We start from the raw sequence: 144,179 nt of genomic DNA, 5'->3' as shown, positions 1-144,179 counted from the left end.
GCACATTCTTTGAGAATTATCAACTCTGCGGCTGGAAATAAAAGCAATTATTTTGTAGAAGGAGAAAAAAAATATTGGAGCACTCCAGTCTAATGAAAAAGCAAGAAAGGGGCTGGGGATGTGGCTCAAGCGGTAGTGCGCTCGCCTGACATGCGTGCGGCCCGGGGTTCGATCCTCAGCACCACATACAGACAAAGATGTTATGCCTGCCGAAAAACTAAAGAATAAATATTAAAAAATTCTCTCTCTCTCTCTCTCTCTCTCTCTCTCTCTCTCTCTCTCCACTCTCTCTTAAAAAAAAAAAAAAGAAAAGAAAAGAAAAAGCAAGAAAGTAAGGAATGAGGTTTACAAAAGCAAGTGGGGATCTTTGGAATTCTCATTTAAAAAAAAAAGTATTTAGAAAAAGCTCAGTGATTTTAAGGCCTTGTCAAACTACTGTTGGCATGAGGAAGCATCTAATACACAAAATAAGCAGAAACAGCCCACTGAGTCTGCAGTTATGCAATCAGTTGGTCGGGTGTCCTGACAAGTTCACAACCTGGGCCACTGGCTCCTCTTCCTTAGTATCGCCATGGATTCCACCCAAGAGCCAAACAAAACAAACAGAAGAGGGGAAATGTCAGGGAGCTTTGAAAATGTATCCTTTTTGGCACTTAGATTATTAATAGTCTGCCTTTTTTCTTTTTCTTTAAGAAAACCGTTTAGCAATTTCTAAAGAATGAAATACAAAGAATAAAAAGACAAACTGAAAAAAAAATGTAATCAGTCATTATTACTAGAATGTAGGACAGACAAAAATCTCCCATCCAAGAGTAGCCCTAATGCTTTTTGGCTCAAGAAAATGGCAACAGAGACTACCAACTGGCTTCCAGGGGAGGCCAGGAGAGGAAGCAAATGGGATGCTTCCTCTCAGGCCCACCCTGAGAAGAACCCAAGGCCCACCCTGAGAAGAACCCATGAAGATGGGGAGATGGGTCAGCCCAGAGGACTATGGCTCAGCCTCAGGCCAAGATTCTGGTCCATTCATTCAGCAATCATTTCCCATGAGAATTAAAGCTACTGCACACATGAATACACTTCTTGGGGGGGGCGGGGGACGGTTAGAGTAGTCTCTAATTTAGACTTTATTTCCCTGAGAAATGATAGAGCACTTAAGTGCTTTTCTCACAAGAATTGGTGGTTCAACGCTGAACTACAAGTTTTCTCAGTCTTCAAGTAAGAAGTAACCCACACCAGATGTTACCTAGCATTGAAGTAAATGTAAACACATTACTTTGTCAATTTTCACAGTTATTGCCAATGATGACAGTCAATAGGAAAAATCTGCTTGTGGGATCTGGAAGACCAGATTCCTTCTAGCATAAGTGCATCTGTCAATCAGATACTGCTGGGTTGTTGTATATATTCTTGATGAGCTCAAAAGAAGAAGAGGGTGTTCAATTAGCTGTCCTTGTCAACGCTTGGTACTTATCATGAAACAAACTTAGTTGTTTTGACAGTTTTTTCACTCCTGGATGGAGGAATGGCGGATAGATCTGTGGTAATCCTCTGGACTGCTAATGTGTTCTGGTAAATCATAGCCCCTTAGGAAATGTCCGCTGTTTTGTTGAGCAAAATAATATAGTTGTCTGGCTAGCAGAGGTTCCACCTAATAAGATATTTAAAAAGATATTACTGAGATATTCTTTTTAACATCATGCAATTGGCTTATCATGAAATAACACTCAAATCCTAATGGTTAAATTCTAAATAAGTCTAAAGTTATATGCTATAACACATCAAAGCATTTCATATTTGGAGCTATCTGAATTTTTCTTAGTTCTTATATAGAGCAACATGTAAACCGAATCTACATAGTTCTGGGTTTCAATTGAGACTAAAGTTAAAGATGATACTTTCGAATCAACTACACTTGCAATTTACAGATTTACATTTAGGAATGTACATTATCTGACAAAATAATCAAATTAATAAGTCAGGTAAATTTCAGGATAATGTAAGCTAGTGAATTTGTTTTTCCACCATTGCTCTTTGACAGGGTGAAGGGATTATTCTGAATGACTTAAGATTTCATTTTGAATAATTCTAAACCAAAGGTAAAGGAAAACAACAACAACAACAAAAAAAAACAACAGCCGCAGACTGCCTTTATGGGAAAAGAGAGGCTAATTTGCCCCAGATTGACATAGTTTAGTTATTAGTGTGAATCATATTCACCAGAACCAAAGTCAATAGTCAGCTTTTCCTGACTTTATAGAATTTAAGACAAGATGAAAGCTCTCATCAATTTTGCTATTTTCTATTAAGTTGAACCATTTTGATATTTGCTATACAGTCACTTGCATAACTCCTTTGTAAGTAACTGAAATGAATTAAGTCCATAATCAAAAAGTAGATTCATGTATATCTTCCCTTTATGGGTCAGACAGTACCATTTTGAGGGGTGTCTTGCCTGGGCAACCACCTACTCTAGGCCATTCCCTTCATACATCCTGCAAATCAGATCCATGTAGTATTTTAACCTCTACTCTTTAAATGTTGCTTATCAAGACCAGGTTTACTTATTTATTTATTAACACTCTCTATTGAAAACAAGAGATATTAGTGACTCTATCATTAGCATATCAATCACTGGAGATAATTCATGAGAAAATTCTAAAGTCTATGGGCTTATATTTTGGTTAGTTGGTTGGGTTTTACAATAAAGAAGGGAGATTCATATGTTCAGGATTAGAGGTGTTTTACTTCAATTTCTTTTTCAGTACTGAGGATCAAACCCAATGCCTTGTACATGCTAGGCAAGCTCTCTACCAGTGAGCTACACCCAGAGCCCTCAATTTTCAATTCAAAATATCATCTCAGAGCTAAAAATTTCATCTGAATTGGTATTGTGGAATGTAACATTCTTCCTGGTAATATCTGGGTGTGTAGTAATGTAACTTTTCATATTCAAGCATCTTAGTATTCAAGATGATTTTCTATGATGAATGAATGTTAAATGCTATCTATATAAACCTGTGTTCTTTTTTTATGAAACAATGTTTACTTGCCACAGTGACACTCCTCTTGCTGTGATCCCATAAAGAGGGATCAATCTACTTGGACTTCTTGAAAGATATACCCTCTTTCAAATAGCACATATTCATAATCAAATAATTCCCCCCAAATCTAGAAGTAAAGGGGCTTGGGCAACATTTGGAGGGGACCTACAAAATACACAAATGAAGCCCGTCATGGTGGCCCACACCTGTAATCCCAGTAGCTTGTAAGGCTGAGGCAGGATTGTGAGTTCAAAGCCAGCCTCAGTAACTTAATGAAGCCCTAAACAACTTATAGTGAGACCTATCTCAAAATAAAACATATTTTTAAAAAAAGGGCTGGGCATGTGTCTCAGTGGTTAAGTGCCCCTGGGTTCAATCTCTGGGACCTAAATAAGTAAAATTTAAAAGATACACAGATGAAAGAAAGCTTCCTAAATGGAGAAAAATTTCTCTCTCTAGGGAAGATCCACTAACCTGGCAGTATTTTTAAAGTCCTATTAGGCATGGAGAATTTTGAAGGGCAACTTTGAGTATCAATACTTAAAAATCCCTATAAAATGAGAGTATGACAATTTGAAAAAGAAAAAAAAAAAAGATGGGACAAGTAGAGCCCTTGGTCTGAGCTTTGTGCCCTGGTTCTGTGATGAGTGGGTCTCAAGGGTGGAAACAGCACGTGGTTCCTTGGGCTTTGCTATGCACTGGACCATGCTTCCTCCTCTATTTTAAGGGTTCCACTTATTTTCCCAGGTGGTTTGACATTTACTTTTCAGATTTCTCTAAGTAGCACTTTGCCCTCAAGAACGGGAAAACTCATTAAATGATGATGTAACTGCAGACTCACGTGAGCCGTGATGAGCTTCCTTTGCCTCTGAGGGTCTGGAAACTCCTCCCCGAAGCACAGGGTCACTTGGAATCTTGGCAGGGGACGGCCATGGTGCGCGAATGCTTGCAGCTCTGAGAAACCCACAAAAGCAAACCAGGTTAAACAGGAAGTAAGGGCTTTCTGTGATTCTTCACTATGAGAAGAACAGTCACTCTTCATTTCCCTAAATAGGGTTCCTTATCATGCAGACTCCAGAAACAAAATCGCATGTACAAGTTCACATATGTGTGTGTTTCGTCATTTTTTCTCCATTCTTTCAGGGGATTATGGCCTAAGCTGAAGAGCATCGCTGTGCAGCACCAAACCCATCAGGATGCAAGTGGTTGAAGAGAGGAGAGAAGGAGGGTGAAGAAGAAAATGAAATGTCATGAAAATGAAATGTCATGTTGAAGCAAAAGAATAATGTCTTATACAAAGAAGACAGTTTCATTTTTTTAAGAAAATCAGAATGTTTCAACATCCCAGAATTATTTTAAAAACTCATGCCTTGACTATGAAAGAGACATTAATCCAGTGTCTGTGCTACTGGTGACATCTCCGTGGCTCAGACACTTGCTAACAGCAGCTTGTCCCACTTGGCACTAGGTGTGAACCCCAAACTGTGGAACTCTGAGCAGACATGGTGATGTTCCACTGGCCGCCCCTTTTGTGGATATACATATTCTGAAGCCACTGCTCCTATCTGAACAATATAAAACAGATAGGAACACTGTTGGAAAGACATGTGTCCAGGGTTGGGGTGTGGCTCAGTGGTAGAGCACTTGCCTAGCATGTACAAGGGCCTGAAGTTTGATCCCCAACTCAGCCAAAAAAAAAAAAAAAAAAATTAAATGAAGAATTTTTAACAAAGAAAAGAAAGACATGCGTCAAATCATCCAGTCCCTGGCATTAACTCTTTTCCCCTTACCCAGACTCAAAGAAAAACTCTAGAGTTTAATGTCATGTTTGGAAAAAAAAAAAAAAAAAAGTGAATTTACACAGGAGCTGTTAAGGCTGCTGCAGAGCAGCAAAGCAATGCATCCTTATCAGATACACACCCTTAGGCCATGCCTTTCGGGACTGTCCCTAAGCAGGGTACAAATCCTGAATGGGTAGATATCAAAGATTTCCACTGCTCTCTGCAACTAAGGTTTCTAGCTAACTCACACAACTATTTTAACTTCCTGCTCTGTTTTTTCCCCCTTTCTTCTTCCAGAATTCTAATCAAACTCAACTGACTTAGTCAGAACGTGTAAAACACATTCACACTGTTGTGGCCTGGGAGCACACCTACACAAGTTAATCAGAGTGGCAAATTGGCACAATTCTCTGAAAAAGTCATGCCTCAAATGATTACTAATACAAGAATGTTCAGTGGGAATCCTTAATTATGCAGAAGCTGGTCTGCACAGCTGCAGTTTTAAAGTTCACAGCATCCTTCCTGAACTTCAATGAACCTCAGAGGCTGCAGTGGACAAAAAGCACAGGCTTCTGTTACAAAGGAAGACAAAAAAATTTTTTTAAAAAGGACGATTCTTGCTCACAGATAAATATGAAATATGAAATTCTAGGCAAGAAAATTCACATCCTCAGGACACCTACTCTACTCTTGCTCCAGCTTCTTATCTGTGGCCACCTCTCACCTGTCAGCTCTGACTCAAAGTGTACCTTACAGCTCACAGTGAAGACATTCCACCTCCCTAAAACAGGCATGGCAAGAGGAACTGAGAGAAGCAAGTGCCATTTTTTTCCAGGATGCCTTAATTAGAAAGCCCTCACCCTGGGGTAGCCTCTGAATCTAAAGATGCCAAGATCTGCCATCTCTTAGGAAAACCCAACCTAGGGAGCGCCAGCCTTCCAGGATACATGACCCTTCAGACTACAAGATGGACATAAGAGATATAGACAGGTGCCTGTCAGAGGCTCATTGTATTTCCCCTGCCCGTCACCATGAATACCATGCCAGACCCAAGACAGTGAGGATGGTCCGGCCTGGAGACATTTCTGCTCTTAGATCAAGGGGTATCTCAACCTCATGTGTCTTCTTCATCATCCCACAGCTACCTCAGACAAACAGAGATGGTGCTTCCTCTTCCTTGTGTCCCACCTCTGTGGGAAGGGTGATTACCTAGGGATATATTTGTTTTGGGCATCAAAAAAGAATTTGGATGGGTTTATACAAATTTGGGCCTCTTTAATGGAAAGGTCATGTAAATGGCACATAGGTGAGATAGATATATATATATATATATATATATATATATATGCATATATGTACATATACACATGTGTGAATTTTAATATATTTATATTTTAATATATTTATGTGTCTTTACATATATATTTTAATATAAATTACATATACATTATTTATATATATTTATATTTTTTTTTCAAGAGGCAGGTTCAGCATTTGGCAATCCACTACTTCTGAATACATATCCAAAGGAATGAAATCAGTATGTTGAAGAGACATCTATGCTCCTATATTCACTGCAGATTATTCATAATAGTCAAGATAAGGAATGACCTGTCCAACAGCAGATGGATAGAGAAAATGTGGCATACTTATACAAAAGAATACCGTTCAAGCATAAAAAAAGAATAAAATCCTGTCATTTGTGACAACATGGATATGCCTGGAGGATATATTAAGTGAAATAAGCCGGGAACAGATAAGACCAAGAACCACATGGCCTCGCATATATGTAGAACCCCAAATAGCTGAACTTACAGGAATAAAGAGTATAATTGTGGCTAAGAAGCTGAAGGAGGGGAGGGAGATGGAGGTAAAAGGACACAAAATTTCAGTTAGGAGCCCTAAATTCAAGAGGTTCATCGTATAGCACCGTGACAATAGTTAATTATGGTAGCTGAACTGTACTCTTTCCTGAATTCAACTATTTCAAGTATACAATGTACTTGAAGTTTTAAGTAGAGTTTGCACCACCAAAAAAATGACAGGTATGTGAGGTACTATCTATGTTAACTGTCTCAATTTAGCCATTTTATAATGCGAACAAATTTCAAAACAGTGGGCCAGGCAGGGGAATATGCTTGGTGAAAAGGAAGAGGCACTTTAAAAAACAAAGACAGGAGGTATTTTGAAAGGGGGGCCTAGTGGAAGAATAAGTTTAAGATAAGGTAAGAGAAGAACAGCAAGGAGTTGGCAAGCAGAGCAGCCCTCCTGTCCCCAAAGCATCCTCCATCTAGACAACAAATAGAACACTGTATGAGGCCCCCACAACGACATGTTCAATGATTTCCCAAAAATCCACCCAGGGCTATTTTAACTGACATGAAATCAAAACTAGGAAAAGAAAACACACTGGTTCTGGAAAATATGATTAGAAACACTCATGGGACAGAGAAAATACAAAACCTTCCCATTATTTCCCCCTTGACCAATCAATTCAGTACACTCCTATCCTTGGTCCCACCTGCAGGGCGGCATGTGCTTAAGGATGACACATCTCATAACCAAGAACAGTAGGCTTCTAACCTTCACAGTTTTTTCTAAGAACCCGGAAACATCACCAATTAAGCTTATTAAGATCACCCAGCCCAAAAAACGGAACCTTGTTAAGAGGTGACTACTGTTGAAAACCAAAACCCTGAGATATCAGCCTGAGCCACTGTCCACCTGGGCCTTCTCATCCAGACGTTCTTTGACAATGAGGGGAACAGATGATAGAGGCAGAGATGACCTGTGAACCAGTCAAGTAACCTATTCTGGAACAAAGCCCACTGGGCTCTGGGGCTAACAGGAAGAAGAACTCTGCTTGGGGTAGGAGGCACCTGTCATTTCTGACTCCTGCGGTCACATGCCACCACTACCTCCATTCTAGAAGACATAAAGTGCATTACCTGACAGAAACTGCTGCGTGTCAAAGAGCTTGCAGGTCTGATCTCTCTCCAGTTTGTTGGGCCGGTCGCTGCACAGTGCCAGGGGCCCGTCCCAGTAGATCCTGCTCTGGCATAGTCTTTTGGCATAAAGTCCATCTGGAGCCATCCAGAGGACCACACCCCTCTCCAGGTGGCTCAGCAGCTTCTCAATGTTCTTCCTCTGCCCATTGTCCTCTGGGTAGGGGAATAGGACCTGGTCCAGGTTGCTGGCATCGTAGGTGTGTCCATGGGAGATTCTGCAGCCTTCAGGGCTAGATGTGGTCAGCTCCTTTACCAGGATTTCCCGGTAGTACAGGCAGATATGCAGTCGACAGTCTGCAAATACAGAGCTCAGGAGTCAGTGCTATCAGACCCACCAATCAACTTGCCCCAAACAAAGCATATTGGGTAGAATATGAATGTCCCAAGATGTACCACGAACAAGTATATTTCAGGGTCAAGAATATCTAGGAAATGCTGCGTGTCTTTCTCTCATTGCTGAAGATTCCCAGTGAGCATGTTTTACTTAGAGAAGCCCTCAGAAAGACACCTACTTAATTTGTCTAACCCAGAAGCTTCCAAATATATGTGGCCATGGATTCTTTTTTATTTCAAGAGCTGGAGGAGCATATCCTTCATTAATTTTCTGCAAAATATGTTTAAGTGATAGCTGAAAGCCTCTCTGTTATGAAGTTACAAATTCTAGGCTGGTGATGCAGCTCAGGTTGCTTAGCATTTGAGAGAGACCCTAGGGTCAATTACCAGAACCACAAAAATTAAAATATCTTAAAAGAAAGACTTACAAAGTCATGTTTTTTAGATGAAGTTGATTATGATACTGATGACCATGTTTACATCTAAAATACTGAGTCATGTGTCACTGAAAGAGAATTCATCTTTAAGTAAATCAATTTTGACTTTGGAGGAGTTGAACAATATGTTTAATTTCTACTAGCAAAAAACAAACAAATGTTTGTTTGTGAGTGTGTGTGTGTGTGTGTGTGTGTGTGAATTTTTAAAAAAAAGCAATTACGTCCAACATCTGAAACTTCCTAAATTATTAATATGACATTTTTTTAGGTAAATATATATACATAGACACTTTGAAGCATCAGCAGGAAGGCCCTAAGTGTAGTGATTCCTAAGTGATAGAACGTGCTTTTCACTTTCTTTTTTTGTTTTTCTAATCTTGAAATTAGTTTTCTACAGTGGGTATGTACTTCTTTTATCATAAAATTAATTCTTGTGGCAAAAAAAAGAATCTAGGCTGGGGAGGTAGCTCAGTGGTACAGCACTTGCCCAAAATACACAAGGCCCTGGATTCAATCCCCTGCACAGCAATTTTTTTAAAAAAGGAATCAACGAAAAAAAATTCTCTAAGAGCCAATAGTTAATGTAAAATCTGCTTAAATTCCTTTAAGCTTTGCATTTTTTTAAAAAGAACTCTAAATCTGTGCTTTTTGAAACTAAAAATTATTTCACTTACAAAAGTTTTACTGCTTTCAGAACCCTCTTTAGAACACCACCCAAAAGGTTAAAGGACCCAGTTAGTTTTGCAAAGGGTTCCTTAAATAAAATATAAGAGGGCAACGCAGGCAGGAGACAGCTACCCAGAGGTGACTGCCTGGGATTTAACAATGACTGGGAATTATAGTTCTCTGATAAATGTATTCAAGGTTGATAATTAATCTGTATTACGCATACCAAGAAAAAAAAAAGGAACCCACAAAACCCTCTTATTCCTCAAAGGTAGAGTTTGATTCTTAACCCACGTCACTGTCTCCTCAATTTCTGCCACTGTCAACAGACTGAGTAAGGTGGTGCACGGATGAGAGTGGGTGTTGGCCATTGCAGGTGACTGGCAGGGCAGGTTTCATTTCATTTAATGTCATCAAAAATCACAAGGTTGCAGAGATATAAATAGCTGTTTATTTCCTACTCCTCAGGCACCCACACAAGTCTGAGGTGCTCAGAAAAAAATCTGAAAGACTCTAAAAACAAATACAACTCTTGCTGCTTAGAACTGGCTCCTCCTAAAGGGGATCCTCAGTTATTCATGAGCATCTCAGAAGAAAGGCACACACCTCCCTGAGAACTTCAGAACTGCCAGGAACTAGGCAGTAACACTGCAGCTTTTCTGTGAACAAGGAAAGCGCCTCAACTCTGGTCTCCTGAATCTTTAGAAGTTAGTTTGTATTTTCTGTCACTGACTTTTAAAGATATCAGAGGACAAGGTGAGAACTCTGAAGCTTAAGCTATTTATTTTTAATGTAAGTACAAATTCCATTTAAAAACAATTAAAATATTATCTAAAGAATAAATGAACATAGACAAAGAGTCATGAAGCATCTTCCTTAAATAGCTACACTCTCTGTGTGTAGGAATTCTTTAGAAATGCAAGTTTACAAATCAGATTGAATCCGTATTTGTTTGGAAGTCCTATCAAAGTTCAGAGGAAGACCAAAATGTGCATTCCTTCTGGACATACGAAACATCATGAGACCAGGGGCTAGAACCAATGTCCCCAGGAAGCAAGTCAGGGACAACAAGTTTGCAGCTAAACATAAAAGAAATTAACAGCTTTTTGAAATGAGAAGCTTTTATATTTCCTAAGAAAATGTTCTACATTGTGAGAATGTCAGCTGATAGGGGACTCTCAGTAACGAAAAACAAGTATTTGCATATTCCTGGAAATTTGGAGAGGTGCCGTCGGAGAAATTAAAATGCTTCCATTCAACCTGTGTTTGGATCTGTATCAGAATGACAAGCTAGCTGGCTTTCTAATAATGTACCTTATTCACTTCAGAGTCCTCAATGTCTGGTGATAACATGTGTCCACACCTACTCCTGACTCAAGAGGGCCCAAACAGATGTCTAAATCCCCACCAAATCTACCCAAAGGTGAGTGGAGCCAGCAGCAGAGACTGGCCTCCTGCAGGTGCCTCCAAAACCCAACATTGCACTCACCTGAGAGCGCCAAGGCTTCAGCAGACCTTATGCTTGGCTCTATGGGGATTCCAGGAGCCTGGGACTCAGGTGGGGCACAAGCATAAAAGGTTCCTGTCACCTGGCAACCTGCATTTACAAATAAAAATCAGATGTCTAAACACAGAGTCCAATAATTAGGAGGCCACCTGAGTGTGCAATGGAGTATGGAGTGGAGTCACCTTCTAACCCAAATCCAATAGGTTCAAAGCAAGCACCCTCTGATGCAGGGCACATACTCATGAGGCAAAGACAAGCCAAAGTCCAATAGAAAAAAAGCAAGTCAAAGGAGGTATGAGCCATTGTACAGCCTGAGAAGAAAACTCAGACCTCTCTCTCTTATTCATAAATAGGGAAAGTGAGGCTCAGAAGGAGATTAAAGGATTTGACCCTGTTCACAAAGCAAGTTCATGGCTGACTGAGAGATTAGGTCTGCCTAAGTTTTGATTACCAAAGACCCAACTAGAAACTAGCAAATGTTTAGTTCATATTTATTTTACTAGCTACTTCTGGGTTCAGGAGAAAACTGAACCCATCTCCTGCCAGCCCAGTAGCGATGTGTCACATTAAAAACATAGAGAGAAAGAATATGCTGGGATGGGGATGTTGCTCATTAGTACAGTGCTCTGTCACTGAGTAGATCCCAACACCACAGATACAAAGGAAAAAAAGAGAGAGAGAGAAAGAGAAAGAGTATGTCACAGAACCTAATTATGCTAGCAGTTCAATTATTGTTACCCATGCTTAGAAATATGTCTAGACATTCCATTTTTTTTTCCCAGTTCAAAACATTGCCTCGTGTTGCCATGCTTATTAGTTCAACAGAGTCTGATGCATTGGATACAAGTCTGAATTTCAGAAACCAGTTTAATGTTAGCCGATTCTTCACCTACAGTTTGAAAAATCAACCTTTGCTGAATATCACTCTTAAAAAGCCAATATAATTGAATCCCAAGTTTTTCTTTAAAGAACATGCTACTCAACAGACTTTATTCAGTACCAAAAGCCAAGAATGACTTGAACATGCCTGGAAAATCAGGGAGGGAAAGACCAAATTGTAAAAGAGTAAATATTCCCAGAAAACACAAAAGGATTGGTGTGTGGACCCATCTCATGACTTCTACTTAAATAACTAACTCAAAATTCCTAAAAGCTAGCATTTTGCTGCATTGAACGTACTTTGTGAAATTTTCTCTGCACATAGCTAATGAGTGCTTCTGCTGAAAGATTTCACTTTTGATGCCCAAGGAACCCCTGTAGTCACAGGAACACATCTAATCCAAATTACACAAGTCTTTTGGGACCCAATACTAGGCAGACTCCTGTAAAGACACTTTAGGGTTTTGTTTGTTTGTTTGTGGTGTTTATCCATTCTCTTCTTTTATCATCTTTAAAACCAAGAACAGCTCCAACGAACATAATTACTCTTCAAGGGACATAGAGTAATCTCCCAGTGTCCCTGCAGAGGAGAGGATCTGGGCATGACTGTAGTATGCCCATTTTACAGATGGGTAAACAGAAACAGACTAGTGAGATTATGTGACCTCAGTCAGCTAAGAGAAAATTCAGGAGGTGAGATGGCCAGAATCTATCCCCCGCCCCCCCCCCTTTTTTTTTTTGCCTAAGTTTACAAATAAAACTTAAGGTTACTCAGGATGAAAAAAAATGTTAACCCATTAACCAGATAATTTAAAAATATATAGATGACCATTTTGATATATGACCTCCCCTGTCTTATATACAAGGTTGGATTTGGGCTTAGGATATCTGACATTGAACACCAGCCCTTTACTCTTACTGAGTGACTTGGGCACATTATTTATATTCTATGAGTTTCCATGATCTTCTCTGTTAAAAAAGTGGGGGGCAGTTTTTGCTACCTGGAATAATCTCTGGGGTATTTAAGGCCCCACATAGGGTTATGCCACGTGGGTCCTGAAAAATCTGGTTCTGAGGAGCTTAGCATCCTATAGGACAGAGAAACCGCCCCCCGCCCCTCCTATCTGATACACGTGAAATCTTTCTAGCAATCTCTGAGAAGGGGAAAGCCCTATGGTGTTGCTCAGGACAACCACCCGGAATTCCCCACGGACACATGTCTAGGTCTGCTCTTCTGTCAAATGCCCTGGCACATGCCTTACCATTTTCACAAGCTGGGCCTTGCCAGTGATGGCTACGGGGACCAAACGTCATTGGACACTGATACGGGATTTCTGGGTGAGGCTGATCGGGGACATAATCCCTCCAGCTTCGATCATGGGGTGGCATCATGTAGTTATGAACCTGCTAAAGGAACACAAGAGGGGTTGAGATGAAAAACATTGGCATGGGAAAAGGGGGTGCTTTTATATCCTCCCAAACTCTCAGGGAACCCCTTCTTCGGCCAGCAGCCAAATCATTTTATCATTCGAAAAGACTGGAGTGAGCTGTTCATTACACTAGGTGGAAAACAGTCACAGAAGTTCAAAAAGCACAATGAAGACAGTGTTGTAAAGCGATGATTTATCTAAGGCTTCATCATATGGTTAAGACTGGCACCAAAAATACTGCAAGGAAATTTGCCTTCTTTTACCCACTAAAGTGAAGAAAACAGAGCTGTAATTCAAATCAGGAAAGCCTACAGAGATCAGCTGCCCTGTGGTTTCACATGATAAAGCACAACTTCCAAAATCTTCAACTACTACAAAAGGTCTGGTTCCCAGAAGATTTGAGAATCAATAGAAGAAGCCTATTCTAACAGACAAGACACACCCAAGCTCTCCTATTTAAACTAACTGGTAATCTAGGCTGTGTGGTGAGACATTCACTTAGCCACCAAGAAAATTTGTTTAGCTGTTGGACTTGTCAAGGAAAACATGAAGTCCTGCTGTTTTGTGTTTCTTCCCCTCTGTGTGGGGCCAACACACAGACCCAGGCTGGACTTCCAGAGGCTTAGTGCCCTCCCCTGTACCTGGGCCTGGAGTGGAGTATAAGATGCCGGCATGGGGTAGGGGTGGCTCATGGTCATCTGTGGGTCCTCCAGGGTGAGCTGCTTTGCTCCTGTGTGTTTGAGGAAAAGAGAAATGGTACAGAGTGAAAAAAGGAACTGATTCAACTAAACGTCAAATCTTGGAAAAATACCTGAGGCTTTAGTTCTTAGAATGCATAGCACACAGTGTTGACAAATAAGGCATTTTTAGCAATTCCCTTGGGCAGTTCATATTATTTGAACAGATGTCAACAAGATCTGACATATGTATGACAGGTAGAGAAATAAATGAGATCCATGTGCTAACGTGCCTTGGGACCAGCTAAGGGGCTCTTCTGGTGAGATATATCCCAGGTGGGGTCATGATTTGTATAAACTGCAGATTTCTGGGCTCTGCTCTGGACATACTGGTCAGAATCTTGGAAAGAATTGTCCAGGAATCTGACTCAGTAAGTACCCCAGCTGACTATATTATCCTCTAAAAGTGGACCTTTTTATTACTGTAAGCAGTAACAATTTAAGGATGTTCCATATGCTTTCCTTTCTGGAAAATGCCACTTACCAAAGTCTATTAGATAAGTAAAGTTTTAATGGGTCTTCAAGTTTGGAAATTTGGTTCATACTATAATTGAATGGACTAATTGGTAAACACACAGTTGAAGTGTGTGCACACACATTATGTTACAGGGTTAGAGCCTGAGAAATTATCCCTTAGTAACATCACAAGGTTTTCAACTTATAACCCAGAGAACTTGGGGAAGGAGCCTGCTGGGCTTGACCATGGGACAGGAGGCAGCAGGCTATATAAAAGCAAAAATAGAAAGTGACCTTCAGAATGAAATTAAGGCATTATAAGTATCAGGCTGCCTCTATTCTGTGACCCAAATTCAGGAAAGCCCCTACCTTTTTTGGCTCCCTCAGGAACAATCCTGTACACTTTGTATGGGTCAGAGATATCCAGCTGGCTCCTCTCAACCAATTCCTCAAAGTCATTGCTCTTGTTCAAAGCGCATCGCAAACGTGTCTTCCAGGTAGGAGGGTCTGGTTTATCAATGCCTTCTCGGAACTTTCCTTTAAACAGAGCCCAAGCCTGGTGGGAAAGAACGAAGAGAATGAAAAGTCAATTTCTTTCTTTTTTTTAAAAAAAGAATCTTTCTAAAAGAAAAAAAAATGTTGCTTAGTGCTTCAGATTTATACTGTTGCTCAAAATGTGAACGGTAATGACACCAGGTGTCCTCCAGGTAAAATATTCTCACCTAGAACCCTACCATTGTCAAATTGAAGGTGAGTGGTTTCAACATTTCTGGGTGTTTATAAAAGGTGGGATGAGGCTTGGAGGCCCCTGAAGTAAGTGTGGCTGAGATTAGGGACAGAGCTGTGGAGGATTAAGTCCCCACAGGGTACATCTGGACAGTCACAAGGTCTGAAGTACTCTGTGAACAAATTCCCAGAGGAAGTCCCCTTCCCCTCCCTGCCCACAGGTGGGGGCTGGGTCTCACAGTTCACCGAGTAAAGTGCTCTAGGGGAAAGCAGTCATGAACAGGGGCACTCACACAGAAAGAAGGAGAGAGAGAGAGAGAGAGAGAGAGAGAGAGAGAGAGAGAGAGAGAAATTTCCAGAGCCAGACAGAGATACCCTGAGACAGAAAGTGAGAAACAGAGATGGATGCATCCAAAGACAGCTAGAACCAGAGAGCAGAGACCAAAGGGGTGGGGGAGTGGGAACCAGAGAAACTCAGAGAGAAAAAAGTGAAACAGACAGAAAAACAGGGAGACAGATAAGAGCACCCACAGATGCACAGAGTCAGAGGCTTACACTGACCAAAGGAGACAGGGATTTGGAGATAGGGCCTGAGATTTGGATGAAAACAGAGAAAGGCACAGAGAAGCAACCCAGAGCCCTCTAAAGGCTGCCTCCTTCAAAGATATCCCTACTCTGGAGCCCTCTGACTGACTCCCTGGGAATTGCTCATGCCACTTGCTCAGGATTGGGGCCAAGTTCCCCATTTAAGCAATCACCTGAGAACTTCAAAGCTCCAGCCACTGATCCCGCAGGGCTCATCCCATTCTGTCACCCCTGCCAGTCCCTTTCTTTGAAAACCGCTGCACTGGGGCCACTGACTGGACTCTCCATGGAGTCTGGGTCAAAGACTAACTGGCCTCTTTGCCACCCTCCCCAAGCCTGCCCACAAGATTCCCGCGTTCAGGTGACCTTGAAGAGGGCGGCGTCCTCCTCGCGGTTATAGTCCTGCTTGCCCGCGTGCTTCCACGGGATACGGAAGATGCTCTTCTCTTCGTTCTCCCACACAAGCCCCGGGTACTTGCCGCTGTCGATTTGGTCAATCAGCCACTGGCGGAGTTTCCCGTTGCCGCAGCTCACCGCACTCATGCCGAACTCTCCACCTCGGCCGCCGCCCTCTAGGTTCATACCCAGTTTGCCGACCACCGCCCTGGAGCTCACCCAGAATTCGCCTCCCGTACTGGCTCCACGCTGCAGGGGAGAAGAAAGCTGCCCTTCAGCCACCGCCGCACAGCGCTCGGACACCCAGTCCTGAACTCTTGGCAGTGACCACGCTGTGAAGCGCGTGCGTGCAATGTCAGTGTCACCCAAGTCCCCTAAGGTACCTTTGCGACAGGCCCCGGAGCATCCCCTTGGCGCGCACAGTTCTGCGGCTTCCTGAGCGCGCGCTCCGTGAAGCCCGTCTGCTCACCCCACCTTCCAGCACTCTATTAATTTAACTCATTTCACATCCCCAAGGCTCCCCACGTACACAACTTTTCGCACGCTCCTAAATCCAGTTGCCACCAGTCTTGACAATGCGTTTGCCCGCTCACCTGTCGTTTCCGCTGCTCTCTGCTCGCTCCCAAGCCATTTCCACCTCATTTTCCCCTTTACTATTAGTTTCCACTCTTTTTTCACTCCATTCACACCCCCCTTGGTGGTTCCCATGCGCGGAGGACCTCGCACGTGGCTGTCCCCTGTTCGGGGTTTCCAGGTGCATAGCACCTGCTTCTCCCGCCGCTCCACACCCCCACCCCGTTTTCTTCTCCCGCAACCTTTAACTCTGTCCTTCAAATAACCCTAGCTCTCTACAGTCAACCAGGATTAAGTGGGCCCCCTGAGCAACAAGTGGAGAAGAGTGTGTACTATTGGAGGAGCGCAGCCCAGCAGCTGGAGATTCCCGCGCGTTGACAGTCAGAATGATACCCAAACCAGTAAGGGAGAGTTGGGACAAGAAGGGTCCCAGGGAAGGCGAGGCCAGCTCCTGTGCCTGGGAAGCGAAGGAGTGCACTGAGCAGGGGTTGAGGCGGTAACGCTCAGGCCTCCCAGCTGCCCAAATTTGGAGCTCCTCCTTCCTCATCAGCCCGGTAGTTACACGCTGACTGTAGTTGAGTTTGGGACCCTTAAGAATGAGATTCAGGGGAAGGAGCCAATAGGGTCAGGGGTTGTCCTCCCGCGGAGGAGCCTGCTGCTCCGTGTGGTTTCCTTTGACCGCTCGGCCTCAGCCATTCCTGGATCCCGGACAGTCCCGTTAGCTCATCTGGTACCGCGCGTGGCACCTCCAGGGCGCAGGTCGGGCTGACCAGCTAAGTGGCAGTGGGGTCCAGGATCTGAGAGAGCCCGCAGCAAGACAGGCAGTACAAACTCCCTGGGTCCGGTGCAGATGGGGTGGGAATCTGAGCTCCCTAACTTGGCCCCGCTCCCTTCCCCCTCCAAAGCTGGGATCCCCTGCGTAGCCTTGAGATGGAACCCGGGACTTCTAGTTTGTGCTCCCTGCCCTCTCAAGCCAGCCTCACACTTCTCTTGACCCACTCCAGTCCTTACCTCTCCCGGTACTAGGAGCTGAGGGCAGCGGTGTGTCCCAAGTTCAAGTGGTGAAACTAAGAGAGTGAGGTGAGAAAGAGGAACTTTATAGAGCTTGAAAGCCGCGCTGGGGGCGGGGCGGAGGCGGGACGGGGGAGGCTCCGCCTGCGGCGCGGAGGGGGGCGCCTGGCTAACGGGGACCGAGCCCGGGAGGACGAGCCCCGGCTTCTGGATGGAGGCGAGGGGCAGCTGGTGACCCGGTTGGGGACTCTGGTGGCTCTCCGCGACCCTCTGCTCATCTAGTCGGAGAGCGCACTTGGAGCCTGGAGCGTCCGATCTCTGGGACAGTCACTGCGGACCGTTTCCCGCGAAGGGCGAGGCGCGAAATGGGGATCTCACCTCCCCGACAGGATCTGCCCCGAGTCCCGTCAATAACTAGTGACAACCAAACGGCAGCAATGTGGCTTGGGAGGGAAGTGGGGGGAGTGTAGTAGTAGGAATTTGGTGAAAAGAGAACTTTTGTTTTCAGAGCACGTAAAGGGGTTGTCCACTTACTGAAGACTGGGGTGAGGGGTGGAGGAGCATCTTTGTCCAGAGAGAACCCTGCCTCTCCGCGGTGTTGAGAGAACATCGCACTCTTTTAAAAGAAAATAGGAAATGGCCAGGATCCTTGGAGCCATAAACATACTGTGTACATCTTTGAAATGCCTGCATACTTATTCGTCTATTAAACTGGTGGAATTGAGGTGATTCAGACCATGCAGGACCCGCAAAGTTTCAATTACTGTAAGATGAAAGAGATGGCAGCATGCGGGCGGGGGGCGGGGATCCCGAAGTATACAAGTACCCACATAAAAATGATAAAGTTTAAACCTCAGTCTGGTGGAAAGCAGTTTAATAGTCGGGTATAAATACCCCAAATGAGAATAATATTTAAGTGGATCTAGGCTTTTACTTGATTTTCCAAGCTGTCTTTGGTTTCCAAAACTCACTCCCTGAGCTTTCACCCACTGAACTTTCACCAGATTGTCTTGGATTCGCTGAGCATGTTTATTTACTTAGCATTTTCAGGTAAACTGTCAGATCACCACTTTCTATATGATTTTAGATCACCACCACTCCAGGTCAGCTTGCAACTTTTGAAAAGCTTTTGATTTCACTTATTTCTCAGTTTTTCTTTTAATCTTATATATTGGGTCAGTGTCTCCTAACTGAAGCAAAAACTAAGTTTAGGCCAGAGCAAGACTGGGAGGGAGGTACAGATAGATATGCTTTTTTCTAAAACCAAAAGACTTTCTCAGAAATTTACAGGATGGCATGTTTTTATTTCACTCAAGTAAGTTTTCCATTATCAGAATCTAGGTAATAAACAACAGGGTTTCATTCAAAGAAAAAATTCTGGTCATAACCTGTTTTGCTTCCTTTCTTCTTTCAGAATTATTCACCCACCAAATATTTTTTTGAGTCCCTACTATTTGTTAGGAATAATTATTAGGCACTTGGAACACCTCTGTGAACAAAGCAAAGATTGCTGCCTTCAGGTTGCATTACATTTTCATCAGTGAATTACCTTTTTCCAAAATATGCACAGACATACCAGACAGAAGGAGATCACTAAGGACAAAAATGGCAAAGTAGAGCTTTTTGCACTTTCCCACACGTGTGCTGTGCATTGGGCTTAGTCAGTTTCAATATTTTCCTTACTTATCCACATCCTCTGTTTTTAGAAGTTCAAAACAGTCATTTGATGAAACTTTCTGAGACTCTACACAGCCACCTTCTTTAAAATGTGATTGCTAACCTTCAACGCCATCTTCTGGTTTACTTGTTTATCATATCGATCCCCTAGACTGGATTTTTTTTTTTTTTTTTTGATAATGATGAGGAGGAGGTGAATACAAAGTGTTAGCTATTTGAATCACTAAAACTCTTGATGTCCTCCTTATCCCTGGAGGAGAGGATTGAATGACCAGGTAGGTACTGCTAATTGCTCACCAAGGACTTACATATCCTAGTCATAGTTGAAACAAAAATATGACAGTTTTTTTTTTTTTTTTAGTTAGAGCTTCCTCTTACACTAACCTCCAAACTGAGACTTGAGAAAATCAACATGTTCCATAGTAAAAGACTAGACCTTTGTCTTCAAATGCAACAACTTGCTGAAAAATGAAAACAAATGGGAAAATCAGTTAATTAAATGTCTACCCCCAAACAAAGGCTGATTCTTATATTCCATAAGAAAGTTATTTCATTGAGTTATCCAGATGAAGTTCTGTTGAAAATAGAGCCTGATCAGAAAGGAATATTTCAATTTTCAATTCACAAATATCTTAGACTGTAAGAGAAACTGAATGTACCCAAATTCAACATTTAAAAAAATCAACCTTTAAAACTATACTCTCATGTGCAAAAAGAATGCTTTAGAAAATAACACATTAGACACATAAAAAAATAAATGATTGGGCTGATGGTGTGGCTCAGTGGTAGAGCACTTGTCTGGCATGTGCAAGACCCTGAGGTTCCATCCCCAGCACACACACACACACACAGACACACACACACACACACAATTGGAACCTTGTTTGGATAATATTATTTTCTCATTAATTTATTCTTTAAAAGGGAAGGGAATTAATAGTTAAAAACAATGCAACTCTATTATTAAAAGAAATTTAAAGGACATTTTGATTTATTGTAAAAAATCATGAAAATACTAAAAATGTTCTGCTGTTTTAATAAATTCATACAGGGTAGTGTCTCCTCTAATGCTCTTTGGTTATCTGTGTATGCAATGCTAATTATTACCATTGACCATGACATCATGGATGGCAGGAAGGTAGTACTACTACTGGTGATTAAATGTTAGAGCTTGAGTGTCATCAAGAGCTGGTTCAGACCAGTGAGGCCTTGGATGGATTACTTGTTCAGTGAGGGGGATATTGTTCCTGCTTCCAGAGCAGTTATATGGTATTAAAGTAATGCTTGCATAGTGCCTTATAAGTGTTCAACAAATCGGGACTTATCACTTACATCATACTTCACTTGGGGAAGTGTCACAGAATTTATCTAATTTGATTCCCCCAATGATATCTGCTTTGTGGGCAGGATGGCCAGAATTCAGCCCCGTTGAACAGATAAGGAAAGAGATCCTGAGAGCAATGAGGTCCAAGAGACTTGCTCAATAACACAGCCCTGAGGAACTGTTCTTTCTGGGAGTACACAGCCATTTGGCTGCCCCTGGAGTTAATATTTCTCAACCAGCCTCTGAGTGCATGGGAAGTGGTATGTTTGTCCAGGCCTGGCACTCAGTGGTTCAGTTAGCATGGATAAGATTCCCTGTCTGTGAAGCAGAGGTTGCCAGGAGGTGACCACGGAACCCTCTTTCCACCCTAAATAATTTTCTTTCTGTTCTAACTTGCAACCATTAATGGTTTCCTGGTGGCTTTATTGTTTATGATAAATTTGGAATAAGAAAAGCTGAATTTTTTTTTAAAAAGCCACCGACCTAACCACTGGTCTTCACTTCATTCTTCTTCACGAAGCTATGTTCATTTTGAGGAAATTGGAGGAAACGGTGCAGTTTCTCAACCACTCCCCTTAACTATTTAATCCTCTGATGGGGGAACAAAATCTAACCTTATAAGTTACTTATATAAGAGAGATGTTGAAATGGAACATTCTAAGATGAAATTACATGTTAAATGCTTTCGCTACACACTTAGTTAAAAAAATTGAGTTGAACATTCTTTGTAAAGTGATGTGCTCTTTGGTAATACTAATAAGATGTGTAAACCTGGATTTTTTTCATAAAAAAACCCTGTATGTACTTTCCTAATATAATTTGCAAATGCTTTGAGTTTTTTTGATGAAGGAATTTGCAGAGCTCTAGCATTAAGCATTCCCAGAGCACAGGTTATTGAGAAGAGCTTGTGGACTCCTTTGGTGCACAGAGTTAAGGTGCATGTTTTTTTCCTAAGCAGGGTATAACCCAGTCGGGGATTTTAATCAATTTTGAAATAAGAAGTTGCAAAGTCAAAAACACTAGGGCAATGGTGCCTCCTTTCTCCTGTTTACAAACAACTCACCATTCCCTTTTTGCCTCCTCTTGTTGTCAGCATTCTAAGAAGTCTCCCTGTAACACTCCTTTCTCTCTGAATTGTTATGCTCCCTACATAAGCAGTGACGTGGCTTTAAAGGAGGAACCACTCGATACTGCCAACTCCTTCCACCAAGCCAACAAAAATGCAAATGGTTTGCAATCACTTTGGGCAGTTTTCTGAAAACTGAAGCAATAGGTGAAAGGCAAATGGCTTTGTCTAATTTCATGCATTTTTAGCTGTGCACAACATCAATTTTTTTCTAAACCTCATCAACTGTTCTTTCAGCTAAGCATTGTGTATTATCACTGTCACACACAATGTGTTACTCCTGAGACTCTGAGGTACTTTGAGTACCCCAGAAAAGGGTACTCAGGAAAAGTAACATTGTCCTGTGGTACCAAGACCCCCCTGAGAATTGGGTGTGTATGTGTTAGCTTCTTGCTCAGAAGAAAATTGTACCTCCTTTTCATGGAGACTCATCATCGCTCTGAGAATTCAGGATGACAAAGGAGCATCCACTATAATCCATTATAATCCATTATAATCCAATAATTAGGAACATCCCTAATTATTTGGCAAGAGAAAGGATTCAGGAAGAACCATGTGATGGTTCTTCAAGCTTGTGCTTGGAAGTGAGTTATGTCACCATAACTCATATTCCCCTGTAATAAAGTAAGGAATATAGCATGGGTGTGGTGGGAGTGAGAGTAATGGCCAAGAGTCCTGGGAGGACTGGGAGAAGAGATGATAAACCCTCAGGGGCAGAAGATGGGTCACAGAGGAGGTGATAGAAGAGGACACCAGAGTATGGGTGAATATGGTGTAGTGAGGTTGGAGTCAGAGACTCCAGGCTCAGAGATTGGGGGAAGGGTATCACCAAGACTCTGCATAAAGAAATTAGGAAGAGGAGCAGGTGCGTGTGGGACTAGACAGGTGAAGTTTGAGAGGATCTTGCAACATCCTCATTGAATTAGTTACTTATCCAGCAGGAATTTGAAAACAGAACTCTCTTGATCACCTTTGAATCATGGTTCCTAATAATAAGTTCTAAACATGGATGTGTTTAGATTCTCAGGTCATGCTTTTGGTGACAAGAATACAATGGGATCCTAGTCCCCTCTCAGCATCTCAGGGAGGCAGTAGCAGACTCTGAGATGGAGACTAGCTTGTACTTGTCAAATGTCTCTATCTGAGATGTTTGGGACCAGAAGTGTTTCAGATTTTAAATTTTTTTTCATATTTAGGAATATTTGCATAACATAATGAGTTATCTTGGGGTTGGGAACTAAATCTAAACAAGAAATGCTTTGGTTTCATGTATACTTTATACACAACACCTGAAGGTAATTTTATACATTTTAAAGTAATCTTTTCTTATAAAACAAAGTTTCATGGGGTAAAATTTTCTACCTGTAGCATCACTTTAGTGCTTCAAAAGGTTTGGATTTTGGATTTTAAGATTAGGGATGCTCAACCTGTGTTATTAGGAAGTGCAAATACCTATGAATTAAGGGGAAGGAAGCAGGATCGGGCTTAGATAAGCCAAGAAGCAATGCTGAACCAAGAAGACTCAGTCATCACCACAGAGTTCTGGAGGTAGAATGACCCTACTGTACTTTCACCTTAGACTGACCAGTCACACCTGCAGGCTGTTCCTGGAGGAGGTGTGAATTGAGAATGGTGGTTTTCTTCAGCTGGAGAAATATCCACAGAAGGCTGCCTACTGAGAACCATCTCCCCAAATAATCTCAGTCTCTGGGGGAATTAGTCTTTCAGTCCCAAATTGGGATCTGAGTAGTGTCGGACACCCACATGTAAGACTCTCCAAAATAGGGTTGCCAATTTTAGCAAACAAAATTGTGGATCTCCCAATTAGATTTGAATCTCAGATAAACATTATATATACTGTTTTGGAAATTAAGAAAATTGTACCTCATTAAACTTTGTTTTATAAGAAAAATCACTTTAAAATGTATAAAATTACCTTCAGGTGTTATGTACAAGGTGTATATGAAACCAAAGCATTTTCTGTTTATATTTAGTTCTCAACACCAAGATAACTCATTATGTGTATGCAAACATTATATATAATGTGTATGTGTGTATATATATGTATACACATTTGTATAAATATGTTCCATTCAGTATTTGGAACGCACCTATACTAAAGAAACAATTCATTGGTTTTCTGAGACTCAAACCTTGGATGTTTTTAGATTTCACATAGAGTAAGATATGAATGTGTCCCCTAAAAGTTCATGAGTTGGAAACTTAATTTCCAAATTAAGGTATTAATGGTATTTGAAGGTGGTGCCATTGGAAAGCAATTAGGATTAGATAAAGACCATGCATGATGGATTTAGAGGAATTATAAGAACAAGAAGACAGACCTGAGCTGCAGCTTGCTCTATTTGACCATGCAATGCCTTCTGCCATGTTATAATGCACCAAGAAAGCCCTCACCAGATGCCAGCACCATGCTTTTGGGCTCCTCAGCCTTTAAGACCATGAATTAAATAAACCTTTATTCTTTTAAAATTACCCAGTCTGTTGTATTCATTTATACAAACAGAAAACAAATGAAGACATCTGGTGACCTGTCCTGGAGAAAACAGAAGAGGAAGGTCAGTGGAACAGAATACAGCCCTGGCCCCTGTAGCTGGTTTTGGGGCCCCAACTGAAACTCATTAAGGACCTCCTCTTCTCTACTTTCTAGAGTCTTCCACCTTTAACCAGTGCCATGGTTTGATAGGGGTGAGTGTGTTCCCCCCGTGTTCTTGTGCTGGAAGTCTGGACTTCAGTGTGGTGAGGTTGGAAGTGGTATGACATTTAAGAGGTGGAGCCTAATGTAAGAGAATTAGGTCAGGAAGGTGCTACACTTGGAAGGAATTGATGCAGTTCTTGTGGGCCTCTGAGTTGTTGTTACTACAGGGTTTTGATCAAAGACCAGCTCCTGCCTGGTTTGTGGCTTCCTGTGTGATCTTTCCCTCTTATATGTATCCCTGCCACTGTGATGCCATCTACCGCAAGTTGCTTACCAGAACAGAGCTGGTGCTGGCACCAGCCCTTGAACCTCCAAAAACATAAACTAAATAAACTTTCTTTATAAAGTATCCAGCTACAGGTGTTTTGTGGTCTCAATGAAAACTGAACTAGTACAGCCAGCATTTGTCTCTGCGGGACCAGGCAGCAAGACTCAAGCCTTCAACCTTGCGGGAGTTGAACTCCTGGTCACCAATCCCTTCCTGGTTTAAAGGTTCTGCACTCCCGCTTACTGTTTTCTATCAATACTGCACAAGGGAAAACTAAGGGGTGCCCAGTGGATCACCAGGCCTTGCCACCTGGTAAAACAACCCCATATCGCCTGGTGATCAAGGTCCAGAGGGTGCCTTCTCCCAGCCGGCTCCCACCCAAGGAGCCTCTCAGATGCCTGCCTTAGCTTCTAGTCCAGTGGCACCCACTTTGTGTCTCTTAGAACCAGGACACAAATTCTCCCACTGGCTACTGGCAAGGATGTTAAATGGGTCAACTCATTCCTCCATGGCTCTCTGAACTGTAGATCCTACTGAGGATGATTACATTGTGAAGGTTTTTGATTCAGTGTAAGCTGCATCCTCCCATCCCTTCTCCCACCACCTGGGCTGGCTGTTGCACCTATGCCCTGATGTTCGTGGGCCTCTGTTTTCTCATACTTCTGAGAGATATAGAGCTGTGTGTTACCAGCATCTCCAGTGGTCTTGCTGGATGAAAATATAATGCTGTGTCCCAAGAGTGTGATCACACAGTGATCCTCTGTTATCTCAATCTAGAACCCAGTCCCATGAGGGCTCTCCAGGATTCTACGGACACATCTAGGCAGCAACAGATGCTCCGGTACTTCTGATGGCGTTACATCTGGATAATAAACACATCAAAAGTTAAAAATGTCAAAAGTCAAAATGCACTGATACACCTAACCTGCCACATATCCTAGCTTACCAAACAACACACTGTAGAGTGTTGGCTGTTTCCCTTCGTGATCAAGGGCCTGGCTGGGGGCTGCCCAGTATTAGGAAGAGGATTATATTAGATATGGCTAGATCAGGAAAAGATCCAAGTTCAAAATTCAAAATACAGTTTTCTAAAGTCGGAAAATAAGAAGTCAAGCCATTCTTAGCTGGGGACCCCTTTTCTTCCTGGGCATTCCTAACATGACCCCAGCTGCACCATCTTGTAACTTGACCCGGGCTGTTGGCCTAGCGGCCAGCCAGGAGGATTGAGGGGGCAGATCCAGTTGACTTGAAGGAGAAACCTCTGCATCTTCTCCAAACACAGCCTTTAAAAGGAGGGTGAAAAAGTTCAGAGACTTTCTGGGATTCCCGCACCCTCTTCAGCCAAGGGAATGAGGCCTTCTTTCCCCAGGGCTACCTGGGCAACGTCTCTCTTAGGACCTTGTGCAGGGTCTGTCTCTCCTGTGCTAGGTGCCTTATCTGTGCAATTCATCTGCTTGTTTCTTTTTTTCTTTTTTCTTTTTTTTTTTTTGCTAGCATTGAGACATAATTTATTAATGTACAGCTTCCTCCACATCAAGACACAGAAAGAAAAACTGCTAAAATAGTCACTTTAAAAATTATGACTGTCACATCTGATTCTTTATTAATCTTTATGAAAAGAAACTGTCCTCTTAAGGTGACATTGAGCTCTTCTGGGCAAAAAGTCAAAGTGTGATTATTTTTTTTTACTCCAAATGAATGTTTTATTATTATTTTTTTTTATTAGCCCATACATGGTTGGAGCAGACTGAAAGTTACTTTCCATAATCAGGGGCTTTTATGTTTTAAAAATTAAATTTATTCTTAACTGATACATAAAAAGATAAAAATTATACATGTTAATGGAGTACCATGTGATATTTTGATAAATGCACACATGGTATAATTGCTTCTTTTAGGCCAGTGCTGCCGAGACCTATGGCATATGAAGGGCCAGCCTCATTTGAGTTCATTGCACCTCTCAGTGAGATAAGGGCAGAAAAAGACCCCATACATTGTTTGGTAGAACCATGCATGAGACTGCTGAGAGTCTACAAAGAAAACGTATCATGAGAAGTGACATTTCAGCAGGGCTTCTCCAGGCAGGTCAGGGTGGAAAAAAAAAATCCCAGGAAGTGACCTCAGGCAACAAATGACATACAGATCAGCCAGCGACCCAGGGACTGGTTCTTGAGACCACTCTGGATTCTGGGTTCTGGAGTTACCCCTTTGGCTGCTTGAAGAGGATTCGTGGGGAACATTTTAGAGTGAGAACTGTGAAGTCATGCTTGCTCCATGTTTGTGCTACTGTGGAACATAAATGTTTAAGAACTTTATGTGTATGAACTGATTTTAGCAAGAGAGTTGTGACATTTATTTCAATTTCAATATTAGCTGTTTCATAAAACAATCCTCTTTCAACTTCCCTCCATACATATTTTTAAAACCATGGACATGTTTTAAAAATCTGAACATACAGATTCTTTTTGATGTTCTAAGAATCTCTTTTATGAATAGAGTTGATTTTTTTTTTCCTCTTTCAGAAGCATGAGGGGGTTGCTCAGGACAATTCGGACAGCAATTATATTTGGGTAGGAGCTTAAATTTATGATTTCCATCTATCTGTAAAAATACCAACATCCATGGAAATGAACATCCTTATAAGTTTGATGTGGAATTCCTGCTTTGGATCTTTGACCTCCTGTGGAGGGATCGCTCTTATAGAGCTTTCCAGGGTTTTTTTTTCCCCCTTGGGGTTGAGGGGTGGGGTTGGCCCCACAGTCAGTTGGGCATGGCAGTGCCCACAGACTCATACAGTCATACAAGCCTGGACATTTCTTGGGAGAAAACACAGCATGAATTCTGTCCCTCTCATTTGGATATGGGACCTGCTCTGTAGATGTGGTCTGACTTTGGATGGGAATCTCTGCCCTTCCTTATCTCATAGGACAGGCATGGTACACATTCTCCTACTCTACACCTGACCTCTAGCTGTAACCTGGAGGCAATGCCAGCCCTCGGTTCTGATGCTTCAATGAGACATTATAATGCATTCAACCATCGTTTCCTCCATAATTTTTTCCCTATTATTACCATGTGGGAAAGTGAAGCAGATTTTATGATTTCATTTTAGAGATGCTTATTAAGATTAATGAGGTTACTTAGAGTCAGAGGTCAACAGAACCTGCGGGGGAGTGAGGATAGTCATGGTCACTTACCTTTGAGGGTTGTCCTGCACCCCTCAGCCCCTCTGAGGTACTCAGCCAGGATCCGTCCCTTTCCACTTTTCTCCTCTTCCCTCACTCAGGTTGATCCTGAAGAAGCACATCCGAGTGGACATGGCCTGGCTTGTACCTGAGCACTCCAACCTTGGCCGCCAGTTTGGATCCTATTCTCTTGGTCTCCTCCCTTACTCTTTGCAATCCACAGTAGCCTGTGCCTTTGCCCTAACTGCTTCTCAGCTCCAGCTCCCTTGCCTATGGGGAAGACTGACACAATGACATGTGACCATCTGGCTTCTCCCCTCTCCCTCTCCCAGTCTCAGAGAAGACTTCTGCCTCTACCTTCAGTTAATCCTAAAGGCCAAAGGAGTGAGCAAAGAAATAATGGAGGGCATCGTACAATGCTTATTCCGTCTCTCTCTCTGACCCATTGCAGAGTCAGACCCAGGTGCTCAGCAAGACTTAGTTTTGGTGTCACCTAGCTATTTCTCAGTTTCAGAGTTCTGAAAGGATATGAACAGAGTACGAAGACCAGCGGTGGTACACTGGTACCTGGGGCGTGGACACATATGCTAATGAGGGCATTCAGTTCTCTGGGAGAGTTTAGACATTGCACTAATTTTTTTTTGGCATTCTCAAAAGGAATATGTTGTTATAAGCTGTTTTTCATAAATTATACCAAGAAGCACCAAATAATGGCTTTAAGAGGTCAATTCTGTTGAAATGTCTTGAGCTGTCCAGCGAAAGCCGAACTTGGGAGCACCTTGGCTGTCCTCTCACTCCATCACTTGTTGATTCCGTTGTGTTGTGGGGCAATTTCTCATTACCTGGGATCATCTGCAGGGAAGCTCTTTGTTGAGCTCCAGCTCACTGGAGATCCTCAGCAATTACTGAAGGAAACTAGGTCCTTCATCTTGTTCATACTGAAATTTCCCTTATGGAGCTCTGAAGCTACTTTCTGAAATTCCCTTTCTATGAGAGTCTCCAGACCAACTAAGGAACTTGTACTTGATTGGCATGACATTGGCTCTTCAACACCACAGTGATCGTATTTCCTTGAGGTTCCCAGCCTGAGATTGGGATTCTGTCCGTGGAGTCTGCAATCTGCATTTCCATCAAACAGCCAGGAGATTTCAATTCAGGGGAGTCTGAGGACCACACCCGAAGAACAACACAGTTGGAAGAGAAGGGGCACCTTAAAACATTCCCAGTTGGAAGGGACACACCCAAACCTGAGTCTTGAAAATATAACTTTGCAGAGGTGCTTGGCTGGACTGGAGAGAGAGCTAGAAAGACAGGGTGCGCTGAGGGTGGGGGCAAAGCCTTGGAACTTATAGAAGGCACTGTCAAGGGGAAGCAAGACCTCAGACATGCTAGGGGCTGCTGTGCCATCACCAGATGCAGGAAATACTGACGGAGGGTGAGCTTAAGATACATAGATGGCCTGACTCGGGAACTTGGGTTTGCTGTGCAGATGAACATTTAGGTGGATAGTTCTGTTTAAAAAAACAAAAACAGAGAAGTTCACTTCCCGAGGAAGTTAGGTGGGTGGCCCAGGTCTAGGTGATGGGATCTGGTGTCTGAGCACCTGGAGGGAACACAGGAATGGTGAATCGTCTTGAACATAGTGGAAATTGTGGTGAGCAGCAGGCTTCTCTTTTTCCCTGGCCCTGTCTTGTCAGGTTGAGGCCAGGAGGAGGTCAGGAGGAACTAGGTTTCCTCTGACCATGGTCTCTGATCACTTCCCTCCCAGCAGGTTTATTCAGCACAGTCTGGAGTCACCCTGGGTGGGAACAGCCAAGGTGACTTCCTTTTGAAGCCTGCAGCAAGCTGCTGCACACAGGAAGGAAATGCTTCATGTACCATGCCCCTCACGACAGAGGGGAGAGGGGAGAAGACCTCAGAGAGGGAAAAAGATCAGGGGCTAGTTTTGCACAGGTGGAGCACCCACACAGGATACTGGGAAGCTTCCTAGGAGTGCAAGCACTCTTAGGTCCATTCTTCTCCCCAGCTGTTTTTTGACATAGTAAGCCACACTCTCTGGAAGGAAGGAGCCTGAAGTCTTGTATTCAGCCTGGAACCTGTTTCCATCACTGAGGAATGCCCTGGAGGAGGCCAGAGGACTCAACATAAGAGCCAAATCCCCTCTGGATTAGTTTTTGGTGGTAAAACTGCAAACCTGATGTCAGGTCTGCAGCTAAGTGGGACTCTCTTCACGGATCTTCCGTAGTGTCTCAAATAATCTGGCAAGGAAGTGAAGTAGGCAGTATAAGTCCATTTTGGAGATGAACATGTTGAGGTCTAGGAGATTGCTAGGATTACCCAATGTCAACAGAACCATCTGGGGAGTGAGGACAGTCTGTCCCATGCATCATCAAGAAATGAACCCAATATGACCAATATGGAAAAACAGGTTCACTTCCTTAATAATCACCCCACTTGGAAGCCTGTTTGCTCCCTGACTTCCTTCAGGTCTTCATTCGAAGGCCACTTCACATGGGGGCCTTCTAGTGCCCTTAACACTCACACATTGCATAGACTTTAATTTTTCAGAGTAGCATCAATCACTGATCACATTTTACTCCTGTCATTCGGGGGTGTGTGTTTTGTCTCCTCTCTGCTCCCTCTTTCTTTGATTCTCTTGCTCTCTGGCATTACCAGCTCTAGGAAGGCATCTGAACATATTAGATGCTCAATAAATGTTTTTTAAATTAAAAAAAATAAGTGAATGAGTGCCTATTCATTAAAATGAAGCAAATTCACACCCATTTAAATGAGAACACACACACAAACAAACAATTGTGTGGATGAGATAAATACATTCCTTCAAGAGAGCAAGTGGACACCCTGGTTCAAAGATATTCATCTCCACATTGGTTACTGTAACTCTTAGAAATAATTTAAATATTGAATCATGGGGGAACCACTAAATACACATTGGTATATTCGCACAGTTGGAAAATCATATGTATGAAAATTTTTGTTAATTTGGGGAGAAAGGCTTATGATATGAGGTTCTGGCAAGACAGCAGATGTAAAATTGCATGCATGATATGATATAAACTCTGAGAAAAACGTATAAGAGTTAGGGAAATCCCCAATAGGTTACCAGCATGTGTGGTGGGGCTACACAGTATTTATATAAATAACTCTTATCTCTATTTTTTCCTGAATTTAATGCTCCTTTGGGGGTCTAAACATACATTATTATGAAAACCACAGACATTTTCTTAAGAACAGAAAATTAACACACAGCAGGATTACCTAATCATATTGATTGATGTCAAAATCTGAGGACCATACCTCTTTTCTTTTCTTTTCTTTTGACTGTGGACAGAACCTGCTAGGGTCACTCTGCCACTATATCCCCATCCACTCAGTTTGGTGGCAAACTGCAGAGCAACCAACCTGATGTCTGGTTTTTTTTTTTTTTTTAATTTTGAGATAGGGTCTTACTAAATTGCTGAGGCTGGCCTGGAATTTGTGATCCTCCTGCCTCAGCCTGCTGATTCCATGGAATTTCAGGTGTGTGCCTCACACCTGGCTAGGGCAATGCCTCTTGGCCTTCACTTTTATTCAATTACTCCCTCTCTGCTAGTCCCTCATTCTCTTCCTGTTTATTGTGGGATTGATGTCTTAATGCTAATTACTTCTATTTTCACATGAATGTCTCTTTCTGGGTGGCTTGAAATCTGACTTTGGATGATTGAAGCTCTTAGCAGGGAAACATAGACCCCCCATTGTCAAAATTTGAAGCCGACATACTAGGCTAGATGCTGGGGGAAATACAAACATATCAGAGCATGGTTCCTCCCCTCAATAAATTTTCATCTGAGTGGCTCCAGGGCTCTGGTCTTTACCTTTACCAAAACCACCAGAGACATTCTCCTGGCAAAAATCCAAGGGCCTCATTCCCTTTTTTGATCCCCTGGTCTCTCAGTACCTCTGTTTCTCTCCAGACATCTCTCCTAGAGTGGTCTTTTGGATGTCCTACACCCACAGAGCATTCACAATTGGTTGGGCATCTGACTGATCTCCTTTCCTTCTCTTTGGAATTTTCTAGGCCTTGCTGTGCGGTTGCGTCACTCTCAAGGATGGAAAGATTTTCTTTTCAAGATACCAGTTGTCCTCATGACCTTGAGTTCAGTGGCCTGTGCTTTCCTCTTCAACTCTCTCCCCACAACCTCATTGCTGTATTGACCTCTACCTATCTCCACTCCTAAAGAGTTTTCTATAGCAGTGACAGGACTCTTTCCAGCCCAGTCCTATTTAGCCACAACTTCCTCTTTTGGACTGGTCCCCTCTGACCCACTCAACCTCTAATGGGTTGCCCCAAGTTTAGAACTCAGAGCGTATATAATACTGTGGGCATTTAAAAAAGATATTTTGCATCCAAGCTGAAATATTTTTTTTTTCTGTAATGTAACTAATATCTAAAAATAGCATAGTAGGATTACCCAGCGATTTCCTCCGATACAGTTTCCTTTTAAAAATGTTTATTTAAATTGATAAAAGTTGTAGATGTTTATGATGTTAGTCGGCTTTCCATCACTGTGACCAAGTGTCTGAGATAATCAGCTTAAAAGGAGAAAAAGTATATTTTGGCTCATGGTATCAGTTGGTGACCAGTTGGCTTCACTGGCTTTTGGGCCTGCAGTGGCATTGTGTATCATGGCAGGAGCACAGGGCAGTGGAGGCTTGTTTACCTCATGGTACCTGGGAAGTAGAGAGGGACAAAGATGAGAAACTGGGGGTCCGACTGTCCCCTTTAAGGGCATGCCCTCAATGACCTACCATATTCTCATGAGGTTCCACCTTCTAAAGGTTCCAGCACCTATACAGTGCCACAGGCTGCCAACCAAGTCTTTGACATATGGGCCTTTGGGGACACTTCCAAACCATAGTTTTTAATGTTTTGATATATTGACACATAGTGGAATGGCTAAGTTAATTAGCATTACATATGACCTCACATATTCACTGTTTGTGGTAAAAACATTTAAAATCTACTCTGATCAATGTTCAAGGATATGATTAATTGTTATTAATTATAGTTTCACATTGTACAAGAGATCTGTTGTCTAACTGAAATCTAACTGAGATCTGTAGTCTAACTGAAAATTTTTGTATCCTTTGACCAACAGCCTTCAACCTGGGATGTTTTTAGACTCCACGGAGGAGTACTTGTCTTTCTGTGCCTGGCTTATTTCACTTAGCACAATGTCCTTCAGGTTCATCCAGGTTGTTGAAATTACTGGACTTCATTTTCCTCTGGTTGTGCTTTCTAATATTTGGTTTGTGTATTGTTAACTGTATTTACTGTACTGCACAATACAACACCAGAACTTATTTCTGCTAACTGAAGTTTTATATCCTTTGATCTACCTATCCCCACTTCCCTGTCCCCAATCTCAGAGAGCCACCATTCTATTCTCTACTTCTATGAGTTCAACTATTTAAGATTCCACATACCAGTAAGATCATGTGGTATTGATCTTTCTGTGCTTGATTTATGTTGTTTAACATATTGTCCTTAAGATTTGTCCATGTTGTCACAAATGGCAAGTTTTTTATTTTTTAATTTTTTTAAAGGCTGCATTTTTTCTTCATTTACTCATCCATTAATGGACATTTAGTTTGATTCTGTATCTTGGACATTGCAATTAATGTTTAAATAAACATTGATGTGCAGACAATTCTTCACATAGTGATTTCATTGGCTATATCAATAATCCATCAGGGATTCCTTTTTTTTTTCTGTTTTTTTTTTTTTTCTTTTTGGCGGGGGGCGGAATACTGGGGATTGAACCCAGGGGTGCTTTACCACTGAGCTACCTCCCCAGCCCTTATTCTTTTTTATTTTGAGACAGGGTCTCACTAAATTGCTGAGGGCCTTTCTAAGTTGCTGAGGCTAGCACTGAACTTGTAATCCTGCCTCAGTCTCTTTAGATTCTGGGATTCCAGGCAAGAAACATTGTCTTGTTCATCAACAGTGGCTGAATTCAGATATTTCTTCCTTGTCCACTCTCTATCGTTACAGTGAACTTAGAGGTAGGTTTTATGTGGTTCTCCAGCTTTCCACATGATACTCCACTCCTGCTAAGGCTTAAAAGTATCCCATTATTCCAACACCTATCATTCTGTTTTTTTAAGAGAGCAGATCATTAGTCATTTTTTTTTTCATGGTTTCTATGATTGTTTCTCAATCTCTCCTTGTCTTTTGTGCCCTTGAGTCTTGATAGTACTAGCCAGTTACTTTGCAGAATGTCTCTGAGTTTGGGTTTGTCTGATGTTTTCAGAAATCCACTGAAGTGATGTTATGTCCTCCTGTATGCATCACATCCAGGGCATGTGATGCTAACAGGCCCTATTTGTGGTGCTGTTTCTCTCTCTCTCTCTCTCTCTCTCTCATCAGGGATTGAACTCAGGGGTACTTGACTACTGAGCCACATCCACAACCCTATTTTTCCTATTTTATTTAGAGACAGGTTCTCACTTAGTTGCTTAGCACCTTGCTTTTGCTGAGGCTGGCTTTGAACTCTCGATCCTCCTGCCTTAACCTCCCCAGCCGCTGGGATTACAGGCATGTGCCACTGCACCCTGCGTGTTGTGCTGTTTCTCGTGATCACTCAGTCAAGGTGATGTCTGCAGGGGTTCTACACTGATCACTTACAGTTTTTCTTTCTAATCCATCCATCTCTTGGGAGAGAGAAATTGAGACTATGCAAATATCTTATTCCCTTTCCACTCTGACTGGTAATTTTAGTGACTGGGAGTGGATCTTGCTTGCAAAAAATTACTACTGGAAAAGTTGCCTATTGGCGATTTTGTGTTTTCCTTATTCCTTCCACATTTGTTATGCTGAATTCTTCTACAAGAAAATATTGTATCTTCTCTCCATTTATTTATTCACTCAACTAGTTATTTACATCAATGTGGACTTGTGGATATTTATTTTATTCTCTGAATGAGAATCCAATATTCTCATTATTTATTGCTCAAATTGTTGCAGTTTGGCCCCAAGCGAGTTCCAGGTTGGCCCGAAGGAGCTTCTCTTGTGGCTTCTTGACACAATCCTTTTTTTTTTTTTTTTTTTTTTTTTTTATTCAAGCATTTGCTTATTTCCTGGCCCCATACGTGTCTCAAGTTCATCTGGTATTTTCCTTGGTCAAATTCTGAAATCAACCACTTCTCCATGAAATCCATCCTTATGTTTTCGAATCTTGTTCATAATCACCATAGTCTTTCAGTCACCACATTGTGGTGGAGGTGCTGGCCCCAGAGAGCAAGGAGCTTCCTTGTCTGGACAGAGCAATAGCCACTCAGGCCAGAACAGCATCTGACCCAGATTTGGAGCTCATGGATATTCTCAGCAAAATGGGCTTACTTCTGTCTCATTTGGTTTTCCTTTATCATTTAGCAAGAAGAGTTTTGGAGAGTGTCCAGGGAAGAAACTGATAACTTTGAAGCAATTCCAGCTTCTACCAGCCTGGGGAGCCTGAAACCAGGAATCAAAACTCTGTCCTTATTTTTCTAAAAATAGATCTTCAGGAAACAGGATTCAGGAGAGCCTGGCCGCAGAAATGAATGCTTCCACAAGCAGCCAGGAATCGGGGACAGTACATGGGGCAATTCAGTAAGGTTTTCAGCATTAAGCTTGACACTCAATGTGCAATATTGACAGGAATTCTGAAGGCTTCATCGGCATGCATTTATTAAATTTATAAAGAAACATTTGAGGGCCAGGCCGTGAACTGCTCAGCAGGGTCATCAAATGCATTTCTTTAAGCATTTGGAGTCGGTTTGACTCTGAACAGAAATGTGAGAAGCATCAGGGCTGTTGTTGAATAGTGCTGCCCTAAAACAAAGTACTTGAAAAATGTATTCAGTTATTTTATCATCGGCAAAACCTTCTAACTAACCAAGGTTTTAAGAAATACAGCCTGAGTGACATGAGATATGCTATAATGATCTCTCCATTTGCCATTACTGCGTTGTTAAAACCAGGAGATTCACTATTTAGATTCACAAAGATTCAGGAAATGTGACATAATAAAGTTTTGTAAATACTGGTCCTTTGTGCTTCCTAAGGAAAGTCAAAGGTTTCTGTGTTTTATAAAAATTGTCAACTGCCAATCCTGGCTCTGAGTCATTTGGGGACATGAGAACTTACAAATCCAGTTGAGATTTTGGCTCACCTTTGGAAGTTCATGAGAAAAAGTGGAGTTTAAAATCAGGCACCACTGAGCTCCAGTGTCAGCTCTGCCCACTGCAAACTGTGCTTCCTCAGGCAACCATTTAATCTTTCAGCCTTCATCCCTCATCTGTTTAATGTGATAGTAATCCAGCATCTTCACTTACCGCTTCTTTATTAAGCATCTTCTATGTACCATGGTCTGTGTTAGGTCCTAGAGAGATGCAACAGATGAATTCCTTTCTCTCACTGACTTTACACTTTTTATTTTATCCTGAGAATGGAACTCCAGGCCTTGCCTATGCTAGACAAGTGCACAGTCACTGAGCAATACTCCCAATGTGGACATATGGATGCTTGTATTATTTTAAAAATAAGAATCCAATACTATTTTATTTATACCTTTATTTATTTCTTTGCAGAATTTCCCTCGGCTCTCACCATGGGGAGCTCCTTCAGGCTGACTCGGTCCTTCTGAGAGGTTTGCATCTTTTATTGTATGTGCTCTTCTCTTCTGACTCCCCAGATGAGGAGATAAGGATTAAACAAGCTCCACCTAAGGAGACTGACTTAACCGGGGCCCATGGCGATGAGGGAGAGAGGCTTATGGGGTTGGGGTGGAAAGTGCAAAGGGGAGATGGCACGGCGCCTTTGAGGAACTGAAAGAAGGATGCAGGCTGAGAGCTGGTGGGGCATGTGGCTGGAGGAGGGCTGAGAAGGGCAGATGCTACTGTGAGGGGTTTGAGTCAAGTGAGCTCAGATGCATTTTAGGGGAACTGAAGCCATTCAGGGTTTTCAACAGGGATGGTTTTAGGATTAAAGAGGTAACACCTAGTACCGGGTTTGCCACATAGGAGGTATTAAATAAAGGGTAGCTGCTGCTGTTTCTGGCACTACTGCTATTGCTCTTTTCCAACTGTCTACTGCCACTACTGCTACTGCTGCTACTGCTGCTCCTTTGCTATTTTTAATTACTGCTCTCTGATCACTACTATTCTTGCTACTGCTTCTGCTGCTACCGCACTATAACTGCTGCTACTGCCACCGGAACTACTATTACTTACTACTTCTTTTGTACCTTTGTAAGTAGCCCCTTCTTAAAAAGCTGGCATCAAAGTTCTTTTGAAGTGAGCTTTTTGCATATCTGAAGACCACAAACTGAATCCCAGCCATTCCAGAACCTCTCTGCTAATTTATAGGGAAGTTGTTCAGACTCAGATGCAGTGTGTAGAGGAGTTTTGGGAGATTGCTGGAGGGCTTCCCATCCTATAGGAAGCTATGATTTGGAGAAGACAGGCTTAGACCTGTAGCCAACCATATGCCATGACTCCGTATAACCATGATAACTCCTGTTATCATGCCAGTCTTTGGTTCATGAAAATGTGTTTCAACCCAAGTACCTTAGATTGGTAAATAAACACCTACTGAAGCCCTACCTCATGTTAGGCACTGTTTTAGGGTACAGTAGAATAAGGTGGCTCTGGCCACCTCAGAGCTTGTATCTGTGTGAGCAGAGTATGCAAAGGGTCTCCAAAAAGATATATCAGCCAATTATCTTTATTTGTTTAAATTTAAAATGTTAAAAAGTAAGCTGAAGCAATGCTTAGCCTGGAGACGAACAGGGCCCCCACATGGGTGTCTATGAGGTACCATGTGCTCCACAGGAGGTTCCTGAAGGGAGGGGGGCTCCTGAAGCCAAGACCTGGATATGGAATCTTCCTTGGTGACTGCCGCAGCCCACTGGAGACGGATACCATAAATGGATCTGTGGATTCTGATATTCAGTCGACAATCCTGAAATGAACAATTGGTAACACAACAGTGAATGTAAGATAATACTAATGTAAAGCACAGGAAAGAGAGCAAATAGCAGAGCTGAATGTTGTCCTCCTTGTCAGCTCCTCTAAGACCAACATGCAGTGTGGAGCAGATCTGATAAAAAATCTGCCCCCTACATCTGAAATTCTCAAAACAGCTTTTTGAAATGTGGATTTCTATCCTCTGTCATCAGTATTGAGCATCGGATCAGATGTGTATTTTGCCCTAAGGTATTAACTAATGATATCAGCTCTAATTCAGGGGATGCCAAGTAGCAGTTTAAATCCCCCCAGCCACCCATGGAGTTGTGTTATGTAGCAGTTTGGAGTATGCAGACTTAATCACCCAAACCCTGCACTCACTGACTGAATGACTTATTCCATAAAATTTATGGCAGGTGCCATGTTGGAAGTTGGGAGTACTTAGATGAATAAGACTCCATTACCATCTTCAAAAATGGAGTGCAATCTCTCTCTCTTTCTCTCTCTCTCTCTCTCTCTCTCTCTCTCTCTCTCTCTCTCTGGTTGAGACCTGACTCCACCATTTCTGACTATGTGACCCTGAGAAAGTTTCCCAGCAGTCTGAGAGTGAAAATAATCAACTGGAAGCTAATGCCTAATGATGTGATATCTAATGCTGTCAGCCAGTGGGCTGGTGCATCTTTTTCCAAAGGGTTGACTCACTCTGATGGAGTAAAAATGAGATGGATTTCCTTTCCTTTCAGCACTCATAAAAAGTATTATCCTTAGGAGTAAGGATAATATAATGAAGGTTAAAACGTTCTTGTCAAAACGCTTTGTGTAGCAGCTAACTCAAGCTAATTAACATATGCATTACTTTACCTACTTACTATTTTTTTTTGTTATAAGATCCCTTAATATCTACTCAGCATTTTTAAAGTACATTGTTATTAACTATGGTAACTATGATGTACAATAAATCTCTTAAACATGTTCCATGGTGTGTACATGTTTCAAAACGTTATGATGGATACTATAAATAAATAGAATCTTTATTTGTCAATTAAAAACAAAAAATAATAATGCGCTATGCTCTTTGGAAGGAAAGATAGTATGTAACAGGGTAGCAGGTCTCTTCAGGTGGGAAGCTGCGTCATGCTCAACCAGAAGAATGAGAAATTATACTACATTTATGTATGATGTGTCAAAATGCATTCTACTGTTATGTAAAATTAATTAGGACAAATAAAAAAATTTAAAAGTAACAGTAATTAAAACCATTTTATTTAAAAAATAAAATGTCTCCAAAGAAGATCCAAGAATGAGAAGAGAATCATAGACGGAAGCCTGGATAAATGAAGAGCATCATGGGGCTGTGAGACCAGTCCCACCAGGGAATGTAGATGAGGTCAGGGGATGGGGATATTGCTTTGAGGTACAATCTAAAGGTAACAGCTTCCTACTGAATATTCCTACTAAACGACAAGATCTCCATCAAAAGCAAACTTTTTTGGAGAGCAGGGGGCCTCTTTCATGGAGAAACAGACCCATTCTTGAGAGGAACATAAAATGAAGACCAAGTCCTCCTCCCAGGGATTCTGGGAATTTCATCCATTAACCAATTCTGAGGCGGAAGCCAACACTGAGATATTTCTCAGAACACTTTCCTCTCATTGAACCTCCCTCAACTAAAAATCAAAGTGCTTATTCCTAGGATAGTTTAGAAGAAAGAAGGGAAAAAGAGCATTCGATCTCTTTCTTTTAATGAGAGAGTGAGTGAGAGAGAAAGGGAAGGAGGGAGGGAGAGAGAGAAATATTAAGTGGAAAGGCACAATTCTCTGTTCTCTGTTGTGTGAACAGCAGTCTATCTAATCCGTATTTTCTGCAGTGCATTTAAATGTGCAAAATTTTGTCCCATAGTAGTACTTGTGAAAAATTATCTAAAGAAGAAAATCACTTAGATTTGCAAAGAAGACTGCATGTAGTGTCCATGGGAGCACAATACCTAACACTAGCTCTGCAGCTCCCTAACCTCATTCTTGTTTTCTCTCTTCCCACTAGCAGGTGAGTGTCCTTTGGACAGGGTTTTGCTGATAGAGCAGGCATTCAGTTGTTGAAACAATGAATGGTACTGAAAAACAATGGCTCCAACTTCAAAGTCTAAAACAGAGAATACTGATAAAATATATCATGGTTATGAATCAATGTGCCATTATAATGATGATCTAGAATTAGATGTACTGTCAACACACACTGTTGAGTGCAAACAAACTTCTGTGTTGCAGTATCTAAGTAGTGATATCATTTATATAAAATTGTGTCTATCTGTGTTATCTGCTCAGACCCACAGCAAGAGGAATATTGACAAGATTTTAAGATTAGATATCTCTAGGTTAATACGTGTATTTTATATACACATATCCTATTTTAGCAATGAGCATATTTTTTTTTCTTTCAGGAAAAAAAAAGTTCTGATTTTATATTAAGAAAGACAGGAAGAGAGAAGTGGGAAGGATTCAATATTTCAGGGTCCCATGCTTCAAATTCAGGTAGGGCACACGATTGCCCTTGAACGACTGGGAGTCCCATCTTTGTAAAACCAAGGTAGACTTTTTGTACTTTCTGTCTTTGGTGTTTGGATTCAGAGAAAGCTTGGTTTCAGTCCAGACTCTAGTACTTAATCAGCAGTCAGGGTCTAAGCAAATGATTAAGCTTCTCGGAGTGCAGGCTTTTCTAACTATAACACAGACTAAACATCCATCTGGCAGAAATGGGTAATAATTCTGAGCCATGTGTGTGTGTGTGCGCGCGGGTGTCTGTATGCACACACGATGTGTGTTTCGTGCATGTTCGTGGCGTGTGCGTATTGTCCTCGGTAACCTCCACCATGCATTTATGATGTGGCTTGCTGTTAGTGCAGATAGGAGGGATGATAAAAGGAAATTAAATGCAACAGAGCTACCAGGAACCATCTTCTCTCCCAGCAGCACATTCTCCTCCAGGAAACCGGTTCTTCTTCTTCTGTCATTGCTTGAGCCTCATGAGGCTGAGGCAGAGCTGCCCACTGGAGCAAAAGAGGGGTCAAAGTGAGGAGAAGCTGCCTGGGGCAGCTGAAATACTACTGTTTATTTGTCAAATTCCCAAAGGTCCCCTCTGCCAAGTACAGTTTACCAAGTCACATCATATCAGTCTCCTCTTACGTTATTAAGTTCCAACAGAGTACTTTGTTGCTAATTCATCATGGCACAAAGCTCCAAAGAACTGAGATAGAATTCCACATCTTGGCAATGCAGCCACCTCTAGAGGAAAAAATCTGAGTGTCTGGCAAGTCCCTGATCTCAGAGAAAACAAAATATTTAATTATGGTTGATTTCTTCTTACTCTCAGAGGGGTCTTATATTGTGCCAAATGCTGGGTGATAAGAACTTCTTTAGTTTTTTTTTTTTTTTTTTTTTTTATCTGTTTTCTTTCAAACTCTATCCTTGTGAAAACTTTATTCCTTCACATTAAGATTAGTTTAGTGGATTCAGAATTCTGAAATTGATCTGGTAGAACAAAAATGGAGTGCAGAGCATTGTTTCACATACTCTATAAAGATCATGTGGTAATTTGTTGCCTCACAGATGGAATGTACTTTATTGAATGCCTTTATAATCCTTTAGATGCTTCCAACTGTTGTTGAACCTTCCTGGATCTCAGCCAGTGCCAGACTATAGCACTTTTTTTTCTCTATTACTAAATTTCAAAACTGGGTTGTTTAAAAGTCTCAACTGGGAAAGAAGAGTTTTACTTCCTTTTCTCTATCTTTTTGATGGACAGTGTATACTATCAAAAATATTTTAGGAGATTCCAGAATTTATCCAAATGGTAAAAAAAGTCATCAATTTCACGAGTTTGTATTTGAAATTTACATAAAAATCAGACAAAAACAATGACATGCAGCACACTCAAAGGGAAAGTTCATACCTTGTGCCACTTGATTTTAAACAGGTACCCACAATGTGAGTGGTAATTCAGTAAAGTTTAACCCCATTTTCTCAACCTTAGCACTACTGACATTTGTGCCAGTTAATTCTCTTGTGTGGGGACATTCCTGTATACTTTAGAATGTTCAACAGCACCCTGTCCGCTATATAAAAGATGCCAGTAGCAGCCCCCATCCCAGGTGTGACACCAAAAATGTCTCCAGACATTGCCACATGTCCCCTGGGGGCACAATCAGCCCCAGGGGAGAATCTCTGGTTCAACCCATTAGTGTTCAGTCCTCAATTCCAGTAAAAAACAAGCTAGACTATTCAATATAAAAGAAAGAAATGCTGATACATGCTATGGCATGGCAAATCTTTCAAAAACTTTATGCTGGATGAAGGAAGCCAGACAGGAAATTATACATGCTATGTGATTCCATTTACATACAATATCCTGAAAGACAAATCTACAGAGACAGAAAGGAAATTAATGGTTGTCTCTGCTGGAAGTGGGAATGGAAATTAACTGCAAGGGGTAGGGACAATCTTACTGAGGCAATAAAAAATATTTTGAAACAAGATTTTGGGGGATGTCTGTACTCATAATAGATTTACTAGAGATCATTTAATTTACCCATCACTGATGGGTAAATTTTATGGTCTTTAAATTTTACCTCAAAAAAGCTGTTCTTGAAAAAAAACAAAAAAACAAACATGAAACAGTTAGGAAGTTGAGAATGTATTGCAGGAGAACCAAAGTAGGAGACTAAACCAATTCCAGTGTTTTCCTTAATGAGAAATCATCTGAAAACCGTCAGATCATATTCCCCACATTCTATATACTCAAATGACCGTTGAAACAAACCATGTTTTTGCTGGTCAGACAGCTGCAATGTCTGTTAGCACCTGATGCAACCCAACGGGCTGTTTAATTAGTTCTGGTATGTATCTTTCTATGGAAAATAATGTGTATGCATGGCCACCCATGTTCAACATGGTCAGGAAAGTGTCAGGCAATCCGCCTGGGCATGTCTTACAGTCGATGTTCTCTGTTAGGATATAAATTAATTCACATCAATGCTGCGACATGCCAAGTCGCATGAGATATAAAGAAGAAAATGGTTAGAAACCACTCAGAATTCCCCATTGCCCACTCAAACCTCAATAATAGCAAGAAAAAAAATTTTTTTTTCTCTTTCTCTCTCTTTGGTTTGCATTAAATGACAGCTGCTGCTATTATTCAGAGAAATTCTAGGGACTGTCTTAGTGTAAATGGGACAGCACACGTCTTGTGGGAGAAGGCTCAGCTGATGTTAATGCACTGTGAAAGCATGCACTGTTTAGATAGAGACCTGGTAATCCTCAGAGTACTTGAGACCTGTCCAAGGGTCAGGGATGCTAGTGGATTGTGTGTGTGTGTGTGTGTGTGTGGGTGTGTATGTTATTCCTGGTGTGGGGGTGAAGGCTTCTCCCAGCCATGTTGTAAACACTAATCTGACTGAATGCACAACCCTAAGTGTGGGAACAATTGACATTTCTAGACTCTTCAGTCTGAAGGAGTTCAGCAAAGTGAGAAGTGCATTAGAAATTGGGGCTTTGGAAGACAAGTTATCCCAAGATGTCAATCTAGTAAAGTTCTGAGCAAAGAAAGATAATGATAGCAAATTCATTCCCTCCCTTTAGTTGAAAACTACAAGGACTATGAAGAGAGGAGGTTATTCAAAACATTCCAATTTCCCACAGAAGCCACACAAAGACACTTTCTTCATTTAATGGTTATGACTTGGTGAACTGAGGCCTGGAGGGATTCTCCTAGATCTATCTGAGCAGGTAGGCAGCCAGGGAGGAAACCAACCTTACCCAGTTCCTGGTAAAACTCAGGGAAAGCAAATGAAGTTTCATGTAACTCAGATCAGGCCCAACTTGAAAACTGGAGGTTGAGGGCAGGAAGGTGCTGATCTGCTTGATTAAATCCTACCAGTTTCCTAGAAAATGTTATGCAGAACATTGTCTTTGGGTTTCGCTCATATATGTTGAAAGACTGCCAATACAACAAAGTTTCTCCCACACATATTCTGTAAAGTGTACACACTGCATTTAATATGATTTGGGCAACACACATACTTTAGAAACGTGGATCTCAAAATATGGATGTGAGAAGAATGTGACATCACTAGAGAAGATTCAGTGTTGTCCCCTTTTACCTTGAAGGTTGCAAATTAATAAATGTAAACTCCAGAAGTCATTTTGAAAAGTTTTCATATATGGCCAGTTGTCAAGTGTCGTTATCAGATTATTTATGTTTTCGACAAAGAAAAATTCTGGGCCAAGGAGTGAGAGGCTGGCTAATTTCCAAAGTATCAAGTTTCCTTTTACTCTATAGTTTCCTGCTTTCTAACCTTCAGTATGGACCTATAGAAACCAGAGGTGGGGGTGGGGGTGGTTGTCCACTGACTCAACATAAACCTAGTTTATTCCAGCTAAGAAACCCAGAGGCATGTTTGCCTGTTTTCTTAGTCATTTTCTCTTTAAAATGGTTGTTGTCATAACTAGATTTCAGATGGACCATTGCTTTTGTTCTACTCAAACTTTTGAAAAGTCAATTCTTTTCATAGATTTCAGAGTTTTTTTTTTTGTTGTTTTTTTTTTAAGTTTTGTAACAAAGCATTCTTACTCCTGGGGTAATGGGATATTGACCATGATCTTACAAGTATCAATGATTCTGCATTAGAATTGGTCAGAATTGTATTTTTTTTTCCACTGGTGCATTATAATTATACATCAAAGCTGGATTCATTATGCCATATTCATACATGCACTTATCCTAACTACATTTCTTAGAACACATGATTCAGTGCTGACCTGTCTAACTGGATTGACCCAGTCTTCCTGGGTGGTGGTCCCTGGGAGCACTTTAGTCACTCTCTGAATGAGAAATGTGCTCTCAGCCATTGTCCTGACCCAGATCAAATCCTCCCTTCCTTCTTTCCACTCTCCCATGTAGTTTCTACCAAGAGCATTGCTTCTTTTTGGCACATTTGCATCTTGGTCTTATTCTTGTCTCTTCCAGCAATCTTCTTCCCAGAGAGACCCATGTCTATCTTGTGGCCTCTTCTAATTGAGATGTCAACTGTTGGCTTAACCAGAAATTACTTCTATTTCAGATGCACAATTCAAGCCTACAAACCTCAAAGATGATTTCAGTTGCAAAGTCCTGCAGCCTTAAGGCATTTCCTTGAGGAAAGAAATTTCTGCCATAGATGTATTATGTGGTGGATTAGTTAAATGCATAAATACATAAACCCTTGGTAAATGCATAAATGCATAATCCCTTGCATAAATGTATTACCCCTCATGGATTAGTTAACTGAGTTCCTCCACTATTCATTTCTGTTTACTAACTTATAAATTAGTTCATTTGGAACTAGCTATGTCATATGATAATGTTGCATCAAACTTTGTAGTACTTCCAAATTATTTTGGCAGGTTGTCTTTGTTTTTCTCACACGAAGAGCTTGTTGTTCATCAGTTCCAATGTGGTGCAAAGCAAATAACTCTGGATTAGGGGGTCAAACCAAAATGCTTGATCTGGTTCTGCTAACAATGGGTACTAGATAACTTGAAGGCTTGTTGGGGAAAAGAATTGATACCTGTGAAAGTGTCTTATAAATGGAAAATACTTTTAAAAGTAATACATAATTGACCAAATAAAAGTAATTTTCTGGATTCTAAAGTGAACTTATTTTATTTTGAAGGAAAAAAAAATTTTTGTAATCCCCAAAAGAAGCTTTTAGACTAAAAATCTAGAGGGTCTGGCTTATTTTTTAAAGAAACCTACAGAAAGAAAATATTGCAAACTTAAGCAGATTTATGTACCTAACTGCTATGTGTGGCACTTCAGTGTGATCAGAGGCACTGTGAGATCTGAGACAGAAGTTGTTGTGGGTGTCCTGTGTTGGCTTGGGGACAATGGTGCAAGGTGCTCAGTGTTAGCTCAGATCTTTTGTAGAACAGTGTGGAAGCCCAGAATCATAAGTCATATATCTCTAAAAGAAATGTTGCTTCACACTCCTGTGTCAACTGGTACGGTGAACTTTGTTCAGAGCTGGTTTCACAGCAAACCATCAACATCAAGTTCTTCTGAGAAATGAGAGTGAAGTGTGAGAAAGGCAGTGGATGAAACAATCAAGAAAACAGACAAGGCCATCAGATAGAAAGTGTATGGATCTGAGTGAAGAGTGACAAGAATAAGGTCAACGTGATGGTAAGAAATAGATAGTAGAACTGGGGTGTAGTGGTGCATACCTGACATCCCAGGGGCTCGGGAGGCTGAAGCAGGATTGCAAGTTCAAAGCCAGCCTCAGCAACTTAGTGAACCCCTAAGAAACTTAGCAAAACACTGTCTCTAAATAAAATATTTTTTAAAAAGGACTGGGGATGTGGCTCAGTGGTGGGCTCAATCCCCAGTACCAAAACAAAAAATAAAATAAAGAAATAGATAATAGATAATAATTTAAAAATCCAAGCCAGAGGAAGGTAGGGGAAGCCAGAACTGGCTCTGGTTGGGGATGCAGAAGTTACTGACAGACACAGTCAGTGCAGCTAGCCTTTCCTCTGACCCTCTTGGTATGGGCATGGGATCAGCTAGGTGGAAGTCTGGTATACTGCTGGGTTCATAGTGAGGGCTGTTGATAATTTTGATTTACTGATTTAAATATAGAAAAAGGAAATGAATATTTTTATAAAACAAAATAAAACTAAGGTAGAATTCTGTTGAAAAGGTTTGATAATAGAAAGTTTAAGAAGCTGGGGCTAGGGTGTAGTTCAGTGGTAGAGTGCTCACCTTTCATGTGTGAGGCACTGGGTTCAATCCTCAGCACCACATAAAAAATAAATATATTATATTACATTGTGTCCAACTGCAACTAAAAAGATGTTTTTAAAAAGCTGAGATTCAATTCCAAAAGAATTTTAAATAATTGTACATATTTAGGCAGTACAACATGATATTTTGATGCAAGTATACAACTAGCAATGATCAAATTGGAGTAATTAGGATTTTCATCTCTTCAAACATTTATCATTATATCTTTGTTTTGGGAAGCTTAGAATTCCTCTCCTCTAGTTCTTTATATCACAAATTGCTGTAAACTGTAGTCACCCCACTGTGCTGGAGAACATGAAAATTTATATTCTGCTATCTATTAAAGAATGATTGACCAGCCTCCCCTATCTCCCCTCTGCTCTCCTCCCCAGCCTCTGGTGATCACGATTATACTTTTCTATGAGATCAGCAAAGTTTCCTGAACTCAGGAAAAACAAAGCAGTGTTACCATCCAGGGTTCTCAAAATAACCAAGGAATCTTCAAATGAAAGGAACATGTGAAAAGTTAGAGCATCTTTTTGATTTTTTCACTTCTGTCTCTGTAGAAACAATAAAGTGGAACCATTTGGCTGAGTCTCAGGAGTTTGGGAACTCTGATAAAATCAAATTAGAATAGGGAGATGGTGCACTCGAAAATCATCAATCAGCTCAGCTGGACTTCCAGTGTGTCCAATAATTCCTGAGAAAGATGGGGTTGATAGAGAAAGAAGAAAGCAAAGTATGCAAAAGTTTGTTTTGTTTTTCATGAAGGAGCCTAGAAACAAAGAGGCATGGTTGGTATGCTTGACATCCAGCTATGGGACAATCAATGATCATGAAATGAAATTAATGATAAGAGACAGAAAGGAAATGCAGGCAGTAAAAATTTTTTTTTAACTTTATTATTATCCCATAAATAAAAAAAATATTATGAGGCTAAATATCTATTTCAGTAGCAGAGTGCTTGCCTAGTATGCATGAGGCCCTGGGTTCTATCCCTGGCATCACAATAAATAAATAAGCAAATAAATTAATAAACACATATACGGTAAGAGAGGAAAATAATCATATACTAATACTTGTAAATTACAATAATATATATTTTGAAAAAATGGAGAAAATATTTGTTGGTTACATTAATGAATAATTACAATTTCTGTTTCTGAGCCTAATATTTTGAAATTTATCAATTATTTTTTCAAACTGAACTTCTTATGCCAGGTTTTTCAATCTCTTTTTATTCATTGATCAAACAAAACTTTTGTTTCATTGCAAAGAGTTTCTTTCACTTTAAGCTACAGATACACAGTAGTTAGGATAGGATGAGATCTGGAGACTTTTCAGTCTCATTTCACAGCATGTGTATGTTTTGGGGTGATTAGTTCTAGTGGCTTTCAAATACTTTTACAGTCAAAAAAAAACTTTGAAAACAGGTAAACACTCTAAGTGTTCACCTAGCAAGCTGGAATTGAAGTCTCTTACTTGTTGACTATTTTCAATCTGGTCTCAGAACTGTTTACCCTGGAATTGGGTAAAGCATTTTAGGCAGCTCTGCCTGTGGGATGCACTGTGGAGACATCTCTCTGCAAGGTCTCTGTGTGGCAGCAGATGCCCTTAGAGAGCTGCCATGTTGCTGGGCACTGAAAGCATTGTGGGTCCCCTGAGCTCTGGTTTCTTCAGGGCCTGCTTTGCTTGCCAGCCCAGGCCACTCCCCTGGGACTCCTGACTACCCCCAAACAAGGTGGGGACTCCAGCCAGTGTGTCTGCCCCTAGGTTCTTTGAAAGGTCAGTTCTTGCTGGGAGCACCCATGGAGCTGGTGAGAGGAGGAGGGATGGAGCTGTGGTCTTCTTCCCACTCCTGTCACAGATGTGGCCCCCCATAGGTCCACGAGAACACTGAATTCACTCTGGGTGTGAGTTTTTACTTGCATGTGGTCTACACCCAGAATGCTCTTGGCCCTTCGTCCAATTTTACCATCTCCTGCCCAGAGCACCTACTGCTGAGCATCTGTGGTCCCCTTTGCTCATACTTTGTTTTCTGCTCATACTTTTTCTAGGAGCATTTGCTCCTAGAAAATTTGGGAGTGGCTGCTTTCTCTCTCCACCTTGATTACAAAGCCTTTGAGGACAGAGCTGTCCTGTTTAATTATTCTTTTCCCTGGACACAATCTACAGGGTGCCAATGGGTCATGGGCCTGGTGGAACTGTAGGCTACTCCTTCCTTGATTCATGGTGGGGTAGGAGTCTCATGAGGGCCCAGTTCGTAGCAGATGCTTGGACTTTACCCAACCTACACAACCTTACCTTGGAGGGTAATCTCTCCACACAGGCCACTAGGGAAAGCACAGATCACTGGGGCCACATGGGAGTGAAGATCTCTAGAACGCTTTCTGAAGATGAAAGCAGTGAGTCACAGGCAGAGTACCAAATAGCCAGTTTCTGAGACAAATGTGGAGGACAGCTCAGATTCCCCACTCAGACCTGTTTTTAGTATCAACCTCTGAAGCTCTGATGCTTCTTGGAAGCTGGTGGCACTTCCTCTGTCCTGTCACTAAGTCCCTGGCCCCACCCATGGCTGAGGGCCAGAATTTCCTGCTTAAGGCAATTGCCAGCTCTGTGATCTTTGTCCCTGGGGGCCAAGACTCCCCCAGGATAGACAGGAGGACACAGGACTTGATTACAAAGCCTTTGAGGACAGAGCTGTCCTGCTTAATTATTCTTTTCCCTGGGAGCAATCTACATGGTGCCAATGACTGGCCCTTCTTTGTAGCCTCCTCTGGCAGCATCATCACACTTCTTAAGGACCCCCTTGCCAGGTCCTGCTGGCACCCTCCCTCAGGTCAGTTCTTACTGCGCTTTGGTGACATAATCTTGCAGCCCTGTCCCTTGGTCAAAGGGGTCCGAAGGAGTCCTGCCAGACTCTGGTTGCTTCAGCATCCACTGTTGATTTCCTTGCCTCTGGTCCTTGACACTTCATTTGAGTTCTTTGAGCTAAACTGTTTCCTGCTAGGACCCTGATATCAGATTGTGGAAAACTGTACTACCTTAGTTTTGTCTTCTTGGACTAGCACAGCAAGCCTCCAAGCTTAGGCAAATACCTTTGCTGAATGGTTTGGGACTCTTAACCTTGCATAACAATGGAGTGTGGGGACAGAAAGCCAACTGCTGATGTGGGTGGAGGCAATTCTGTTTTCCTTCCAGGGCATCCTTTGCAGCCTGGAATGACTAGCATTTCATTAGTTTTGCTGGCCCTACCCTGCAGTACTGGCATTTCCAAAGGATTGGGGGAATTTTAGGTGCAACTAGTCTGGGAAGTCACACTGCTTATATTCTAATCCTAACTTGGCCACTTTCTGGCTGTGAGACTAGAATTCAATTTCTTCATCTGTTACATGAGAATAATAGTAAAACTTGTCTTTCAAGATTGCTGTGAGGATGTGATTTCAAAAGAACACGTTTTTTAGTGTCCACTCTTGTGATGCATTAAGTGCTCAATGACTTGATGACTGTCCTGCCATCTAGACAAGAGATTTTTGGAATCAGACACTTAAAAATGCCATTTAGGAAGTCTGGCCCAGGCCACATCATTGTGCCACCAGATACAGTGCCCTCTGCCCCTTCCATACCTTCTAGGGAGTTTCATTTATGGCAGACTGGAGTAGAAGTTCCCCACATGAGTGGGTTGCCTCCTCTGGGACTTTCCCAAGGTATTCCAGAGAACTGGAACCAAACCAGACCTCAGCCATGCATGTCTGGCATGTGACTCCCAGGCTCACCTAGTCACCATTTAAGGCCTTGGGTCTCTCATCTGCCAAGAAACCATCCCCAAACTGCACCCTCAGGACCTGCACCTCCCACTCCTGGGTAGGAAGGAGATGATGAGAAGGGGCCCTGAAAAGCAAAGAACAGGCCCCTAAGCTATGGGACAGTGACCGCCACAGTGTGAAATGGTCGCAGTCCACTTTGCAGGACCCCTTTCAGACACACCTGAATCAGCCAACAGCTGCAGCAAATAGCTGAGCCATGTTCCTCTCTTCTCATACCTTTCTGCTGTTTCCTCTGCAACCACATCAGGGAAGCTTATCCCCAAACCAAGAAGAATCCCAACAGCTGACCCCTGACATATGACAGGCCTCCCTGAAGACTCCTGTTCTGAGAAAGCTGGGTGCCACTTGGGCCTGGTGCTGTGAAATACACACCCTTTGCAAAGCAGAAGGTGACATTTTTCTAATGCACATGTAGAGGCTTTCTGATTCTTATTTTCTAAAAAGGCTCCCCATTGGTGTTTTGGGGAAACCCAGAGCTGGTCAGCAAATAGCAAACCTGCTCACCAGCAAGCACCGTGCCTGTTTGTGCCAGCTTCACCACTCCTGGGGGTGGGTGCGAAGGCTGAGGGCAGGGCCATTGGACAGTAAATGGAGAGAGGGCCTACAATCTTATTTCTGGCATGTTCCATGCACCTGGCTGCCTGTTACTAAAGTGCAGTCTGGAGGGCTGAGCAACAAATGGCAGGGCCCCTGTAAGCTTCTGTGGCTCCGTGGGCTAAGCTAGGAAGTTGGCAAAATGGTATGATCACCACTGTTGCCAAACACTGTCCCAAAAAACATTATTCCTTGAATATCCTAAAAGAATAAACCTCTCACCCTGAAAACCCTTGCCATCTGGTTTTCTTAATCAGTCCTTTGTACACAGGACATGTCCAAGTATGGTCCCAACCAAAACTTCTCTTCTACTAACCCAAGCTCTAAGTCATTAGCCACTACAATTAGAATGTTGAACTGCCCTGTACTTTCAGGCATCTGCTAAAATAGCTCTTTTGACGTCCCAACTCTAATAACCGAACTTGAAGATTCAGGAAAGTTAACTGCAAACTATTAACTCTTATGATCAACAGTTTGCATAGAGATCTGAAGCCAACATAAACCCTAACTTGCAGATGTTCAAACATGCGCTGGCAATTCTTTCCCCATATGGAAAGCGACACGGGCTCAGCACTTGCAACCTGTCAGATGTTAATACAGCTGGTTGAGCCCGAGCTGCAAAATAGGACACTAATTGTGATACTAGTAGAAATGACACTGAAATAATTATGTCCCACTATTTGCTGTCACAAAACTCAAAAGCCTCAAGCAGGGGTTGGGAAACAAGAAAGTGAGGCCTCTAGCCCTTTCTGCAAGATGAGACACTGCCAGTGTGTGACCCTCTTCAACAGTGGATTGTGTCTTGGTGCATCTGAGGACAAGGAGACTGAGTCAAAGAAGGGCATAAAGCTTCCAAGTGACAAGTGACAGGCTTTTTAAGTTTCTTTCTTTCTTTTCTTTTGTTTCATCCTTTCTCTGGGCAATAAAAAGGGAAAGGGAAGAGGAACCACCCTCTGCAGTCTTGGTGATTTCTTGTTAAGTACATATATAAATACAAGTGTGTTGAAAGCATGTTCTCAATAAAATTATTAATAACTCTGGGAGGAGCCATATGATGTAGGATGGCAGGGGTGTGGCCCTTGGTGTGTTCCTTATTTCTGTGATTGGAGGCTGGCATGCAGAAGAGCACTTGATGACCACCTCTGCCTGTGGAATGTGGGCTCAGATATCTCCTTGGGTGCTGCCAGGTACCTGCTGTCTAAGCCACCCAAGTGTCTAGGTACTTGACTGAGCTCAGCAGGCTCTGAGGCACAGCACATGTGACTCCCCTGGAAGCTAAGGAGCTCTTTGAGATAATAATAATAAGCAAACAATAAAACACATGTGCACACACACCTCAGTCACCAAAGTCTACAGCTGTTTCTGTGGATGAGTGATATGAAGTATCCCAGAAGTGGAAATTGGGTTCCCTGGCACATAGAAACTAGACAGCACTCAATAAAATTTAAAGGGCTCTAGCAGGATCCCCTAGTAAGGGAAAAGTGTAACTTCAAGTTTAAGGGGGGTGCTCCAAAAAATGTGACTTAAGTGACACAATTGCCTTGGGTAGAGTCCACGAACCAGGGTGGTCTGCCTAGGACACAGGAAAGGCAGCTTCAGGGAGCAAGCAGGGGAGGGATGGGGCGGGGGAGACACCATGGGTGGCACATGTTTCCTTGGCTGTGGCAATAGCACTCTTGCCTGGGGACATGGCCAGATCAGGACAAAGCCCTTAGCTCTCAAATTCATGACTGTATACCTCTGGTATGGTATGGTGTGCTTTTGCCATGATAAAGTTAGACTTGAAAAAAAATGTTCCCTACATAATACCCAAGGGATACACTGATTTCCCAAAAGTTCTGATGAGAGGAAGAGATACAGCCTTTTCAGGGGATTAAATTAGTCTTTGCAAAACCAGCATTTTCTCCTCCCCAATAAATTAAGAACTTTGAAATTTGAATTCTACATTAATTTTCATGAGTCTGGCCCTTGGGACTTGTGTTCCAGGTGCCTGAACAGTCTTAACTCAGTGGCCCTGAATGGGACTCAGTCAGGTCATTCTTTAACATTTTCCTCACACCTAACTTAATCACGGCAGAGGTACATATACATCATGCAGCGCTGGAAGATGCTGATACAAAAGAACAACTGCATTGGCACTCTGATCCCAGAGAGTAGACAGGCCACTAAGCCTTCATGGCTCTACAGTCACCATGAGTACTTGACTGTCCCCTCTCCACCTCCCTCCTCTCAGGTCCATTTGTCTGCTTGGCCACTCTTATCTCCATTTACCGTGACTGGTTCAAGTCAGTTTGCATTTCACGTTAAAAGCTGAACATCTAGAATAGCAAATAATGTGTGGGGAATGTTCACGAAATAGTTGGGCTTGTGTATTCCTATGTTAAATGCAGTAATTCCAGGGTTCTCACTCTGCTCAGGCAAAGCATAACTTCAATTTCTTTAACCCTGCATTGAGGACCAATTTTTCGTTGTGTCTGTTGTGTGTGTGCACGCATTTTCAGTGCTGGGGACTGAATCCAGGGCCTTGAGCACTGGTTAGGTAAGTGGTTTCCAACTGAGCTACTCCCCCTGTCCAAGGATCAATTTTTCTGCTATGGAGACACTGATTTGCCTTTCCTAGTCTCTACTGTACTATCCACTGGAGGAAAACAGCCTCTGAACTGAGCCTGTAGCAGGTTCAATCTTGCTTTGTTAGCCTTCATAGAAACCCATGTGATCTTCAAGCTCCAACAAAGGAAGAATGCCTTGCACATGATGTTGAACTTGGTTAAGTTGCCCTTTATTAACAAAAATGTGTAGGTTTTGGTAAATTCCACTGTGGAGAACACAAACCATGGGATAAAACATACATCAAGAGACATTTCCCAAGCTGGGGAATTTAAGAACATGAGGAAAGAGTTTACACTGCACAACCCCCAGTACTGGCTTCCTCCTTGAGTAGTTGTTCATGAGAAACAATTTACAATTCCTAAACAGTAACCAAAACAGTGCAAGAGGGCTCTTGAGATAGCTGTATGGGCATCAAAAGTCAGGTTAAAAAAACAGACACAGCAGTGGAGTTTTGGTAAAAATATTTTCTTTTGCTAAATAATCTCACAGTTCTCAACATATTAGAACATTACACACGTATGCAGTTTAAGATGAAAACAAACAAGTTTACAAAACCATTGTTGGACACTTAAAAATAAACTCTATGTTGCTTTTCTTTTTGGCAGCACCAGCCTAAACTTTGCAATATTTCAGAAACTTCAGGTACATTACAATCTTCTGAGAAAGGCCCAATACTTCAGAATTCCTGGAGTGGCTGTGGAGAAAGAACATTACTGGCAACAAATATAAAAACAATTCAAAACCTACAGGAATATATGTGGTCATTCATAAATGTTTACACATATTTAACCATTCACTCTAATAGCCTTAATATTTTTCTGTCCTTTCATTGAGGACAGAAACACATTCCAGTGTTTCATACATGCTTGGCAACTGCTATACCACTGAGTTACATCCTTAGCCCTCTTAAATGCTTTTTCTGTTAGCATATTTACATTTCTTTTGGTTTACAGAAAAAATATACTTTACAGGCAAATTGTTTTAGTTGAAGAAATGATTCTAGGGCCACATTTCTCTTTTTTGTTGCACATCTGGGGCCTATACATGTGCACGGTCAGAGATTTTGTTTTCCTTGGTCCCCAAAGAGCTCACCTTTGACATACCCTCTACATGAACAGGAAGATTGCTCTTCTTATTCAGGAGCTCTTTTTGTGGTGGAATTCGGAGAACCCAGGTTGCAACATCTTTTTAGGGAGAGGTTGAGTATATTTTTTCCTGTGGCTCTGCGTGCTTAAGAAATTTAAGTTGGCATAAAGGATTGACCACTGAGTTGGGCAGAGCATTCCAGGATGCCTGTTGCCTGGCTGCAAACTGTGGGTGCTCTCACAGCCTGAATGTGGAACTTTGCCCATCAGAAAGCATTATGGGAACCCAAGTAAAAAATTTAAGCAGCTCAATGATATTGATGTCTTCCCCTTTGGCTTCAAAAGCAATCATAACTGAACATTTTGAATTATGAGGCAGAATTGACTGGATTAACACAAACACACACAAAAACTTTTCAAACATTATTTAATGAGGTAGCTGAGATCAAAGATCAAATCCACAGCATACACCAAGGAACTTAATAAATGATCAGGCATTTTGAAATGCAACATCTACAGTGTCTAACAAATATTCTTCCTTTCCATTTCCTGTAGGTACATGCAAACCTTGAGAAAGGCCCTGCAAAATGAGAACAGCAAGGCTGGGAGTGCATGAAGCTGGACAGGAGGAGACAGGAAGGGCCCAACAGTGTATGCCAAGTTTGGCTGATATACTCCTGCTCATCATGGAATTCAATCAAGGTCAGTCTTACACGGAACAAACATCACTTAGAACCCAGACACATGATGGGTGGCCTTGACTTGAGGCAGCAAGGAGTACAGGGCCTGTGCACTCATACTAAGCTTGAGGCAATACTGAGTATGCCCTCCACCCTGCAACCCCTTCCAGGGTCCCTGGAGCCACCTTCCCTCAGGAGGCGTCTGGGCCCCATCTTTCCCCACTATACCATCCCAGGTTCTGGGAGAGGCTATTGCTTTCAGCTGCTCATCCCCTGAGTTCTCAACCTCTGCTCCCAGGCATAGAATACCTTCCATGCTGCTTGCTGAGAAGCGTTTCAGAAGTCAAATTCAAATGCCTTCCATTTGGAGCCAAAGGGAAAGGTGGCCATGCCAATCCTGGCAGCATGAATTTTATGACTCCCAGCAATATGAACATTCAGAGCTCACCCACACAGACACATTCACATGCACACACCCTCACACAATGCATACCCTTCTACACGCTCACAGGCATACACTCTCACATGTTTTTAAGTGCTGTACATATGCACTCACTCACATGTGCACATGTTGTGTGTGTCAGCCCAGTAGCATCCCAGGTACAGCAAGCTCAGGTGAGGCCATGATCCAAGGTCAGGGGGGAAGGTGGGTGAAGTAAGAGGACTTGGGACTGGGTGGGGTCACTGGGGAAGGAGCCCTGAGCTGTCCACTTTGCAGTGGTCATTCACTTTGCAGTCCTTGGAGGAAGTAGCCAGCACACCAGCACACCACAGGGAGCCTGCAGGCAACCCGGAAGACAAGCAGCAGGAAGGAAGGCACCAGATCCCTCTGTGTTAGGTTTCTGTGGTATAGTTATTGTAGGCCAGGGGAGGCAGGGCCGAAAAGCTGCTCCACCGCCTGGTGCCAGGCTGGGACTCCACACGCCCTTGCTCTTTATATTTACCCAGAATGTTTTTGGCTTCTTCTGCATCCCGCAAAGGATTCTCCCCATATTCTTCCTTCAGCCACTGCCGATACTGTAGAAATTGGAAATAAATTTGAAATGTCACACACCTGCATTAAACAGGGAAATCAAAGGGCACTGGGTAATCACAGCTAATAGAAATAACTGTTCCTTCAAGGTTTTGACCTGAGGACATAAAAATAAGTCAAACCAATGCATCTACTTGACAGACTTGGATGGAGCAGTTACTATCTGTTGCTGAGGGTTCCTTACAAGAAACAAGTGTCCTCATGCTATCTGTTTAATACTGGCAGCCAAGATTAAATTGCTGAATCCAGAAGAAAAACATGGAGAATTTTTACAATTCAGTAATTTTATAAAGAAGAACCTAAAATTTGAGTTTACATGATTAGTGGTGAACAATATTCCCTACTACCCTCTCCTGGCTAAATACATCTTTAAAAACTTAAAGGCTAAATGAATTAAAAGCAAAAAAGAAAAGCAAGCAAGCAAAGCAAATGAAGAAAATGGTACTTTACTGAAAGGAAGAGGAACATGCTAATATTAGGAGTACCAGGCGCAAGGAAAATGACAAGGGATATAAGTCCCCTATGGCTGTAGCTGGGGCACAATGGATTGGTGACAACTTCCGTGGGGATAAAGGTGAGCACCCTTGAACCCAATATCCTCTGTGGGCCTCTTCAGTTCCAACCTTCTTGATTCTGGGACTGAAGGAATTGTCCCAGGGCAGTTGCCTGCATCTGAAAAGCCTCGTGCAAATGAGCATTGCTTACCTGGTGGACTTCATGTTTCTCAAACTCCTGGAGCTGCCTCTGGAAGCCCAGATTGGGGTTGGCACAGGATCTCCCTGCACGCACCGTGTGCAGGGCATCCTCCCAACCAAAGTCCGTGACGGTCATGATATAAGCAATCACCAGCGTCACACTCCTGGAGACCCCAGCCAAGCTGCAGAATGGAGAGGGTCATGAGTGCAAGGGCAGTTTTGGAACCATGTGTCTATCACCCAACCTATTTGGGGCTGGGGATTCAGGGCATCTCATTTTAGGGAGTCTTCCTGCTTTGGATTACACATGGACAGCATGAAAGTATGTTACCAGGAAATCCTTTGGAAACATAACAGTTTCCCCCTACTCTGTGCCACTAGATCTCAGGCATCCTTTAAACATTTTGGCCTCATGCTTCATTGATTTTCTATAGGATAGAGCTACAGACACTTCTACCTTATGATGTTCAATTGCTCCTGAACCTCTTCTCAGATACTTCCTATTTCTTTGGTCAAATAAAATAACTCAAATATACCAAGGGGACTCGAGGCTTCCTGGACCTGTGGAACAAGTCCATTTATAAACTGCATTAGTTTAGAATGTGTCATGGTTTTTAAAAGTCTGGTTTGGTTTTCTTAGCGACATGAGGAATAAAACTGATTTTTAGAACCCATGAAATCCAGAAGCCCTTAGAAAATCTTACTTTTGTGTTTTTTTTTTTTTTTTTTTTACATAATTGAGCAGAATACTAGAGCAGGCACACTGCAAGTGCTCTGGGGCCTGGGGTCAGATGCTCTGTGGCACTAACGGTCAACTCCAGCAGTTTCCTTACTTATAAGGAAACTATTATGGTTTGGATCTGGGATGTCTTCCAAAAGCTCATATGTTAAAAACATGGTCCGTAGTGTAGCAAGGTTCACAGGCACTGATTGGATCATGTGGGCTCTGACCTCATCAGTGAATTAATTCACATGATAGATTAATCCACTGGTAGCTGGATGGACTACTGAGAGGTAGGTAGGACTTAGTTGGAAGAAGCATGTTACCGAGGGCATGCCTGGAGGGGTTTATTTTCTCCCGGACCCCTTCCTCTCCCTCTCTCTCTCTGTTTCTAGGTTGACATAAGCAGAGCAACTTTCCTCTGTTGGGCCCTTCTGCCATGATACTTCTGCCGGGAAGCTGGCCAACCGTGGACTGAATCCTCTTAAACTATGAGCTAAAATAAAATTTTCCTCCTCTCAGTTGTTCTTGTCTAGTATTCTGGTCACAGTGGCACAAAGTTGACTAACATAGAGACCAATTTAAAATACATATGCAAATTAAGGCAACCATAGAAAAGTTGTGCTTTGACAGACTTAGAGTGTTCCAGCAACGGTTTAAGATTGGGAAGTCTAGCAAATGTCTCATTTTTAGAAAAGCCTTATAATTAGATGTATATAGTGGTGTGAAATAAGAATTTCTAGACTATTTGGCTAACACATATTTAAATAATAATAATACCACCAGTACCTTACTCCTAAGTAGTAGTTCTTTATATAAGGACTTTATATAAAAAACACTAAGGGAATTTTACAAAAATAAACCCTCGCAGCAAGGCTATAACCCTGAAGATCTGAATTCACCAGGAGCATGGAAAAGCCCAGGGGTTGGAATTTCAGAACTCCCCTTTATTTTACCTCAAAATGCACTCATAGGTGCTTTAAAGTCAAATGTAACTGAACATAAAAAACAACTATTTATATGTGTCACATTTCCTACTCTTTTAAAAAGTGAAATGAAAAATCACACTATTTCAAAGTTGTATAAATTGGCAGAACACCACTCTTGAAGTCACTGAAATAGCTCATGCCCCGACTAGCCTTCAGAACACATTGCAGTTGTCCTAAGTGGCTTCTCTGGCTATCATGCATGCGTTCTCTCTGTCCTGACGGGGCTGCCACCAACCTTAGCAGCAACACTTCCAGGAGTTGGCTTCACATTTTCAAAGAGCTTTGCACTGCAATGGTGGCTGTTTTGGGGGAAGTCAAAAAAGATTGTTGTGCTTTAAGATAATTAATGCCACACCTTATTCAAAGGGAAAAGGGGCAGGTCCAGCCTGCACCTTCATAGACAACAAAGCCCTGGATCCAGAATGTTGACTACTAGTTCCCCAGACAAACTAGCTATTACCATGATTACTACTGGTAACACAAATGACATTCCCCTGAGAACTTACCATGTGCCAGATACAATATTTGCCAGGTATAAGACCAAGAGTTTTATATGCATTCTCTGGGTTGAGTATGTGGAGTAACTTTCTTTTCACAGTATGTATATGTGTGCATAGTTGTCTCTTGGTGTCCATGGGACACTGTTTCCAGGACACACCCCAGATGCCAAAATTCTCAAGTCCCTTATACAAAATGGCATAGTATTTGCATAGAACCCACACATATCCTCCTACATACTTTACATCTTCTCTGGATTATAATATAGAAATACAACATAAAGGCTATGTCAGTAGTGGTATTTCTTAAGGAATAATGACAAGAAAAAAAAGTCTGTACATGTTTCATATAGAGGCAATATTTTCTTTTCCTGAATGATTTTGATTCATGGTGGGTTGAATCATAAATTCAGAATCCATGGATAGGGTGCATCAACACTATTTCTCTCTTTCTCTCTCTCTCCCCCCACCATCTCTATAAAATATAGAAGAGTGTAGGTAGATAGTTGTCAATAAACTAATTCTGAGTCTATTTAGATTGTTTCAAAGAAAAGTAGTAAGCCAAACACTCTTAAAAGCCCTAGGCTGTAAATGGAGAGGAAATGGTCATATTGGTGTTACAGTAATACATTACTAAACACCTACATTTGCAATCAAAATTCTCTAGGAAGAAACAGTGCTTTGAAAAGGTCACTGAGGTTTCAGGAATGAACCTTCAGAATTGGTAGTTTGTCTCTTGGTGTCCATGGGACACTGTTTCCAGGAGGCTGTTCTGATGAAATGTTAAGACACAGTGTCTGTTGACTAGTAACCCTCATAGTCCCTATAGAAATCCTCACAGTGAGTAAAATGGAAAACAACAAAAAGAAAAGCAAAACCAGGTAGGGTTTTGTTGAAACAAAAGCAGGCAATGACTAATGCATATCTGGGAGAGGTGGAATGCATGTTTGAGACTCTGGGTTTAGGAAAAAACATTAGGAGATGAAATAATCACACAGAGAAAGACACTCATGAGACATCAAGCTAAGCAGAAAATACTAAGTAAGGTATTATTCAGAAAGAAACATACGTACCAGTGCACCAGACAGCCCTCACCTTGGAGTCTGCACTCGTGAATGAATTTAATACTTTCTTTGAAATGTCTTGTCCTAGGCACAGGATAAAAACAGAAAGAGAGAGAGAAGTGACATAGACTTTACTCAACATATAATGAAAAGAAAATCCACCTAACACCTTTCTGAAAGAGCTCAAGAGTCCTACACCTTCAAAACCTGGTCAACTATCTGGGACCAGGGCTGCCTTAGCCTTAGAATGGGTCACAGGCATGCTGAGGTCTGGGGAAGGCTGCCCATGGTGTGGAATTTTTAGAATTTCATGAAACACAAAGTTGTCATTTACTGATAGTTCTGCTCAGCCTGCTATGTTCAATCCGAATCAACAGCTCAACCAGGGACCTTCATGCTGGCTGTGAATGCTGTATAGTCAAGTGAACTAGATAAGGAAGGCGTCCAGGCTGTGTGTTCCTGTCCTAGAAGCTAGTTTACTTGTGACAACCTGAGAAGCCTAAAAGCATCCTCCCACAATGGACTCTCCAGATTTTGGTAGGTTCTGTCTGTATGTCACTGGACTGCTAGGGGGAAATGGAAATTTCACCTCTGATCCCTGCTCTACCATTCCATGTAGCTTGGGGAATGCAACTCAGAGATTAGGCATGGCCCCTCACGGGGTAGACCAGGCCATGTGTATCAACCTATTCTGAAATTCTAAATGATTATCAATGCCACAATCCTTCCTTCTTCTGACCCTCAGATTTTTGGGCCACTCCTTTCCCTAGTCACTTATTCAGCTCCTAACTGTTGAGGAAGTGCCTATTTATACGTCCTTGCTCACAGGTATGGGCTGCTCCTTTCTGAGCAGCTTTTCAGAGGTCAAGTTCAAATGCTGGGTTGTTTGAGAAACAAATACGGGGACCACTTTGATGAGTTCCCAACTGGTGTGTGTGCCCTATACTACATGTACAGCATTCTGGACTGAGCTGTGGACTAACTGCAGGTACTCCAGTGGACCAAGTACCTGCTTTTAAAGTACATTCTATCTTTGACTGGCTTCTACAGCAGTAAAACACCAAAAGCTACCTATGAACTAAATACATTTCCATTTAAACACTGAGTACTGACTATCTGCCTGGGATGCTGTTAAGCTTCAAGACATTCAGTGACAAATAAGATGTTGTTTCTGACTGCAGAATGAGAGGGCAAGTGCAATGAATCAGAACGGGAAGCTCAGGTGTGGTGTAACAACTCTCAGCTACTAACTACAGAAGAAACCCGAAAGCCTCACTGGAGGTGCTCACTGAGATTGGGATGGATGGGAGGTAGAAGACATTTTAAACCTGCATACATACATACAGAAGGAACCCAGGCACCCATGTTCTGTCCACAACCAAAGTGTTGCTTCAGGTGGAAAGTCCAAGTAGGCTAACCCAAAGATTCCAGACTCCTACCTGAAGGGTCTAAATAGCAAGACACTGCAAGATCAGCTTTCCATAACTGTCCTAAAGACAAATGCTCCCAGAACATAAATATATAAAGTGACTCAGAATTGCAACATTTCCCCAAACACTGGCTTTGTACACAGCAGGCAAGAAAGCATTCTTGCTCTAATCTTGAAATCTGAAGTTTTAGTACTGAGAGACCTCAGAAGAGCCAGGCAGCAAAACTGAGTGCAAAGAGGGGTGAAATGGGGTGCTGGGCTTCCCACTGTGGGCTGCAGGAGGGAGGGAAGGCTTGATGCTGATAGAGCTTCCCATCTCTCAAGCAAAACCAGCCACTCAGAGGTGACAGTGAAGCATTCTGATCTGGAAGTACTGGATATGTGGCAAGCCATGGCCAGTTGCCCTGGTTTTGTGTGGGACAGCAAAGTGCTCAGGCCTGGGGAATGGCCTAGTTTCCTCTAGCTACGGCAATGGAGAAGGGAAGGGAAGGCTGTGTGTACATGGTGATTTCTGGAAAAGTGTTCCCTTCCTGATGAAAGGAAAGTGATCTATCGTTGCCTCTAGTTTCTTGCCAGGGAATGGCAAGAACCATGCTCAAGGTTGCATCGCCACCTGTGGCCACAGTGACAACTCCCCAGAGTGAAAGGACAGCAGGATGGAAAGGCCAGACTCCTAGAGGACATCCAGGGTCTGCTGCCCAGGCCTGGGAGTACCACTAGCAGGCTTCCTAGCAGATGCCTCTATCCCTGAGAACACAGTTTTCTACTTATGGCCAAATACACTCTCCCTGATAACAGCAACTAATTCAACAATTTATAAAACTCTGGGACAACTTGTGAAGTCTAGAAGTAGCTCCCAGGTTATTCAGATTCCAGGGCTCCCTCTTTTTTATTTTATTTTAAAAAATAAATGACAGTGGAATGCATTACAATTCTTATTACCCGTATACAGCACACTTTTTCATATCTCTGGTTGTATATAAAGTATGTTGACACCAATTCCTGTCTTCATACATGTACTTTGGATAATGATGTCCATCACATTCCACCGTCCTTGCTAATACCCTGCTCCTCCCTTTCCCTCCCACCCCTCTGCCCTATCTAGAGTTCATCTATTCCTCCCATGCTCTCCCTTCCTACCCAACTATGAGTCAGCCTCCTTGTATCAGAGAAACATTTGGCATTTTTTTTGGGGGGGGGGATTGGCTAACTTCACTTAGCATTATCTTCTCCAACATTATCCATTTACCTGCAAATGCCATGATTTTATTATCTTTTATTGCTCAGTAAAATTGCATTGTGTATATATGCCACATTATTTTATCCATTCTTACACTGAAAGGCATCTAGGATGGCTCCACAGTTTAGCTATTGTGAATTGTGCTGCTATAAACATTGATGTCACTGTATCCCTCTAGTATGCTGATTTTAAGTCCTTTGGGTATAGACCGAGGAATGGGATAGCTGGGTCAAATGGTGGTTCCATTCCCAGATTTTCAAGGAATCTCCATACTGCTTTCCATAATAGTTGCACCAATTTGCAGTCCCACCAGCAGTGTAGGAGTGTACCATTTTCCCCACATCCTCGCCAACACTTCTTGTTGTTTGTCTTCATAATAGCTGCCATTCTGACTGGAGTGAGATGATATCTTAGAGTAGTTTTGATTTGCATTTCTCTAATTGCTAGAGATAATGAACACTTTTTCATATATTTGTTGAGTGATTGTATATCCTCTTCTGAGAAGTGTCTGTTCAGTTCCCTGGCCCATTTATTGATTGGGTTATTTGTTTTTTGGTGCTTAGCTTTTTGAGTTCTTTATATACCCTAGTGCTCTATCTGATGTGCGACGGGTAAAGATTTGCTCCCAAGATGTAGGCTCTCTGTTCACCTCACAGATTCTTTCTTTTGCCGAGAAAAAACTTTTTAGTTTGAATCCATCCCATTTATTGATTCTTGGTTTTACTTCTTATGCTATAGGAGTCTTATTAAGGAAGTTAGGGCCTAATACCACATGATGAAGATTAGGACCTACTTTTTCTTCTATTAGACACAGAGACTGGTTGACTACAGGGGGTGGCCAGAGAAGGCATGCTCCTTTGTCTACTAGGTTGTCCAAACTGTGACCCCCAAGAGATCCTCACACAGCTGTAGCCTCTGATCTTGCTTATTCTTGTGGGGTCTCTTCCTGTTTGGGGAGCATTGGGTCTGTGAGCACTGGCAGCCAAAATAGCAAAAGCAAATCTAGAAATGATAACTACCTGGATGAATGAGTAAACCACAGAGCCCTTCAGAAAACACTGTGAAGACAGAAGTTAGCAGAGACCCTCTCTGATCTAGAGCAGGACTTGGAGTCTTCGAAACATGGCTGGTTGGGGCTCATCAAGGTCTTACAAAGAGAATAAATAAATCTCTTTACTGAAGGCTCTAAGTAGGAGCAACTTGTTTTTATCCCTGTACGTTGCAAACCACAGGTATGATGAAATCAGGCTTCCTATAGATTATGGTGTTGATCCTCCACCTTTAAAATAAGGGAAGGCTGTGCTCAGCTGGGGAATATCCAAACCCACCCTGAGTCCAGAGCAGGTGAGCAAAGAAACCTAGGAAGCAGAGGGGAGATGTTCCCCACTCCTGGCTCCTTGCTGGTTCTTTCCTCCTTCTGGTCTGCCCATAACAAGGGTTAAATACAAGACAACCCATGGTATATGGCTCCCATCCACCACTCTGTTGGGGGAAAGGGCTGCTCACAGTCTCAGTCCAGGGGTATGAACAAAACCCTTGAGGGGGACTGCTCAGAGCCCCACTGTGAAACTTGACTCATGCACATAACTAGGCATGAGGCCAAGTTTGGCAGACATTGCTAGAAATGCCTTTTCCAGGAAAAGCCAGGAGGCAGGCAAGCTCACTGGTATAAAACTGTGTGTTGCTGACAGTGTGCGGTGGGTGTGGGGGGGTTTATTTCCAGGGAAGCCAATGACATAAGCCCAAGCTCTGGTCATTAGACACCCTCCACAGTGGGAAATACCCACGGCCTGGGTTCTTCTATTGCTCAACTCCGAGTTGAAGCAGAAGCACAAATCTGAGGCACCATGCCACCGCGAGCTATTTCAATGAAGGCAAGTTCCCTATTCTTGTTCTTTATTTGATTGCAGTTAACCTTTGCTTCCATACAAAGACATGTTATAAGCTCTATATGCAGAAAATAAGCTAAGAACATCCAGAAGGAAGCATGACTTACAGGTGTGTTACACTTACCAACAGCACCTTGGGGTCATCATGCCCTGCTTCTGCTGACAGACCTGGGAGGACACCTTAGTGAGTGGCAGGAGTGTGTCCACAGACAGGTGTCCTCTATGTGGACTCAGCAAACAGCCCAGCAGCAGCCAACTGTCCCCCTTCCAGCTCAATGACCAGTGGCACTCACCCCATCTCTTTGCATCAGACAACAAAGTCAGTGACCAAATGGGCCTTTCTGACCTTCTGAGAGTTCAAGAAGGACAGTGGATGGCTCTCATAAACCACATCAGAGGATTCTCATTTTCAAAGCCAATAATTACTTCTTGCTCCAAGAGTGTGAGTTTTGGAGGCTATGATCCCCATTGTAGGACAAGAAACAGTCAGGTTCTACTCACAAGAACTTTGCTTGCTGGAGTGGGAGCCCAGAGATCTGGTTGAGACCTTGAATGACAGCTAGTTTACCACAGAACCAGTGGTACCAGACTAGACTATATTGATAGTGAAGACTACAGGAATGCAGGCTGCGCCCCCCCCCTTCTCTTCAACTGAATATGAATGTGTGTCTTCAACTGAATATGAATGTGTGTGTGTGTATGTAGAGGGAAGTATACAAATGAAAGCAACAGAGAAAATTCCAGGAAAGGCAAACGCGTGCGTGTATGTATGTGTGTGTGTGTGTGTGTGTGTGTGTGTATTTTTTTTTTTCATAGAGTGGAATGTTAAAAAAGAAAAAAGAGGAAGCAAATGGGTAAGCTGTTTATCTGGGCTCAGATTCTGGAAGGTGGGTCACAGATCAGAGCTGCTTCCTCCTGGGGTAAAATTATTCCAGGCTCCCCAGAACTCCCTTGGCCCACCTTCCAGCTGAAACTCTGCAGGTGAAGCCCTCAAATTCCCCTCATCCCAGAAGCAGCAGGAGAAGATTCCTTACCATACAGATATAGTGAGGCTGCTCTATCAATCCACAGCATTAAACACAGAGAAGTAACCCACATCTATATCAATGATTCCCTGACTTTTATAACTCATATACTGTCAACATAAAAAAAAGGTGAAAAATAGCTCAGGCATAGGGCATGTATCTAGCATGAGTGAGTCCATGGGTTCAATTCCCAGTACCAAAGGGGGGAAAGTGTACACACACACACACACACACACACACACACACACACACACACATATTTTGGGGGATGCATATGCCATATATTTTTATTTTGCCAGATCAGATCATTTTAAAAGTAAACCTGACAAACAAAATAAATATATTCCTAAACAAATCCCTACCAATTACTGTATCATTTCAAATAGGAATAATTCAACACCAAAAAATAAGGACATAGTCTAAGACTAAATGTTCTTTGGGTTAATAAATAAGATTATATGAGAGACTATTATACCTTTTCCAGAGTTCTCATTTTTTCCTTGACCAGGAGAATGCTACTTTGTGGGCTGGCAAAGTCCTCAGGAATTGTCTGAAAACAAGATCCCAGTAGCCTAAGGGCTCATCCAGCTCTAAACTTACAGAATTACTCTTTAATAATTAATGTAAATAAAAAAGTAAATGAAAGAAAAAGGGAGTTGGAAGTATACATAGTATCAGTTAAACTAAAGAAAACATAGACAAAAAGATAGGGAGGTAGACTAAGGGCAAGGAAGTTTCCTGATGTTTTAAATAGAAGCTCTCTGTATTGCTAATGCTTCTACTCTCCACAAAAACCTCAAGAAATTTAGAGACCTGCTCAACTCGCAAACCACTGAATGTTACAAAGACTACTGTAATGATGCAACCCATGGACTCTATCGCCTGGTAAACACCAAACTTCCTTGGACTTGACAGAGGAGGAAGAAAGAGATGTTTATTTATATAGTAATTATCAGTTTAATATATACTGAAATAACAATGAGCAAATACAGGTTAATATACACTCAACCATTCACTCTCAAATTACATAAACACTCTTTACTTGAGTAGATAGAAGGTATAATCTAGTTTTTGGAAATGCTTAGTGTTTAACGAAAAACACTTTTGCTTATATCATCTTGCTTAATACTATAAAAATCCTGTGAGTTAAGCATTTTGTAGATGAGAGAAGTTAACAAGACTTACTTATAAAAACCCAGAGAAAAAGCAAAAGCAAATGTATATTTCCAAAAGCTTAAATTCACTAACCCCTCAACACCTGCCACTCGGGGAGCATGCAATATGTGCATTTGTCACCCACTTGAGGATGTCTCTAATTAAAACAAAATCATACAAAAACACTATACTGGGTCTGTGGGGCTATTAGGATGTTGAAAACTTGAACTTTTACATTTCCTGACTTGGCAAGACTAGGTGGTTGGGGGAACTGAGCTAAAATTTTATTTTAATGTTATCTCAAACCAGGTTTCTGCATTTTAAGTTCCTGGAAGATCAAAGAGGGAGATTCTTGAGGATTAAGGCCAAGACAAAAAGCTGACCTTTTTGGGCAGTTTGTAGCAACTGACTGTCAAGTGACAGCAGTCAGTTTCAAAGGTCACATCTCTTATTAAGCATACCAGCCATAATTCCTGTTGATTTAGAGATTTGTAGGGTAAGATTTAGAATACAAAATTATATTCAAAGTTGGAATCATATTTTAAATTGAAATATAAGTTTAAAACAATATGCAATATGGTCTTCCAGAATTTATTTTTTTTTTCACTGAATAGAGGAACTCTTAGGCATCAGAAATGCAAGGTGGCTAGACTAAAGAGCTACTATTTCTAATTGTTTAGGTTCCCCAGAGCAGGCTTTACAAGTGACAGACATAATTTCTCTGGTTTTTGTTATACAGAACATTAAGAATATCTGTTTCCTGACCATCCACATTGGATAATAATACAGAAAGTGAAGGTTCATTATTATCTCCTAATACTTGGTGAATAATAAATCCAGTGTACTCTAAATGATTAGATCTCAGGCAGCCACAAATTCTGCCAAGCATTAACTTTAGGTTAATCTTTGATTATATCACGAAAACATTCTCACTGCTATCATTTGAGTGGGTCCCCTGCAAATTCATGTGTTGGAACCTTAATTACTTAGTATAGCAATGTTGGAAGGTGGGGCCTGGTAGGAGGTGTTTGGGTGATAGGTACAGCACCCTCAAGAATGGATTAATGCTTTTTTCACAGGAATGGTCAGACAAAAGTCTGACCCTCTTTTTTCTTTTCTGAATATACTTGCTTGTCCTTCCTTCTTCTGCCATGTTATGAAAAGCAACACAAGCCTTCACCAGCGCTGATGGCCCACTTGGATTTCCAGACTCCAGAACCATAAGCCAAAATAAACTTCTTTTCTGTATAAATTACCCAGTCTCAGATATTCTGTTATAACAATAGAAAACAGACCTAAGACTCTCATCATTAAAAAAATGCAATGCTTCCCAGGGGAACACTTAAAATAGGTAAAGCAAAATCAAGGTATTTGATAGGCTGTCTTTGAAAAAACCATATACACTTCAAAGTTCCAAACTGAACTTCACAATTTCCACATAACTTCAATACAGTAATAACATTTAGAACTACAGATATTAGGGTGTCCAAAGCCTTCCCTATGCGTAAGCTCTGCAGTTACAAGTGGACTAATAGCAAAAGTTTCCCTAAAGAGCCTTACAAGTTCCTATAAGCAAGACTCTCAGTTGTAGGCTGTCCAGCTTTCCCTACTTTGATGAATTATGGTCTTGACTTCCTTTTGCAGCCAAAACAGAAGTTGTACTACTGTTGGACTTCACAAGAAACAGCAATGTGAACATATTCTCTGCCCTTCAGCTCCAAATATTGTGCTCCCACATTGCCCTCAGCCTCCTGAACTACATAGGATTCCAGTCACACTTTGATCCAGGTACAGGAAAAGGGTTAAGAGGAGAACCACCAGGCTTCACAGGACTGCTTTACATATTTGGGTTATAAAAGTGCTGATTTAACCTTACGAGTAGTCCTTAAAGCCCAGGGATGACTGTGTTTGAGCTAGTTTTGTTAGAATATTTGCACTAACCCATGAGACCCTGGAACGTAAAGAGAAAGCTGTTGTATCCTCTTGTCTCCTTTGTCTTTCCATATAAACATATCTTCTGAGCAATGAATGGGCTTCCTGGGCACCAAAGCTCGTTATTTCAACAATCTTTTCTGTAACTCTCAAGATACGTTAATAGCTTTAAGTAGAAACATACCCTTATTTTTTAAAGTGCCTTAAGTTCATGGAGAATATATTTACATACATATGCTGATCTCAAATCTTAAAGGAAGGCATTTTTCCAATGGGAGAAACTGAGGTGTAGATGAGTTAAAATGACTGGCCTGAGATAAATGAAACTGGTTTTAGATCTTTGGACATCTGGGTCTATTCTTACTTGTCTAAACTGCAGAACCTTCAATGCTTAAATAAAATCATTGTCTGGGACCTTGAAGATAGCGCTCACACCTAACAAAGTTGATATTCTGGGGCAGCAGGACAATTGGGCATCTGCCTTGACAACTGATTGACCCTGAATAGGTTATAATTCGATTTTGTAGAATCAAATTTCTCATCACCTATTGACAAGTTCAGCAGTATGGCAAAATCTTGGTTCAAGATAAGAGTAAAACAACCATTCTAAAAATAATCACCAAAACATGGGCAGAAGAATGCTGTGGGCTTCGGAGAAAGGCAGTGGCTCACTTCCTTCCGTACAGACCAGGCCCTTCCAACCACTTCTGTTTCTTGACACGACTAGTAACCAGGGAAGTTCTTTAACACTTCTCCTCCTTCTAGGCCCAGCCTACTACTTTGTTTTCCTAGTAAAATCCCTCCTCCACTATCTTCAATATTAAAGGTTCACTTTTCTGTGAGCATCAAGAGTCAGTGTGGAAACTTCCTACCTACTGAGTCCTTTCCTGGTTGAACTCTATGCCACCTGTTCACTGCCCTGCCACATCACCCTTCCCCACGTCAACCTGGCGGACTCTAGCCCTGTATTTTCTTCAAACAGGTATATCTCACAAAATTCTTATATATATATATATATATATATATATTTTTTTTTTTTTTGTTCTCCTATAGTGAAAACTCAAGGTGGAATGATGTTCCAGCCTCTGATGACTTTCAGAAAGGCCAGTCACTTTGGACAGGTAACACGAGTATGTGTTCTATACTATTGATATGTAGGATATGCATGGATTACCACTCAGGAGCTAAGAGGGATGAATTCTAACAAGGTTGTGAACCCCCCAAACTCCCAAACATGACCAGAGCTTATAACTTTCCTTAAAATGCAGCAGTATGTAATTCATTGTGCATTTGACCCCCAAAGTCTGGCACTGGGCCAGTCTGAGAATCAGTGCCTGGGTTCTCTCTTAGCCATGCTTGCTTGGCATGGCTAAGAACTTCTGTACCCAGCCTGTCAGCCTGCAAGGGAAACATCCATGCTTCAGGATCCTATACTCTATTGCCTGCCATGTCTTTTTGGGGGTCATTTCTGGACAGCTAAGGGTTAATGTTACAGCCAAACTGCTGTGGGTCTCTGGAGCCTTGCCCCTTCCCTGCGGAAGCCTGATATTACTACCCTTCACATGACTATTGTTATCTGAAAAGGATCGCAATTGTGAATCTTTCTTTATATGTACAAACAGGGTCAAAATGACATCAAAGATTTCCTCAGCTGTAAAGAAATAGAGGACTGGATTTTCCTAAATTGGAAAGATCTATTCACCCAACTTGGATGGGCTTTAGATGTATGCTATTCCACATGGTGGCTACTATCCCATGTGGCTATTGAGCACTTGAAATGCAGCTAGTTCAAGATGAGATGAACTGTTAATGTAAAAGAGCATATCAGAGTCTTGAGACAAAGTACAATAAAATAATACAAAAATATCTCATAAACTTTTTGTACTGAGAACATATTAAAATGCTCACATTTTAGATAGATTGAGTTAATTAAAATATATTATTAGAATTAATGTTGCCTATGTCTTTTTGCTTTTTAAAATATGGTTTCTGGAAAGTTTAAAATCACTCATGTGGCTTGCAATTGTGATCCAGTGGCTCACATTTGATTTCTATTGGACAGCTCTGCTCCAGGCAAAACTCCTAACTTTGAAAGTTTATTTTTTATTGGTGCATTACAATTACATATAATACCAGGGGTTTGCTTTTAGAGAAAAGACGAATGTACTGAAGATTTGGTTTCAAGTATCCTTTTTAAAAATTAGACCCTTCTTGTGGACATCTCATCCATCAAACAGTCAGCTAGAACTCTGCAGGCTGATTTGTTACTTCTTCTCTGGGACAAAGTTATGTAGGGTCCCCTGGGCTCTCACAGTCCTTTACTTATTTGATTTTATAGCCCAGTATTCATTTTCAATATCTCCAGATAATACAGAAAAGTGAAAAACTTACAGGTTTTGAGATGGTGAATCTGCTGCTGGAATGCACAGGTATTTAACTCCCTGTAAAATGATAAAATATATATATATATAAATAAAAACAAAAATATTATAGTCAGTGTATAAAAATATTTGAATAAACTATAACTATTTACTCAGCCAAAAAATAAAAAAATAAAATAAAAAGGAGAAGTTTTTCATTCATCTTTTGTTGCCAAGGAACTGGAGAAAAACTAATTAAAGTTCCTGGTTCTTTTCTGTGGTTTTGCCTATAAATATGGTCTAGTTTGCAAACAGCTTGTAGGTTTAGACAAAATTCAAAGGGTTTCAAAAAAGTGAAAACTGAGTACTTTTCAGTAAGTGTCAACAAGTTTCAAAATTATCATCTTACATACTAGTACACATATTCCACATTTCCTATATATGTCATTTAGGATCTTGAAAATCCAAAAAGGAAGCACTGTTAGTCAAAACTTTAGCACAATGGCTAAAAAGTGTAGTGTCATGTTATAGCTTTCTATGTTAATTTTAGTATCATGACAGCTACAATTTCGCCAATAGGAGTTTTAGATCCTTGAAATAATTTGCTTTATTTTGCTTGTTTTCCAGAACAGTAAACTTTGGGTACCAAACTAACATTTTTCTTTTAAAATAATGGCCTATTTTGAAACAAACAAACAAACAAACAGACAAAAAAAAAAAAACAAATGAACTTCAACCCTATAAAATAAAAAAAAAGTTTATGTAAATTTGTACTATTAAAAATCATGATAAATTTGAGGTTTATCAAAAGCCAGTCTCACCTCTCTGTCAGAGGGATTACTGATGTGACAGTTCAAGAGGTCTTTAATATCAAGTAAAAATATAAAAATCTCAGTAATTTTTGCAGAAGAATATGTCTAAAGAGTTAGATGAATCATTTTTAAACCCTCCTCTTGTAATTGCCTAATCTCATAGAATATTGTCATGCGTCTCAGAAAATAAGGGGAAAAACCAGAAATTAGAAAAATAACCAATAAAAGAGAATACACAAAGGACAGATATGTAGAATGGCGATATAGGCAACCCCAAGTTCCTCAGAAGACTGGTAATTTTTCATTGAACTCTCTTAACTCCTATCATTAGGAATTTATGTGCTGTATTTACTAATAATAGTCTTAGAAGGAACAATTTGATCCATACTTTGCTAGTTCCTTACAGTATGACTTTTCCAAAACAGTGTGGGGAATTCCATTCCCCATCTCCCCTGATGCTTAGGATCAAGGCACACAATCAGTTTTCATTGAAATGACACACAGGAGGTGGACTTGGAACTAGTGGGCTGCAGAGCTCATTGGGCTGCTGTGTGATAAGGTCTGGGATCCTTCTGGAACTTTAGTTTAGAGCCTGTTTCTTTAGCTCTGCTGAGCATTCCTTAAGCTTTCAACCATTTCTTAATAAACCCCTTCCTGCTAAAACTGGCTCATATTGGGATCTGACCTGAGAGATGCAATCCCCTGCTTCCCATCTCCCACAAATAGGAGAGGTGAGAAAATAACTTTTTCCCTGCATAGTTCCTATGTATTTTTTTCAACTTTGAAGAAACAATCAAATAATTTAATCACGATTTGAAGATAAAAGCATTACCAATCATGTAGCCAATCATTATATATTCCAGTAAAGGCTTCCTGAGTTCTTGAAGAAGATGAATGTAACTGCTACTTATCCAAATGGAAACATTTTATCTGAGATAAAATGGGCTTTTAGCTTGCCAAAGGTCGAATTTAATGATCAGTTGGCAGAAGAGGAAAGGGAAGCAGTAGATTACCCGTCTTTGAGCTTTCGATTGTCACACTCCACACCCAGCCTCCTTCTGTCGCTGTCCTTATTTTTTCCTGGACTCTCTGGGGGCTGTGTTTTGCTGGGAATGTCTCACATTCTAAAGCCCCTCCAAACCCAGATAGGTATTATGCTGTGATTGAAGGGGTAAGACTATTAAAAAGGAAATGCTACTGTAAGAAAAAAAAAATAGTCATTTCACTCCTTCCTTCCATAGAGGCCAAACAAGTGTATTGGTCTAGATACACACTCTGATCATTTTCTACAGCCACCATTGAAATGACTCACTGATTTTTTTTTTTTTTTTTTTTTTAAGTGAGAGTTGGCAGTTGGATCCAATCCAGGAGCTTGTGAAATTCATTCCTCCCACACACTTCCTCCGACCTCCTTTCGGGCCATACTTCCAGAGGGACAAGAGGATTCTCAAGTGTCCACCTCCCCTGCTACTGCCATCTGCAGTCTCAGCAACTTCAACAGAGTAAGGGCTCCAAAAGAATGCCCTGTAATGATGAAAATGCCTGCCTGTCCCAAATGTCAACAAACAACCACCTCATTCAAGTAGAATCTACAATCAGTCCAGTTTTGCATTGGGAGGAAAGAAATAATGAAGGAAAGAAGAAAATGGACTGAGGTAGGTTAAATAGCTCTTGCCTATTAAGATCAGTTACTGTAAATGCCAACAGCAGGGTGAGTAGAAAGCATTGTGCTTCTTTTAGGCACATTCCCTTAGTTGCTGCCTGGTATACCAAAGGACAAGACATTGGCCCCACAAAGCAAGAGAACTCTGTCAGTGAGCAGGAGAATCCGCCAATCATAGGAAGATGACAAAAGGTATTATCCCTTGGGAGGCACAGAGAATGAGGAGGCAACTTTTGGTTGTTTTGGGCCCCTCACCTGCACAGCTGAGAAGAGCAAGTGACAGTTACAGCTTCCTATCTGTGCAACTTTGGAACAAAGTATGGAGATCGCTGCTGTTAATGCAGGATGGAGAACATAAAACTAAAGATTGAGTTTTCTCAAAGACAGAATAACAAGAACAATAACTTCCCTAGAATGATGCCTGACACATAGGTGTTCACTAAAGGTCTGCTGAGTCCTGAGACCTAGGTGAAAATCAATTCCCACAAAGATCACACTATGTGAATAATTCTAGGGAAGAAAATACTGTCAAATACCCATTCCTTAATCCCAGGATCACAGAAATGGAAAAGCTGGGTTTGGGGCCACACTAGGCAAGTAAAGGACATGTTTTCTTTTCTTTTTTTGGTACTGGGGGTTGAACCCAGGGAGCTTAACTATGGCACCACATCCCCAACCATTTTTATTTATGTTTTTAATTTTGAGACAAGGTCTTGCTAAGTTGCTGAGGCTAGCCTTGAATTTGTGATCCTCCTGCCTCAGTCTCCCAAGATGCTGGGATTATAGGTTTGCAATACTGTGCTTGGCCAAAAGCATGTTTTCTATACACACACCAGTGACACTAGCCCACCTCCTGTGTACTGCAACGGGGATGTGAACCACTTCACTGTGATCTACAATAAGTATGCAAATTCAGCCACAGAAGGAGTCAAACTGTCAAAAAGGTTCAGCTGCTTGCTGCCCAAGAACATCTATTTATCTTGGCTTAGTCATTAACAAAGCAACATCTCTTGAAGGCCACAGACTACAGAACTCGAGCTACCTAAAAATGGCATCAGATGCCTGCACATGTGCACAATTAATGACTGTTAGTTACTAATTCAGAAAGCAGCATACGGACCCCAGGACCATAAAAAAGCTGGACTCATTTAAAATTACCCTGGTACTAATGAGTGCAGTTGCACAAAGGTTTTCATGTGATGTAGAACAGCTATTTTTTCTAATATGACTTATACAAAGGACTGCTCCCTGGTGGTGAAATTTGTAGAAAGACAATGAATAGGGGTAGGATGTGTTTATTTAAATTACAAAAATTATAGTAAACTCATGGATTTAAAAAATGTATGCAAACTTTAGAACAATCTGAAAACATTGGAATAAAAATAGCAATGTTTCCAGGGGCATAGCATTTGCTGCACATATTCACTTCCTTACATTACCTCTAAATATTTTTAAAAAACATAAAAATGAAATTGGTTATCTTCTCCCTTGAAATTAAAATTGTAAATAAATAAAAACTCAGCACTTTCCATGAGGTTTCAAAAAAGTGAACTGGTAAAAGTCAACTAACATTAAATTTTTATGGAACTATCAGATGTCTTTATGGCTTTTCAATGCACAAGGCCTGTTTAGTATTGCACTGAATACAAAAAACAAGCTCGGTTAATAGAAAGAGCCCTGTCAATGCTCTAAGATTCTCATGATTCCTATGGTAGACAAAGAAAGAGCAGCAGATACTTTCTTTGGACTACATGGCCTTTTGAGTGGCTTAACATTTCCAGAGAACTCCAGCAATACTGATGAGGTGGGCATCAGAGGGAGAAAAAGGGGGAAGAATTCAAAAAAGTCGATACCTACTTCAAGGTAACCTCATTTTGTACTGAATATTCATTATACCAAAACATCACATCAATCAGTATGAAAACACACAGTATAAAAATTAGGAAAGCACTGAAAAGAAGTAAAAGGGGTAGGAGCTATTTGCCAAGGAAAGCTTTCTGACGACATTTTTGTGTTTAGGGTTTCAAAGACACAATAGACATCACTGGGCTGAGAAGAAATTCAGAAAGTATTCTAGAAGCTCTATGTGAACCAAAGATCAAAGCTGTTCAAGTCCATGTTCTTTAAGCCTTTAATATTTTTCAGTTTTCTGTTTCAATGATTATAGTAACCACCAAAAGTAAAGTTCTGGCCCTTTCTTTGGGTCTGAAACTAAAGACTACACTTAAAACGATACACAGGAACAAACTTGAAAAGCAGGGCTGAGATTCTGATTGCAATACTAGAAAAGAGATCAAACTCTCGCTTGTTTCAAGTACAATTTCTAAAATTCACTGTTTCTCTCTTTGTGAAACATCGTAAGAGTCTTTTGAAGAATCCAGTTGACATTCTACTTTCAAAAAGAAAATCCAGCCCTCCCCCAGGAAGGCTAATTAAAGCCAGCTATGGAGTTCATCTTTGTCTCATCATTTGTAGCAATGTGGATGGAACTGGCAGACAGTATACTGAGTGAAGTAAGTCAGGGGCAAGAAAAGGCCTGCATGATCTTACACATGGAAGCAAAGAGTAGAATAGTAGTTCCCAGAGCCTGGGAAAGATGTGGGGGAAGGGGTAATGGAGAAAGGATGATAAGGGGTACAGGGGTACAGTTGGATAGGAGGAATCACTTTAAAGCTCTACAACACAGTAGGATAAGGATGGTTGGTGATACTATACATTTCAAAACATCTAGTAGAGCACATTTTAACTCTTGGTGTTACCGACATTAAGAACAAATGTCAGAGATGGTTATCCTCATCTGATATATTATATATATGTCATGAAATGTCACACCGTACTCCATAAGTATCTGTACTTATTATGTGTCTATTTTTTAAAAAAAAGACTACAACTGTATCCCTGCAGAAGCCAATTCAAAATATAAGTAGGAGAGTAAGTTCCCAAAGGGGCTAGAACCAGGACATTCATGCAGTGGAAAAGTTATTTTAGTTGCTAATAAAAATATCATGATTAGAACCCTTGGTTTCTCATCTTAGCCCAATCAGTACCAGACACAGCATAGGCAAACCCAAAGTGGTTCCTCTAACAGAGATCATCTTTTCTTTAACAAATAAGTCCATTTAGGAAGTGTTGAGCTGGCCTTTGTAGTATGCACACATATACCTGTACACATGTGTATACACACACATATACATACAACCTCTGCTACTACTGATTTACAAACACCCATGAATGAGGTGAGTGGAACAAGCAAGAGAACCCATCAAGTTCTAATTTTACCAAATTCCCAAGAAGCTGGCTCCCAAAGAGAAAAATTGAAAACAAAATTTAAATTTGGACTATCTTCATCTGATCAGAAGGTAGACCACAGCTTATACACTGTTACAAAAACACAAAAAGAAAGGCTTCTTCCATTGGAGACAACCACTTATAAAACTTTTTTTTTTAATTGTGGCAGAACACACATAAACTTAACATATTGATTATTTTTATTATTATTATTTTTTTAGATGTAGTCACACAATGCTACCCAGACTAGACTCAAGTAATCCTCCTGCCTCAGCCTTCCAAGTAGCTGAGACTATAGGCATGTATGGTTGAGCCCAGTTACCATCTTGATCATTGTCATGGAATGAAGTACATCCATGTGGTTGTACAAACATCATCACTATCTAACTCCAAACTGTCTCATCTTTCAAAACTGGAACTCTGTACTCATTCAACTAATTCCCCATTCTTCCTATTCACAGTCCTTACAATTACCCTCTCCTTTCTGTCTGTAAATCTGACTACTTCTGCACTTGTATATAAACCTACTGGTAAGTAAATGCTAAAAAAACAGCCTGGATTCTTGAAAGTCACAGATCCAAGAGATGACAACTGCTGACTTGAAATTGCTCTTGTATGCTGAATGTTGTATGTTGGATCATCTCAGTCTCCTTTACACAGGCTTCTCATAGGCTTTTCTTTGAGTGTGTCTCTATTCCAGAGAAGGCTTATGAGAACTGCCACTTCACGTAAGTGTATGGGAGTCAAACACAGTACCTGGCCCTTGCATTTTGATTACTGTTTCTCCTCAAAATTTAAGAATTAACATACAGCCTATAACATTTGTAGAAACATTAAAAGTGAAGAGTAGAAGTCCAAATCATATCTCTAGAAGATTACATTCAAAAAGCACATATGTATGCCTATGGACTAAGATACAGAAGACAGCATAAAAAAATAAATAGGTAACATAAAGGAGGTGAGATTCTGGCCTCCTCTTTTATTATTATTACCACAGCAAAATTCTCAAAAGAAATTACTGTAGAGAATCATCACTGAAGATAAATACGGTCCTGTTGTCATGCTACGTAATACATTTTAAGCCTAGATTCTAAACTGAAGAGGCATTTATTTTCTTAAAGTACCCATTTGCCTCTGATTCTTCCTGCATGCACTAAATTTAGGTTAGCAGTGCTACAAATAACAACTTCCAAGAAATCTGTGGTCCTTGGTGGGGTGGGGAGTGGGTAGGAAGGTCAGAGTGGACAGACAAGATTTAGCCTTGGGCTTGATTTTGTGAGACAAAATGCAAATGAGAAACCTCCTACACCTGCTGGCTTCTTTCAGGTTAGTCAAAAATCGACATACATTTGACTCGGCAGATCAACAGATGAGAACTCAATGTTTATTTTTGTTCAAGGTATTTCAATGAAAAAGCTAAAGTGGGCCTCATCAGCACATAGGAGTTCCTTTAGCCAACGTGGAGAGGGTTATGGGGAGGTAGAGAGGAGATTCACACCAACTCCATCTCACCACCGAAAGCCTCTGCTGTAATTTCGGTTCAGTGTGAGGACCTGCTGATGTACACAATTGTGACTCATGAAAACTGGGGCCAGTTTCAGCAGACATTTCAAACCAAAGCAGTCTGCATATCACTTCACGCAGGTTACTGCTAAATAACCATATCAAAAAATGGCCATGAATCAGCAGATAGATCACTAATTGACTCTTCAGGAGTGTTCTATGAATATCATTAAGGAAAACATTCTCTCTGTAAAAGATAAATATTTTATTGGGTCATGTGCAGCTACAACATATTCAGTGGGTCTTCCTTATCTGAAAAATGAAGACATTTCATCTTCAAAGTCCTTTTCCACTTGTCTACAAGCCCCTTTCCTAACCTCTACCTGTGTGCTCTCTCTGTCCCCAACTTCAGGGACACTGGGCTGCTTGTGACTGTCTCCAAATGTTCTGTACTTTACTGCCACCCCTGAGTTCCTATAGTTTCATCTCTCTAGAATATCCTCCACCTTAGGACTCATCCCAATGGCTGTTCCTTATTGAAACCATTCCTAATGTACCGGTTCCCCTCACCTCCTGAGCCTCTATTTCCTGCAAAGAGTCCAGCTCCCTATTCTGAGTGTCAGATGATATCACCTTTACACAGGTACCATGGCCCAGCATAGGGGTCCAGGACTGCTTATGAATGGCCAATGTCTTCAATAGACCTCCCCAAACTTGGAATGGCCAGGTCCTATGGTAATTATATTTCTACTGGTCTCCTAGCTCTTATAGATCATTAGCAAATGCTTGCTACTGAGGGAAGCATTTGCCTGAGAGGACAGGTATATCTTTAGAATTTTAAAACTTATGGCCACCTACCCATTGTGCCCTAAAAGTGTTGCTCCTAAGCTGATTGAGGTACCTGCAGTAGGCTGCAGAGTAACAACAGCATCTTAGAATGCCTAAGCATCCTCCTTACCTCTATTACCCACTGTCAATGGTCCCAGCAGCATGTGGTGTGAGGGATTACTAGCAATGCAAAATCATAACACGTAAATTCCAGGTTAAAATTCTTGGACATTTTCAGGACTGCATTAAACTAGGGACAACACAGCCCCAAGGCTCAAGCCTGGCCTGAGCTCCTGTGAGCATGCCTACTCAGTCACAGAGGTTTCTCTAGCTACCTGTCAGGGAAGCCTGGGTGGGTAAACCAAGGCTGTGTTTACTGAGGCACAGTCATACCCTCCTATTATGTGTCCCCTCAAAGTCCCAAAACCTTATTTCCTGGGCCTTCACAGACAAAACTATGCTGAGTCCTTGTCTAGAGATTCCCATCTCACAAAGTCATTCTGATGACTTGAAGTCCATTTTGCACATCATATTTTCTTCCCATTTAAATGTTTTCTGACAGAGAACACTGGTTTCTTAGAAAGCCTCCTCATTAATCAAGAGCTGTGCTAGGGTCTCTTCCTTGCTCTGCTAGAAGAAGAGAGACAGAGGGATTTCTCTTGAATATAGGACTTTTTAAAACAAGAAATGAGATTCAGCATGTAAAAACTCTAATTGTAGTGCCAGTACACAGTAGGTGCAATAAACTGTTGATGGCAGGTCTGTGGTCAATGGCTCACCCTTAATGGAAGTCTTCTCTGCTTAGTTACCATCAAATGCAGCATCACAGAGACTGGGCTGAGTGAACACCAGCTGTATCCCATGAGTACATATGTCTGAGCCAGGCTCACCTTTTCAGCTCTTTATGCCAGGGGTTATTTTTTCCTCTTTTGCAGATGACTAAACCAATGAGGTCTCAGGTGCCATTGCTTGTGACAGAAGAATAACTCAACTGCGGTGTAAGTTAGTGGCTTTGTAGGTGGCCTTTTGTCTTCAGGCTTGGACATGATGTGCAGCACTGAGGAAATGCTTTCTAATAGCTTTCATGACCCCTGAGCCTAACTCCATGTCCTTTGTCTGGGATCAGACCCCAGCAATGTTTGTTTTGGGAATAAGGCAAATAGTGACGGGCATGGTGCTACCCTCAAGGACTGGTCAGTCCTCCAAAGGTAGGGCTCAGGGTCATGATGTGCACAGCCCAGAGGTGGTGAAGGTACAAGCATGGGCAGCACAGAAGGGCCATGGAAGCTCTTGTCAGAAAACAAGCCCAGGGGCTGGTAGGATGGGGAGAAGAGTCTCACAATGTGGTAAAATGAACTAAAGAGACCTGTACTTCTGCTCTCCATGGCAATGTCTGATGTTAACACACAGCAGATGTGGCCGGAGAGCATGTTCTTCATTCTACTTAAGAACCAGGATTCAGAGCCAGGTGCAGTGGTGCACACTTAGAATCCCAGCAATTCAGGCTGAGGCAGAAGGATCACAAGTTCAAGGCCAAGTTCAGCAACTTAGTGAGACCCTGTCTCTCAGTTAAAAACAAGTAAAAAAGGCTGGGGATGTGGCTCAGTGGTTGAGCACCTCTCAGTGGTTCAGTTCAATTCCTGGTACCAAAAGGAAAAAAAAAAAAGGAAGAATGAACCAGTGTTCCAGAGCCTTCTCTTTCAGGGCGGCACTTTGCCACACCCCCTCCCCTAGGCCTGCCATGGTGGAACAATCTGACAGGCTATTTTTATTTTGACAGCTGCATCCTCTTGCACTGTAGCACAGAAGGAAGCCCCAGGCCACTCTGGTCAGAGCACATGTGGGAAAACACAAAGGTAGAAACAGCCCCAGCTACCAAGGAGGCCAGAGGCCCCTCACTGCGGTCAGCAGGGTCTCAGGATGACCAGTGGAAATCATCAGTTGTGATGCCACCACACATGCAGGAATAGCAGGAGCAGTTTTCATCATAACAGACAGGAAACTTCAGGTTAATGTAAAAATAAGACAATACAAAAACACACCATGTGGGAATGTGATTCCTACTTTGTTAGTATGAGGATTAGATATGAGGTGCTCCCCCTAAAGCTCCTGTGTTAATGCAGGAATGTTCTGAGGTGCGATGATTAGATTATGAGAGCTGTGACCTAATCAGTGCTTCCTAGTTTGAATGAACTAACTGGGTGATAACTGAAGGTAGGTGGAGTGCAGCTAGAGGAGTTGGATTACTGGGGGCATGTCCCGGAAGGGTGCATCTTCTCTGCTATCCTTTCCTAACACTCTCTCTCTGCTTTCTAGTCACCATGAGTGGAGCACCACTCCTCTGCTACACCTTTCCACCATGATGTTATACCTTAGCATAGGCCCAGAGCAATGGAGTAGGCCGACCATGGACTGATACCTCTGAAACCATGAGCCTAAATAAATTTTTCTTCCTGTAAGTTGTTCTTGTGAGGTATTTTGGTCATAGCAATGAAAAGGTGACTAACACAGGCTTCTTAAAATTTCTTTAGGGCACAGGGTTGGACTATTCCCTAATGTTGTTTAAACTGACAATCCTTTAGAGTGATTTGGAACTGCCTTCCACTTAGGTGCTGTGGAGCTGGTCTCATGGACGAAGTATTTCATGAGTAGGCAAATTCAGTTTGTAACCACTCCACTATTGCTAGTCTCTGCCTCCTTCGTGGGCCAGGATAGCCTGAAATGACCTATGGACTACTCTGCCTAGGAACAGTTTCTAAGTCAATGTCTGGGCTTAGCTTTGTTCTTCTGAGATGCCTCGCTCCAGAATTACAAAGTAGCAGGCAGCCTATCTCCTTGCAGCTGTTCTAGGATGACAAAAGGACAGCCCACTCGCCACTTTCCATATATCCACCCCTTGGTTCTGGTAGTGGCTGTGATTCTCACCAAAGGGGTCACAGGCCTTGTGGATCATTTCCCTTTAGTTGGGGAAAAATCTGGGTCAAGGGAAAGAGAGTCTAATTAGAATTCAGACACACCTATTTCTTTTCCCTAGCTCAGCACTGAAAGCCACCTATGATTGCTTGCTGGAACTTTCACCACACATTTCATTTCTTTCCCATCATAGAAGAGGGTAAAAGGTAGCTGACAGTGCTCCTACAGTGATCAAGGTTGAAACTTGACATCTGCCCTAGTTGTGGTGATAACTGAAAGGAGAGAAATAATTTCTCAATTCAAACCCATCCTTTCCCTGAAAACACACACATACAGGTCTCCAGAACATCCCAGAGAATCAGACCAAAGAGAGGAGAACACATTTTACAAAGTAGTTAGGACACAGCTTGTTAACTTGGCTTACACTGAGATGATGAAACCAGCTAGGTGCTATTGCTTTACTCTCAGAATTTTAAATAAGGCTGGATCACTTCCCTTGCAGGTGTGGCAGGTCCACCTGCATTGCCTACCCAGCAATGAATTAAGAGCATCTGAAAACAGAAGATTTGCTTAAACCAATCTCCAGTAAACCAGGCTACATTTAAATCACTTTTCTTATGGCTAAAAACAAAGCAGTGCCCATATTGACCTTTAAACCTGCTTTGGCTCTTAACCAACTGACCATCTTTGATTTCCCATTCAAACTTCTGCTTTCTGACTTGGACCTTCCACTCAAGGAGCCTGTGACCCATGGAATCCTTTTGGGGATTACCATCCTACATCTCCACAATGCTTGGGCTTCTCTTGCTAGTTGGCCAGCCAAAGACTTGGCTTGGCCTCCTACTCTTATAAACTGTTCCTTGGCAGAGTTCATAGGTCACTGCTGACTACACTGGCCTTAGAAGGAGGCAGAGAAAAGCAATGCTGGCATAGTCACAAACTAAATTTGCCTACTTTGTGAAATACCTTTTCCAGACCTAGACTTGGAGCCAGAAACACACTTTCCCTCCACGGATTCTCTCCTTGGGTTGTTTCCACAAAAATTCCTCCCTTTGAAATTCCTTTAAAATCATGTCCCCTACTCAATCTTGCCAGATTTGCTTTTTATGTCACTTTTAGCCCCTAAAGCAGCCACACATGAGGGACCTCTTTGGTTAGGAGTGATGACCAGGGCAACCTCAGAGTCTCACCTTGGGGTAAAACACAACACAACTCTGAACTTTGCTGGTGCTCCTGTAGAGAACCACAAGGACTACATGCTGAGGAGTAGAGATGAACTAAAATGCACAAGGAGTTAATAGGAATGATAAAGATGCATCCATCTCACAATGTATATGTGGTGAGTGATGAGATCTTGTGCTAACATGTTTTGAAAGCATTTACCACAACACTATGTAAAAGCAAGATGGGATTATGATACCATCATCATCTCCTGATCATGATGTCTTAGTATTTTTTACATGATTTTATTTAAATCCAAGGGCCTGGCTGCATATATACACTGATAATATCCAGTCTGAGTCCTGGACTGAACTCGCCCTCTGGGCACTCACATCCATAGTGGCACAGCTGTCTGTTCTATCAGTCCCTCAAGCCGTAACCTCAGACATGCTGAAACCTCTGCTGCTTCATCCCCCACATCTAATTCCTAGCTAATTTCTATTCATTCCACCTCAGAAATGACTTTCTATATTTCGAAGCTGTTTTATGGGGTGCCTACAGGTTGATGGCATTATAACATCACAATGGTTTCTCTTCTTTCATTTCTGTGGTTTCCTTTATCCCAATGATTTTTTTCTTTTGCTTTTACTTCTGTTGTATCTATTAAAACTATCACTATGCCCTCTTTCTTTTGGTTCATGTTTTTGCCGCACAATCTTTATCTATCCTTTTTCTTTTAAATATTGTTTGTTATTTTTGTGGATTTTCTTCTAGGGGGTAAAACTCACTCCTCAGCGTCTCAGTTCAAACTCTCATCATTTCTAATCAGCTTTATAGCAAGAGCTTCCCAATGATCTCTGGGATATCTATCTCTTTCACTACATTCTATTTCCAAGTAAAGATCCTGGGAAAAAAGTTGGAATGTGTCTCCTGACTTTGTGTATAAATCTTGATGAGTCTCCACTTCCCACATGATAAAGCTCAGACTTTTCAGCTTGACAAATAAGACCTTTCCTAATCTGCTCTGAGCCTGCTTTTCCAGCCTGGCAACCCTGAATACCTGCTCCATTTTAGGAGAGCTGGGACACACCTTGCCTTTTGCACACCCTGTGCATTAGTACACTCTATCCTTCTGCATGCACCATGTCACTGAATGTCCTGTATTCTTTACTCTTTGACATCCCCAACTCCAATTGTCTGTTCTTGCAATTACTATCGAGCACACTTGTATTAACATTTAGGACCACATAGAATTGTCACTTCTTTGGTGAAGCTTTGCTGGCTACCATTGCCTCCTGGGGTCCCTGGAGAACTCTGCATCTGGTATGCATTTGAAACTCTGCTATGATAAGATTTTATGTACCTGTTTACTTGTTGCAAGGTCTCTTGTTCTCTCCAAATTTTATTCTTAATTCTTGCTGCAAGGTAGGTGCTCAATAAATATTGGCTTAATCTAGAGGAGTAACTTCTGATTTAGTCAAAAGGAGAATGGAAGATGGAACTACTTTTGCCCCATTGTACAGACCACCCTCTCCAATCTATCATCAGAAGGACCTTCTTGGAGTATCTCTTATGGCTCCAGGGCTCATTCCCATTTCTGGACTTGCTTGAAGGGCTGCTCATTCTGGAGACATCTTTCTTCCTCCCTTCCCACTTGGTCAAACCATACTAGTACTACGAAGCTCTTCAACACCTCGGGCTTTATAGTCTTCCCCCAGCCCATGGGCATTTAGATCTGTGTAGACTGGCAGAGCTCTTACCATCTGGGCCACATGTTTCAACACTTATGTGCAACCTTGATGCAAGTAGTTTGAAAATAGATAGAGGAGGCTGCATGGTACATGGTTCTCCCAAAATCTTGGTCTGAAGATCTTGGCTGATCTTGCTTACATGTGTATTCCCCACTGAGGACTGGAGGGACACAAACCAGGCAAGTCCACTCTACGAACACAGTCCTTGCACACATCTACTTAGAACCCAATCATGCATAAGCATCAGGAGAAGAGGGACAAGGGAGCTTAGCAAGAAATACTCAAGAAACTGGGACTTAGTTGTATAAGATATTCCCAATTTCTGGAAGAAATCAGGCAGAGGTACAAGGTATTTCTTTGTATTATTTCTTAAAATTTCATGTGAACCTACAGTTATCTTAAAATTAAAAGTTAAAAATACATTCAAAAGAGAAAAAAAAGAAAATGAGATTTGAAAGAAAAATCTAGAAAGAGCATTCAAGTGTGAGGAGATACTGGTCAGTGAATAAGAACACTAAAGACAAGGTCCACAGAGGAAACACTGGGGCCAACAGAAGGTGAAGGTAGAGTTCTTTCATTTATAGACAGAAACAAAATAGCTTCCTCTCTAGAAATCAACTCAGTACTAGAAAATTTCAGTCCTTCTGGTCTATTTGTACTGCAGTACTTCTAGAACTCTATTTGCAAGTGAGTTGGTGGTAGAAGTGCTGTCAGGCAGATGGAAGTGCCTCTCAGGCACTTGACTGCCCACACACAAGGAACTTAGAGACAGCTTGATTCTAGAAAGAGCGATTACGAGGCAGTTTTCGATACCTACCATGATCATTTCTATTTGAGTCATATCTATTTAAGTCTGGGGTTGGCTTCAAACAAATTTGCCTTGACACATGAAAGCTGATGCAAGCTTGGGTAGAGCTGGTATCACTGATTCTTGGGTGACATCAAAGAGATTTTCCTAGAGAAGTGAAAACAACTGAGGTTTTCTGGAAACAACTACCAATCTGAAAACCATTCCAGGTCAAACAATGACTTGTTTCAAAGGTCCTGGATTTCACTAGCAACTTTATAGCAGGTTGTTTTTGCAGTGCCAGTGAGATAAATAAAATCAGCCATTTTGGAGGACACCAATGGCGATTCCAAATAGAAAATCTTGCTTAATGCTTCAAGTTGCATCACTAGGGGAATGTGTAAATTCTAAAAGAAGGAAATAAATTCATTCTGATGTCCAATCAATACAGCAAAATGGCAGCACACTAATGTTGAAAATAGTCTATACTATTAAAGATGTGTCTTATTCCTTTAAAGAGTAAGATGACCTAAATGACATAATTATTTTGTACCTGTTAACCATAGACCACAAGGATATAGCATGTCATGCATCACATATGAATTCACGAGACACAAACCATACTGATCATCATTTTTTGCTGAATAGGTGGGTTGGCTCCAACTCTTTGTTATTATGAACAGAGATATTTGTATACTTCTATGTGTACAAGACATGGGCTTTGGGTGTTTATCCTCCTTGTGCTAGAAAAAAGAGTGGCACATGGTTCAGGCAGGAAGAGCTTCTACGTCCTGAGAGCCCAAAGACTGATGTGGTCACCAAGCAGAGAGAGAGAGAGACAGAGAAGAAGGTGATAAACTGAAGGTCTGCCTGCATGGCTGCCAGAGGAGGAGCACTGGCAATGGACTCTCCCTTCTTCACAAGCCAGATTGTCAGTCTCTGTGACCTGAATGTTCTCTCAGCTTCTCATGACTCGATAACAAGTTCCATGAAGTCTGAGATAATGTCTCCAACATCTCTGCCCCAACCTCGGGCATGGAGACTTGAGCATGGCAGATCCTCTTTTAATTGTTTATGTCTTAGATGAATGGTCCTCCTCATAGGACCAAGCTTCTAATACAACCAAAGGCAGCTGAAGTACTCTACAGAGATCAATCCAAATCACAGAAGCTTCACTGGGGATTCTGGGTTGCACTAATTTAGTAAATGATCATTCTGAACTAGACACCAATGCAACTCTATAAAACTCTATAATATCCAACTATGCCAATGCTTCCTGACAGACAAGAAACCACACAAACAGCCCATGTATGGGAGGCTGCTTCATTAATTACTCATGGTTAATTAACCATTCTTTTTTCCCCCACTCTTTTTATTGCTTTAAATTTTACAAGTCAGCTATTTTTATTGCTTCTTTTTAGTTACACATGAGGATTCATTTTGGCATAATTTTAAAAAAGTATAGAATATAGTTTACTCAAATTCAGTCCTCAGTATTTCTCCTTTCCCTCATCTCCTCCCTAACTGAGGGGGAAGGAGAAGGGATTAGATAAGGGCAGAACGGAAGAATGACTCTAACCTAACTTCCATATATATATTTATTCATTCTGCTTTCGTACTTCCAATGAGCCACACTAATTAAAGATGTGATGTCTTGCTTTGGATGGAGCTAAAAACCCACACAGCTCTCATTCTTTAGCAAGCATCCACAGAGGGGAGCTGGATGTGCTGGGCCTGAGCTGAATGCTGTCAGAACCAAAGAAACCCCACTTGTGGCAACTGCCTGGGACAGGCTTGCAGACCAGCTCAGGAGCCTGGCATGGGCCAGAAGACTTGAAACATCAAACAGAGGTTAAGTAACCATTTGATTTAGTACAGGAGCTGCCATATAGTGTATATAAGTCATGCCCCAACCAACAGGACAAAATTTATAGAAAAAGCGGGGAGCATGAGATTGGTGGCCACCAAAGTATCCCTTTTAGAGGAAGAAGGGCTGGGTCTGAGCTTTGAGGGAAGGAAGGGCAGACCCAGAAGGACAAATACTATACGTTGTTACTTATATGTGGAATCGAAAAAAAAAAAAAAACACCCAACTTGTATAGTGATGATTACTGGAAGTTGAGATGTGGGGGAAGAGGGTGGACAAAGGGAGACCATATTTGAGATTAGAGCACACTGTATGCATGTGACATGCCACACTGAACCCCACTGATGTGTGCAATTATTACGTGATAATAAAAAGTTTAAAAAACAGGAAGGGAAGGAAGAAAGAAGGAGGAAAAGAAGCCTATTTCTTATACTTCAAACACCACTTAGCATCTGGTTTTGATTTGCTTTATATTTGGGCAGCCAACAAAATTTTAAGAGCAATGGAAAGGATCAATGGAAGGACACATGACAGAGGGACCGAGAGCATCAACAAAGGGTAAAAACACAGGACTATCTAAGCCCAATGGGTATCTCATCTCAGTGAGTTTCCTCATGAATAAACAGGTAAATGAAGGCAGCAGTGCAGACATAGAGAAAACAATACGTTTCAAAACGAGGAGAAGTGGCCAACTACAAACAAGACTGAGAAAATCAAATTCTGGGAGCAAATGTCTCAAAAAAAATGTCTTTAGTGTTAAAGGATATATAAAGCAGAATCAAGAATAAATGTCTGTCTATGAAAACACCCTTTTCTTCAAAAATACACATATACACTTAAATGGCTTAAATATAAAAACTATACCTAAAATAGAAAATACCTAAGTCAAATCCTAGCTCATAAAATCTACCTAGTATATATAATATTCTCATTTGCATATATGTGTAAGTTTTTTCTCCATTGAATCCAACAATATGCATCATTTCAAAATCAAAATTCTTCGTGTTACCAACCATGGGAAGAAATGAGAATACTTTTAAAGTATTTTTGTTAATAATGAAAAAAAATAGTTTTGTTTCCTGCAGGTGGTCTGGTTAAATACAAAGAATGAAAAATGAAACAAACTCTGAAATTTTTACATTAGAAAGACAGAGGTGTTTCTTTTTTCAGGGGAAGGGAGAAACCTTTCATTGCTCAGTATTACTTCCTCAGCACCTACAAACAATATCAGGTTTCTGATTTTAAAAATCACCATTTCTGAGATAGGAGTTTTCACCCCTGCTAACATCTACAATAAACAGTAGATGCTGAAGACACCTGTTCACATCTGTTCTCCAAAATTAGGAAATAGTTCTGAGTAAACAAAAGCAATTTCTTGGCCAAGTCCTAGGCAGGGAAAAGAACTAACAAGGTATTTTATACCCCTGAATATTACAATTACAAATCTGAGTCTTTATATTTGAAATGAACACATATGTCAATGATTTTTTTTTTTCCTAAAATGAGCCAGTAACATATGTTCCCAAGTTTTGATACCAAAATACAGTCCCAAAGGATTATGTCTGGCAGGAAGATCCTTGCCTTTGTGAGGAGGCCTCGGGTTCCAGAACTGATTCTTCCAGGCATTAGCAATGATGTGTTACCCAGAAGAGTTATATACCATGAAGGAACCTGGACAACATCATCTGCCTTGCTGGGCTCAGGATTCTTGGAAAATCAGTAAGATTGTGGTGAGGAGTCACATGCTGGCTTTTTCTACCAGCCTTCTTTTGGCTATAATATCACAAAACAAACTTTCTGATTTCCTAGTCATCACTAAAGGCCCAGTCAAATGTATGCTCACTGCAAAGAGCCTCAAATTCATGTGCAAAAGAGGGACCTTGTTCTCTGGGCTTCTATTCTACTCTGTTCCTATTTGACTTGCCAGCTGCCTTCTCTCACTGGACTGTAATGATCATGAATGTTTATAAAATAATCAGGATATATATATATCTTGTTTCTACACCAAGGGCTCTGCCAGGGCAGAGAGTGAGGAAAAAAAATCACTACTGTTATCTTGAGCACCTATCCCTGGGCCTGTCATTAATAGGAGCTCAAGAAAGTCCTGTGCTGATTGATGATGGTACCAGTAAACTAGGACTTTCATACACTGCTAGTAAGAGCACAAATGGTGCAACTCTAAAGCTGATCTGGCAATATCTGACAATACAGCTGTCAGAAGCATCAGCCATGTTGGGCATGGTGGCACATGCTTATAATCCCAGAGGCTCGGGAGGCTCAGTCAGGATTGCAAGTTCAAAGCCAGCCTCAGCAACTTAGCAAGACCCTGTCCAAGATTAAAAAATAAAATATAGGGCTGGGGATGTGGCTCAGTGGTTAAGTATCCCTGGATTTTATCCCAAAACTAAAAAAAAAAAAAAAAAAAAAGAAAGAAAGAAAGAAAGAAAGAAAAGTAAGAAGAAGCATTAGCCATACCAAGAGGGGACTGAGGCCGGGAGGCATGCAGGATAATTCTAGTCTGGGAGACAAGACTGAGCTTCCCACCCTCTGATCAGCTGTGGGATCTTGGCAATTCCCTCCACATTTCCCAAGTGAAGGTTTTTTTGCCCACACAATGATGGAGTCAGATGATAATCTTGCATTCTATCCATAGCAAGTTCTCAAAACAGAATGAGGAAAACAATATGGAAAGATGTTGATCTTTACCAAGATAACCTCAGCCTCAGCTGGCAACAAGGTCCTCTACTCTCATTGCTTGAGCTTTGGGAGATATATGGAACTCCTCTGAGCAAGTATGCACCTGGGAGGCTCACCCTAACTCCAGGGGTAGCAGGTCCTTGGCCTAATATCACCTCTTCCTGCTCCCCATGATCTGTAGTCCACAGACTATAGTTCCATGACATCTTAGTAGGTGGTCACACAAACATGCATAACATAAACTGGATCCTTGCTCAGAAAGACATGATAAATACATGTCTACAACACAAATCTTTTGAAGCTTTGTTCTGTCAACACAGCTATGAAATCTCCAGAAGGGTCTGTGGTGTGTTCAATTCCCTTAATTTATTTTTCCTTAAAGGAGCATATCCTAGGCCCACTGTTCAACAGCCTATTCTTTTTTTTTTTTTGGTACTGGGGATTGAACCCAGGGCACTTGGCCACTGAGCCACATCCTCTGCCCTAGTTTGTATTTTATTTAGAGACAGGGTCTCACTGAGTTGCTTAGTGCCTTGCTTTGAACTCGTGATCCTCCCATCTCAGCCCTTGAGATTACAGGTGTGTGCCACCATACCTGACTCAATAGCCTATCCTTTGAGAATACTGAAAACCTCTGATCTGTTTCCTCATTTCTAGAAACCAAATTCAATATGCCTATCCTCTCTTGCTTAGCTGCCCTTGCAATAGAATTAGACCTAAAGATTCTAAAAGCCCTTGAAAATCGATACAAAGTACTCTAGAGCTTTAAAACCCATTGAAATATAAGTTGGAAATGAACCAAGGAAGCATCTACAGTGAAGTGCTCAATGCCTACCTTCCTAGTATGCTACCTGGATGTAACAGCCCTCAAATCCTTCCATTTTAGATGGTACCCACCTCTCCACTTTATTCCCATCCCCAGACTACAGCTGCCCAAAGTAAATTAGGGGCCATTCAGTAAACAAGTTGGTTTTGAAGATTTCATAAAATGAAGGGGGGCTAGTTCGTTCCTCTCCCACACCTGTTCCTCAACCATCATTTAGGGTCCCCTACCAGGCAAGGGGATCAACTCACCCCCTATACTCTCCCCTCACACCTCCGTCCCTACCCTATTTTCCTCCCACAGCTTGGACCTATGGAAGAATAAAATCCCTCTGTGAATTCCCTACCAGCTCCAACAATGTCCTAGACTCATTTTAGGCTGACTCATGAACTGAATTTAAAATTTTAGACAGAGGATTGTTGAACAAAGCTCTGAAACCTCTGAGACTCTGTACTCTTATGGGCACGTCAGCTCAAATAACTTCTAGTGCCCTGGTTTCCCCATGTGTGCAGGAATAGATTAATGATGACTCTTAAAATAACATATTCAAGAATTACCTGTGATGTTAAAAATAAATAGAATAAGATGGGCAATGTTTAAATATGTTATGCTAAAATCTACAATATAACCCTTAAAAAATATAAAATCACATGGAAAAAGTTACTATAAGGTTAAGGTAACAATAGTGCCCAAAGAATGCAATAGGATGTTTCTAAGTAAAAGCCACCACAGAAGGGTCACATAACCCTTCCCTTCCTCCCTTCTTCCTTCTCACCCTCTCTCCTTTCCCACCCCCTTCTTTCTTTTTCAAGGCAGAATTTTATCATTATAGACAATATATCCAGGGAATAAAAAAGATTCTGTAGTGATTGATGAAGACACATAGTTTGCCCACAGCTCTGAGGTTTTATGCAAACAGTGGTCTCTTTGTACCTACTTGTTTCATTCTCCAGTTGTGGTTTCTATGTGTAGAAGGTAGAGGTGGGACAGATACGGGCTGGAGCTATCTCATTTCTAACACTCCAAGACCTTGTATCTTACAGAGAACTAACAACGTGGAAAGATTTAAGGGCCACGGCCACATGATATGTTCTATAAGATGGTGTTTGAAGTGGCAAGGCAGGCCTGGTGGGTGAGGGTAGGAAGCTTCTATGTAATTTGTTAAAATAAAGGAAACCTCAAGTCTCCTTTTGTGATTTAAGAGGAAGTCAATCAAGACCAGTTTGTAGTTTAACTTGGCCATAGCTTGGCTATATTTTAAACAGCAATGATTATTATTGGTTTTAAAAATAAAACCAATATTTTCAAAGAAATATCGACTTAAAAAAAAGTTCTGCTGTTGCTTCTGATAAAATCATGCTCCAAATAAATTTTTAAAACTTTAGCAAAAAAATTATGAGCTAAAACAACAGAAGGAAGTATAGCTCCCAGATCTGGAGGGATGTACTGAGGTTTATTTACCACCTATGATTGGTTCTCTGGTACAATACTGTTTAATAGAATCATTTATCATTCTATATCCTTATTTGATTTAGCTTGTTATACACTAACCAAAATCTGTCAGCTCTAATGGCTAAAGAAAATACATAAATTTAACATAAAAATTATTACCTACTCTTGTACAATATGAATTTCAATAAATACAGCTTGAACCAGGATTATTTCTTTCAGAACAAAGCAACCCTCCCTTTCCAACACCCCACCCTAAAATAGAAAAACACACACATCACAACCATACATGCGTTATTTTCTAAAAAGAGGCAACTTGGGCTGTGTCAAGGCTAACAAACAGAAATAGATTTTACTCCTGGCCAACAGCTCAAACCATCCATCAGGGTAAATTGAAGATGTTTTTGGAATTAGTGTACAAGCAGACACACCCTGTTTACCCAAAACTGTAAAACATGACAATTTCCACACTAACAGTCTCCATCCCAGAGTAGTGCTGGAAAATTATCAGGGACAATTTCCTTTCCACTGTCTTTTACTCCTGAATGCAAATGGTAGATCCTTGAGTTTACAAGGGGGTAGGGGTAGGAGTGAATAATAAACTTTAATTCTTATGGTTTCTAAAACTAGAAATAATTTTGAAAGAATGACAATAGATTTTATTTTATTTCTTTACTTTTGTTCCTGTGGTGTTGGGGATCAAACAGAGGGCCTTGGGTATGTTAAGCATGCTCTCCATCACTGAGCTACATCTGTGTCTTGAAAATGGATTTTAAATGTCCTTAAAACCCAGAGGGAAATGGAACCTCAGTTTAATTTTCTGGCATTTAACCAAGAAAGCCAAACCAGCAATACAGCAGGAGTACAATCAGAAAGAAGGACACGCCCTTCCACCAGGCCACAGGCAGAACATAAACATAAACTTGAACTGAGCCCCAAATTAATACCACCAGCAATCACAGGAGCACACTCATGTCGGAAAGAATACAGCTGCCTTCATTAATGTCATATGCAGAATACAAATGCATGCACGGGCTCTCACAGAACATATACATGGCTCTCTCTTACCTCCAACATGGGCCGGGCACTATCATGGACAGATAGAATATGTGTCACCTTGTTCTTGCTCAATTGCTCTGCGTCTCTTGCATCTGTCATCCAAGAAAGGGGATGGACAATTTAATATTCTCTGCAAATTAATTACAACACAACATGACTTGTACATTTCTTTCTTGAAATTTCATAATTGACCCTATCTAGAACAATCAAATGGAAGGAATTTAGGGCTACTACTTTATGCATTTTGCCTAAATTTATTTCTGACTGGCATATCTTTTGATCCAAAGTGTTGCTCTAAAACTTAAAATGTATTTAAATTAATAAACATTATGATCATGATGGCTGTTGTTCAAGAACAGTCATTTTATGAGGTCATTTTATAATCAGCATGTATAAGCCACTCATCCTCAGGTCAGTCTTTTTATACGAGACATGTAACAATAAAGATGTTTAAAATATTTAAAAGCCCAATTACCTCTTAATGATTAGTGATCTAACTTGAAACTAAATACTAAAGATCACTTACAAGACAGAGGAAACTTCTAGGTATTTCTTGACCTTGACATCAAAAGCCGGGAAAAGTCTAGACTGAGGTAAGACTGTGGTTTGGTTATATATTTATATTCACTTCCAAGGAAAGGAAAAAATGGAAGATATTTTAGAAATTCCAAACAAAATTGTCTATCAGTTGTCAATGGACTATTAAGTTATCTGCATATGATACCATGCATTCCTACTACAATGTGTTACTTTACCATGGGCCCCCAAAGCAATGGCTCAACAACCACAAACTGAAACTTCCAAAATGGTGAGCCAAAAAACATGGTAAGTTGACTGCCTATTATATTTATTATAGTAACAGAAAGCTGACTAACACAGGCAGGAACAGGAATCCTTTAGGAATCCATAGGCAGCTGGTTCCCACATTCATACTAAAATGCATTTCGCCAATCATTGCCAATATGTGTATTTTTAGACAAGTAGTGAAACAAGATAAATTGGAGCTTTTGAAGCCCACAGACAATGTAGCCAAATGGGAACAGACTGATGAAGCAGGCTCATATGATGGTCTTCTCCAGGGTTCTCCCAGATTCTAATTCTTCCAGCATTTGAATCTTAACAACCAATATTTATTTAAATGTATGATGGGCCTGCCATATCCAAGGGTTTCACATTCTGCAATATCAGATAAAAAATTTGAAAAAAACTGCATCTATATTGAACACATATAGACTTTATTAGTCATTATTCCCTAAACAACACAGTATAACAACTATTTGCATAGCATTTATATTGTATTAGGTATCATAGGTAATCTAGAAGTGATTTTAAAATATACAAAGGATGTATGTAGGTTATATGCAAATGCTATGGAATTTTATATAAGGAATGTGAGCATCCACAAATTTTGGTATCCATGGGGTATTCTGGAACCAATCCCCAGAAGATATGGAGTGAAGACTATACTTTTTTCTTTTTATAATAGCTTTATGGAGATATAATTCACATGCCATAAAAATTCACCTTTTTAAAAGTGTACAGTGTGATGATTTTTAGTACATTCACAGAGTTGTGAAACCAGCACTACACAACTTATCTCATAATCATAATCTAAATATAATTTTATAATATAGATTAAGATTTTTAAAAGGTGGTTTAGGGATAATGTTATACAGATGTGAATACAGAACCCAATCAATACCACATACAAACCATGGACTACAGAAAAGGGAAGTGACCTGACCCAGTCCGATGCAGCTCTCCTGCTGCCTGCTTTATCTCACTCAGTGTTACCTGCACAGGTGCACTACTTTGAGATTACCTTTTCCCATAGGCTCCATCCATGAATTTGGGAGTCACTCAACACTGCTAGAGGATGACAATGGGCTTTTCATTCCTTTTTTTCACATTTAGTTTTTGATACATACAAGCATACAAATTGTACATATGAATGGGGTGTCATTTGATCTTATGATGCATGTATATGTTGTAAAATATTTAAATCAGATTAAACATATCAACTCAAACATCTATTTTATTTTATGATGAATACTTTCGAAATCGTTTTTTCTAGCTTTTTGAAAGATACAATACATTATCATTACCAACAGTCACCCTGCTATATGACAGCACAACAGAACTTCTTGCTTCTATCTAACTGTAACTTAGCGCCTACTGACCCACATTTCCCCATGCCTCCTCCCAAGATCTTGTCTTCTTACTGACATCAAATCATTGGTTTCTCTGGGTGGCAACCTAGGGCCATAGGATTGGTCATGAATACAGATGTTAGGCTCAAAGTGGAGCCACTAGGGTGCACCAGCCTGCATATGCACAAGCATGTAAGTTTCCAGCAGCCTCCCAATTAACAGCATGGTATCAGAAATGTGGATTCCCAGGCCCACCTCAGACCTACTCTGTAATTAAAATTTGTACTTTAATAAGAACCCCAGTTCCTGTGTGCCTTGCAACCAAGACCTGGAGGGCATGGAGTGAGTGACCTTTGACCTCTTGTCAATGGAGCCCAACATGGAGTGTTGGTATATACTATTTCTAAAAACTACTCAGAGTCACTTGGAATAAAAAAAGCAACAAGTTCATAACCAACAGGAAAGTTAGAGGTTAGAATTCACATGTTAAAAAAAAATCTAGAGGGACATTAGCCACAGGTGTCTCAGGATATGGGGTTATTGAGAAGTCTCATCTTCTTTAGTATTGTTCAATCATGTTTGGATTTGTTGATCTGTTTTACTAATTGGCACACATTACTTTTATAATTAGGAAAAATAAAACTTTAAAAATATTGTTCCCAAGTATAAATGTGTTAATAAGTAACATGAACAGCCAATTACTCAGTGGTGATTTCTAACCAAATTCTTTTCTCCTGTCTGCCAAGACCTCTCTGGGCCCTTGGACTCTTGCGTACTCCTGCCTTTGTTTACCCTGGAGGCTTCCATGACTTCTGAAGAAACGAATACCTTCTTTACATAAAGTGAGCACTGAAATAGTAATGTCCACCAGTTTTGTCCCCTCTGGGTTGTCTATTCCCCACCTGGCAAGGAAGGCCCCATGGATACTGGTAAGACCTTACTGGGGTATCAGGGAGCTTATCTGAGCCTCTGTACTCAAAAGGGCAAAGTGACTCCACATGCTTCCTTAGGAAGGGGAATTACAGCTCTTGTTCTTAGGCTGATAACGAAAGTGAGCAGGGGCAGCCTGTCCTAAGGTATGGGGAATACCAGAGTGGCCACGGGAAATGAGCTAGTCTGGCAAAAGACAAGCAGAACCATCTCTGAATAAAATTTAACAAAACTATATTGGGGCATGCATTAGAAATCACCCCTCTCAACACACCCTCTAGAAAAATGGATGTTTGGGTATGAAAAACTTCTGGAGTACTTGCCATTCTACTTCAGAGACTCCAGGGTCAGGGGAAGTAAAGCCTGCACCCTCTGCTCTGCTCTGAGCCCAGGCCACATGCTGAATCATTTCCAAACAATCTTCCAATCTTGTTTTATGTTCTACTTCCTAATGAGAAATTAACTTAAAGGCATCTAGAGTTTTGAATTATAACTTCTAGAGTTATGAAATTGGTGTAGGTGGGGTCAACATTAAGCCAGACACTTTCCAACCTGGAGTGGGAACTGAGACGGGGCAGCCAACCTGCTCTCATCTTGACCACACCCTGGCTCTGACGCTTTCTGGTGCTGACCTTGGGAACACTTTTCTATGCTTCATTTTCCTCATCTGTAAATGAGGGACAATGGTAAGAGTACCCACCTTAAAGGACTGCTGTAAGGACTAAATGACAGAAAAAGGCTTGGAACAGTGCCTGATATGTGGTAAACATATGGTCATTTTCATCATCTGCAAAGGGTTGGATGTGGTTTGTGCCTCAAGGGTTTATGCACTGGAAGCTTGATCCCCATTGTGGTGTTGCTAAGGTGCTGGCACTTTTAAGAGATGAGCTTAGTAGAAGGTAATCAGATCTGCTCTCAGAGGGGATTAATTCTGGGTTTGAGGAGTTAGTTCTCCTAAGAGCAAGCTGTTATAAAGTGGGGCCTCCCCACATGCTTGGACCCTCTGTGCATACCCAGTTTCCTTTCTGATTTCTCTACCATGTTGTGAGAATGCTGGTGTCATGCAATTGGTCCTCCAGAACTGTGAACTGAATAAATTTGTTTTCTTTATAAAGTACCAAGCCAGAGCAGTGTTTCATGCTGGTAAGCCCAGTGACTTGGGAGGCTGAGGAAGGAGGATTGTGCAAATTTGAGGCCAGCCTTAGCAAATTAGCAAGGCCCTAAGCAACTTGGTTATACACTGTCTGTAAAATAAAATAAATAAAATAAAATAATAAAAGTCGCAGTGGCTAAATGCCCCTGGGTTTAGTTCCTGGTACTCAAATAAATAAATAAATTACACAGTCTAATATACTACCACTATTATTATTCCATGGGTCTCAATCTGTGTCACCTCTGAATGTTTTCAAATTCACACTGGCTGCAAAGACATTCAAACCCAGGTTAAGCTGACAGAAGACCACCTCAGACTCCATGAAGTTGTTTGCTCATTCAACCTTGTCTGAACAACTGGGACCCACTACCTAATACAGTCTGTATCACCAGCAGACACGGAACTGAAGCTCTGTGACCTTGAACATGAACTCCATGCATATTACCCCCCCACACACAGTGAATAGCTTGTTCCCACCCTTCTAGATTTTTGTGGACATCTTCAAACAATGAGGGCTTTCTTTGTCAGCTGACATCTACATTTGCCTGTGCCAAGTTGTGAGGAAGCAATGAACCCCACCCACTAGCCCAGGCAGGAGTGGTTCTTTCTCGCTGCCACTCCCTGCTTTTCCTCCTGACACCTGGGCAGAACTTGCTGCTGGGTACAGGTCACTGCAATGGAGGGCTCCCAGCAAAGCCTCCAAGACCTGGCTCTGAGGGCTGGGTTTGAGGTGGAAAATCACCAGATGCTGGAAAACTGTGATTCAACGCAAAATTGGAGAAAGAGAAGGGGGAAAAAAAGGGAGTTGAAGACAATATGTAGGAGATCCCACTGGAAGGACAGAGAGTATTAAGGAAGGGAGGGGGTATGGACAAAAGGAAGGAAGAAAGGAGAAGGTGGAGTGGAGGAGTGGGAGGGAAGGAGATGGGGCAGAAAAGAGGAGTGACTAGTTTTCTTCATACGTTTCTTCTTGTTGTATTACACTAGGTTTACTGTATTTATAATTTAAAAGGAAGGGTAAGTGACTAAATGAGACACCATACTAATGCATAGATAATAACTGGGTTAATTTTCCTGGAGCAAGAAAGAGTCCACGTTTTCTCCTGGGCTTCCACCCTTGCTCACTCACACTGCCCAGTTGTCCGCTACAGATACAGCAAGGTATCCATACTTTATGAGCATCTATATTATTCTCAAGACAGTGACAACCTGAAGTGTGGTACACTTTACAGATAGGAGTGAAAATTTCCTTCATCAGGCACCAGACGCTGAGCTAATAGCATAACTGTGCTGTCTGGCTCGGCTTCACCAGGATGGCCCATGAGACTGATGTCACCATCCCACCTTGCATGCCCAGACTATATACTTCATCTGTGGACATGTAACTGGCTGTGAGTAGAGGGGTACCCGGCATTCCAAGGCAAGCCATCTGACATCTCTCTGCAGACCCCTTCCTGTTCCCTACCTGTCCCTGGACTCTGAATATTCTTGGATGAGAACACCTGCCTATATCCACAGGGCCAGCTTTCAACAAGCAGCAGAATGGATGGGTTAACTCACAGCACTATAGAGATGAAACATGACTTTTCTTTCCTGCTTCTTGCCAATGCACTGCACTAACATCCCTTTGTTTTATTTTTTTTGAGGGACAGGGATCTAACTCAGGGCTTCACACTCACTGGGCAAGTGCTCTACTGTGAGCTAAACTATGCCCTTTATTCCTTTGTTTTAGGTAAACTTCAAGCCTGGTATTTAATAAGTATTTGGTGAATTACTGACTGAATACAAAACAATCACATACTAATAAGAATAACTGAAGGCACCGGCAAAGGATCAAACACTTGAACAGGGAGAGGTGTGCTTAGAATAAGACCCTTAATAGGTAAAACCCCAAACGAGAACCCCAAAACTGTAAAGGATTCCTGTGTCATTGAATACTTAACAACACAATATGGATTTTAGTATAAAAGAGTTTCAAACATTTTCTTAATGCTGTGCATGGCGTACCCCTCTAAAAGAAGATAGCTTTCTATGAGTCAGGTTAAAATTCTGATATACTGTTGACAGAAGTACTAAATTTGGTCTGTGTTTATTTAAAATTTTCATTTGCAAACATACCTAGGAATTTTAAGAACATAGCCTAAACTCTGTTCTCAAACCTAAAGATGACCCCCATGAAAGCAGTTAACAGTAGCTCACTAAATAACTCTCTAAAGATATTTGCTTGGTTAATATATCCCACCAGGCACCCAGCCTGGCTACCACAAAGTACTCACTGCTTTTTCAGAACTACTGAGCTTACTAATTTAGGAACTCCAGTACTATTTTTAACATGTTCTAGTAGTAATTAGCAGCTGTCAGCTCCTTGTGCTCAATTCTTTTTGAGACAGATGAGGGGTACTAGAGTCCTACAGCAGGGTAGAAAGGGAAATAAACATTATTCAGAGAAATCATAAAGATTGCACCATCAGCCTGAACCTGAACTCACAAATTTAAGTAGCAGCCAGAAAACAGGAGCAGTTTTTTTTTTTTTTTCCCTTTTTTGCCTTCCTAGGGATTGAACCCAGGACCTTCTGCATACAAGGCAAACACTCTACCAACTGAGCTATATCCCCAGCCCTGAAAACAGGAGCAGTTTTGATTCTGCTTATCTTCCGGCTTATTGGGGGAAGGAGAACTGGCCTCATATGATCAGATTTGGTGCTTCCAACCCAAAACAGGTGTGGACTTGCCTGATTTTCCTAGGTTCATCCATCCTGTTAAGTGTGCCTCATCTCAGTGCTAAGGGACCAGTGTTTTCACTTACCCAAACTCAAATGTCACAGAGCAGAAGGCCCAGTCCCCTCCCTAGAAGCCCACCATCTGCTTGGTTCTGTGGATGAGTCAAAAATAGTCAATAGTTGATTGAAAATCAATAAATACTGAATAATCAGCAAAGAAATGTGTGGGAGGTCAACTCCAACAAAATTGGCACTCATGTTTCCCAGATGATTGTTTAAAAAAACATGCTTCTGAAATTTATTATCCATAGTTCGAAAATAAAAGTAATAAAGGATTTATTTAAATAAGCTACATTGCTGCTAAATGTGCCTGTTGCTTATTATCTTTTGATAATAATATTCCAGGAAGGGTAGAGTTAAGAGGAGGATCCAAGGTCAAGTTGGCAACTACACAGCCCCACACCACTCAGTGAGCCTTGGCTAAGGAGTCAGGACATGGGTGCAAATGATGGCTACTTCCAGGACAGATGAGTGTAGACAGTTTACACCTTGCCTGCAAATCATATTATGAGGAGTCTAAAAATGATCTTTTAAAAAGTGAACTTATTTTTGATGGAAACAATATAATGGTCTACCAACAGATGAATAGAAAAAAAAAATGTGGTCTCTCTACACAATGGAATATTATTCAGTCTTTAAAAAGAGGGAAATTCTGATACTTGCTATCATGCGTGTGGACTCAGGACATTACCCTCAGTGAAATATGCCAGTCATAGGACAACTACAGTTTGATTTACACTGCTAAGGACTGGGGAGGGAAAATAGGAAATTTGTGTTTAATGGGAAGAGGAGAAAGTTCTGGAAATGGAGAGTCATGATGGTTACACAATCAACCGAGTGAATGTAGCTAATGCCACTGACTTATTCACTTAAAAATTGTTAAGATGGCAGATTTTCTCAATAATTAAAAAGAGAACTCACCTTTGAAGTTGCCGATGTACAGGCCAGGCAAGATCTAGGAGAGAGACACAGGAAGTGAGTGTCGTAGACCCCAAGAAGACAGACAGTGTTGTGCAGAGGTGGAGCCCTCACCTGCACTGTGAGACCCAGTACAGCCTGGTATGTCACCTGCCACACCCACTTCCTAGAAACTCTCCTGACAGAGGGCATAGGGGACCCCACACTCTCAGCTCCAGCCTCCAGACTGTCAGTTGTCAGCTCTTTGTGCTCAATTCTTTTTGAGGCTGATTAGGGGTACTAGAGTCCTAGTAGACCAGGATTCCTAGGGTAGAAAGGGAAATAAACATTATTCAGAGAAATCATAAAGACTGCACCATCCATCTGAACATGAGCTCACAAATTCAAACAGCAGTCTTTTTTCTTTCTTTTTTGTGTTCCTAGGGATTGAACCCTAGAAGCCCACAGCCAGTAGGAAATCTGCTCAAAGGACCTGGTGATGGCTGCACATGTGTGACAATCAACTCACTAAGCTTAAGACCCAAACTGTATGCTGTCCTCCCTCAAGGGCTGAGGCAATCTGAGAGTCCCCTCCCCCAACCCTCCTGCCTACCTTTTCCTCTACTGCACTTTTCTGAAGGCCCTGACAAACCCTAAATTCTGCTGCCCAAAGCCTCTGCACATGTTCTGCCTACTGCCAGGCAGCTGTGAACTCACCCTGGTGAGGCCTGTCCTGAACCCCAAGACTGGGGGGTGACACTGCATCAATGTCCCCCACTCAGTGATGCTGTGGCAGGGCATGCCAAGGCCCATCCTCTGCTGCACTGGAAAGCCCCCTGAGTAGCAAACATACCCTGTCACTGACTGCTGCAGCCTTGGCTCCTGGACCATATGATTTTCATTCAATAAAGAATTGATAACTGCACGAATATACTCAATATCCTTAGGCTGATAAGGATACACATTTGCTCAAAATTCTTATCTTGCTAGTCCTTTGCATGGACACTGCTCTGAAATCTAAACATTGCTGCTATGATCTGAAGGTACGTGAAGTTCACTGGTTTTGCAGATGCCCAGATACTCAGGCCACACCCTCCTGTCAGCACCCACCCGCTGCCAGCTCAGGCCTCTCCTGGTCCCTATTTTCATCCACTCCCACTGAGAAGCCAAAAGCAGCCTGTGGTCATGTTCCTCACATGCGCTGACTTCATCAGGCATCTTCCTGACTATTGGCTGCCTTGCTACAAACCCATGACATGGATCAAATCACTGCAGGGGGTCTCCTGTGGTACCTGGCAGAGCCACAGGGTTAGCTTCTGTGTAGACCGAGAGGTCAGGGGCCAACCAGCCAAACTGAAACACTTCTGGGAATGAAAAGAGACACTGTGAGTGATTACTGTGGGACAAAAGGCAGAACCCAGAAGAGACCTGGGCAGGCGGCAGAAGGATTGCTCTGGATGACTCAATACCCAGGGACACAAAATTAGCCTGAAGAGTGTCCCATGGATCCTCAAGGTCAGTCATGTGCCCGATGGAGGTCACAGCAGGAGGCAGGCCAGGTTAGCTCTGTAGCTAAGAACTAGGAAACAATATTCAGAGGAAGACACCAGTTCCATTGCTAAGGAGCTCAACATTTGACAGGTTTTTCTTGAAACGCAGTCTTTAGGATTCTCCTGGGAGGAAGGGTGGGGTAGGTTTTTCATCATGCCTGCTTTAAAACATAAGAACAATGCAAGTTCATCTTGGAGACTGGCCAAGCTGATGTTCTCTGGCAGCTCATGGAGGCTGAGAGCTCTTCCATGTGTGAACTTTGATTCCCCAGGGCCTCTCCTATCTTTATTAGGATGTGATATTAGATATTAAAGGCCATCGCATGGCTCCTTTGGCTAATGGTGAGAAGAACTCCCTCTGACCAAACTTTAGTCAGGCTCCTTTGAGCCCTTTTCTCTACCAGACCTTGTCCTTGGCCCATGGAGTCCAGGGAGAGCAAATAATTCTGTAAATAAGCAAGTCTAAGGAGAATCCCTGACCCATGACCTTCACCAAGCTCCTTTTCCTTCATTCTTAATATCCAATCAGGTTTCTTTTAGAATTTTTCCATCCACTTCCTTGCCCTGTTCCTCGACTTTAAATCCCCACTTGCCCTATATTATTGGGAGTTGAGTTCAATCTCTCCCCTTGTTGCAATAGTCCTGAATAAAGTCCTCCCTGCCATTTTTAATAAGGGTCAGAATAATTTTTCTTTCTAGATGTGATTGCAAATGGCTCTATCTTCATGCAGTTGACAGTTATAGGCATGTTTGCAGGCCCGATGTCACAAAATGCTCTCACAATAGACAGAGGGTCAAGTGTTTTATTAGTTCCTGTTATGACACTTGGGATACAAGTCTGACTAAAAGATACACAGTCCTGTCCTCAAGGATCTTATCCCACAGGAAAGGTAGAGATGACCTGATCATTTGGGGGTCACAGAAGACTTTCAGGAGGCCTAACACTCAGGGGATCTGCTGTCCAAGAGAAACAGGCCAGGAGAGAAGGAGGGACTGGTAGGGGAGCAGTGGAATAGCCTGAAGGAGGAAGTCTATTCTCTATGGGAGGAAATGGCTGGATAGCAGGGAGGACTGGTCCTATGCTGTTGACACTGCGGTGATTGGACATTTTCAGGGTTGTAGCTTAAGTGCCACAAAATGAAACACCACTAAGATGTTTAAAATGCATGGAACTGTTAGAAGATCTTAAGTGTTTTTCCTTAATATATCTTGGAAATGTCATGCAAAAAAATAAAAGGTAAAATCATGTATATAGTACATGCTTTTACTACCATGCTCACCTCTGTGCAAGGGATCCTGGGGGTCAGAAGTCTGGGAAGGTAATTTTTGCATTTTTTGTTTTGCATAAGGTTTAGATGCTCTAATCATGTACATGCATTACTTCAGTTTACCCTTTGTTTTCTAGGTAGGCAAGAGGGATTTCTGGGGAAAAGATTATGGCACACTTTTGCTTTGTTTTCTTTTTTTTTTTGTACTCCCACTACCTTCTCTACTAAACATAACTAATATATTTTACATTATTTTTAAAATAAAAGAAGCAATGAGATTAGATCATCTCTGCACTCTAATGTTCTAGAGCCAACACTTTATAACTCCTAAATCCAACTATGGGAACTCAGCTCTAGCCTTCATCTTTAACTCCTGCTGGACTCTCCGAAACAGCTTATTATTTTCCCATTACCATTATCAATTTCTCCTGCCTCTTGATTGTACCACCTTCTTCCAGTCATCTTGAATGGAAAGCCCCCCACCAACCATCATGAACCCTCTGTCTTGCTTCCCAATTTCCTTCTAGTAGGTGAATAAGATCCTCACTTCCCTCTCTTCTAAGCCCAAATCCAGATCTCTAATTTATACATGGGCTACAGCAGTGGCCACTGAACTTATTCTCTGTCACACAGAATTAATTTTTGAAAGTCAAATTCTTACTGGGTTATTTTCCAGGTGAAAATGTTCAGTAACAACCCCTCTGCTAAAAAAACAATGGGCAAACATTTCAAATAAAAATTCAACATGGTTTCCATAGTATGTTAGTCACTTCAAAACACCTGGGATAAACCACCTAAAAGGAGGGAAGATTTATTTTGGCTCATGGTTTCAGAGGTTTCAGTCCATGGTCACTTGGCCCCATTGCTTTGGGCCTGTGATGGCACAGTACCTCATGGTGGGAAGCAACTGGTAGAGGAGGACTGTTTACATCATGGCAGCATGGAGGGAAATGGGCTACGATCCCAAGATTCCCTTCCAAGACACACCTGACTTCCCTTCACTAGAGCCATCCTTCTAAAGGTTCCACCACCTCCCAACAGCTCCACAGACGGCAGTCATGCCTAGTGTGTAGGCATTTAAAATCTGAACCATAAAACACAGGGTGGTTCCAAACCACCTCTGAAACTCCCCTTCTTTGCGATCTACAACCAAGCCAGGCAATCCTCATTTTTCCAAAACCCTTGTCCCATCCTGCTCTATCATCTTTTCTTTTTCTTTCAGTATTTTCCCTAAACAGAGAAGAGGTCCTCTGTGTTTAGGGTTCCTCATCCCTTGAGTATGCTCAAAAAATCACAAAGTCTATAAAGTACATTTACTTTCTTTTATTGGTTTCTCAGGCTCTGAAGCCCTTTCCTGTTTGGTGAACCCTCCTCCCCACGTTCCCACAGCAAGCTTGGTGGAAAGCAAAGCCTCTTACTACAGAGGCTGCAAGTACCAGACACCTGCTCATATAAGACTTTGCAGCTCTGGCATGGACACAAGACCTGAGTGCGGACCATAAAAGGCCTGTTGCAAACCATAAATCTGGGGACAACTTGAGCATCTTCTTTGGCAGCAGAAGGTATGTGCTGTTGGCACACTCAGCACCTTGTGGCTACAGCATGGGCATTTTGGGCAGCCCCCAAAATGCTCTCATCTAACCACTTACAGGATCTTTCTAGGAAGGGCAGCCCCTATGTCTGCTTTTCCTGACTTCTTGGCCATCTGCCCTGTTCTACCTAAGGCAGCTGCATCTGGAACCTGTTGCATATAACCAGGTCCTTGATGTGGACTTTTAATCCAGAAAAATGGCACAAATGCAGAAAGGCAAGCCAAAACCTTGAGGCAAGTCACGGGTACAGCACAGTCATTCCCGTCCTACCTTGACTAACAAATGCATAACTGCCCTGCAAGGAATAGCTCAAATGGCACTCTAGGATGCTGAATATCACAAGGATAGGAGATTCCACCCTCCTCCAGAATTCACTCAAGTCTTGTCTAGCATTTACTTCTTTCTTTCTTTTTAATTTCTCCTATCTCTGGTTGTATACAAAGTATATTTACACCAATTCATGTCTTCATACATGTACTTTGGATAATGATGTCTATCACATTCCACCATCCTTGCTAACCTCCTCCCCCCTCCCTTCCCCTCCCACCCCTCTGCCCTATCTACAGTTCATCTATTCCTCCCACGTTCCCTTTCCCTACCCCACTATGAATCAGCCTCCTTATATCAAAGAAAACATTTGGCATTTGTTTTTTTGAGATGGGCTAACTTCACTTAGCATCATCTTCTCTAACTCCATCCATTTACTGCAAATGCCATGATTTTATTCTCTTTTATTGCTGATTTAATATTCCATTGTGTATATGTGTCACATTTTTTGAATCTATTCATTTATTGAATGACATCTAGGTTGGTTCCACAGCTTAGATATTGTGAATTGTGCTGATATAAACATTGATGTGGCTGTGTCACTGTAGTATGCTGTTTTTAAGTCCTTTGGGTATAGACCGAGGAGAGGGATAGCTGGGTCAAATGGTGGTTCATTCCTAGATTTCCAAGGAATCTCCATACTGCTTTCCATATTGGCTGCACCAATTTGCAGTCCCACCAGCAGTGTATGAGTGTACTTTCCCCCCTACATCCTCGCCAACACTTATTGTTTAATGTCTTCATAATAGCTGCCATTCTGACTGGAGTGAGATAAAATCTTAGAGTAGTTTTGATTTGCATTTCTCTAATTGCAAGCGATGATGAACATTTACTATAGACCAATGGTACAGAATAGAGGATAAAGAGACTAACCCACAAAATTACAATTATCTTATATTAGACAAAGGCGCCAAAAATATGTATTGGAGAAAAGACAGCCTCTTCAACAAATGGTGATGGGAAAACTGGAAATCCATATGCAACAAAATGAAATTAAACCCCTATCTCTCACCATGCACACAACTCAAAGAGGATCAAGGACCTAGGAATAAAACCAGAGACCCTGCGTCTAATAGAAGAAAAAGTAGGCCCCAATCTCCATCATGTGGGATTAGGCCCCAACTTCCTTAATAAGACTCTTGTGGCACAAGAATTAAAATCAAGAATCAATAAATGGGATGGACTCAAACTAAAAAGTTTCTTCTAAGCAAAATAAACAGTCTGTGAGGTGCATACAGAGCCTACATCTTGGGAGCAAATCTTTACCCCTTACACATCAGATAGAGCACTAATCTCTAGGGTATATAAAGAACTTAAAAAGCTAAGCACCAAAAACAACAACAACAACAAAAAAAAAAACCCCACAAATAACCCAATCAATAAATGGGCCAAGGACATGAACAGACACTTCTCAGAAGAGGATATACAATCAATCAACAAATATATGAAAAAATGTTCATCATTGCTAGCAATTACTTCTTTTCCTCAACAAATTATTTGTTGCTCTTTTAATGGAGCACCTTTGCTCAACTTCTCAACAATTCCCCTCTGAATTACTCTAACAACCTCCCTAGTGATCTGCTTACTACTGGACCTGTCCTTCCAGAGGATTTCTCAAATAATCTCCTTGGTGCAAAGTTGGTTGTGTGACTTCATCTTAAATCCTCTTATAGCCTTGGGTAGCTTTCAGCATGACATATAAATTCTGCACTTTGGGAGCATTGAGACCTTTCAGGATTAAGCATAAATATGTCTTTAGCCTCAGGCCCAACCCTAGTGCCTTCTCCAGTCTCACCCATATCTGAAGAGGTGACCATGGTACAATAGCTAATGTGGCCACATAGAGACACAGGCTGGGGCCCCCAAGTACTGGTATCCAGTTTTATGGGAAATAGCCCAATTTATGAAAAATAAAAAAAATTTTAAAAATAACTTACATAGTGTATTGAATAAAAATAAATCCACATCTGTGAGCTGGCTATGGCCCATGATCATCTAGCTTATGATCGGCTGCAGGCATCATACATGTAAACAGAGTAGTCATTCAGTTATCCCTGAAGGACTGGTTCCAGGATATCCCAAGAATGACAAAATTGGGTCCCTTATATGAAATGGCATAGTATTTGCATATAACCTATGCATATTCTTCTATATATTTTATATCATCTCTAGATTACTTAAAATACCTAACACAATGTAAATGCTATGTAAGTAGTTGTTACGCCGTATTATTTAGGAAATAGTGCTAAGAAAGAAAAAAAAAAAAACTCTGCACATGTATAGTTTAAAAGAAACCTTCACACGCCTAACCACATTGTACAAGAATGAGAGATGAGGAGTACAAAGCTCAAATGAAAGTGTGTAACACAGCAGGAGGCTACGGCACCCTATGCCTAAGCACTGCTTCACCTGTAAGAATTCAGTGTGTATTCATCATACTGTAAATTCAAGTTTTGCTTTTTTGGAACTTTCTGGAATTTGTTTTTCAAATTTTTTCAATCTGTGGTTAGTTCAATATGTGGATATAGAACCCACAGGAAATGAAGGTTGACTGTATTTTTTTTTCTAAATGTGATTGGTTCTCTGCTGGATAGGTACTCAAATAAATGCTTCTTTAATGAACAAATAAACAAATAAACAATATCAAGAGGGTGGAATGTGATGAAGCGAGAAAAAGAAGGAACATAAAACATGATGACTGATAAAGCCTGATGTGAGCTTAGTCAGAGAGAACAAATGTTGTCTGTCTCTGCCTTGGTTGGGTTTCCTGGTAGGAAACAGTGACCAGCAACATCAGTAGCACTGGGGATGGTATGGGAACAAGCAGGGACCCAAAGGAGTGCTGAAGCAGAGTATCAGCAGACAGAAAGTCTGGAAAGAAGAAGCAACTAACTAAAAATAATCTAAAATTGGTATTTTACATGCATTTAAAATAATTTCAAGTAATACAAAGAGAGAACAGAGTTGAGTCAGTCAACTTTTAATTCAATTTTTATTTATTTATTTTTTTTCAGATCACAAGAGCGACCTAGAATTTCAAGGGCTAAAAAGAGAAAGTGAATTGTTCATCCCTCTTTTTGCAGCCAGATTTTGGTTCTCCTCCATACAGAATTACAAAACAAGATTAGGGAAGGCTGGCTGCCAGCAAACTAAATAAAAAGTCCATCAACAGTTAAACTTCTACACCAGTTGGTTTCATAATTCAAGCTTGAAACTCAAAAAATATGAGCCTTCCCTTTCCTGATGTTATTATTGCAGGTAATCTGAGTATAAAGAGTAAGAAAATGAAATAAATGAAAGAACTTTTGATCAGAAAGATGGCTTATAGAGGTGACTGGGAAGGAATGGAGTGCTCATTTGGGACAATAATACTAACCCATCAATGCACAGAGAATCTGAATGCAAGCTGGTAGTGAGAAAAAACAGAGCAAGAGTGAAATCATTATTCTTCCAAATGCCTCCAAAAGGTCTCACCACCTCTCAGCAACATTATAGTGGGGACCACGACTCAACATGACTTTTAGTAAGGACAAATCATACTTAAACCATAGCAGGGTACATGTCTTGTTCTCTGATGGGTCTCCCAGAACTTGCCCTAGCATATGTCACACTAAGAAGTGAATTAACACACCAGAGAGGAACAGGCTGTCTTGCATTCTACTGGTTCAAAAAGATTCCTGTTTTCTGTTGCAAGGCTATTTGGGCATAGGTAATGAAAGAAAGATCCTCCTGAGGAAACACTGTGAGATCACAGTGAAGACTCCCAGTGGTGGTGGAAGGCTAATCTTGATCAAGAACCTTCTCACCCACACATTACACTGCATGAACATTGGTCATACAGAAACACAAAAATCCAAATCCTGAGCCACAAAAAAATACTTACGTCCAAAAGAATACTGCTTCTAAGGCAGGAAATATTTTGAGTTTATTTTTAAACATTTCTCTTAGTTTTCCAGGATGCTGTGGAATTTAAGAACACCACCCAAACAGATGTAAGAGATAAATTCCTGGTCAAACAGCCAGCAAAAGGATATGAGAGCAGGTTGGGAGTGGAATCTTAATTCTTCCTAGGTCAGAAAGGACTTTCTGGGTTTCAAAGCCAAGGATGATGGGGGAAAACTTTGGTGGATTCCCTGAAGGGTTAAAATGTCACAGAGACTTTCTTAATGACATTTGGCATGGGTCTAACCAGTATGCTTTTATAAGGGAAAGAATCCAAGAATACCCTTGTGTGCCCTCACAGCATTGCTTCAAATATCAGTTCTGTCATTGTGAAATAAAAATATAACATTAAAAGGGGAAAAGAGAAAGCATTCAGCAGGCAGTGCAGAGGACAGAGGACAGAGATCACCATTGTGGAGTCTTTGGTCCATCAGTTCTGAGCTGTGGCTATGTGTTCAGCTCCTGTAAAGGGGCTCCTCTGTAAGCTGCCCAGAACTTGAGCAATAGAGTCTTAACATCTTTCATATTTATTTCCCACTACAGGATCTTGCATGTACCTTGACAATAGCAGGTATTCACAATTTGATGAGTAGATGAATGGACAGATGAATGAATTATGAAGGCAGCCAAGTCACTTGCTGCCAGATGGAAACAGCTGCACTAAGTTACACAAAGACACTAGACATTCTATCCCCCACCCCACCTCCCTACAAAAACAATGCTCCTCAAACTTTAAAGCTCTAGTCTACCTATTAATGATCATCCAGTTCTAGATCACCCAGACCTCTGGAGATTCTGAGACAGAGAACACTGGAGTACTAGTTCTTAACTTTGGACAAGTTTGTACCCCAGGGATATCTGTCAATGTCTGGAGACATTTTTTGTTGTGGGGGGAAGATATGACTGTCATCTATCAGGTCATAGTCTGGGATGCTGCTAGGCTTCCTATAATGTACAGGATAGTCCCCACAACAAATAATTATGCAGCCCAAAATGTCAACAGTGCAGTTGTTGAGGAATCCTTCTCTATGCCTAGGGGTACCCATTCCCCTTGAATTACGATCCTTTCTTAACTATACTCCCTTTCTAAAGTGGAAAGAGCCATTGTAAAACAGGTGTTCATCATATCCAAGGCCTGATGCCACTACCGTGACCATTGATAGGAAAAATCCAAGAAACTAATAATAGGGCATATTTTTCACTTTACAATTTGTAAAAATGCCATCTAATAAATTTTCATTTGCTTCTCCCAAGAACCTACATAGAAATTAGGAAAGGTAACATTATATTCCTTTTAGAGTAAATAAAGGAGTCTGGATTAAGCTAACCACAAAGGTCTTTCAGTTGTAAACATCTATGAATTCAGGAGGGAAAAGAAAGTGAAGCTCAGAAATGTTAAGTGACTTGTTCAAGATCACATGAATCAGCAGAGTGGCAGAGATGTCTCAGATCAGGCTTTTTCATAGCTCTGCCCTTCTAAGTGAGCTTTTCAAGGAAAACTTACGCACTAATTGCAAAGTGGCCTCCCATCATCATGAGCAAGCGTTCCATGAAATACCAGGACAAAAGGGGAAAAAAAGAACAGAAGAAAGATCAGTGGATAGACAAAGGGGATGGAGGAAAGGGAGGAGGAATGAGGGATGGGATAGGGAAAGACAGTGAAATGAATCTGACGTAACTTTCCTATGTACATGTATGAATATACCACAGTGAATTTCATCATCATGTATGTCCACAAGATACTAATTTTAAAAAAAAGTTTAATAGCAGAAAGATGAGTAGAATAGAGAAAAGGAACAGGTGGTGGGAAGAAGGGAGGTAAAGCACTGGGGAGTGAATTAGAACAAAGTATATCCCATACTTTTATTTTATCTTTTAGTTTATCGATGGACCTTTATTTTATTTATTTGTATGTGGTGCTGAGAAACAAACTCAGTGTCTCACACATGCTAGGCAAGTGCTCTACCAATGAGTGACAACCCTAGCCCCCATGCTTTTATAATTATGTCAAAATTAATCCTATTGTCACATTTAACTAAAAAGAACAATTAAAAAAAAAAAAACACCAGGAAAACTTCCATTCCCACCAGGTAGGACACTTTCAGAGAACACAAAAGAGGGGGGAAGGAAGAAGCCACCAGACCAGGCAGCTCAATGTGTGATGAGCTGAACTAACCCTGGCAGTCAGTGGAGGACAAGCTGTAGAGCCACAGGGTCCTCACATTCTGCCCTAGGAAAAGGCTTCCACACATTTTTAGTTCACTATTAAGGCTGACGGAGACAAAGGTATGCACATAAGCAGCATCTGGCTTCTCTGATGTAATGCTCATGTACAGAGGCCAGTTTTTAGCTTTGCTTTGTTTTTAATTGGGTATTGTAGTACTTAAAGACTAATGAAATGACAGTGAGGATAGTTTAGTGTGTGGGACCTCTCCCAAAAGATGTGGGGGGTTCTGACTCTTTGAGATAACTTTGAATCAACTAAGAGTTTTCAAAGTCTCTATAGAAACATGACATTTGCAGGCCATAGCCTATGTAATTTAACACTAGTCTTACCAGAGACTTTCACACCCTTTTATCAAAATCAGACATGAAGGAAGAGAGGAGGAGACTTGTTTTGTAATTAATTTGAAACTATGGGGATGTTTCAGGTTTGTTTTTTGTTTTTTTTTTAACTTTAGAAATTGCTTGGGATGAACTCATGCTGTAGCTCAAAGGAAAGACTTGTACTGTCTTTGAAAATCAGTGGAAAAACTGGGGACCAAACCCGGTTCTACCACTATTTTGCATTAGGTCTTAGTCATTCTACCTTAGTCATTCTATTCTTAGTCTCTATTTCCCAATCCGTACAAACAGGATAAGATGACCTGACCTCATAGGTTCCTGTGAGGCTTAGATTTAATACAGTACAGGCACAGGACATAAGATTCAAAACCTAATATACCAAACTGCTATGTTGCCTATCTTTATTTCCTTGTTATCTTTAATTGGCCAGAATATAGAAGCCCATTCCCCTCACATCCTCTGAATAGTCCACAGGAAGCTGGGACATACTGATGGAAATCCACCACGGGGACATGAAGTATACAATAAGAACTGCTATCCGCAGGGCAGTCAGTCAAATCTGCGTTGTTTAATTAATAAACCTTTTTTAGCCAAGGAAGAGCAATTTGTATGAGATAAGAAAAAAATTTTGTCCCAGGAATCTCAGCATACCCACAAACTCCAAGTTATGCTTTTAGTTCTTTTATTTACACACGTTCTTTAAAAAGCATGGTTAGCACCTTCCATCGATTCTAAAAGTCAATCATTCTTTTGTTTTTTACAGTTGGGGAAAACAGGAAGTCTCATTACAAGTTACAAAGTGATAGGTGGAAAAGTTCTAGTTAAGTCTTAATTGTTGCCTTCCAACAATTTACTTTGCCATTAACTAACCTTGTAATATTGGATGATTCTTTCTGATCTCAAGTATGTTTACCTGGGAGATCCTTTCTTGGACTGAAAGCCCCATTTAGGTTTCTATAAAAAAGATCTACTTTCCCCACTCTCCTGAAATTATCTATCTTGGAACTGACAGTTCCCTTACCTTTTATGTGTTCTTTCTCTTTCTATGACACACACATACATACACCTAGCAACCTGTGTTGTACAAAAGAGTAGCCACTGAGAACTTAAAATGTGGCTAGTCTCCAATGAGATATTTCAGTACAATATACATAGCAGATGTTAAAAGACTTTGTAGGAAAAAAATGTAAAATATTCCATGTATAATTTTATATATTGGTCTCATGTTAAAATGATAATATTTTAATATATTCAATTACATAAAATATATTAGTAAAATTAATTTCATGTTTCTTTTTATTTTTAATATGACTATCAGAAAATTTTAAATCATATAGCTCATATTATATTTCTATTGGACAAGTACTGGTCTATGTTAAAGATTCTAGGAAGGACCTTTGTCTCTGTCACTTGCACGGGGACTCCTTTCCCAACTAGCACAATACCTGTTGCCTATTAAGTACACAATCAATATGTGTTAATTAATAAAGTCTCTAAACCTCTCTCTACATATGTTTCTTCATTCTATATTGGAAATGGTGTTTTGTTTATAATACAAAATAATTATAATAGAGAAGAAATTACTCCCTTTGAAAGGTAAAAAAAAATGAATATTGCTGAAAGCTATGGAATTAATTTTGATCCCTTGGGCAATCACTGTATTTCTAAATAAATCTTTGAATTATAATATAAAATACTACAAATTAAATACGGAAAGATGTTGAGAGGGAACAACCTTAATGGGAAAAACTCTAGAAACAAACTTATGGAAAGCCGAGGTAGCCCACAATCAATGGGAAGGTAAATGGATACCTCAAACATGTGATGAATATCTTTACTGTTTTAATTTTAAAAGCAGAAAGCTCATGGTGTTGATAGATTCCGGTGCTAATGGAAACACAATGCAAGTATTTATCCAAGAGAGAGAGAGTCTGTTTCCAAACTTGATCACTTGCCAAACAAAGAAGTGTGAATAAAAAAATCTAGTCGCCAAAATATCTCAGTGAGTGATATGCAGGCACAAAACACAGTTCTTTCATGAACTGGATCTCCAGGACACAATAGACTTGATGAGGAAAGGGTGAAAAGGGTCTGGTAGGTACACAGGACTCCATCGGCTACACTTTTCCTTCCCTGTCTTGAGTCCCCACTTCCACATTACCAATGAAAGAACCAAACCACTATTGACCTCAATGCTGAGACAAATAAAAGAGAGAAAAGACAGAAAGCAAGCCAGCCACCTTGTTGTACCCACCAAATATGGAAGCTGAATATTTGAAGATGTGAGTAAGTGGAACACAACGGAGGAAGAAAAACAGAACGTTAGACACTAATTTTACCAAGACCATATCAAAGACCTGGAAAGACGTCCTTGTCCTGTTGAGGGCTTCTTAAAGTCTTGTCAGACTTTCCTTTAAGCCATCAAGTACCACATCACAAAACCTTTAACCTTGAGACCGACATGAATATACCCAGGTAACTCTTCAAGCAAGAGCTGGAATCTGGCACCTTCGGATGACAGGAAAGAAAAGAGTCACCTGGGAATGGGGTTGTGAGGAAACGGTGAGGACTTGGAAAGAGAAAGCAACACTGATTTTCTAGAAGCATCGGTAAGCACAAGCAGACAGTCAACAGGTTGCCCTTGTAGCAGAAGCCACATCACCTAGGGACAGATCAACTATGAATGTTTTGTCAGCCGTTATTTAAAACCAGCTCAGTTTTTAGGCCTTTATCAACTTCTCTGTAGACCAGGAAAAGAAAAAAAAAGAAAGGAAAAAAAAAAAAAAAACCCTTATCTGTACATAAGAAAAAAAAAATGTGGGGAGAAAAGAGGAAATTACAGAACAGAGGACACCCATGTTCACCAGTTTACGAATGATGTGGGTGGTGAAGCTTCAAGAACCCAATTTGGGAGCGGAGGGGAGGGGAGAAGAAGAAACCACATCCAGTCGGAGCTCAGCTGAGATCTCAGCAGAACAAGTGTCAACGCTTTTAAAGGGCACAGCGTGTTTCAGCCACAAAACGCTTCGGCTGGCGCAGCAGGCGGTGGGGGGCTGCTTACCCGGAAGCCGGCCGCGGGTGGGGTGGGGGAACACCCCAGAAACACCGACGGCGATCGCGTCCCCCACCACGCCCTCCCTCTGCCCGCCACAGGAAAGGTGCGTCTGGTGTTAACGACGCGGGTCCCGAGAGGCAGGTGGCCAGCGCCCTTCACCTTGGCGCGGACCCCGGTGACCCAAACGCCCGCGGGAAGGGAGGCTGAAAAGTCGAGGCAGAAACAGCACAAACGACGTAAAGACACGTTACCTTGTTCATCCCATTCCCCATGGTGGCTGAATGCGAACTCTAGCACCCTTGGCAATGTGGTCGCAGGCTCACTAATGGCATATTACTGCGGGAGGGAGGAGCAGGTAGGGCGGGGGCAGAGGCGCTCGGGAGGGAGTTAGTGCTCGCTGTATAAACAACAATAACAATGACTGTCGTCCGGGACCGCCCGGGAGACCCGACGCGCGCTAGGGATCGAGCATGGATGGCAGGGCTTTCCGCTCAGCCGCCCCGGAACTTCCCAGCGCGAGCAGGGCAGAAGCGCCCGCGGCTTTGCCGGGAAATGGTCTCGCTTTGCCGGTCCCCGCCCCCGTGCGCAGTCGGCTGGCGGAACGCGCGCCCCGCCGCGCGCACCCTGGGACTTGTAGTTGGATTCCAGGCGGCCGCGCCCCGCCCGCCCCCGCCGACCGCGGCTGCTCTGCGGCGGACCGGGAGGAGCCCGGGAGACGGCTCCGTGGCTGCAGCGCGGAGACCAGCGCGCACGCGCAATCTGAGTCCAAGCTCCGGGAGCCAAGGTGGCCTGGGGGTACGCGCAGGCGCTGTACGCCGTATGTCAGGGAGGTCACTCTGTGGTCCGGGGTCCCCAAATCCCCCCTGGCCTTTTCCCCTGGGACAACTTTGAGGGGACTGTTACCAGCAGTCGCTGCCTTGCCTTGCCTGCCTGGTGAATCAGGTGCTAATCAGAGCCCTAGTCTTCGGGGCTCCCCTTTCTGGGGTTTCTGAGTGTGTGACAGATTTAGGCTGGGGCATTCCTGTGGCCTTGCCCCACCCACCACACCGAGAAGGCTAGCCCGCTGGGGAGAGGTGGGCTAGGTGACTCACCTCTGGGGAGGCATGACCTCCCTATTTGGGGGAGCAAATGGCCAGGGACCTCATACCTCTAGGCTTTAGATGTGTCTCTTCATCAGTGTAACTTGGCTCTAATAGGCGCCTAGGTATGTTGATATATATGGTTGCTTCCTAGAAGCCCCATCATTGCTGAACAACATAGCATTGGGGTTTTGTCTGGAATGGATCACTTTCTAACCTGAAGAATTGTTTGGGGGTATTTTATCTTACTAAATTATTAATTAAGTTCCTTTCTGAGCATAGAATACTCAAGCTAGGGGTTTCTTGGTTTCATTTTTTATCCTTGCTATGACTACATATAGCAGGTACTTAAAAAATTATTTGATGAGTGAACACTACTATCAAACTGACTAGTTCACTGCTGACTCATTTAATTGGCCCCTCCTTGTTCATGGAGCTGCATGCTCTGGCCTCCTGTGTGTTCCTTAGACCTGTCAGCTTTGATCCTGTCCAGGGACTTGTGTTGTGCTGTACTCTCTACCCAGACATCTTGGTCTCCTGCTCTTTGTGTAGCAGCCTCTTGTCTTTGAGGTCTTAGCCCAAATGTCATCTCATCAAAGAGGCTTTTCCTGACCTCTCAGTTTAAAGGTGAGCCTCCAGTTGTGATCACAGAACTCTATGATATTTTCTTTATAGCATTTAACATGATTAGAAATGATCATATTTGTTTTCTTACTTTTTTTATCAGTCACCTTGCACAAAATAGGGAGTAGTAAATATTTGTCAAATAAATCAATGAACTCTTGTGGGCTGAAAAAACAAAAGTGATATTGTGAAGATTGGTAACATTTTTAAGAAAAGCATACAGACTCCATCTACTTTTTCTTTGTTTGTACACCACATCTCTGGACAACAACATCTCTGGGCTGTTGTTTCCAGTAGAAAGATGAATTTTCAGAGTACCCCCGGTTCATGAGGTGGCACTTGCCCATAAATGACAAATCCATACCCAAGTTTTCTTCTGTCATTCATTTGCAACATTTCTTTTCATGAGGTGGCACTTGCCCATAAATGACAAATCCATACCCAAGTTTTCTTCTGTCATTCATTTGCAACATTTCTTTTCTTATTCATATTTACCTGATAAACTTATTTCTCCAGCTCAGATCATCTGCTTGACAATTCCTCAGAACCTATCTCCCAGAAGTCAAAATCAGCCCTCAGTATGGCTGCATTCAATATGGCTCTAGAAGGTCCACATATCCAGAGCTCATCTCAAATTTCCTAATTTTTCTTTTTATTTTAGTGGGAAAAGAGAAGACAATTAATACCAGAAGTTGAAAGAGTCATATTTTTAAACATTTTATTTTTAAATTTAATCTTATTCTTTAATTTTGAGGTATTCTTCTCAAGACTCTCTCTTTGCTCCCTTCCATCCTAACCCTAGAGCCCAATACCACTTCTCATCACAACACAATATAAACATAAATTTTTCATCTCTTGCTATTCTAAGAATTTTCTCTCTCTAGCTACCGATTATAGAAAGAAGAAAAGGAAGGAAACTGGTAAACAACACTAGCATGTTTCATATCCAAAGTAGAATCTGTTAATTCATTTGTGTTTTCATAAAAAATTCCAAGTACTACTTCTACTCCATTTACAGATTTTATTTTCCTTTTCTTTCCTGTCATTTCCAGTTTCTCATCACTGCCACCATCACATATATTGCCAATAACTTCCAAACAAAAGTGAAGCTTTCATGTGTATACAATAAACAATGCCCGCAAGTCATGGGAACCAGCTGGGTCCGTACTTGCACATGGTTAAGGATAATTGATGAGTAGCATATTTAGTGAGCAATCATTGAACTTTAAGGTAGAGATGAGTAAAAGCCCACAAGCAGAAGTTGAACCATGAGAGTCAGCCAAATCATTAGAGGTGTTAGTGATGATTTCAGAGAATTGAGATAAACCGATGTTGAAGTGAGAAGTAGTTATGCAATCTTCCTTAGTCTATTGAATATACTATAATCCAGGGTTTTATTATTTCAGGACTACTGACATTTGGGGTTGGATGACTTTTGATTTGGGGGACTGTGCTGTGCATCATAGAATGTCTAGAAGCATCTCTGGCTTCTACTCACTTCCTTCCAGTAGCACTCCATTGGTTATGACAATCTAGAGGAAAAATACTCCCCACAACTATCATCTGTATTATAGGCTACAGGGATGGGATATATTATGAATGAAATATATTTGCCCCATCTCGAAAAGCTTTTTCTCGGCAAAAGAAACAATCTGTGAGGTGAATGGAGAGCCTACATCTTGGGAACAAATTTTTATTCCTCACCCATTAGAGCACTAATCACTAGGGTATATAAAGAACTCAAAAAGCTAAGCGCACACACACACACACACACACACACACACACACAAATCAATAAATGGGCCAAGGACCTGAACAGACACTTCTCAGAAGATGATATACAATCAGTCAACAAATATAGTAAAAATGTTCATCATCACTAGCAATTAGAGAAATGCAAATCAAAAACACTCGAAGATTTCATCTCACTTCAGTCAGAATGGCAGCCATTATGAAGACAAACAACGAAGTTTTGGCTAGGATGTAGGGAAAAAGGCACACTCATACACTGCTGATGGGACTGCAAATTGGTGCAGCCAATATGGAAAACAGTATGAAAATTTCTTGGAAAACTGGGAATGGAATCACCATTTGACCCAGCTATCCCTCTCCTCAGTGTATACTCAAAGGACTTAAAAACAGCGTGCTACAGGGATACAGCCACATGGATGTTTATAGTAACACGATTCACCATAGCTTAACTGTGGAACCAACCTAGATGCCCTTCAATAGATGAATGGACAAAAACAAATGTGGCATCTATACACAATGGATTATTACTCAGCAATAAAAGAGAATAAAATCGTGGCATTTGCAGGTAAATGTATGGAGTTAGAGCAGATAATGCTAAGTGAAGTTAGCCCATCTCAAAAAACAAAACAAAACAAATGCGGAATGTTTTCTCTGATATAAGGAGGCTGATTCATAGTGGGATAAGGAGAGGGAACATGAGAGGAATAGACAAACTCTAGATAGGGCAGGGGGGTTGGAGGGGAAGGGAGGGGGCATGGGGTTATTAATGATGGTGGAATTTGATGACCATTATTATTCAAAGTACAGGTGTGAAGACACGAATTAGTGTGAATATACTTTGTATACAACCAGAGATATGAAAAATTGTACTCTGTATGTGTAATAAGAATTGTAATGCATTCCGCTGTCATATATAAATGTAAAAAATTCCAGTTAAATCTATCCTAATAGATCATGTTCATTCTCTGCAGATTTGTTAGGCCACCTTGTGAAATAAGAACAAATTATGAACAAGAAGCTACAATGATTAGTCATTACACAAGCCATGATTTTCTCTATGATCTTGTGTAGAAAGAAGGAATAAAGACATGGGATATATTAAATAAGCTAAACTCAGAAAGTCAAGAGTCAAATCCCCCATTATGTATAATTATAGTATATCAATAAAAAAATAGCAATGACAAAGGATTTCACAACCAATGCATTTCATTAAAAGCATTAATTTAATGATAAAAATACATGTTCAGAGGGCATTCTATGTGTATTAAAGATCATTAAAAACACTTTAACTTTTAAACTTGATGAATTATGAATGGTGAAGACATACCACTTTGAACTTTCAATGTCAGGGATTTTGACATTGGGTAATCCACTTTTAAATATTTAATAATGATTATTTTTACATTATTTTACAACTTACTCATTAGTACATGGACAATCATTTCACTTTCAAAACATTTTTTATTGAATTAAAATACCATCATGCTCAGTTACTATATAAATAACAGCTGAATTTACAATATCTTGATATTTTTGTGTTGAGGCATGGATTGAAACCCTGTATTGATGGTGTGCTATTGATTGTGTGTCACTTATTGTCACAGAGTTTCCTATGACTCTGTCTTAAAACCATTCACATTCTTCAATGATTTTCATGAATAGTACTTATTCCAATTCAATAAAAATGAATTAGAATGAAAAAACCAAGAAATTAAAATGAGGAGCTAATCTAGCCAAAGTATGGCTTGAAAGTAAAAGAAAGCTAGATTTATGCTATGTCCAGGTACAAATGTACCATAAAGAATCCTGATTATATATATAATTATAATATACTAATTAAGATAATGATAACAATAGAAGGGAAATCAATAGATTAGAGCAAGTGGGTTTGGGGAAGGAAGATATTTTCCCTAACTCAAACATCAGGATATTATTAATTCAGCTGTTTTTATATGATAACTGAGCATGATGGTACTTTAACTCACTAAAATTTTCAAAAGGGAAGGTACTGGGAAAGGAAATTGAGCAAATAATGTGCATAAATGAATATGGCATAACAAATTCCACTATTATATATGATTATAATGTACCAATAAAAATTAATTAATAAAAAGAAAGGTAGATCCTGTACATTGTGGAAAGTAGAAAGAAGGTGGAATTTAGAACCACAGAAGCAAAGACACAAAGCATTTTCTCTTTTGCTAGCATTGTCCAGTTAGAAGATACTCAGTTGATTACTGGGCCATGAAGAACAGCCTGATCATGAGTTTGGCCCCTGTGATGTGTGTCCTCAACCTTTAAAAGGCCATCAATTTCCATAACTCTAAGCAGTCGTATAAACTTGGCTTCTACCTTTCACTTTTAAAAAATTTTATTTATTTATTTATTTTTTAAATTATTTTTAAAATTTACATATGACAGCAAAATGCATTACAATTCTTATTATACATATAGAGCACAATTTTTCATATCTCTGGTTGTATACAAAGTATATTCAAGCTTGGGGAACTCAGATCTCAGGGCACAGAGATTGGAAGAGTTGGGGATCAGGGAAAAAGAGCAAGTGGACTAGATATCTAGGTGAGTAAGTAGGGCAGAGAGACAGTGTTGGAGAATCTAGGGGAAGGTAAGTGGAGAGATGCTGTCACACATTTAGTTGGGAGTTTGATCAACTGTCGACATGTAGGGTTCCTGGGAGGGTTGGCAGAAGCTTGCAGGAAGAAAAGCATGAGGCAGATTTTAAAACAATATCATGAGCTTGTCACAGGGGCACATGCCTATAATCCCAGTGATCTGAGAGGCCAAGCCAGGAGAATTGCAAGTTCAAGGTTAGTCTTAGCAACTTAACAAGACCCTCAGCAACTTAGTGAGACCCTATTTCAAAGTAAAAAAAATAAAATGGACTGGGCATGTAGCTCAGTGGCAAAGAAACCTCCTCGGCTATAAAATTAGTACCATAAATAAGTAAATAAATAAAGTGTCATGCAAAGACAGCCCTTGGTCCTAACCCTGAATTGAAGGTGATATGCTTATCCTCCTACATGTCATAACAGGTATGCCTGTGTATTATCAGTACAGCCAGGTTTTTGCAAAATATGTAGCTTCATGAAGGGAGGGATAATTTTTTAAATATGATTGTTTGTTTTATTGGTTTTGGTACTAGGGCTTGAACTGAGGGCCACATGTGGTAAGCACATGATCTGCCACTGAGCCTCCCCGCCAGCCCTATGGATGAGTTATTATCACTCTTAGCATCTAGCACCTGAGATAATTCCTAATCTGTGAGGAATCAGTTAAATGTTTATTAAGGAACCCAGCACAGCTGGGAGGTTGTTGAATTTTACCATGTATGAGGCCCAAAAGTAATTCATGCTTTTATATGCCGGCTACTCTATCAACTCTGCAGCTATCTTTTATTTTCTAGATCAATGTTGCTACCTTCCATGTGGGGTGGCTATGTGATCTAGGAGTGACCAAAGTTCTAGTCTTTCATTTTTGAAACAGTGCATGAGAGAAAGAGAGAGGGAGAGAGAGAGAGAGAGAGAGGGAAAGAGGGAGAGAGGGAGAAGGAGGGAGGGAGGAGGGTGAGAGGGAGGTTGGTTGAGAGAGAGGGAGTCTTTGCAAACAGTGCTTTTACATATTGCTGAAATGTGCTGCTTGGTCTGCAGCTGTAGCTGTAGATAGCAGAATCTCCTGCTTTCTGGGTTATGCCCCTTGGCATCATGCTGTTATTTGAGATTTGATTAGGGAACCATGCCTGGTTTACGCACATCCATCTTGTGAATTGCCTGTGGTTATTTTTCTTGTCTGGAATGGTTTGACATGATCCATATTCTTTCCTTTCTCTGTAAAGGAAGGTCTACCCAAGGCAACAAACTAGATCCTTTAAAACTTTCATGGTTTAAAATACAAACACCCCCAACTAACAAAATCTGAACCCCTCGTGTATTCTTAGCCTCAGTAGTATAAACCTCCTTGCCTTAGTATCTGACAAGACTGGTGTAAGACCCAATCTGAGTCTTGTTTTTCCACCCTAGCTCACCTGGGCATAAGGAGACACACCCAAGAGCACTTGCCAGCTGCCTTCTTTATAGTACTCTAGTCACATTCTCCACATCTTCATAAAACCCTATGATTATGTGCGTAGAGTTGGATAGCCCCTAAGTGTCCTTGGTCAGAGGATGTCATCCTTCTATACTTATTGCACCTGCACAGCCAGTTGCCCTCTCTAAGGCTCACTTCTGCTTCTTCAAATGCCTGCAGAGGCCAGGGGGCAACCCAGAAGTCAAGACAGCAAAGGGAAGCCCCAGTTCAAAGCAATGACTGGGCAAGGCAAGCCCTCTTCAGAGGTCCTTACTTTGGAGTTACTTTGGAGTTCTTCCCTAGAGGAGGGCTTATTGTTGGTTTTGCTTGATTTTGTTATTCACTTTTCTATGTGAAACCAAAATTGAACTGGAACTGAAGATACTAAAAAATGTCTGGATAGGGGCTGGAGTGAGGAGGGGATTTCCTAAGAGAATGGAATGTCCCAAGAGAAACTTTACTACTGTGAGAGGGGAAGTCCGTTTAGTATGACATAACACTGTTGTTATTGAACATTCTGTTGGGTTTTACATTTATTAATAGCTATTGTTATTTTGATTAGTTATTCATCATTAAAACCCCCGTGAATTATGAGAAAATCATCACACAAATGCTGGACAATGGGACTTGAGCTGGACAGACAACAGGTTCAGGATTATTTTCTTTATTATCTACAACAGGGTGCTCACAGTTTTTCACTCAATACCACTTGGTCTGAAGGAAGAGACCTGCCCCTGGCCCACCCAAGGCAATAGCATAGCACCAATCTATAGTGTTTTCTCAAAGACCATCGACCGTCAAGTGCTGGTAGGCCTATACTTTCACTATCTTTGTCACACCTATATGTCCTCTCTGCATGCTACTTCAAATCCAGACCCCTATAAACAATGGCTAAGACAAGAATGACAGCTGCAAAGATGATATAATAGGATCACACAAGGCTTGGTCAGTTTCTCCTTCACCTCTCATATGCCCCCTTCCTCCTAGAACATAGCAAAGATCACCCTCTTTGGTTGACCCACAAGTTCCATTACTGACCAGACTAGAATGATGTCTCAATCTCTATTTGGCTTAATAAAGACATCAATTTCTTCCTCATCCCATCCCCCAATACAAGATGGTACTTATTTTTTTATTTTATTTCTTATGTAATTGAGTACATAAAGGTCACTTTTCTTAAGCGAAGGTGAGTTTGTCTCAAAAGGTTAGGAGATCTCTGTTTCTGCAGACAGAAAACTGTAACTTTTAAGCAGCAGTTCCCCTCCTGCTTGTTGAGGTTTTGTGGGGCAGCCCAAGAGGTGGGCAAGTACAGTGGGTGGTAGAAAGAGAGTTACATAACTTATATATAAAACAATGTAATATGTGGCTATCTTTATTTGCTACAATGCCTTAAAAATATATAAAAATCTCACTATTTTTGTTGCAGTCATTAACCATAATACAAAGGGGACAAGCAACTCTCATCATTACCTTATTCAAGCTGTGGTATGAAACTTCTTTTTTGCCATAACAGTATGTTTATTTTCTTCTTAAGTAATAGTAACTTTAGAACTTCAATGTCAGTATAGGTGTTGATCCAGAAGGCTAGAATTGTATATTGAGCCCAATGGCTGCAGATTAAGATGTCTAATCAAGTCTTGAGACAGAACTTTCTGTCTTCTAGTTATTGATTAAATGTAATAGTTTCATAGAAGGCAGATAAAAAGAATCCCTTAGCCCTTTCTTCTCATTTCCTTAAAGATACATATTGTTTTAGTTTGTATTAGTTACTTTCTTATTTCTAAGCATTTCTTGTTTCTAAGATGTTTAGTTATCAGCTGTAAAGAAGGGATAATTTGGTCTTTGACATAGAATAAGATATCTGTCTGATGGGGTGACTGATTTTGTCCTGGTTTGCCCAGGGTTTTCCTGATTTTAAAACTGAAAGTCTAGTGTCCCAGGAATCTTTAGTCCCCAGCAGTTTGGGACAACTGGTTCCCCTACATCTGTGGCATATTTTGGTGAAACAGACATTAGCTTTAAATTGGAAAAATACTCAATTATCATTTAAACATCTTCCTCTTCATTTACATATAATCTCATCTGTGAAATGTGGAAAAGAAGCAACTTCCTCCTGTATTTGGCAGGGCCAGGCATTTTCAGCTTTGAACATATGGCAGAAACATGTTTCTACTTGAGGTTTGTGATGAGCAGTTGATATGTTCCAAAAGGAAAACACTGGCTAGGGAAAATCAATGTCAGTATTGTTTTAGGGAGTGAAATGCATTTTGATCTTTCCCCAAACAAATCAATAAGCATGTTGGGTTCTATCTGATTATTTCCCTAGAAATCATTCCAGAATAACAACAAAAGTCTTGTAGCTTTTCATTATAATGTTAAATTCAGGGGATCACAGTGATTAAAAGAGTATTTTTAAAAGGAGCAGGACAGTCTCCTAAAAGGTTTTAGAGTTCCATAAAGTGGAGGGGTCGGGTGTAATGCATTAATAGCTCATCTCCTTCCTCCTCTGAAGTCCCCTCACTGCCTGCTGTCCCTCAGCCCACTTACTGCCCTCCAGGTGACAGGGTCTCAAATGAACTTGTTCACACTGCTTATCTCAAGCATGGAGGGGCCTTTTTTATTCACTCAATCATTTATTTAGAGCCTGCTTTATTCTAGGCACTGTTCCATAAATAAAAACAAAATTGGTCCCATGTTTAGCTCACATTTATTTATAAACCTGTGAGAAAAGGGAGATATGCATAACTAATTTCCATGCAATGAGGGATACTCTGAGTTTGTAAAAGTTGCTTAGACATGCCTCAGCAGGCTCTGCTTTTCTGTAAAGGGTAGGCATCTTGATATTTCCATACCACTTGTATGATAGGTTTTCCCAAACATACACACTTGCTCCTGAGTGTTTTAAGCTTAACAATTTGGTTATTTAGGTCCAGAAAATAAGATTGGCATGTCTTAGTGCCACATTATGAAGCACTTGGTCCATAAATTTTCATTTCCAGAGGAGCTTAAAGGTAGAGAGTGAGGCCAGTGTGTCATGCCTGGATAGACTGGGGGCTGTGTAGAACGTGTCCCTGCTTATAAGCCAAAACGAATTTGGTTGATTCCCACATTTCATCATTCTTGCCTGTCCTGTCCATTTCCCTTTCATGGGATTCTCACAGATACCATTTTCAAGGAAACCCTTTGGAAATTAGAGAGGCTACAAATATAGACAATAAAATCAATATAATTATGTAAACACAGGTTTGGGAAATGTTTAGCTTTAGAAAGAGAAACGTTTTCTCCTCCATTTCTGGGGGGAACCCAGCCTCAAGAGATACATGGTTGGAGCTGGAGGTATGGCTTAGTGCACTTAGAGCACTTTCTTTGCATGAGTAAGGCCCTGAATTAGTTCCCCAGCACCAAGTGTGTGTGTGTGTGTGTGTGTGTGTGTGTGTGTGTGTGAGAGAGAGAGAGAGAGACAGAGAGAGAGACAGAGAGAGAGAGAGAGAGAGGTGTGAGTGTGTGAGTGTGTGTGTGTGTGTGTGTGTGTGTGTGTGTGTATGTGTTGGTAGCTGGGTAGTCCTAGTTCCAGCACTCATTCTCAGGATGCTGATGTGGGAGGATACCTGAGCCCAGGAGTTCATGACTAGCCTGGGCAACCTAGGGAGTCCTTGGAGAGGGAAGAAGGAAGGGAGAGAGGAAGAGAGGGAGAGGGAGATATATATATATATATATATATATATATATATATATATATATATATATATATATATATATGTATCATAGTTGGTAAAGAGCTAAAATAAGCAAATCAAATGCATATATTGAAGAAAATTAAGTCAGAGCACTGGAAGGGTCCTTGAAGACCACTGGAGGCTAGTATAAGTCATCTGGTGAACTGAGGCATGAAGTGGTTTTTCAGAGCCACAAAAAGTGAGCAGAATCTGAAAATGTTTGCTGTCCCAAGTTCCCACCTAATTACCTAGCCCTCTTCTCTAGGATCCCCCACCTTCTTGTTCTCCAGCAATTAGAGGGTTAATGTCTGGTACGCTTGGAGCCTTCAAGACTTTAAACTCTGCTTCTGTTTGTCAGTACTCATTATATAGTGATATTTTGAACATCATCCCATCACTCAAGGCTTTTCCAAAGGAAAGCATGGAGCACAACACTGGCTTCTGGGAGAGAGAGGTGATGATGGGGTGATGGGATGATCTGGATGATGGGTAGTGTTGTGAGAAGCAGGTAAGAGCATGAGAAGTTGAAGGCAGGTTGGGACTGAATGAGGATCCTAGAATATCATATCTCTGAGTGTCACCTACCAGGGAGATTAACCAGACTGAGAGGACAGGAGTAGTGCTGAAGATGGAAGAGGTTGGGACTGGTGAAATCCATTGAGACTCCATTTCCACAGTCCAAACATGTGCTAGGGAGATAAAAAAAATGATACAGCAGAGGAAGTGATGGGCAAGGGGAGCCTTAGTCAATGATGAAACTGTACAGTGAACTTTGAGTGCTCACATACAGCAGATACCTGGGGAGGCCCTAAAGATAAAAAAGTAAAACTATTTTATCCTCAAGGAACTTGTAGCCCCACAGAGAACAAAGGCAAGGAGCTAGATGTATAGCTAAGTGCTGGGAGCAGGCACAGGAAAGTGGTCAAGGAAAATCACATAAAAGGCACTTCACAGTATTCAGGAAGGAAACTGAACCGGGTCAGAGAGATCAAGTAACTTCAGTGAGGACTTAATTCATGGGTGGTATACCAGCATTGAGAGTACCCAAAGGAGCTGTAGGCGAGGATTCTTATAGGCTGAACAAACAAAATACCCTCAAATCCATGTTTTTGAAGCCCTAAACTCCAATATCTTGGAATATTATTGAATTCAGAGATATAGCCTTTGAAAATGTAATTAATGTACATATACCACATTTTCGTTATCCAATAATCTGTTGAAGGGCACTAGGTTGGTTACATAGCGTGGCTATTGTGAATTGTGCTGCTATAAACATTGACGTGACTGTATCCCTATAGTATGTTGATTTTAGATCTTCTGGATATACACCAAGGAGTGGGATAGCTGGTCATATGGTAGTTCCTTTCCTAGTTTTTCGAGGAGTCTTCATATTGCTTTCCAGAATGGTTTTACTAATTTGCAGTTTTACCAATTTGTGGTATATACACATATTGGAATATAAGTCATAAAGAATGAAATTATGGAATTTTGCTGGTAAATGGATGGGATGGAAGACTATCCTGCTAAATGAAATAAACCAGACCCCAAAAGTCAAAGGTAAAATGTTTTCTCTGATATGTGGAAACTAATCCAAATTAGGGGGATAAGAGAGAGAGAAAAAAAGAAGGAGGGAGGGAGGGAGGGAGGGAGAGAGAGAGAGAGAGAGAGAGAGAGAGAGAGCGAGCAGGGGAGAGAATTTCCTCGAAATAGAAGCAAGATTGGTGGACTAGACGATGGGAATTGTGGAGTAGGGAGGAGGGATGGGATAAAGGAGGAACAGTGGAATGAATCTGACCTGACTTTCCTGTATACATATATGAATACATCACAGTGAATCTCACCATCATACACATCTACAAGACACCAATTTAAAAAAAAACAACTAAGTAAATAGCAGACAAATTAGTAGAGTAGAGGGAACAGAACGGGGGAGGGGGAGGAGGGGTGAGAAAGGGGAAGTACTGGGTACTGAATTAGAGGAAATTACATTTTTTGCTTTCATATTATGTCAAAATGAATCCTAATGTTATGTGAAACTAAAATGTAATTAAGGTAAAATGAGGTTTTTAGGGTGGGCCTTAATGCCTTATGACTATTGAACTTGTACGAAGAAGATGGTAAGACAGACACATAAAGAGGAAAGATCATGTGAGGACGCAGGGTTAAGATGGACATCTACAATCCAAGTAGAAACCTTGGGAGAAACCAGCCCTGATTAAACCTTACTCTTGGACTCCAAGCCCCTAGAACTGTGAGAAAATAATTTTCTGTTGGTGCTTTGTTATGGTAGTCATAGCAATTAATGCAAAGAGATTCAGCCACTTCCAGGAACATATCTTGATCAGGGATGAGAAGAAATATCCTGACCTTTCTCATAAACTATTTTCTGTTCTCACTTAAAAAGCCAAACATACCTGGAAGACAAATAAGGAGTCCCAAGCATTGTGTTTAATTTGTCAATCTCCAGGGCACTTGTAGAGCAGGGAGTGGTGAGATGAATTCAGAGAGGAGGACAGAAAATAATCAGTAAAGGCATCCAATCAAGTCTCAAGAAATTAAGGTAGGCTGCATGGGGGATGTAAGTATTAAATTAAGTGTGGAATAACAAAAGTGCCAATATGAGTGAAGGATTTAGAATACTTCTTGTCCTGTAGTAAGAGCTATTATGTATTTTTTTCACCATCAGACTATTTATATTTATTATTTCTAGTTCTTCCTAGAAATTTCTGGAAGATTGGTATTGCTTTCTTCTATTTATGTATAAAAAAAAGTAGGTCCAGCTAGGGTGAGTATATGGCTTAGCCAGCATTCACATAGGCCAAGTTTGCATCCCCTGAGGAAAAGTCATTAGTCAGATAAGGAAGCCTGAGCAGAGGACAGTTCCAAAAGAGGATAGCATAGGCACCAAGGCCTGTTAGCACAGGGACTACATACCTTTGAGGACCCCAGTGCTGAGTGCCAAGAGGGGAGAGGCAGGAAGTGAGTGGAAATCAGACAGGGACAGATAAAGAACATCCTCAGATGCCATGCCAGGAACTGGGAACTCCTTCCAAGAAACTTGGGAAAGCCTTTGAAGAATGTGGATTTTAGAATGAGGACCTTGAGGGAAGTGTGGAGGACATCATGTTCTAGCAAGTGAGACCAAAGGAGGGGAGATCAGTTAGAAGACCATTGCAGAAAGCCAGTTGAAAAATAGTGAGGGCCTTTAATCAAGATGTGCAGTGGGTTCAGAGGGAAGGGTGTTGCATGAAGAAAATGAATCATGAGATTCACAGGACATAGAAACTAATTAAAAGTAGGAAGAAGATGGAAGGAGGACCTAAGGATGGCTTTCAGGTTCTTAATTTGGAAAACTGCACAGATGGTGGTTTCATTCCTATAGGCAGAGGAACAGGTTCAGTGAGAAAATGATAATTGCCACCTGTATAGCCAACATTCAATGATGCTGAGTTTTCCAAGCAGGAAATGTAGAGCCACATTACATGAGAAAAATATAACAAACCCAATGACAACTTCAGTTTTGTCAAATATCTTTGGCAAAATCACAATATTTTGATTTATGCAAGAAGTAAGAATTTCCCCAGCTTTGGTATGAGTGATGAGAACATACCACCATGGTTAGGTCATAATTATAAGCATGTTATTTTAGTAATTTTTTACATAAGCAATTATGGAGTTCTGATTTTATATGCAATAAATAGAATAAGTGTTAGGAGATGGGAAGGTTAAGATGGTGGTGGAATCCTAACATGAAGAAAAGGGGTGGCCAGAGAGGATGGAGTGCTGAGTGAGTAATCAATGTGGACATGGTGCAGTGCTGGGAGCCACAGCCAATTAATATGATGCTATGATGCATGGCATTTTTGATTGAAAGGTGATGCCAGCTAGCCATTGAGATGATATGATTATGTTAAAAATTACATTCATATGGATACCGGACTCCTGCTGCGGGACTCCTGGAGAGTTCCCATTGGTTGGGAAAGTGCAGTAGGAGGGAATTCCGGGGAGGCGCTTGCGCTGGAATGCCAGGAAGGGACCGGCAGAACGCGGCGTGGGTGGATCGGGAAGCTTCCCGGGCGGACGTGTTATTGGCGGTTCTTTCAAATAAAGTTTGTTCCTGTTTGAGTGGCTCGTGATCTTGTGCCCAGCCAGAGACTGCGGCAACTGGTGGCCCTGTACGGGGAGCGCCTGAAGCTTGGAGGTGAGTAAAATTGCTCGCCCCTGAGGGAAGGCGACAGAATGGGTGACCATTTCAAAAAACAATGTGTTCTTCTTTTGATTTATTTTGTTTTTGTTTCAAGCTGCCTATCCCTAGAATTTTCTCAGGCAAACTGGGAAAAATGGTTGGCTCAAGGCTTGAAGTTGTTTGGCCCGGAGAAAGAGAAAATTGATACAACTATTCTTTGCTCCGTTTTTGTTTCATTCTGTTTCGGCTTTGTTTTATGCTACCTTACTGGGTTGCGTTACCTTTATAGTAGATTAGAAACTAGTAAAAAACAAACCGAAAAACTGTTAAGTAAATTGTTAGAGGTCCAAACTGTGGTAGAAAACATGTCAGGTCAAGCAAAACAGAAGGTCTCTCCAGCTAGTCAGACAGAGGAAAATTTGAAGAAAGAAAGCTTAGAGGAAAAACGACCATCAGTTGGGGAGTTACAACAGGAGGCTGCTACTAACTCCGTTCTATCACCAGAGGGCATAACAGCTGAGCGGCCCTCAACTCCCGTAGTTGATGCACAAAATCCTAAGGCAAGATCCCAAAGACTAGCATGCCCTGTACTTGAGCAGGCAGGAGGGCAACGAATTCACCGCGCTCTAGATTTCAAAACAGTAAAGCAATTAAAGGAGGCTGTAACAACCTATGGCCCGCAAGCACCCTTCACCATAAGCATGGTCGAATCTATTACCAACTTAGACATGACACCAGCAGATTGGGCTAACATGTGTCGATCTGTGCTAAATGGAGGACAATATTTGTTATGGAAGGTTGCCAATGAAGAATTCTGCATGGAGACAGCTAGGCGAAATACAGCAGCCGGTTACCCTCAAAGAAATCTGGAGATGTTGTTAGGAAAGGGACCTTATGAGGGTCAACGGCAACAAATTGAATATGATCCTGGTGTATACGCACAAATTGCTGCAGATGCAGTTAGGGCATGGAAAACTTTACAGGGGCATGGAGATTTACAAGGACAGTTATCTAAGGTAATACAAGGAACTAACGAACCTTACGCTGAATTTGTAGATAGGCTTATTCAGACAGCTTCTAGAATATTTGGAGATGTAGAACAAGCAATGCCATTTATAAAACAACTGGCTTATGACCAAGCAAATCGTTGCTGCAGAGAGGTCATTAGACCATGGAAACATGAAGATTTAAACACATATATTAAATTATGTAGAGACATTAATGAACAAGGACAAGTCTTAGCAGCAGTACAACAGGCTTTAGATGCCAGGCCAAAAACATGCTACAATTGTGATCAGACAGGACATTTTAAAAGGAATTGCCCCATAGGAGGAGGGTTTAACAAAGCTAGGTATCAAAGGAATAGAATACCAGGTATTTGCCCACGATGCCGTAGAGGGAGACATTGGGCTAATGAATGCCGTTCTCAAACCACCATAGAGGGCACTCCGTTATCAAAAAACGGACAAGGATCAAGTGTTTACCCACGATATCGTGGAGAAAGGCATCAGGCTCCATTGCCAAAAAACGGACTGGAGGGCCCAATGCTCCGGGGCCCAAAACCACAAATATACGGGGCAATGGAGGAACCCAGCAGCACCATCAAGGTAGTGCCCAGGACACATTATCCATTAAATCCCTCATCAGACAAACTAGAGGGAGCACAGGGCTGGACATCTGCGCCTCCGCAAGAGCAGTACTAACTCCAGAGATGGGAATTCAAATCATTCCCACAGGAGTAAAAGGACCTCTTCCCCAAGGAACGGTAGGCTTATTATTGGGACGTAGTTCTTCCACACTAAAAGGACTTATGATAAGTCCCGGGGTAATTGATCCCGATTATGAAGGTGAAATAAAAATTATAGCTAGTTCTCCAAGAGGCATATCAGTTATCTCACCAGGGGATAGAATAGCACAGTTACTAATAATACCCAGCCTACATGATAAATTTTCCAGTCGTACTGTAGAAAGAGGTACCAGGGGATTGGGCTCCACAGGTGTAGATTGGGCTATGCTGTCTTTAAATTTAGATTCTCGCCCCATGCTAAAACTAAATATTCAAGGACACCACTTTAATGGGCTACTGGACACAGGTGCAGACCTTAGCATCATATCTAGTCAGGAATGGCCAAAACATTGGCCATTACAACAAGCCACTCAAACGCTTCGAGGCCTAGGAGTGGCTACTAATCCCCATAGAAGTGCAATGGTATTAGATTGGAAGGATCCTGAAGGATGTGAGGGAACTATACAGCCATATGTATTGGATCATCTTCCTGTAAATTTATGGGGACGAGATGTCCTAGATCAATTAGGTTTGACGTTAACAAATAACATCAATCCTAATGCGCCCACTACTAGGGCTAGACAAGGTTTTAAAAAAGAAAAAAGATTAGAAAAACAAGGACAAAATATAGCAGCACCAATTCAAATAGATCAAGGAACAGACAGACATGGGTTGGATTTTCAGAAAGGGCCACTGAGACAATAAAAATTACTTGGAAATCAGAAAGACCAGTGTGGGTTCCTCAGTGGCCCCTGACTAAAGAAAAGATACAAGTAGCCCATGATCTGGTTAAACAACAATTAGCGAAAGGACATATACAACCTTCCATATCTCCCCATAATACTCCCATTTTTGTTATTAAAAAGAAATCTGGTAAATGGAGATTATTACAAGATTTAAGAGCCATTAATAATGAGATGGTTATTATGGGACCTGCTCAATCAGGGATTCCCCAACTGTCTGCTTTACCAAAAACCTGGTATGTTTTAGCTATAGATATTAAAGATTGTTTTTTTTCAATTCCAATTCATCCTGAGGATAGTCCACATTTTGCATTTACTATCCCTGCACTAAATCATGAAGGTCCTGATCAGAGATATGAGTGGAAAGTACTCCCTCAGGGGATGGCTAATAGTCCAACTATGTGTCAAATTTATGTTAACAAAGCAATCCAACCACTTAGAAATCAAAATCCTGAACTACAAATATTTCACTATATGGATGATATGTTATTGGCACATAAAGATAAAAACACACTGCTAGAATGTTATGCCACACTTACAAATTTATTAAAAGGTTATAATCTAGAGATAGCAATAGATAAAGTACAATTAAATCTTCCAATTAATTATCTAGGAGTTCTGTTATCCTCAACCATGGTCCGTCCACCAAAAATTCAAATACGAGTAGATCAACTCAAATCACTTAATGACTTTCAAAAGTTATTGGAGACATAAATTGGATAAGGCCTTATCTAGGCATACCAACAGGAGAGCTAGGACCTTTATTTGATATCCTAAAAGGTCCATCAGATCCAAATTCACCCCGCATGTTAACGCCTGAAGCAAGAAAGGCATTAAAAATCATTGAAACATATATGGAAAATATGCACTTGGATAGAATTGATATAAGTTTGCCTTTATTACTTATTGTACTACCAACAAAAAATATTCCTACAGGAGTATTTTGGCAAGAAGGTCCATTATTGTGGATACATTTATCTTATTCTCCTAATACTATTCTTACTAGATATCCTGAGGCTGTAGGACAATTAATACTCAAAGGAATAAAAGCAGCAAAGGGAGTGTTTGGGATTTCTCCCAATAAAATTATTACTCCATATACTATGGATCAAATTGATGAGTTAGCCAATGAGTTAAATACTTGGGCAATAATCATGTGTAAATCTAATGTTTCATTTGATAATCACTTGCCATCTAATCCTTTGTTGTCTTTTTGGTCTAAGCATCCTGTAGTTTTTCCAAAAATGACAAGAAAGACCCCTATCATGAATGCTCCAAATATATTCACTGATGGGTCAAATAATGGTACAGCAGCAGTAGTTACCCCTGATCAAACTTTTACATTTTTAGTACCCAAACAATCAGCTCAAAAGGTAGAGCTTAATGCAGTATTACAAGCTTTTATGATGTTTAAAGATTCTGTATTTAATTTATTTTCTGATAGTCAATATGTAGTTAATGCTATAGTATCCCTTGAAGATGCAGGTAGGATTTCCCCTTCTTCTACTGTTTTCTCTTTGTTTTCCACTATACAAAGTCTAATCTGGGACAGAAAAGATCCATTCTTTATAGGACATATCAGGGCACATACAGGATTGCCTGGAGCCCTTAGTTTGGGCAATGAATTAGCAGATAAATCTACACATGACATACATATTTTCTCCACAATAGAAGAAGCTATAAATTTTCATAAAAGGTTTCATGTCAATGCTAATACTTTACAAAAATGTTTTAAAATAACTAAAGAACAAGCCAGACATATAATAAAACAATGTCAAAATTGTGTGACATTTTTACCACAAGTTAATCTTGGAGTCAATCCTAGAGGACTGATACCTAACCATATTTGGCAGATGGACGTCACACACTTGCCAGAATTTGGAAAATTAAAATATTTGCATGTTACAGTTGATACTTCTTCTGGATTTTTGATGGGCTCCCTTCATGCCGGAGAAAAAACTAAAGATGTTATAGCTCATTGCTTACAAAATTTTGCCACTGTGGGCGTTCCAAAACAGTTAAAAACAGATAACGGTCCCGGTTATGCTTCTACCTCTTTTAAACAATTCTGCTCATCATTTGGCATTACTCACATAACAGGAATTCCATACAATCCACAGGGACAAGGCATAGTTGAAAGAGCTCATCAAACTATTAAAATGTACTTATTAAAACAAAAGGAGGGAATTGGAAAGGGGTATATATCCCCCAAAGATAAACTTAAAATAACCCTCTTTACTCTAAACTTTTTAAATTTGGATTCATCAGGACTTAGTGCTGCGGAAAGGCATATGTATCCAAAAAATGTGCATAAGCCTAAAGTTCTTTGGAAAGATATTCTAACAGGACAATGGAAAGGTCCTGACCCAGTAATTGTCTGGAGTCGGGGCTCTGTTTGCGTGTTTCCACAGGGAGAACAGCAGCCGATTTGGATTCCAGAAAGACTAACTAAAACGATTTCTACAGATCAAAAAGAAGATGATTTGACTCAAATCCATAACAGCTGATATCCAGAACTCCAGCTTGGCCATTCTTACATCTGCGACTGATTAACCAGGATGCTTTTTTCAATATCTATTTTATTATTGCATTTTTCCATATCATAAGGTTCTATTTTATTTTTGAGCTCATACAGACCTAGGTTGATGTTTTTCTGATCAGTTTTATTTTTTAACTGTGGAGTTTTTAACATTGCAATGGAGATTTCACCTAGGTGAAACTACAAGGCCTTTACTATTGTCTTATGTGTTGTATGTTATATGTGCACACTTCTGTTTTGTGTTATATGTCTATATGTGCGTATGTCCATAGATCATATATGAGGAGTGCTCATAAAAAAATGGATCCAAGTACTTTTTATTATTCACGTAATTTTAATGGTTTAATTTAAATTGGGTAAACAGCTGTTAAAAATTATTTTAATATGTGTACAAATAAGCAGGTTAACAAATATGTTTGTTTATTTTCATCTTTCCTTTTCATTATATTTAATAATTCTGTTCAAGATAATGTAAATTGTTCTAAAAAAAAAATGTTTTCTTAGTACCTGTTAAAATGTTACATTTTTTTTTTTCTTTCTCTCTTTAACATCATTGTCAGAATTCCTATTTTTCATCCCAGTGCCGGTGAAGACAAAGATGAAACCAAACTACAACTTCTTCGATAATTATCACAACAAACTGTATAAACTGATACATCAATGATCTTGGGAGGAAATGGACATATTGATAGATTCCTCCACTTTGAACTGCTTACAAAACTTGCCTGGACTATGTATCACTTGTATGCACTGTGATCTATCTGTTGATACAACAAATTATGGTAATGCTGGCGTATCTTTGCTGATGTGTCACCAGTGATGCAATTTTCCCTAGGAGTCGTCAATTGATGTGGTGTTGTGGCATTTCTGTATCCTCCTCCCTTCTACTAGTGATGGTCTAATTTTGGGGGCCAACAGAGGTGAGGCAAAGAACCTCACCCCCCCACTGGCACCAAGGCCAAATCTGGGGGCCAACAGAGGTGAGGCAAAGAACCTCACCCCACCACTGGTGCATAGGCCTATCCACAAGTATGGCTATATGCTGGACCGGTAGTCAGTGACGGGTATGATCCAATTGCAGTGGTATCAACCTAAGACAGGAGGCTGACGCCTAAAGGTCAGTTTTCCAATGACGGGTAAGAACCATATGTTGAATTGGACAAACCTAACAGGCACGGTCCCTAGCCACATTACTTGTTGCTTAATTAAACAGAAGGGGGGAGATGCTGGGAGCCACAGCCAATTAATATGATGCTATGATGCATGGCATTTTTGATTGAAAGGTGATGCCAGCTAGCCATTGAGATGATATGATTATGTTAAAAATTACATTCATATGGATACTGGACTCCTGCTGCGGGACTCCTGGAGAGTTCCCATTGGTTGGGAAAGTGCAGTAGGAGGGAATTCCGGGGAGGCGCTTGCGCTGGAATGCCGGGAAGGGACCGGCAGAACGCGGCGTGGGTGGATCGGGAAGCTTCCCGGGCGGACGTGTTATTGGCGGTTCTTTCAAATAAAGTTTGTTCCTGTTTGAGTGGCTCGTGATCTTGTGCCCAGCCAGAGACTGCGGCAGTGCAGGTGCATTCCAAAGTTCACAACTAAACATTGATATGATAATGAGAGATACTTACAAATTCCATTTGAGTCATATTGTCAGCAGAAGAAAATATGGCAGGCATTGAGACCAGATGAAAACAACAGCTCTTAAATCCCAGGGGAGAGCAAATTATGCATGTCATGCAGTACGTTTTTTCCTAACCCATCATTTAAAATTGTTAAATAGGCATCAAATATAGAGGAAGTGAACTATGCAATGCCATACTTTGGAAAAATAAATTTAAAATGCCTGTTAATGCTAAATAATGAACCCGTGACAGTTTTATGAGATCTTGAAATAATTCATCTTATATCCACTTTAACTTCAGTGATTTGATAGTCTGACAACCCTAACTAGTTAGCAGATAGCCCTTTGGAACCAAATAGTATAGAAGAAATAGAGCCTCATTAAGAGATGGCTCCTAATACTCCTGAAAGTCCCTCTCAATAATATCTATGTGGTTATATGTTCCTACCAAGATGAGGGAGTTGCAAAATAAGGAATAGGTTTTGGAAAACAGAGGAGGATCTCCTTACCTTGAAAATACCCCTTGACTTCCCCCAGAGTGCTGGTGGAGTCAGAAGAGGAAGAGGGGAGGATTAATACCTGCAAGCCAGGTCAGTGGTAATGCAGAAAAATGAAACAATAGCAGTGAATGGCTCTGGTTGACAGCTGGCAACACCAGCCCAGGTGTGTTCCTTCCAACACCATTGTGCTCTGTGCACACACCTATGCCAGAGCAGCAAACCTCTCTGCCTGTTGGGTAAGCACCAAAGTGCCAAAGTGAATTCTACTGCTGGATTAACTTGGCAAATCCAGCCTATGTTCCTTGACAATTCGACGTAGCTGGAAAAGGCTTTCATCACCACTTCAACATAGGATGAAACTTCAAGGGTTTTTAGTAATCCTAGGTTGTGGGGCTTGTCTTCTGGTTATATGTTGCTGCTGATTATACTGCTATTGTGGTCTATGGATGCAGGACTCTGCCCTCCTCACTAAGGGATGATTGTGGAAGATATTAACTGCATAGATTATATGGCAAGGAATCCTAAACACCTGGATTGTGGGGCAGGCCCAAGTTGGGTATAGTTAGGATCTCTTGCCAGTGCTTCCAACCAGTTATGTTTTAATATGTAGTCAAGGTCATAAATGCCTATATTTAGCTTATGTACTCAAGGTCATAAATCTGCTTGTGAGCATGTGCTCACTTAAGTAACCTGTTGGCACTGGGCCTTTGTTTGCTGCTCATATAAAGTAGACCTACTTAAAAAATTTGGGGAGAGGGGGTTGCTGCTGCCTCAAAATAAAGCATGTGTACTACTGTCCCCAAAATGTTCCTAATATACATTCAGAGAATAACACAGATAAGGCCCTATGCTTTTTCTTTATTGCAATAGAGAAACTTATCCTTTTGCAAGGCAAATTAAAGAATAATCTAATGCATACATTTAAAGTTTTATTGTTTATACATTATTGAGATTTCCACTTAGAAAGAAATAGGAGTTCTAAATACAGATGATTCTCAAATTACAAGGAGTTGCATCCCAATAAACTCATGACACATTGAATTATCAGAAATTGAAAATGCATTACAAGGATTGTAATGCACATTGCTAGCTTGCTAAAAGATCCAAATTCAAATTTGTAGTTTCTCCTGAATGTATATTGTTTTTGCACCATGAAAAGTTGAAAAATCATTAATCTGAATTATTATATTATCTGTATACAGAAATAAAAGAGGGTCCCTCCCACCTTAAAAAGTAAAAGCTTGGTAAACCATATTATCATAACTTTTCTTGAGTCAATTGGAGATCTGATGCCATAGGATAACAAAATAGCTTCCTTTTAAGGAAAGATAGTCCTTTTCTGGGATAAAAATCTTATGAGCAGTTGTCCAACAGTGGTACATCGTGGGAGGAAGACAATCTTAGATATGAGACAAGAGGAAAGAAGCTATTTTTTTTTAGTGGTAGTCTGACAACCCTAACTGGTTAGCAGATAGCCCTTTGGAACCAAATAGTATAGAAGAAATAGGGCCTCATTAAGATTGCTAGAGGCCAATGTGCTAGTATGAGCTGTCACAGACATAGTGGGAATTTGTCTGCAGGTATCCATTCATAAGATTTTATTTTATAATTTTTTTTAAAGAGAGAGAGGAGAGAGAGAGAGGGAGAGAGAGAGAGAATAGTTTTTAATATTTATTTTTCAGTTTTCGGTGGACACAACATCTTTATTTTATGTGGTGCTGAGGATCGAACCCAGCGCCCCACACATGCCAGGTGAGCGTGTTACCGATTGAGCCACATCCCCAGCCCCCATTCATAAGATTTTCAAGAGAGTTTCACACCACTCCATATAAGACCTACCAAGGTTCTTCAGGAGCATTTGGCTCCAAGGAAAAGAGGTTGAGTCCCAGGCACATAGGACTTAGTGAGGCTGGACCAATACAATAAAGAATTCTGCCTCCCACTACAGGGATAGCACATGCTAAGTAACCAACAGCCAGTCTATCACTGGAGACGACAGGAGCATGGACAGGGAATCTGTGGTGTGGAAGCATCAGGAAAGTCAAAGTTGAGGATGCAGCAAGAGCATTGAGGGAAACACTTCAGGTCCTGTGCACCCATCTAATACAACACTACAGAAACTTTAGGCTAGCGGTGCTCTGAAGGTATCCAGAGCAATAACAAAACCCAAATCCAGCTCAATTCCTGCCTAGATTGAGCCAACTTCCCACATTAACTATATAGAGGAAAAGTTCATACCCATTTCCAGTAATGGATACTATATACCTGGGTATATGCACAAAAGACTTAAAAGCAAGAACTCAAACAGATGGTTATATTCTGTTAGGGTTTGAATATGTTATGTTCTCCAAAATCTTCTGTGTTAATGCAGGAATATTCAGGGGTCAAGTGATTATATTATGAGAGACATATCTAATCAGTCCATACCAGTTTGAATTGAATGGGTGGTAACTATAGATAGGAGGGTGAAGAAGTGGGTCAGTGGGAGTGAGCCCTGGAAAGATTCATCTTCCCCATGCCTCCCCCCATTTCCTGGGTGCCATGAGCAGAGCAGCTCTCCTTTGTCATGTTCTTCTGCCATGATGTTCCTCCTCACCCTGGGCCCAGAGTAATGAAGATGGTTGAACATGGACTGAACCTCTGAAACCATGAACCAAAATTAACTTTTCTTTCTCTAAGTGGTTCTTGCCAGGTATTTTGGTCACAGTTACAAAAGGCTGTCTAACACATATATCAATGCCCATACAGCAAAAGGTGCAAGCAATGCAATGTCCATCAACAGAGGAATGGATAGGCAAGGTGTGGTGTATATATTCAATGGAACAGTAAACAGTTTTAAAAAGGAATTAAATTATGATATATGGATGAACCTTGAAAACATTATGCTAAGTTAAATAAATCAAAGAGAAAGCGATATGATTTCACTTATACGAGGCACCTAAAGTTGTCAAACTCATAGAGACAGAAGGTAAAACAGACATTACCAGGGACTGGAGAAAAGGAGGAATGAGTTATTATTTGGGGTGATAAGAAGCTATGGAAATGAATGTTGTTGATAGTTTCACCTATTGTGAATATACTGAATGCCATGATGGTAAAATTAAATATCTATATCTCCCCAATTTTAAAAAAATTTAAAAATAACTTTCAGACTTCTCATTCCCCGGCTTAGTTAATGTCAATGAGAGATTTAACAAACATTAAAGGAAGAAGCAAATTTTATGCAAACTTAGTATGATAGCATAATTCTTTCAAGGTTTATTCACATATAGGAATTTTATTCCATTATAAATCTTCCAGAAAATTGAAAGACAGCACCTCTCAACTCATTTTGTGAAGACAACATTGACTTGGCCCCAAAACCAGATGATAAAGCAAGAAAAGAAATCTACAGATCAGTTTCCATTATGACTGTAAATGCAAAAAAATCCAACAAATATTATCAAGTCCAATGATATTTAAAAAGTACAATAAATCATGACCAAGTAGATTTAATTTCATGAATGCAATGTTGCTTCAAACATTAGGAAATCAAACAATGTAATTCATCATATCAATAGACTAAAACAATTTTAACTAGATACAGAAAATAAAACTGAAAAAAGCTAGCATCCATTTCTGATTAAATTAAAAAAAAAAAAAAAAACCTCTCAGCAAACTAAGACAACAAGGGAACTTCTTCACTTCCTCAACCTGAGAAAAGAAATCTACAAAAAAATCTGCTGTTAACATCAGAAAAGAATACACATTTTGCCTTTTTGATCAGGAACAAAGCAAGCATGTCCACTCTCAACACTCCTATTCAACATCATATTAGACATCCTAGCTGAAACACTAAGGTGGGACTTGGGGTAATAAAGAATACAGATTGAGAGAAAAAATAAAACTCTATCTGAAGGTGATATGATTACCTACATAAAAATCTCAAATGATGTACTAAATATCACTGCTAGAACTAGGATATGAGCTTAGTAGAGATATAGGGTAGAAGGCCAATATAAAAATGTCAATATAAAATATCAAACTTTTAAATATAATAGGAGTGAAAAAGTAGAAATTGAAAAAACTAATGTCTTTATTCGTGCATTATAATTGTACATAATAGTGGGATTCATTGTGACACATTTAAAAATGCATATAACATAATTTGATTAATTTAATTTCCTAGTACCTCCCCCTTTTCCCTCCCTTTCTCCCTCTGATCCCCTTCCTCTACTGTTCTGCCTTCTATTTTATTTAATTGGAAAATTGTAATTATGGATAAAGTGGAATTCATTGTGATATATTTGTCATTCAGATAGCCTAATTTCATCTATTTCATTCCTCAGGGCTGTCCCTCCTCCCGCCCCTTCATCTCTTTCTTCTACTCTATTGGTCTCCCTTCTATTTTTGTGAGATCCCTTTTTTTATTAATCTTTTCTCTCTTGCTTCTACATATGAAAGAAAATATTCACTCTTGACTTTCTGAATTTGGCTCATTTCACTTATCATGAGGTTCTTCAGTTCCATCCATTTACCAGAAATTGACATAATTTTATTCTTCTCTATGGCCAAGTAGAATTCCATTGTGTATTTATACCACATTTTCTTTATCCATTTATCTGTTGACAGACACCTAAGCTGGTTCCATAACATGGCTGTTGTGATTTATGCTGCTATAAGTATTGGTATGCACGTATCACTACTATAGTATGCTGAGTTTTAGTTCTTTTGAATAAATACCAATGACTGGAATAGCTGAGTCATATGGTGGTTTCATTTCTAGCCTTTTGTGGAATCTCCATTCTTCCATAATGGTTTTACTAATTTACAATCCCACCAACAGTGTAACTATTCCTTGTTCCTCACATTCGTGTGAGCATTTATTATTGTTTGTCTTCTTGATGATTGCCATTCTAACTGGAGTAAGATGAAATTGCAGTGTAGTTTTGATTAGCATTTTACTAATTGCTAAAGATGTCAAGGTTTCTTTCATTTATTTATTTATTGGCTATTTTCATTTCTTCTTTTAAGAAATGTTTGTTTAGTTCATTTGTTCACTTATTGATTGCATTATTTGTTTTTTGATTGGTATTAAGTTTTTAAAAAATTCTTTGTATATTCTGAATATTAGTCCTGTCTGAAGAGTAGCTGGCAAAGATTTTCTTCCCTTCTGTAGGTGCTGTCTTTATGCTCTTGTTTTCTTTGCTGTACAGAAACTTTTTAATTTGACTTTATCCTACTTATTGATT

General features: G+C 40.9%; 2 protein-coding genes across 12 annotated transcripts in view; both read right to left on the bottom strand.

Moving 5' to 3' along the window:
• Positions 1 to 17,614, bottom strand: part of Irf4 (interferon regulatory factor 4) — a 19,528-nt gene extending 1,914 nt beyond the window's left edge. The window contains exons 1-9 of one of the 3 annotated variants that reach the window (XM_076857839.1): positions 17,567 to 17,614; positions 15,953 to 16,231; positions 14,645 to 14,831; positions 13,724 to 13,812; positions 12,915 to 13,059; positions 10,756 to 10,863; positions 7,771 to 8,124; positions 3,883 to 3,995; positions 1 to 1,648 (exon numbers count right to left, since the gene is read on the bottom strand). The exon at positions 1 to 1,648 is cut by the window's left edge and continues 1,914 nt beyond it. In XM_076857839.1, coding sequence (XP_076713954.1) covers positions 1,505 to 1,648; positions 3,883 to 3,995; positions 7,771 to 8,124; positions 10,756 to 10,863; positions 12,915 to 13,059; positions 13,724 to 13,812; positions 14,645 to 14,831; positions 15,953 to 16,168 — 1,356 coding nt within the window. In that variant the 5' untranslated portion in view covers positions 16,169 to 16,231; positions 17,567 to 17,614 and the 3' untranslated portion in view covers positions 1 to 1,504. The remainder of the gene's footprint in view (positions 1,649 to 3,882; positions 3,996 to 7,770; positions 8,125 to 10,755; positions 10,864 to 12,914; positions 13,060 to 13,723; positions 13,813 to 14,644; positions 14,832 to 15,952; positions 16,232 to 17,566) is intronic. The other 2 variants (XM_076857840.1, XM_076857841.1) reach the window with 2 other exon arrangements.
• A 36,542-nt stretch (positions 17,615 to 54,156) lies between these two features.
• Dusp22 (dual specificity phosphatase 22) lies at positions 54,157 to 116,864 on the bottom strand. 9 transcript variants are annotated; one of them, XM_076859106.1, is made up of 9 exons: positions 116,568 to 116,864; positions 102,153 to 102,342; positions 102,042 to 102,075; positions 94,117 to 94,199; positions 71,538 to 71,587; positions 60,486 to 60,560; positions 57,216 to 57,387; positions 56,422 to 56,494; positions 54,157 to 54,406 (listed from the first exon to the last, which is right to left on the bottom strand). In XM_076859106.1, exons 2-9 carry the CDS (start codon positions 102,228 to 102,230, stop codon positions 54,360 to 54,362), a joined length of 612 nt encoding a protein of 203 aa, XP_076715221.1. In that variant the 5' UTR covers positions 102,231 to 102,342; positions 116,568 to 116,864; the 3' UTR covers positions 54,157 to 54,359. The 9 variants fall into 9 exon arrangements, 8 of the variants coding, with proteins under 8 accessions (XP_076715221.1, XP_076715219.1, XP_076715220.1 ...); XR_013091661.1 differs by having other exon boundaries at positions 54,343 to 54,406; positions 54,805 to 56,494; XM_076859107.1 differs by lacking the exon at positions 54,157 to 54,406 and adding an exon at positions 59,151 to 59,214.
• Positions 116,865 to 144,179: the final 27,315 nt, after the last annotated feature.

The sequence above is a fragment of the Callospermophilus lateralis genome, chromosome 6 (genome assembly GCF_048772815.1).
Source record: "Callospermophilus lateralis isolate mCalLat2 chromosome 6, mCalLat2.hap1, whole genome shotgun sequence".
In the NCBI taxonomy this organism is placed as follows: Eukaryota; Metazoa; Chordata; class Mammalia; order Rodentia; family Sciuridae; genus Callospermophilus; species Callospermophilus lateralis.
This window is presented reverse-complemented; position numbering and strand designations above follow the sequence as displayed.

Bases quoted from the DNA above. Each gene is read 5' to 3' on its own strand.
- Dusp22 (XM_076859104.1), bottom strand. From the start codon at position 102,230: ATGCCCTCTGTCAGGAGAGTTTCTAGGAAGTGGGTGTGGCAGGTGACA. The intron at 102,076-102,152 runs GTGAGGGCTCCA...TCTCTCTCCTAG, and splicing joins TACTGGGTCTCACAGTGCAG to ATCTTGCCTGGCCTGTACAT. The intron at 57,388-60,485 runs GTACGTATGTTT...TCCATTCTGCAG, and splicing joins GAGGGCTGTCTGGTGCACTG to CTTGGCTGGGGTCTCCAGGA.